Here is a 144,179-nt window from a genome sequence, read left to right as displayed (position 1 = left end):
TAGCTTTAAAATTAAGAGGTTGAACACATATAAGTCTTAGTCACAGGACAAAAGCCTAGTGGTGGCAATGGGGGCATGGTAAGCAGCTAGAGGTGGTTGTCAGGATAGGGAGTACCAAACACTGTATCAGACATGGTGAACAGGGCATGGTCATAGCCAAAACCTTAATATATTTGTCAAGTCCAGAGTAGGAGGCAGGGGTGAAAAATAGCATAATGAACAATGAAGTTTAAGATCAAGACAGAAAGTGGGACAAGGTATTATATATAAAATATGGGCCAAGGGAATTTATTCAAGATGTATCCTTTGAATGATAAATAGGGACCAGAGAACCTCTCCAATGTGGTGACTTTGGCAGTATTGCATCAGCTTAAAGGAAGAGTGAATCAGAATTTATGTCGATGGAAAACAAAATGCTGCCCAGTCCAGTGACATCCCCATGATTACCGTCATATTCTAGTCCACTGCTGCGGCCACTGTATTGATTGATCCACGAGAGCTTCTCTTGTTTTCATTGGTCCTCCATTCCACCAAACATGATGCCCGCCTCCAGTGATTGATGACCCCCGCGATGATGTGTCCAACACAAGGGAGCTGGACAAAGTTCTGCTGTGATCTATAGGTTTTCACTGGCTAATTTTTAGAAGTAGATCATCAGTAGTTTTTTTTTAAAGTAGATTTTTCATAGTCTTTCTTGATCTGAAAGCTCTGTTGAAACCTGTCTTCTATGGGTGATCCTGCTGGTACTTAAAATACCAGTGGCATAGCTTCCAGCATCTTAGCAACACTCAAGCTACCACAATACAACAAACTGACAGATGGGTGGTGGTAATGGAGCATAGAAATCTATATTTTTATAATAGTACTTCGGGTGATTCTTATAAACACTAAAGTTTGGGATATATTGTACTAGAGTACAAAAAAACTTAAAAGAGCCATTTCTGAACATTTTTCTGTTTTAAGAGATTTAACTCCCTGTATCTCTTATTTTTGCTAACCCATCCATGAGATCTGATTAGCAAGAAGAATAAGTATCTTCCAGGGCCAAGGGCCATTTCTACTTTCTCTTGCTTTTTTATTAAGCTTAGGAGTGTGGAAGTTCTCAAAAATATGTTCCCAGTCATCACTCTGAATTACAAATATGTTACTTAAATGGAGAATTCATATACATATCTAGCATCATCATGTTAATGTGAGGTCATTTTTTACCATTTTTCATGAGACTGTATATTGGGCATAAGGTTCTGTGATCACTGATGTGCGTCAACCTGGCTCAATCATGTTGGTTTAGCATCACCTCCATGATGGGATCTGCTGTGAGTAGCCAGTCAGTTAAAGGAGAGTTTCCCTGGGGGGTGTGGCCTGCATCTAATATGAGTGTGAACTTTCTGACAAGGCTTGTGCTTTTGCTCACTCTGGATCCTGTAGCTGGCTCCTGTTCATCTGGCCCCCATTTCTTGGGACTTGAGATAGCAGCTTACCTGCTGATCTGGGAATTCATCAGCCTCCACAGTCTGTGAGCCAGAGGCCTGTTGTCTGACCTGCTGATCTTGGGATCGTCTGCCCCTTCAGCTGTGTAAGTCAGGAGAAGCCTCCAGCCTGACTCATGGACTTGGGACTTTCCAGCATTTACAACCAAGTGACCCAGTGAGCCATTTCCTTGATATAAATCTCTGTGTGTGTATATATATATATTTCACTGGTTTTGCTTATCTAGAGGGCCCAGCCTAAGATAGGCTCCCAGCAAGGAGCCCTGGCAATGGTTAAGTGCTGAGCTGCTAACTGAAACATCATTGGCAGGTCTAACCCATTCAGCAGCTCCGCAGGATGGACGGCCTGACAATCTGCTTCTGTAAAGATTATAGCCCAGAAAACCCTATGGGGCCATTCTATCCTGTCACATTGTGCTACTATGAGTAGAAAATCACCTCAACAGCACCTAACAACAACAAGAAGGCTCTTAATGAGGTAGGTGGAAAAGGAACTTCGAGAGTAAACTTCCATCTACCTTTTGTTTCTTCTGGGCTGCCCTACCTTACCACTTAACTTATCGTATTGAAGAACAGAAGAACCACTACATCTGCACTCATCTGCTTTTATTTCTCTGCATGCATTTTTCCACAATCATATCCACTGGAATATATATGTGTTACCCTCCTAAACACTCACAAAACATGATCAAGTATGTTATTCTTATTTCAGTTTGGGTTTTATCACAAAACATACTGCTTTTTCAAAAGATGTGAGTTGTTCCTAGGTCCTTGACCATTTATTAAATTTGCCAGACCATACTTCCACTAAAACCCAGGTTTAGAAAATACTCATTCTCCTGGATAGTAGAGTCCTGTATAATTCTGATTTCTTTAAATTCTGAAGTATTACTGAAGGATAGGCTTGCAAGTAGGGCTTCCTCCTATTTAATTTTTGCCGTTTCTTCTTTAATCACTGGATTTGTTGTTCAAAGCTTATTGTATTTCTACAATGCAAGTCAAATTATAACAAAATTCATGTCTATGCTTATCTTCATTCTGGATTCTTTTCCAGACCTTGAAGAGTACATGATAGGGTAAAGAGGACTCTGGACTAAGAATCCTAATATCTAAGTTCTAGCATGAAATCCAAGGCTTCCAAAATTATCCAGGCAGGCCAAACACACCCAATATCATAGACAGTCCCTGAGTTGTGCAATCCAGTGGACTCAGGGGCCCTCCCTGATTCGTGACCTATTAGCCCAAGAAATATGACAACACAAATGCACTGTTCTAATTGCAGCCAGTGCTTCAAAAGTGCAACTGTGAAAGCATTTCATAAATTGTAATGTTCTGTATGAAAGAATGGAGACTTAGTCCTTTGATAATTTCACATTCAGAGCATTTACAGTTATATATTCCCATTATATTTTTCTTGTAAAACTGTCACTGTATTTTCTAACATTTAAACTCAATATCTAGGCTCAATCAATAGATATGGATGTGTGTGAGACCGCTGAGTCATCTAATATCTAAGTGCTCTGAACAGGTGTCTGCTAAGAAACATATAATCCATTTAGTGGAGGCCTATAATACTTGTTTTGTTTTCACAGATGGTGTTGGATTGTTAAAGTGGGAATATGCCAAGGAAAATTTAAAGTACCTTTCCGTTTAAGAGAGAGGGACCTGTACTAAGTTGGACTTTCCATTATTTAAAGCTATAATAATTTAACTCAGATCTAATTCTCTCAAAGCCAAGTCTAGCCAAATCCATTATTTCCTATGTCTCTAAATTTCAGTTATCCTGATACTAACTCCTGGGTTATACAAAAATTTTCTGGAAGCAAAACATGTCATTCACCTTCAAAGCATTTAATTTGTAGCCATATCCTTTCTTCTCAGAGGGCAGGTAATGGACGCCAGTGGGCTGAAGCAGAGTTAGGAAAAACAAATAACGCTAAATCTATTACTGACTGTTTGACCATGGGGGAAGGCATTTAATTCACTTTATCTCAGTTTGGACATCTGTTAAGTAAGGTAATTAACTTGCTTCATATTACTAAGTTTTTTCAAGTGAAAACAAGAAAAAGTAGTTAAAGTAATGCGGTTCAGGATTTGTTTGCGTTGTTTTGTCTGTTTGTTTGAAAAATGATATAAATTGAGGTATTATAATTACTTACTTAACCACATATGATATCTGCTATTGGTCTTTTGGAGCCCTGGTAGTGCAGTGGTTAAGAGTTGGGCTGCTAACCAAAAGGTCAGCAATTCATATCCACCAGCCATTCTTTGGAAACCCTATGGGGCAGTTCAATTCTGTCCTACAAGGTCGATATGAGTCAGAATCAACTTAATGGCAATTTTTTAATCTTATTTTATGTATTAGTTAATAGGAGTGGCAGTGTGGTAGAATAAAAAGATTCGATGTCAGACAGTGAATCTCAGGTCTTTAACTTAGCTCTCTAAACTTAGGTAAATTATACTTGCATGCTTTTGGCTGCTCAGAATCTAAACTCCCTTTGTATTTTTGGGGAGTTCACCATATGAGTTTTTGTGAATTTCTCTTTGACCACCCAGTAAAAAAACCCACCCAGTGCCGTCGAGTCGATTCTGACTCATAGCGACCCTGTAGGACAGAGTAGAACCCATAGAACCTGAAAATGCCAAAAAAGAAAAAAAAAATCCACCTTTCACCCCTAGCTCCTAGGATAGTAGCACAGGACCCTGTAGGACAGAGTAGAACTGCCTCATAGAGTTTCTAAGGAGCACCTGGTAGATTTGAACTGCTGACCTTTTGCTTAGCAACTGTAGCTCTTAACCCCCATGCCACAGGGTTTCCACATAGGGCTTAGGCTTCTCCAAACAGATGCTTCCAGATCTGAGACTCTTAATTTGGACTGAGTGAAACAAGCAAAGGGAGAGAAGAATTCATTTGTTGATGGGAATTTCAATGGTCTTACTATTTTGGGAGATGGGGGGATTGGTAGCTCCAGTTGGACCCATTTGTGTATTCTTACTAAATGACCCTTACTATATTGGTCAAGCTGCTGATCTGGGGATTTTGATAGATGATATCTACCTCAACTTTATACTGAGGAGCTAGAAAAATATCCAGGAGATGGATTTAGGGTTTGATATTTCATATCAAAATTCCATTTATTACCTGTACTATCAAAACTCTTACTCAAACAAATGGGCTCAGTGGTGTTCCAGGGTCTCAGCAATTAGTTTTAACTCAGTTAGCATCAATTAAGTTCCAAAAGATTTGTGTGTTTTCTAAGCTTTCCTGGTATATGGGGGGAGTCCCTGAGTGGCGCAAACAGTTAAGCACTTGACTACTAGCTGAAAGGTTGGCAGTTCAAACCCAGCCAGAGGTGCCTCTGGAAACAGGTCTGGCAATCTGCTTCTGAAAGTCACAGCCTTGAAAACCCCATGTAGCGATTCTACTCTGCACACAAGGGGTTGCCATGAGTCAGAATCGACTCAAAGGCAACTAACAATAAGTTTATGGGGAAAGCTAGAGGGAATATTTATACTACTACGGACTTGTGGCAATATTCTAGATCCCCCTCTGATGTAAAATTTCCTCCCTGCAAGCGACACTGAATAAAAGTGCAGTCATCAAGTTGCAGTAATTTTCCTCTCACCATGAGAATCTCCTCCAGGCAAACAAACTTGCCAGAAACTACTTGGAATTTACCCCTGAGGACAAGTAAATATTTCTGATGTGCTGAAACTTGATTGTCGAGAATAGATTAAAATCTGAAGAGCGTGCAAATGCTAAATAAGTGAATATCACTTAATTAGAAGATACTGTCTGTCATTTTTATTACCAAAACCTCACTTTGAGGTATAGGCTGCTTCAGGCCCAATCAGTAGTTAAATAGGTGGTAAGCAATATACTTAGTGAAAGAGAGTCTAGAATTTGAGACTTGTGGCTTTTTAATTTAAAATACACTGACTATAGGAAAAAAAATTCTGAAGTTCCTAGTACTAAGAAGATATTTTCAGATCTTCATTAGAATATTTAATAAATACCTGGTTTCAGGGTCTATTTCACTTTTTTGGATGCACAGTCATGCTCTGCATCATGTCCATTTGGGCAACGTCCAGCTGCGTATACGTCCATGTCCCATTAAGTTATAACAGTGTTCAGAAATCCTGACTGGAGAATGGGACATGGTGGACGTAACCAGACACAGTGAACACAACAACTTCTGCAGGCGACATGTGTATCTCCTGTCTCATGTATACAAAGCGATTGCTCTGCCAGGTGTGTACAATACATATATAACCTAAAATACATGTCTTGGTAGTCATAATAAACACCTATGTTACTGGCTTATGTATGTACTGTACATTCTATCGTTATTTTAATGTGAACTTTTCCTAGTTACACATAAAAAGTTTACCATATAACAGTGTATGCTTCAACTTGTAGGCAGCAGCATCCAATCTCATGCATAGTGTGTCTCTTGGGTGTCGTAGTGTTATCTCTGTTTAATTTTCTTTCAAAAATATTACTGTGAAGCACACCATGGCTCCCGAATGCAGCAAAACCAGTGCTACTGATAGCAGCAACAAGAGGTAAAGGAGAAGAATAGATCTGGAAGAGAAGCAAAAGGCTATTAAATAACAGGAAGGTGAAAAATCAATGAATGATATTGCTCGCGATGTAGGTATGTTGGCACAACATGCAAATCATATAATGTTCTATTTCACAGGACATATCATTAAAGGACGCATGACTATACCGTATTTGTATGCAAAAAACCCAGGCCTTCTATATTTGTTTGCCAATTGTGCTCTCCCCCACCCCTTAAGGTATTTTTGTAAGCACACTACGCTAATTTTTTCACAGCAGCCCTTATGGGAGGAGGACGTGGTTGGCAAATAAAAGTAGATGGTGCTCGCTATTTGCATGAAAAATACAGTATATATTTCCAAAGAAAAAGATTTAAAGTGGGTAATACCACATGCAAAATATACTTCATCCACAGATCATATTTTAAGGAGTTGTTTTTTACTTAAAACATTATTTAAAGGAACTTGAAAAATTAGGGCTTATAAAGAAACTATGGTAATTAAGACAATGGTTGGTACAGTGAAAGACAAATGACTAATGAGTAGAATACAGAAACTCAGAAACAGAACCACTCAAATATGAAAATTTGGTATATGCAGAGGTGGGAAAATGGAGAAGAAAAAAGCAAATAAAAAAAAGTTATCCATTATGGAAAAAGATAAAATTTGATTCCTGTCTCATATAATAATAACAATAAAAAAAATTTTTTATTGTTATTATTATATGAGATAAGCAGCTCTAAATGGAATAAAGGTTTAAAGTGTCAAAAAAATAAATAAATAAAACTCCTAGAAAAAAATACAGATGCATATTATGAGACCTTGAGGTACAGAAAGATTTCTTGAATAATTCACAAAAACCAGAAGCAAAGTAAATTTGACTGTACTAAACTTAAGAAATTTTATTCATCCAAAACACCTTTAAAAAAGGAGGGAGGAGAGTTATAAGCCAGGAGAAGACATTTGCAACATTTGCAAGAATAAAAGATTAGTGTAAAGAATATAACTTAAAAACCTCTAAAAAAGCAATAAGAAAAGCAGAAACAACTGTATGGAAAAGTGAGATAGAGACATTTCACTGAAGAGGAAATTCATAGAGATAAGAAATATATGATAGTCAATATTATTAATGATCAATGAAAGGCAAATCAAGAGCATAATGAGATACCATTTAACAGCCACTAAATTGGCAAAACTTAAAAATCTGATAATACCAAGTGTTGGAAAGGATGTGGAGTCACAAGACACATTGCTGTTGTAAGGGTATTTCCGAGAAACCATTACAGAAAACAGTCTGGCGTATTTCCCAAATTTGAGAATTCACATGCACCGTGATCAGCCATTTTATCTCTAGGCATATATGCTAGAGAAGTATATATGTACAATGTGTACAGATATGTACAACAGGAGACATGTATAAGACTTTCATAGCAGCACTACTCACAATAGCAGAAAGCTGGAAACAACTGAAATGCCTGCTGACATGAATAAACCGGCATATTCTTCTCACAGGGAAATACTACACGGCAGTCATTCCAAGATTACAGATATATAATTTGTGGTAGACTAAAAAATGCCTCCCCCCATGGAAATATTCACTTCCTTATTTCCAGAATCTGTGAATATTTCCTCATATTGGGACAGGGGGGTGATTAAGTTAAGGATCTTGCAAGGAAGAATTTATCCTTAATTATCTGGGTGGGCCCTAAATGGATTCTCATGTATTCTTATAAGAAAAAAAAAAAAAATGCCATCAAGTTGATTCTGACTCATAGTGACCCTATAGGGCAGAGTAGAACTGCCCTATAGGGTTTCCAAGGCTGTAAATATTTAAGGGAAAGCAGAATGCCACATCTTTTTCCCATGGAGCAGCTGGTGGGTTTGAACCACAGGCCTTTCAGTTAGCAGCCAAGTGCTTTAACCACTGCACAACCAGGGCTCCTTTATAAGAATAAGGCAGAATGAATTTTGAGACAAATACACATAGAGGATAAAGCAATGTGCAGATGAAACAGAGAGATACTTGAGATGCTGGTGATGTGGCTATAAGCCAAGAAACACTGGCAGCCAGAAGAAGCTGGAAGAGGCAAGGAACTAGAGCTTCTAGAGGGAGTGTAGATCAGGGAAGTTTAAAAAAGTAGAAGACAATACTGTAAAATTAACAGAGAGTTAATAAATCATTAGAACTGAATAAAGACCAAATCAGCAAAATATCCATTGGTAAACTTAGGGAGATTGACTTCATTAGAGAGCTGTATCATAGTTCTACTTGATTTCCTTTAAGGTCAATTAGGATGATCAACTTTTCAGAAAGGAGCAATTTGATCTTATTATATAACTTTAGTTCCGCAATCAATTTAAAACAAAGATTATATTCCCACTCCTAAAATACCCAATGAAATGAATTCTAATGTTTAGGATTTAGATATTAAACAAAACAAAAAAACCAAAACCTTTATGAGAAATTTCAGAGTACTATCTTTCAAATGGATTATTAATTTTAATAATCATGGAATTTTTTAATAAAATAATGTTAATTTCTCTAATGTCATTCCCAGTGGTTACCACATCAAATTATAACCAGAGCAGTATATGTTAGAAATGAGAGGTTAACATTTGGAATGTGAATTGTGTGACCGTATGAAATTGTAGCACTAAATTCTTGTGACTAGTGAAGCCTCACTGTCTCTCCCTGTTGTGACAAATCTATTCCCAGTGCCATGGAGCCCTTCTGATTCCATGAATTTGGTTACCAATTATTTCCTGATATCTATCAATGCCCGTCACTCATTTTATTTCTCTCCACGGTATTTTTAAAGTACTTTTTATAAGGATTAAGTAGAGTGGAAATGAGTCACTTCCTCTGGCTGTAGCAAGTGGCCAACTCAAAATGTTAAGTGATAGGTCTGAGCAGTGTTATGATACCGTATTAAACACATTAAGCGCAAAACCAGTTACATTGATATGATCACAGACTAAGTTAGGATTTGCAGAGTTCCAGTAAAATAGGAGTTCTAAAATGACATACCCATATGGCTAGCTGTTCATTCATATATCCATTCATTCAATCAATCATTCATATACCATCAAGCCTGTATTATGTGCCAGGACCTGTTCTAGGTGCAGGAATAGAGTGAATGCAGACAAAAACCTTGCCTTCAATGAACTTACGTCATAGAGTTGCTTTATATATGAGTTTATTCTGTGAAATAAGAAAAAATTTATTATGCATAACATTTTGCCTCTTTTGAAGAGAAAAAAAAAAAGGCACGTATAATTTGAAAGCCTTAGATTAGATTGTGATGTATTGTTCTTCCCAAAAGCTTTTAAGATATTTATCATCTTTCTTTAACAAGCAGTGAAATACTGCTTCTCCTTTTGAAGGCAAAGAAAAAGTGTCTATAATATGATTTACTTTATTGCTCTTGAGAAATAATTCTTATAACAGCACGGGATGAAGAAAAACATTTTAAAGAAATTATAATTTCAAATTTGTCGGCCAAGCACTTGATTCACCAATTACCTGGATATGTGAAGATTCAGTACTCTCCAGATGCCTTTCAATGACACCAACATATAAGATAAAGTACTTCTCAACCTATGGTTTACAACTTCAATAGCTTACTTCTAATGTCTTGGTTCTGCTAACGTATTTTGAAGAATTGTTCATCTTTTTGCATATTCATGAGCTGTGACAGGTAGAGACATCAGAATATTGAGAACTTTTCGCAGCATTTTTACATATTCAGGAAACATTATCACGTACAAATTTAAAAATATGAATAACAATAAGTGTATTGTGTCTTAAAAGTTTGGTACTTTGAGATAATTTGGGTTGATGTTTTTGTGGCAGAGATTCCAAATCATCCCCCGGTATTCACATCCCCCTGCTTCCTTTATAAGTGAACCTGGCTGTTTTTGAGTCCTTCTTCTCCACAGAATGTAGATAAAATGGCTGAAGCTTAGTCAGCCATACTGGACCACAAAATAGAAGCCAAATGGTCACTATGGCTCAGCAGCAAGATAGGAGTATGGGACTATGATCGTCATGGAACCATCATGTCAACCCTTGACAAGTGACATTCAGATTCTGTTTGCCTAAGAGCCAAAACCTTTTTGTTTAAGGCTTGTTGTTTGGGGATTTCTGACGGTTGTAGGCAAACTTAATCCTAACTGATGCATAGTCTATAATTTATTTTCATAAATTTAGCTGTCTGTGATGAGTGCTATATAGTTCTTATCATCGTGATTATTTATTACAGATGATGAAATTTTCAGTTATTTCACAGGACTATTATTCGCACCAGCATATGATTTACCATTCCAACTCTTAGAGATTTTGCTTAAAAATGAAAATATGTTTATTTTGACATCATTTTCAAATAATCACAGATACTTGGACAGAAACCAAGTCAACCATGGCCAAGATAGCAAATGACTGGTAATTAAAAAAAAAAAAAAAACCCTATTCCGAGAGGGGAGAAACTACAGAGGTGAAACACAGGAAAATACTTCGGTGCAGGCCATCCAATGCCGGCCAGGCTGAGAAATGCACTACTGGAGTGTTTGAGTAACATCAAATTGCCCGTGATTTTTATATGTTTTTGTCAAATATTATGTTGATTTTTTTTTTTATTATTTCATACAATTACAGTAAAAAGGAAATTACAACTTGTGTTTAACAGGTCATGTAACTGAATTAATGAAATTGCTGTAGTTTTATCACTTCGCTCGGAGTAATATTTGCCTTCTCTTCCTTTTCTGGGAAATCAGAATTTACATAATCTCCAACCCTCTGTTCTCCTCCCACTTGATGCCATTTTATGCATGAAATCGTATAGAAGACTAACCTCCATTTTCTAACCAAGATTAAAAAAACCAAACCCATTGCCATCCAGTTGATTCAAACTCATAGTGACCCTACAGGACAGAGTAGAACTTCCCCCATAGGGTTTCCAAAGCTGTAATCCTTATGGCACATCTTTTTCCTGCAGAGTGGCTGGTGGTTTTGAACTGCTGACTTTTCAGTTGTCAGCCAAGTGCTTAGCCACTGCATCACCATGGCTCCTTATTGAGCTGCTACATCATTTAATTGGTAACACTAGAGGTTTACAAGAAAAGCAAGCCTTGCACTAGAGATACCAAGTCTGCCAAACAATAAAGAAAACTAAACCATCAAATTTTAAAAGTTGATGTCAAATGTCTCCGTTCAAATCAAGTGATGCAAAATGATAATCCTTTGAAACATGTAAGTGAAGAGCCAAGTACCTAATAGAGAAAATAATATCTAGGTGAGAGAGAGAGTTTATAATCTGTTGGAACGGATGGCAGGATTAAATAACATGCAGACTCAAAATACACCTATATATAAAACGTTTGTTTCCCAAAACAGTCATGAAATATTTCCACCATCTCTAAGGGAATAGCTACAATACAAACAAAGTACTATACTTAAAAATTTTTCAGAAAGCATTTTTATTATTGCAATAAATTTACTTTCTGAAATTCTGATGAAATTACAAATCTATTTTTAGAAGTTCATGGTACTTGATAAATCAAGACCAGAGACTAGACTATCATTCATGATCATCAATAATGAGAGAACTGTTCAAGATATTCACATGAGAAAACAGGCTTTTAATTTGGATACAACTAAGTAAAGTACAAAACAAATTTCTTTTCAGCAAACGACATAAAAGCTCGTTACATTTGAAATCTCCATTTTTACTCAGAATTTTAGGAGATTTTAATAGATTGGTAAACCAGCATAGCAACTGTCGCTTCCCAATATCACATCAACTAAGATATATGGAAACCCTGGTGGCATAGTGGTTACGTGCTACGGCTCCTAACGAAAAGCTCAGCAGTTTGAATCCATCAGGTGCTCCTTGGAAACTCTGTGGCACAGTTCTACTCTGCGTTATAGGGTCTCTATGAGTCGGAATCAACTTGATGATATTGAGTTGCTTTTTTTTTTTTTTTAAGATATATGATCAGAAGTTCATTTATTCTGTAAACACGAAGTTATTCAAACTTTACTGGCTATTTTAATTCTTACCATATTTAATTTATCATCATTTTTTTAATTAAGCATCTCTAGTAATATTTTTTTTTCGTACATAAGGCACAATACAGAGTGGCAGTACGATATTACAGTTAAGAAGGGGTTACTCATGCTGCCCTGTGGTCAAATCTAGGTTCTGTGCCATTTGTGTGATCTTGAACAAATTGCTCATTCCTACTTGCCTTTTTAAAACAAGAATAATATTTATCTCATAAGGTCACGTGAGAAGTAGCTTCGAAGGCTCAGATTCTCAAATGAGAAGTGGGCACAAAAATTCAGTTCCAGCCTCAATTACTCTTATTTATTTACTATCTTTTATGTCTTTGGGTTGCAGCCCAAGAATGAAAAATAAGAACACACATTTCTGGCTGAATTGCTAACTTCCCTCACTCCTCATCTACCAGTCTTCTTGATACATTGAAAGGAAGCTTAAGGCATTTGAAAAATCTTATTTTTCATGTCAGAAGTTATTACATCATTCAATTTGTAATAACGTATCTTAATCTTCTCCAAGTTAGATGGAATTCTGAGGCCAACTAGAATAAATGTCATATACTTGGAGCGCTAAAAAAAGAAAGCATATTTAATTTTTTTGAAGTATGACCCCCCATTACAATAGTATAGGAAGAAAAATTGAGTGATTGAACTAGAAGGACAGGAGATAATATTGCTAGGTTTCTGAAAGAGTATCCATTCGGCCCGTGGTTAAAAAATGGTATTATTTGGATCCAAAGCCCTTGCCATGTTTGGATCCAAGACTTTGGTGGATGCAGGGAACCAGTCCTTCCCTAGATGCATATCTCAATTGGATGCTTTTCCTTACAATTTGGATGCATAAACTCCTTGCCTGGCTATAATGGGAAGAAGTGCTGGAAAACTACAGAGAGAGGCTATTTAACAATTAGTGAGATTTCCTAGGATGTGCCCATGGGACATCTCCTTCTATCCTTCACAATTTTCTCTCAATATATTCGAGACTGTCTACAACAAAGTTCCATTTTTTTTAAGTTTTAAAATTCATTCTACATTAGGTTCTATATTATGAGACATTCTACTATTTCCTGTATGGAGAATTAGCATCTGATTACAAAGAGCAGTCCCATTGATTTAACCTCATACAGGTTTGTATGATTGATAGGAGGCTCGCTTAAACCAAATACTTCCTTATTCTGACTGAGGATTATTCAAGATTTATGTATTCATTTTAGAAAATTTCGATCCCTAACCACACTTCCAGACACCTTCCAAAAATCAATGACGTCATTTAATTAAACCAATTAAACCATGAAAAATGTTCATCTTGATCATATCTCAGCAGTTAATACATTTCAAGAAGCTGTCTCAGCTGCTATGTTTCTTCTGCTACATGCAGACCTTTGATCTCTATCCTACTGCTCTGCAATTCATTCTCATATTTACAGGGAGAGGCACAGAAATTACATTTTAAAATGCCCTGTAAAATTTTAACTGTAAGGTGAAACTTTAAAAAACTATATTATGCCATAGTGAATGCTTATTTTGCCAGTAGGCCAGTTCCAAAATGGCACCAAGAGTACTTAGCATTTTAGTAAACCAAGCTTTGTACAGGGAATGCTAATATTATGTACAAGCTTCGAGGAAAAAGTAGGGCTTTGATCTCCCTTTTTAGATTCAAGAGACAGCTTGTCAAGTACTATTCTTAGAGAAATGAGTCTTCTTGGCTCATCATTTCCATCCCAGCTCCAGGAGACAAAGATCCATACTTTCCCTAGTATGCACTGGGTCACACACGTTTACCAGATCACAAAGCCCAGGTCAGACACATATGTGTGCCAGTGTGTCACCTCCTGCCTGGAGAACCAGGTATCACTTCCTCAGCCCTCAGTGTGCTCCCTCTGGGGGAAGAAAAGGAAGATGAGATGCCAAAGGAGGCCAGTGCTAAACACTCTAGGTAGGCAAGTGACCTCAATTAGGTTAGAGTAGCATAAAGAACACTGGATTAGCAACTAGAAGGAGCAGGAACCAGGAATATCTCAACAGTAGCATTTATTTCCCAGCTATGTGACTCTCCCAGTCTGAATTGTTTTCTTATATAAAATAAGAAAGTAAAATTGACATGGGTGACATACTAGAGGCAGCACAGGGTGTGGTGAGAACATATAGGAGGACAATGATTCAGACCAGGCAGAGGGATGAGCTTTAAAGAAGTCTTTCCTGGAGAAACTGATGCTTTAAAAGAGGCTCAGGACAACTCAGCTAGGTGAAGAAGATGGGAGAAAGGCACCTCAGAAAGGGTTTACTTTTTGTAAAAAGTGTTGCCGACCATGTTCTTAGCACTCAAAAGGAGAGCATCTTAAAATTTAGAAAACATACATTTGGGTCAGGAAACCCTGGTGATGTAGTGGTTAAGAGCTACAACTGTTAGCCAAAAGGTCAGCAGTTCAAATCCACCACATGTTCCTTGGAAACCCTATGGGGCAATTCTTCTCTGTCCTATAGGGTCACTATAAGTCGAAATCTACTTGATGGCAATGTTTTTTGTTTTTTAATGGTTGGGTCATGAGCAAATGGCCTGTTCCATAACACAGGACTACACATTTAGAAGGGTCCCAAGCTTGGTTTAATGCTTTGCTGTCACTGTCTTGAAATTCTAAATAATTTTGAACAAGAGCCCCACATTTTCATTTAGCACTGGGCCTCACAATTTATGTAGCAGGTTTTGGGTATGGGATCAGAAAATCCTGGTCTGTGTTGGTCAGACTCTGATTCATATCCTGGTTTTCTTACTTACTGGCTTCATGAACTCCCACGAGATTGTTTTTCTTCAGTTTTAAAAACAGACATATTGACAAAAGCTACTAGATTGTTGTGAGAATTAAATGAATTATAAATATAATGCTAATTTTTATTTTGTATTATGGAGATATTAGAGAGGAAAGCACTCAGTCAGCTACTGAGACCCTTGTATATAAAGAAGTTGTTATTTGGAATGGTCTTAAATATCCGAAATTGATACCTGCTGATACTGCCATTTCTTCTTTTCTGTTTCTCTTACTGTCTTTCTCTCCCGTCCCCTTCTTTCCTTTGCAATTGAGCTCATATTATACACAAACACTGTGTTAACTGCTAAAAGTTCAGGCCTAATCAGACACAGTCTCTTCCCTCAGGGAACTTATACTTACATAGGAGAAAAGAAACATGAACTAACGATTACAGTGTAGTATAATAGGAGACATCAAGGAGAAAACACAGGGTCCAATGAGAACACATAGGACAGCAGTGACTGCAACCTGGGAAGGTGATGAGGCAGGAATGGTCAAAGATGTCTTTCCAAAGGAGGTGATACTTTCAGAGAGAGGCAGAATTTAAATGAAGGAAGGAGATATAGGGGAGAAGGTGTTTTAAGCAAAAGGATAATGCATGTGTATCCATGAAAGTTTGAAACACACGTTGACTATGATGAAGTACAAGTAGTTCTGTAAACCAGCACCAAAGTTGCATGTGGATGAGTGGAGGGTGAAGAGGCTAGAAAGCAAACTAGGCAAAATTAAGATCTGAAAGTATAAACCAGAATTTTAATTTTTTTTTCTGAATTAGAAAATTATGGGAAGGCTATGAAAGTAGAGAAATTATATTGTCAGATACCTGCTTTAGAAAGATGAGTGGAGGTGAATTATAATGGAATCTGGATGGAAGACATTTCCTTGAGTAGCTCATGGTCTTGGGCAAAGGTAAGAAGCAGGTATAGTAGTATAGTTAACTCTACTGATGCTATAAAGTAGAAATTCACAGCAAGCTTCAAGGTTATCAAGAGATATTTTATTGAGTAATTCTGTGGAGCAGATTGAAAGAATACAAAGATAACTAAAATAGTCTATCTCTTCCCAAGAACAGTAGAATGCAGTGTAATGAATGCAATGAGAGTACTATGCCCATAGTACTGAAACAAGCCCCTAAGTTTCTGGAGGGATTTAGGGTCTCTCTCCAAAAGAGCTGACATTAAGTCTCAAAGGAATCTCCTGAATTGAGACTTAAAGAATTTAAGGAATTAATCAGGCACAAGATGAGGATATTTGGAAGAAGGAAGCATTCTAGGCAAAGAATACAGCATAAGCAAAGATAAAGAAATGAGAGTTTATATTGATTGTGCAAGAAGGGAAATGATTCATTGGTGCTGGCATGTAAAATTCAAAGCAGGGAATGGTGAGGACGTGACTAGAGGCCAGCAGGGCTCAGTCCATGGAGGACCTGGTAGAGGAAGAGGATCCACTGATGTAATTTCAGAAAAGAAGTGTAGTACAGTGAATTGCTTTTATATGACTTTTCTAGCCATTATCTCTTAACTCCCACAAAATGATTGGCTGGAGCTACGCAAATAAGGTGTGTAAAAATCTTTCAGGGAATGGGCAGTGACTATGCAAATAAGGTGCCTGTGGCCTGCCAAGAAGATTAGTCAGTTTTGCCATCCCATTAGAGGTTGGCATAAGGGGAACCTCACTACAACCAAGAAGAAGAACCAAGAGAGGACTGCATCCTTTAAACCTGGATCCCTGCACTGAGAACTTCCTAGACCCAGGAGACAGAGAGAGCTGTAACACTGGAAACGGTATCAGACTGCAAAAGTGGAGAGAACCTGGAGTCCTGGTGTGAGAAGGCTGTTATGGGCCACCGAGTGAGAGCTGAGTACCTTTAGGCAGGAGACTTCCTGGAGAAGTGAGGTACTTCCTGGCACTTATCAGCAGAACTAAAGAGCTATAACATGTGCTCAAGCAGAGAAGGGGCCAAGAGTGAGGGTCAGCAGTGGGCATCACCAAGAACAAGGCCTCCCAGCCTTCATGCAAAGCCAAGGAGCTTAGAGGTTGGAAGCTATCCTGATTGATGAACTGTATCCTGTATTCTCAGTTATTCCTGTTACTTCCAAATTGATCCTGATTTTAAGTTATAACCTGTTACTTCCCTAATAAACCTCATAATCGTCGGCATGATTTGTGAGTTCTGGGTGGCCATTGTAATGAATTATTAAACCAAGCAGAGAAGTAGAGAGTACCATGGGAGGGACAGCTGGTGTCAGAATTGGTAGAAAGGTTGGGGAGTGGAGATATGTCTGACCTCCACCTCATAGCAATCAGGTTTGAGCTGATCTTGATTCTCATTCTCCTTCTCCCTTATGAAGTTAAAGGATTTCAGATGGTACTATTTTATGGAAAGCAAGGGATCAAACTTGCATTTTTGAGGGATTGCTCTGAGTATGTAAGGAAGATGAATACAAGAGAAAGGAGATAGGATGCTATTTCCACAGACCAGTGGAGAAGTGGTAAGGGACTGAATCAGGGCAGTGACTGTAGGAATAAAAGGGAAGGCCAGATTTAAAAAATGTTTAGAAGTATTGGCAGGACTTGGTTATTGTTTGGATGTGGTAGTGGTGAGAAGAGATTGTTTTCCACCTTACATCTTTCACTCCTTAGTGACAAAAGCCACAAATAATTCCCCAATCTATTAAGCTAATAGCATAGTGGTTAAGTGCTACGGCTGCTAGCCAAAGGGTTGGCAGTTCAAATCCGTCAGGCGCTCCTTGGAAACTCTATGGGGCAGTTCTACTCTGTCCTATAGGGTTGCTATGAGTCGGAATCGACTCGACGGCACTGGGTTTGGTTTGGTTTTGGTTAAGTCACTTTTTTCCTCTGCAGGTTGTAGTTTAGGAAGAAGATATATGATTTAAATCTAAATTTCTGCAAATTCACACATCTACAGTCACACTTGTGCTTAATTTGATTCTAAAACACATACAGTGGAATTCCAGCATAAACTTGAGTTGTAAAAATATACCTCTAGACATGGTGTTAGTCAAACACATCTTGTTGTCCAAACAACAACTTAACATTAACTTGATGCATCATATACAAGGCATAAAGATATCACCTCTCTCAAGTCAATTCCAAGAGGTTCAACTGTGGGATCATCAAATTTCAGAGTTGTAAAGAACCTTGTTGCTTAGAGAAACCAAATGTTTGGGACACTCTCTATAATTTAGGCTCTTCTATCCACATTTTTCACAAAATCAATAGGCTAGAGAGCAGGATCACTTGCTTTCTAAGTTTATCATCAGTTCCTGGTTCTAAGGAATAAAGAGATGTCAAGAAACTGGGAGCAAATATATACGACTACTGATTTCATACTCCATGCACATTCAAATCACTTTCCTATTTTGTCAAACAAGTGTCAAATCAAGGTTGATTTTTTTTTTCATTTCTTATTTAAATGTCTCTCACGCTTTCTGGTGTAAGAATCATGCAAGATGAGATTAGTCACTGTTTGCGCTGGCTTCTTTGACAGGAAAGAAGAACACAACCTAAACAAACTCTAATGAATGGGTGGAGTGGGAATACACAAGTGATGGGAATGGAACTCTTTTGTAAGAAACAGTGAGAATGGCTGTTATATAGTTCACAAATCAGAAGCTTTCACATTATCTCATTGAATCTCATTTTGAATATTTGGAAATTCAGTGTGTGGATGTTATAATATTTGAAAGCCCTAATTCTGGATGTATAACTGATATGATTAAAAAAAAAAAGAGCCTAAAGATAATTTATCAACTACTTATAGGACAGACCAAAACCTTATTTTACTTCCTAGAAAGTTATTTAGCTTACTAGAAGACGATTACTTAGAACTTTTGTTCTTTAAGGGCCCAAACCAAACCTGTTGTCATTGAGTCGATTTCCAACTTATACTAACCCTAGAGAACAGAGTGGATCTGCCCCATAGGTTTTCCAAGGAGTGCCTGGTTGATTCCAATTGCCCACCTTTAGATTAGCAGCTGAGCTCTTAACCTCTGTGCAGCCAGGGCTCCAGAAGGAACCCTTAAATATAGAGTTACATGAACTTATTCAATATAAAATATACAACATAACCCACATCCCCTTTTACACATACACAGGCTTACCAGATTTATAATTTGGAACTTATCACCTTTACCATTTGGAGCAAGGACAATTGAAATAAAAGGAAATGACAAATAATTTTTATTATTTGATAAGCTAATCATAGATTTGGAGCCCTGGTGGTGCCAGTGGTTAAGCGTTGGGCCGCTAACCAAAAGGTTGGCAGTTTGAATCCACTAGGTACTCCCTGGAAACGCTATGGGGCAGTTCTACTCTGTCCTATAGGGTCGCCGTGAGTTGGAATCGACTCGACGGCACTGGGTTTGGTTTTTTTAAAACCATAGATTTGCAACAGAAATGCAGTATTATGGATGCAAGGTGCCTTTCTAACACATCAAACCAGATATGCTCTAAATTCTGAAACATGAGGTCAACCAATGACTAATGGCTGGATAAAAATCATGACTGAACAAATGGAATGACAGCCAAGGAACAGACTTCTTTGAATAAATAACAGATTTTTTAAGTGCCACATAAATAGCTTAATTTAATCCTACTCTACTTATATTCCAAAATCTTGTGTTCATTCAACCACTATGTGAAGATGTACTAGGTGCTAGACTTATTCCTTCTGTTTGTAGAAATTAATGGTCATAAATAGGTGCTGAGGTCCAGAAGCTTTTTGTTTTATTCACTGCTGATATTTTGCTTTTTTTTTTTTTTTTGCTGTTGAAATTGATAAATGTTCATCACATTCAGTAATATTTTCCAGGCTTCCTGACAAGTGAATTCGTAACATACACACTTGCTTTCCCTTCAAAACATGGTTTTTATAGTGTTTGGTTTCCAGAGAATACAGGGTAAAGTTATTTTTGAGAGGAATTAGTGAAATAAGACAATGATTGCTTCACTGAGTAGCCTAGCCTCAAAGCCACTGATAATCTAGAGAACTTCAGTGACGTACTTCTTTTCCACAGGGACTTGTTCCAATTAAAATGAATCTAGTGTCCTGTAAAAATCCCCTTTTTCAGCTAGCTACCACGAACTTAATGAGAACTCCACTACTCGCTCTTGCCTGATTCAAATGGGCTTTCAGGACAAATTCCTACATTTTTTTCTATTCTAAATGTTGACTTTGTAACGACTCTTCGTATATTTTTTAAAAAGATAGACATTTCTTTTTACCTTTTCTACTGAGTTTACTGGAAAGGAGGGAGACTCTTTTTTTTTTAAAGAATGTAATTTTCTGGTTTCTTTTTCTTGGCTGTGTTTTTTGTTCATTTGCCTTACCTTCACTTGAGAACAAAGGTCATATTTCTACTTGCATGTTGTGCTATAACCAAAATTACAGTTTTAAAACCATATTTCCTCCATTTATTACTAATCCTCTTGAGATTACATAGATTTATTTAGACATGTGTATGTTATGTCTGCTACTCCAGGTATCTGAATATGCTTTGCTTCTCCAAATCTCCTCAGGTCAAATGTTGCTTCCTCTGTGAAGCCTTCTGTGAGTCTCTCCTATGGGGGCATTGTGGTTGACTCCTCAATAGCAATCCTACTCCAAATGATTGGCTTAAATAAAGATAATTTCATCCTTCTGTTCCACATGGGTTCAGGAATGTTGTCTGACACAACTCTAGCTAAATTTGATACCCCTACTATCTTACAGGAAACCCTGGTGGCGGAGCGGTTAAGAGTTGGGCTGCTAACCAAAAGTTTAGCAGTTCAAATCCACCAGGCGCTCCTTGGAAACCCTATTGAACAGTTCTACCCTGTCCTATAGGGTCACTATGAGTCGGGATCAACTCGATGGCAATGGGTTTTTTTATTATCTTACGAGGTTAACACCCTTTACAAAGCTTTAATTTATTTAATCATAAGAAAACTATCACATTCATGTCTGTCGTGTCTGTAACTATTACATAGAAGGCACAATCATATAAGTAATTTTTCCTACAATAGGCAGTGCCGTTTAGTAGGCAGAATCATATTTGTATAAGTCATATAGTAACCTGTCATACAGAAGGCACAATCATATATACAGCAGTCATATAGTAGGAACTTAAGCATTAACAAAATAAATTGACATTTTAATAGCACAATTTTTGTGATAATTCATATGAATGTGCGAGCTACTTTTGATATTCTTCAACATAATGCACTTCTTCCATACTGCCATAGTTGGTGTTTTATTTTAATGACTTTATCCAACATTTTCATAGTCTTGACACTATTTGGGGTAATACCTTTTCATTTTTCAGGCAGCCTAGTGCTCAAAAAGATCTCCTCCATCATATAACTTTACAGTGTTTTCTGCTTTCTTGAGATTCTATAGCTAAATCAGATCTTTTCATGTTTGCTTCAGTTTATTCTTAAAATATCTGATCTGACACTGTTTTGCCACATTGCAGTTACGTGGAATTCTACCTACGTTGGTGCTTACCTAGCACAGTGGTATTGCTTTAAACATTCATCCACTTTTTCAAAAAATAGTTTTCAAGTACCCACTACTTACTTGCTAGACATTATCAGCATGTACAGATGACATTTTTGTTCTTGTATTTCTTACAGTATAAAAGAGAGAGATAAAGAGGATCTAAATATGGAAGAACATTCCTCATTCATGGATTAGAAAGCCTAATATAGTTAAAGCATCAGTACTACCCAAAGCAATCTGTAAATTCAATGCAATCCCCACCAAAATACCAATACCTCTCTTTATGGAAATAGGCAATCCAAGCCTTAAATTGATACGGAAGGGCAAGAGACTCAAATAGTTAAAGCAAACTTGAAGAAAAATAAATTAGGTGGCCTCACATTTCCTGATTTCAAAACATACTATAAAGCTACCGTAATTAAAACAGCCTGGTACTGGTATAATAGCAGATATACAGACCAATGAAATAGAATTGAGAGTTCAGAAATAAATCTATACATCTATGGTCAACTGATTTTTGACAAGAGGGCTAAGTTCATTCAACAGAAGGAAAAGTTTCTTCAATAAATGGTGCTGGGAAAATTGGATGTGCACATGTAGAAGAATGAAACGGGATCCATGCTTCATACACAAAAACCAATTCAAAATGGATCAAGGACCTAAATGTGAAAACTAAAATCATAAAACTTTTAGAAGCAAATGAAGAGGCGAGTCTGTGGGACCTAGATTTTAACAATGCATTATCAAATATGACAACAAAAGCATAAGCAAGAAAGGGAAAAATAGATAAATGGGATCTCATAAAAATTAACTACTTTTGTTCATCAAAGGATTTTGTCAACAATGTGAAGAGACAGCCTACAGATAGGGAGAAAATTTTTTAGAACCAAATACCCGATAAAGATCTAATATCATATATATATATAACTTCTACAACTTAACAATAGACAAACAACCTATTAAAAAAAAATGGCAGAGCACTTGAATAGACATTTCACCAAAGAGGATATTCAAATGGCCACCAAGCCCTTGAAAATATGCTCAATGTCATTAGCCATTCCACAAAACCCAAACCTTTGCCATCAAGTCAATTCTGACTCATAGTGACCCTATAGGGTGCAGTAGGACTGCCCCATATGGTTTCCAAGAAGCAGCTGGTAGATTTGACCTGCCAACCTTTTGGTTAGCAGCCAAACACTTACCCACTGCACCACCAGGGCTCCATTAGCCATTCCAAAAATAAACCAAACCCACTGCCATCAAGTCCATTCTGACTCATAGCGACCATATAGGACAGAGTAGAACTGCCCCATAGAGTTTCCAAGGACAGCCTGGTGGATTCCAACTGATGACCCTTTGGTTAGCAGCTGTAGCACTTAACCACTACTCCACCAGGGTTTCTGCTTAGCCATTAGGGAGATGCAAATCAAAACTAGAGTGAGATACCACCTCACTCACCCCTATTAGAATGACAAAGATAGAAAAGAGATAGGTGTTAGTACGGTTGTGGAGAAACTGGAACCCACACCCATTGCTGGTAGGAATCTGTAATGGTACAACCACTGTGGAAAACAGTTTGCGGGGTTCCTCAGAAAGTTGAACATAGAACTACCACACGACCAGCACTCCCAATCCTAGGTATATACCCAGAAGAAGTGAAAGTAGGAACGCAAATAGAAACCGGTATACCAATGTTCACTGCACTACTTTTCACAACAGTCAAAAGGTAAAAACAACCAAAATGATCATCAGCAGATAAATAGATAAACTGAATGTGGTATATACACAAAATGGAATACTACTCATAAAAAGAAATGAAGCCCTGATGATGCTGAGCAAGTAAGTCAGTCACAAAAAACAAATATTGTTTGATCTCACTACTATGAAACAAGCAAATATATAGAAACTAAAAATTATTAATGGTTTGCAGAGGTGGGAGGGAGGTGGAAAGGAAAAGGTTTCACCAAAGGGGCATTGAGTTTCTGTTAATGGTGGTAGAATGATTTGGAAAAAGACGGCGAGAGCGGTTGCACAAATTGAATAAGGTAATCAATGTTACTGAACTGTACGTGTAGAAATTGTAGAGATGGTGTATGTTTTGTTATGCATATTTTCACCATATTAAAATTAAAAAAAAAAGATGAGAGAGAAAGAACAATTTGGCATCATCAGAATTACATAAACTTTGAAGCTTGACATTAAAAAAAAAAATTGTCATGGATTCAATTCCTATTCAAGGTGACCTGACTCAAGGTAACTGGACTCATGGAGACCCCACGTGTGTCAGAGTTGAACTGTGCTCAATAGGGTTTTCAATGACTGATTTTGCAGAAGTAGATTGACAGGTCTTTCTTCCAGAGTGCCTCTGGCTGGACTGGAACCTTCAAGCTTTCAGTTAGCAGCCGAACATTGTAACAGTTTGCACCAACCAGGGACTCCAGAGTTACCCAAAGCAAAACCTTGGTTTTAACTTTCTAATCACCAGACCTTGAGCAAGTTAAATCACATCCATGAGATTCTCAGTTTCTCCATCTGTATCTTGGGGTAGATTGTAGGATTGTTACAACATTCAATGTCCATGAACAGTATTTTGCATTGTGCATGACCCTTAATAGGGAATCAGTAAGTGGTAATATCACAGTGGAAGTATTTACAAGTAGCCATGGGGCACAAAGAAGAGAATGGTCAAAAGGAGAAAAAGAAGGCTCCACGGAGGAGTTTTCCAGGCAGACAAGGGAGGAAGTACACTCCAGATGGAGAGAGCAGTGTGAGAGGAGGCATAGACATTCACATAAGTGGAGAGACAACAGTGGTTTGGTCAGGTTGGCATCTATGTGGGCAAACACTAAATTCCAGTACCTTATTGTTGGGCATTGAGATGTTCCACTTAATGTTAAGTAGATAAGGTCTAGGAGTCCCTAGGGGGCACAAACAGTTAACATGCTTGGCTACTAACCCAAAAGTTGGAGGTTCAAGTTCACCCAGCGATGCTTTGGATAAAAGGCCTGGTGATCTCCCTCCGTAAAAATTAGCCATTGAAAATCCTATGGAGCACAATTCTACTCTGGCACAATATGGGGTTACCATGAGTCAAAGCCAATTCAATGGCACCTGGCACTGGTTTAGATAGACTTTATAAATAATTCAGGAAATTAATAGTGACATTTGTGTAATGCCCAGGCCTCCAACACATAGAAAAAGTGCAATGTTACCATCTGCCTCAAGATGTTCCTTCCTGACAATGCATATGTTCTGTGACATATTAGCCGATACTCTCTTTAGACTCCTAAAGAAACAGTTGGATTACTTGGTTTATTTTTTCCCTTTCTTCCCCAGTTAGAATCCAGTCTTGTTTTCTCAAATATTTCCTCCACAATGACAGCAGAGTGGCCAATAGATCTAAATCATAAACCTACCAATGTTGACCACCCTATTTAAAACTCTACTGGTTTCTCATGACTTCGCAAAATAAAATCTAAACTTCTTATCATGGCAAAAATGCCTCCCCCCAACCCTGTGACTACTGTCCACATCTCTCTCCAGCCACATAGTTTGCCTTTTCCTGCTTTTGCACTTTGCAGTAAAGAAACACCAAGCTACTTATGGTTCCCTGCACATACCAGGCTCTATCAAGCTTTGTGTGTTTTCTTGTCTCTTCTATGAGCCTCGAATACCTTTTTCCCCTTCATTGTCAACCTAACACTCTTCGAGATGCATTCTGATGTCTTTCCCTTCCCTAATGCCCAATCTGGGCTAAGAACATCGCCCCTATCCTCCCTTAGCAGGCATATATCACTACCAAGGGAACTTAAGAAGTTGTATTCTAGTTACTTATTTTAATTTCTCCCGTTAGTATGTAATTGTCTGAAAGGAAAATCTTGGATCTTACTCTTCTTTAAATAAGCCTAGCACAATGACCATTACATATCATCTAATCAATATGCCTATTGAATGAAAGTTAACTTGGAATTTAAACAATTACTCCAACATAGCAGTTCCCAGAAAGTCATCTTTTTATTGATCTATAGCCTCCTGAGATAAAAATATTTCCATTGAACCAAAAAAGCACAATAAAAGCAACTTCCAGGTTGCTGGCTATGTCCTAAGTAGGCTGGCATAGTATGGGTTAAGATTGAACACTTTGGGTGGTTTTGATTCCATTGGTTATGGTTAACGGAAAGTATAGAGCACCATTAATTTGGTTATAACTAGTTATGCTATCATGAAGCATTTCAACAACCAACATTTCCATAAACATGAAAATTCCTACCATATGCCAGACTGAGGTACCCTACAAGGCAAATTATCTTGCTTAGTAACTACTGTAGTTCTTTTCTTCTTATGGTACCATATATTTTGAAAAGACAAAATATAATTAGTTCTAAGGTCTTCCTATTGAATATGCACTTCATGATTACAGTGCCTTTATCACAACATGGCCTGTGGTATCGACACAATGCTAGGAATTTGTCGATAGATTTGGGTAGTTGCCCATTCAAAAAGTTTCTAAGATTTTGCCAACAAATATTATACAAAGAAGCTAACAGGTTTGCCCTGTGATCAGTTTGGCTGTAAGGGCTCTGCTAGCTCTATTTTTACCTTCGTTTTCGCTGTATCTGTGTAAGAGTTGAGCGGCTGTTGCCAAATAAGCCTGATACAATTCATTCCACTCTCTCTCTCATCACAGAGTTGTTCCGCATTCTTATCCAATGACTTTCTAGAGAACTGTATGCTTAGGGGACAAGTGTATTGACTCTCCTTTGTTTTGAAAGGAAAAAAACACCATCTAAATTTCTCTTTTCTGTGTGTGTGTCCTTTACTGCAAGAGAAGAGAATTAAAGATATTTATTTTCCCCTGCTTTTCTTGCTGGTCTTGTAAGTGTGTACACATGTGTGGACATAGCATGCACATTTCTGAGCATAATTAAGGCCACCACTAGCGTCTCCTGTAAGTATCTCCTCACTGAGGAAACAGTGATATCAGAAATGGCATCTACCGCAGAAGCACTGAATTTTCGTCTATTGAATTGAACTGTAGGCTGATCTAACCTCTTTTTCTCTTAGGATAGAGGAAAGTATTGGAGTAGTATTCCTAAAGGAATCACAGGCTAGTCCTTCCCCCCCTAAATAAGTGGTCCATCAGCCTACAAAGCAGCCAGCCTTGTTTGGATAACTTCCCCTAGAGATAGTCAATATTTTATGTGTGTGTGTGTGTTGCCACTGAGTCGATTCGAACTCATAGCGACCCTACAGAACAGAGTAGAACTGTCCCCATAGGGTTTCCAAGGAGCAGCTGGTGGATTCAAACCGACAACCTTTTAGCTAGCAGCCATAGCTCTTAACCACTGTGCCATCAGGGCTCCATACACATATATATATACATATATATATTTTTTACATATATATGTTGTTGTTAGGTGCCATAGAGTCAGTTCTGTCCATGTACAACAGAACAAAACATTGCCTTGTCCTGTGCCATCCTCACAATCCTTACGCTTGAGCCCATTGTTGCAGCCATTTTGTTAACCCATCTCCTTAATGGTCTTCCTCTTTTTTGCTGACCCTCAACTTTACCAAGCATGATGTCCTTCTCCAGAGACTGATCCCTCCTGAAAACGTGTATATACATACATATATACACACACATACATAAAAAATACTGAATGTGTGTGTATATATATCTATACATATACAGTATATATAGATATATATACACACAATATATAGATATATACACATACACACATACATGTATATGGTGCCTTGGCTGCTAACTGATAGTTGGTGGTTTGAACCCACCCAGCAGCTCTGTGGGATAAAAACCTAGTGATCTGCTTCCATAAAGATTACAGCCAAGAAATTCTTATGGAGTAGTTCTAATCTGTCACAGGAGGGCGCTATGAGTTGGAATCGACTCAATAGCACCCAACAGCAATACACACACACACACACATATATATACACATATATATCACCCTTTATATTCAGTATAACTTTAAATTTTCTTTGTAATGATAGCAAAAGGATACTGCTTTGAAATCAGAAAGAACTAGGCTTGAATCTCAGGTCTGTACTTAAATTTATTAGTATGGAAGTGATAATACTAATCTCAAATTCCTTCAATGATTAAATGGCAGAATGTATAGGGAAGTATATGGAACACAGCAGTACAGGCATACCTCGGAGATAGTGCAGGTTTGGTTCCAGACCACCACAATAAAGCGAATACTGCAGTAAAGTCAGTCACATGAGATTTTTGGTTTCCCAGTGCATATAAAAGTTATGTTTACATTATACTGTAATCTATTAAGTGTGCAATAGCATTATGTCTAAAAAGATGTACACACTTTAATGAAAAATACTTTATTGCTAAAAAATGCTAACCATCATCCAAGCCTTCCTTGAGTCATAATCTTTTTGCTGGTGGAGGGTCTTGTCTCAATGCTGATGGCTGCTGACTGATCAGGGTGGTGGTTGCTGAAGGTTGGATTGGCTGTGGCAATTTCTTAAAATAAGACAGCAATGAAGTTTGCTGCACCAATTCGTTATTCCTTTCATGATAGATTTCTCTTTAGCATGTGATGCTGTTTGATAGCATTTTACTCATAGTAGAAAAAAAAAATTCTTTCAAAATTGGAGTCAATCCTTTCAAACCCTGCCACTGCTTTATCACCTAAAAATATGTAATATTCTAAACCCTTTGTTGTTATCTCAACGATGTTCACAGCATCTTCACTAGGAGTAGTTTCCAACTGAAGTAGCCATTTTCTTTGCATATCCATAAGATGCATTTTTGCTCATTCATAAGAAGCAACTCCTCATCCATTAAAGTTTTATCATGAGATTGCAGTAATTCAGTCAGGTCTTCAGGCTTCGCTTCTAAATCTAGTTCTCTTTCTATTTCCACTACTTCTGCAGTTATTTCCTCCACTGTAGTCTTGAACCTCTCAAAGCCATCCATGACAGTTGGAATCAACTTCTTCCAAACTCCTGTTAATGTTGATATTTTGACCTTCTCCTATGAATCGCCAATGTTCTTAATAGTATCTAGAATGGTGAATCCTTTCCCAAAGGTTTTCAATTTACTTTTCCCAGATCCATCAGAGGAATCATTATCTATGGCAGTTATACCCTTATGAAATGTATTTCTTAAATAAAACAACTTGAAAGTCAAAATTCCTCCTTGATCCATGGGCTGCAGAATGGATGTTGTGTTAGCAGGCATGAAAACAACATTCATCTCCTTGTACATCTCTATCAGTGCTCTTGCGTGAGCAACTGCATTGTCAATGAGCAGTAATATTTTTAAGAAATCTTTTTTTCTGAGCAGTAGGTCTTAACAGTGGGCTTAAAATATTCAATAAACCATGTTTTAAACAGATGTGATGCCATCCAGGCTTTGTTGTCCATTTGTAGAGCGCAGGCAGAGCAGACTTAGCATAATTCTTATGGGTCCTAGGATTTTTGCAAAGGTACATGAGCCTTTTTTTTTTTTTACATGAGCCTTGGCTTCAACTTAAAGTTAACAGCTGCATTAGCCCCTAACAAGATAATCAGACTCTCCTTTGAAGCTTTGAAGCCAGACATTGACTTCTCCTGTCTAGCTATGAAAGTCCTAGAAGGCCATCTACTTTCAGTATAAGGCTGTTCCATTTACATTGAAAATCCGTGGTTTAGTGTTAGCTAGATCTTCTGGATAACTTGCTGCAGCGTCTACATCAGCATTTGCTGTTTCACTTTGCACTTTTAGTTACAGAGATGGCTTCTTTCCTTAAACCTCATAAACCAACCTCTGCTAGCTTCAAACTTTTCTTCTGCAGCTTCCTCATCTCTCTCAGCCTTCATAGAATTGAAGAGAGTTAGGGTCTTTCTCTGGATGAGGCTTTAGCTTAAGGGAATGTTGTGGTTGGTTTGATTTTCTATCTACACCATTAAAACTTTCTCCTTACCAACAATAAGTCTGTTTTGCTTTCTTATCATTCATGTGCTCATGAAGTAGCACTTTTAATTTCCTTCAAGAACTTTTCCTTTGCATTCACAGCTTGGCTGTTTGGCACAAAAGGCCTAGCTTTTGGCCTATCTCAGCTTTGGACGTGGCTTTCCTCACTGAGCTTAATTATTTCTAGCTTTTGATTTAAATTGAGAGAAGTGCGACTCTTCTTTTCACTTGAACACTTAGAGGCCAGTGTACGGTTATTATTGGACCTAATTTAAATATCGCTGTGTCTCAGGATATAGGGAGGCCCATGGGAAGGGAGAGAGATGGGGAAACGCTTGGTCAGTGGAACAGTCAGAACACACACAACATTTATCAGTTAATTTTGCTGTGTTATATGGGCACCGTTTGTGGTGCCCCAAAACAATTACAAGAGTAACATCAAAGATCACTCATCAGAGATCACCATAACAGATATAATAATAATGAAAAAGTTTGAAATATTGCAAGATTTACCAAAATGTAAAACAGAGACAGGAAGTGAGCACATGCTATTGAAAAAATGAAAATGGCGCTGATAGACTTGCTCGACACAGGGTTGCCACAAATCTTCAATTTGTAAAAAATGCAATATCTGTGAAGCACAATAAAGTGAAGCACAATAAAATGAGGTATGCCCGTGTGTGAGACATTTTATAGTGGTCCATAAAATATCTTTTTCTTTAAATGGAATATGATGAGAGTCTTCAACTATTTAAAAAGTAAGAAGATACAAAGGCAAGTGAAGTTTCATTGATTAAGGCTGAAGGGTTCTCTGAATCTTAAGTGTCGTAAGGATCCTAAGCAATTATAAAAAGTTGCAGCAAGGCAGAGTGAGAGACCCTGCATAGTCTCACAGTCCCTGAGAGTGAGTAGGGTATGGAGCCAGGAATTTAATCTAAGTGGTTAAGAAACAGATTCTGCAACCAGGATTGCACTTACCAGCCACTTTACCATGGGCAAAGAACTTCAGCTCTCGTATGTTTCGGTTTCCTTACCTTGAAAATAGTTTCTGTTCCATAGGTTTGTTATTATATTTAAAGCATGCTTGGGGACATAACAAACTCTTAATGTATGATTATAGTACTGACCAGATTGCTCAGGCAGAAAAATGAACAGAGAAGTAAAAAATAAAGGTGCCATGTTGATCCACTCCCTCTAGAGCTGAAAGATTTTATCTTGACTTCAGCACTAAGCTTTCATTGCCCATGTTTATTAAGAATGGTCATGCACTGTCTACATGCTGAAATTTCACTGGTGCGAACATCACATAAGGAGGCCTGATAGCACCAATGGTTAAGTGCTTGGCTGCTAACCGAGAGAAAGTTCTGAGGTTCAAACCCACCAGCTTCTGTACAGGAGAAAAGACCTGGCGACCTGCTTCCATAAAGATTAACCCATTACAGCCTACGAAGTCCTATGGCAGAAGTTCTACTTTGTCATACAGGGTCACTATGAGCTGGAATTGACTCAGTGGCAAACAACAACATACATCACGTAACCCTACTTCCCATGTGGTTTCGCTTGCTCACCATCTCTTCCCAATGGTTTCTCATACATGAGGCATACATCCTTCCCTGGGAACCTCTAGAATATGCACATTCTCACAAAACTGGGCTCAGAATTTAATTCTTCTCCCTTAAAAGAAGACTAAAATTTAAGATTTTACTCTGTTGATATCTTTTTACTTGCTTAATTTTAAATCATGCTGACTTACATAAAAAAAAAAGTTACAGTGATATTTCCATTTTGTTTTCAACTCTTACTATTTAATATGTGGAAAATGCCTTAATTCAAACGTTTTTGAAGAAATAAAAAATCCTGAGCTTTTAGATACTCCTTTATACCCCATTCAACTCATCCCTATATCACAAAGACTTGTGGTTCCTAAGCCATTTACTCTAAAATAAAGAAAAATACAGCTCAGTAAAAAGAAAAAGGGTCAGAAATAAATACTGGTGCAAGTGTTTATCTTAAATAAGGTTTGTTTACATGTCTTGTAAAATGATAGCTATCAGGAAGTAGCAGATTTTGATTGATAGCTTTTATTCTATTTAAATCCAGCAGGGCCAACAAAGTGTCATAATTTTTTTTTGTTGTTGTTCAATCCTTACTGTGTTTAAGTCAAGATATGACTTATTTGGAACACACCATCCTTATACCTCAATAGATGACTTCAGTTTTACTTCAGAGAACCAACATTGAGGCCAAAGCTAAAGGAGCTCACCAAGACCAAGCAAAAAAAAAAAAAAACCCAGAGGCCAAATGCTCTGGAGAGTCTACTGCAGCGTGAGCTTTGTTTTAAATGAATGTGGTGTCTTGGTTTAGGCTTCTCTGTTTGGGGTTCTACAGCAGCTCGTAGTTATTCTACCATCCTTTTAATTGTCTAGTTTTACGTATTTAATCATTCTATCATATGTTTTATTTTAACAAGCAAGCCTTTGCCCTCTGTGTCACTGCCATCAGGGCACCCTCCTGAAGGTAACGAAGAGGCTGATCAGGAGGGCAAAACATTTTCTGATAAAAGCTGTTTCTAAGAGATATAAATAGAAGCTTTTCCAGGACTCCAGCTTGATGCTATATTGGGAATCATGCAACATTTACAATATACTTCCATGCATGACAATCTTTTGCTAAAGGGTTGCTAAAAGAGACAGCGCTTTTGGAGTTCACCATATGCGATACTCAAAAGCAGTGGCAAGTCCAAGCCCCTGTCTTAATCCTCACGGTTAATATGGTAACTAGCTTCTGGTTTTCTGCTCTGTCCAACTAGTGTTGCAGGATTTTGTCTATTACAAATAGATTGTGAAAACTCCTCTCAGAATTCCAGGTACTTCATCTGCAGCTACTATGATAAAATTTAAAGTTTTCTTAAAGTAGGATAAACTTGTATACTTATATTTGAGCTGTTTTTGAAGGGAAGAAATATATTTAATTAAAAAAGGGAAGGAGAATTCATTCAACTGTCTAAAACTCTACTATGCATAAATCTAAAAAACTTTCATGAAGAGCTAATCATACCTAAATTCTAAATCTTGATCCTCATTTTAATGTATGATAATTTACAATAAATATGTACTCATTGTTTTCTTAAAGAACTTCACATCTCAGTGTCTCAGTTTTTTGCATACGTTCTAGGTAAAGTTTTGGCATTTAAGACAATCCCTAGGAAGAAATCTTACAATTCATATGGCAAACAAATGTGCATGATAAAGATGTTTGTGAGGCTTTTTAATTAAAATAATTGTGAACTTGGATACTGGATGCCATTGTCACCAGATTCCCTAACTCTGAATTTTATTATACATTTTGTAGGTATAAATGTAATTCTTAACTTGAAAATGAAGGGCAAGAAGAGCAAAATGGTGTCATAATATAAACCTAAGGATCATGGTAAGCATAGAACAATAGATAAAATTCTCACACATACTAAGGCAGTATAAAAAAATATTTGAAACCATTCCATTGGTTTTTATATGAAACTCATACACAGGGCAAAGTCAACCAAATTTCAGATTTTTCAGACATTTATAGGTAATTAAGGGTAACTTGACTCCTAAAAAAATGGCCAAATAATCCAATTAGTGCAAGTCTCTACATTAAAAGGAGCACAAGATGAATGAAACACCCTCCCTCCCTTCACATAACATTCAATACATATAATTTAGGTATATTATGAGCAAAATTCTTTAAGAACTTCAAGGTACAACAATAAATCCTCACTGGGTCATTGGGGAATGTGATACTTTGATAGCATAAATGAGAGATCAGCAGAGCTTCAGCAAGAAGGTATGAGGAAGAGAAACAATAAGCTATACAAAGAAGTTTGTCCTGCTAAAGCTGGACAGTGAATAAGGAAGACCGAAGAAGAATTGATGCCTTTGAATTATGGTGTTGGCGAAGAATCTTGCATGTACCATGGACTGCCAGAAGAATGAACGAATCTGTCTTGGAAGAAGTACAGCCAGAGTGTTCCTTAGAAGCGAGGATAGTGAGGCTTCATCTCATGTACTTTGGGCATGTTATCAGGTGGGACTAGTCCCTAGAGAATGACATCATGCTTGGTAAAGTAGAGAGTCAGCAAAAAAGAGGAAGACTCTCAAAAGACGGATTGACACGGTGGCTGCAACAATGGGCTCAAACATAGCAACAATTGTGAGGATGGTGCAGGATCGGGCAGTATTTTGTTCTGTTGTACACTGAGTCACGATGAGTCAGAACGGACTCGGCAATGCCTAACAACAACGAAGCAACAAGTTGCCTACTTGAAGAAATAAAAAGTAATGATCAAATTAATTTTTGTTGAATAGTTTACTTCATACACACAATTTTGTTGACATTATGTTAGTAAACCTGTTGCTGTGGAGTCAATTCTGACTCATAGTGACCCTATAGGACCGAGTAGAACTGCCCTATAGAGTTTCCAAAGAGCACCTGGGGGATTTGAACTGCCAACTTTTTGGTTAGCAGCTGTATCTCTTAACCACTACTCCACCATGGAGGGAAAAATGTCACAATGAAATAGAGTTGCAGGAGTCTATTAAGAGTCTGGATCAAGAATTTACTTGAAAGATGTCAGGCTGGAGGGATGAAAGGATATGCAGAAATAATGCCCTTATCTAAAGTGGGAGGGTAGAAAAAGAGGTAAGAGGTCTAAGACTATTTCAAAAAAAAAAAAAAAATTTCAAACCATAGCCTTTCTCTTCACACTGCCTACCCCTTTACCTACACTCACAATTTCAATAGATAATCAAATCTTCTACTTCACAGAGAAAACAAAAGCCATCAGACATAACTCCCTTAATGTTGCATCTAAAACTCCACATACCTACCTGCATAGGAACCTATTGTTCCCTAATTCCTTCCTTAGTAAGCAAAAGAGATCTCCTTCTCATCCAATTAATTTGCTTTGCTTAGAGCCCATTCTCTACTTTGTTTGACCCAATTGTATGTTTTCCCTGTCCTGAATCTAACTTGTCTCTGCATCTGACCATTCCTACCACATTTAAGCACACTCAAGTTCCCACAGTTTAAAACACACACACACACACACACACACACAAAAACCGTTCCTAAATTTTATTTGGAGTCCTTGGGTGGCGCAAATCGTAAAGGATGCAAGACCTGGTGATCTTCTTCCAAAAGGTTACAGCCTTGAAAACCCTATGGAGCAGTTCTACTCTGCACACATGGGTCGCCATGAGTCAGAATTAACTCCATGGCAGCTAACAGCAACAAATTTTATTTACCCCTCTATTACCACAGTATCTCCTACCTCCTTTTCATGGCAAAAAAAAAAATTTTTTTAATAATTTTTATTGTGCTTTAAGTGAAAGTTACAAATCAAGTCAGTCTCTCACACAAAAACCCGTATACACCTTGCTACACACTCCCAATTTTAATGAGACAGCCCGCTCTCTCCCTCCACTCTCTCTTTTCGTGTCCATTTCGCCAGCTTCTAACCCCCCCCCCACCCTCTTATCTCCCCTCCAGGTAGGAGACATGGCAAAATTTTTGAAGAGTTGTTTTACATTCCCTATTTCCATTTTTTTTCACCTCCTATTCATTTATTCATATCTCAATCTACCCTGACCTGCAGCCATCACCATTAACCCTCCCCACACTCCTACCCTACCCCCAGAACCCCTTCATGAAAGAGCTCTCCTCTTCTCCTCCTTTAGTTCTAAGACATGAATCCAAGTCATTCTCTTGACTTTTCAGCAGCATTTGACACTGTAGGCCACCATTTCCTTCTTGAAACATACTTCCTTCTCTTGCTTTCCATAATATCACACTATCCTAGTTTTCTTCTTACTTCTATGTTGTTGTTAGTTGCCGTTCAGTCGATTCCAATTTATGGTGACCCCATGTGTTGCAGAGTAGAATTGTGTTCCATAGGACTTTCAAGGGCTGTTTTTTCAGAACTAGATTGCCAAACCTTTCTTCCAAGGTGCCTCTGGGTGCCTTTGAACCACCAACCTTTCAGTTAGTAGTTGAGTGCTTAACCTTTTGTGCCATCCAGGGACTCCTTCTTGCCTCTCTATACCCAGTTCTTTTCAATCATTCATTTGCACATTTTCTACTCCCACCCATTAAGTATTGGAGGTCAAGGTTCTGTCTTGTGTATGGTTTTCTCACTTTATTCTCTTACTCTAGAGCTGCTCAACCATGTCCACAACTTCTATTACCATCTATTCCTTGATAATCCCCAAATTATTAGTCCACATGTCTCCTCTAAGTCCCCAGGCTAGTCTGTTTCCAAGTTCACTGTCTTGGAAACGATCACCATCTTTACAGGTAAGCAAGACACAAATCTTATAGTCATCTTCAAACACTTCATATCCCTCACCTCGCCCATATCCAGCTTTTATTGAGTTGTATTTTATTCCAAACTATATCTAACATCTGTTTCTTCTATTCCTTATCTACTGCTGATCTTCTAGATTCAGCTTTCTAAATATCTTTCCTGAGTAACTTCATGAGTCTTCTAACAGGCTAATTGCTTTAGCCTTCTATCATTCATTCTTTTATTTACACACTGCCACCAGAGTGACTTTGTAAAATGATGAATGTAATCATGCCACTCTGTTAAAAAAACATCAATATTATTAAAACTATGGCCAACACGGCTTATAAGGACCTTCGAGAATCAGCCTCTGCATAATTCTTTGTATTTATCTTATACCACTTTCCACATCCAAACCTATGTTATAGTCACTTTGACCTCCCTTTATTCTATCTCACCTTAGGGGGTTTGCACATACAGCCTTTCCTACTGGAACATTCTTCCTTGTTCCCTACCCCCTTACCTAGTTAACTTGTACTCTGGCTCCAGATCTCAGCTGAAATGTCATTTCTGGAAGGTAATTTTCCCGATCATCCTCCTAGACCAGGTCTACCCTTTCTGCCAGGTATTCTCTTTGTACCCTCTTTTTTTTTTTTACATCACTTATCAACGTTTTAAATTATAGGAAGTTCCCAGGTTACAAATGAGATCCATTCCTAAATCTGCCTTTAAGTTGAATTTGTAGGTAAGTTGGAACAGATACATACAGTTTTTACTTAGTGTCAGTTAGCCAAGTACAAAGTCACACACTCAACCCAGTGTTAACAGCAATGTGATCTGACTTAAAATGGCAGAGGGTGTTCTGCTTCCTTGAGCAGATGAACAGCTGAAGCCACACTGTGTTTTCATTAGCATCAAATAGGGCATGCCTTAATTATTATAAACCATTGTATTTCATTCAAGTCTGTTCTTAAGTATGAGTTGTCCATAAATCAGACATTCTTAACCCAGGACTTACTATACACAATAGTTATGACATTACTATGTATACTCAAATATAAATCAAGATCTTAAAAAAAAAAAGTATCCTTTAAAACAGAACAGTCACTTTATATGTACATACAGCTAGCTCACATTTCAGAGCGCTCTCTCAATTATTTTATTTTAAACAACAAAACACTACTTGGGAAAGACATTACCTTTAAAAGATTTCAGCTAATGTTATTTTTAAGACTTGTACTAATAGAATCAGTAAAAATGGAAAACAGGAAACTTACACAGACTTTATAAATATCCCTGGGGGAATATTTGTGGTTACATTATACATCCCAAATATACACCTATGGAATGAATGAAAAACAATCTATCCTAATTTCTAACAATAACAAACAAAAAAAGAAAACAAAACCCGTTACCATTGAGTCAATTCTGACTCATAGCGACCCTATAGGACAGAGTAGTACTGCCCCATAGAGTTTCCAAGGAGCACTTAGTGGATTTGAACTGCTGTCCTTTTGGTTAGCAACCATAGCACTTAACCACTGCGCCATCAGGGTTTCCCTAAGAACAACCAAAACCTAAGAACAACATCACACACATATTAAAGAAGTACTGTATCGTAAAAAATAAATAAATAAGTAAATTTTTTTTTTTGTATCTTAACTTAAAAGGAAATTATAATCGATCTTATGGAGGACAAATTTGTGTTAGATGACCGAAGAAATTGTTGAACTGATAACCAATAGCTAAAGTTAAATATGCATATGATGATTTTGAATGAAATTATTTCCCATAAGAGATGAATGAATGAAAATTCCATTTTAAATTAACATATTTTACATAACAAAACCCATTGCTACTGAGTTGATTCCAACTCATAGCAACCTTGTAGGATGAAGTAGAACTGCCTCATGGGGTTTCCCAGGCCATAAATCTTTATGAAAGCAGGCTGCCACATCTTTCTCAAGCAGAGTGGCTGATGGGTCCGAACTGCTGACCTTTTGGTTAGCAGCTGAGTGTTTAAGCACTGTGCCACCACAGCTTCTATTTTACGTAATAAAACATGAGTCTAAATATATATCTAACTAAGTGAATAAAGTAAATAATGTAAGTAGATATTTGTTCTACTTAGATCCCTAAAACTTTTTATATTTAAATTGATCACACCTTCTCTATCTTTAATATCATTTGGAAAATTAGATACTGCCTTGTATTTTGTTGTCGTTAGGTGCTGTCAAGTTGGTTCGGAATCATACCAACCCTACACACAATAGAACGAAACACTTCCCGGTCCTGCGCCATCCTTACAATCGTTGCTATGCTTGAGCTCATTGTTGTAGCCACCGTGTCAATCTACTTCCTTGAGGGTCTTCTTCTTTTCCACTGACCCTGCACTTTGCCAAGCTTCATGTCCTTCTCCAGGGACTGATCCCTCCTGACAACATTTCCAAAGTATGTAAACATGACAGTCTCACCATCCTTGCTTCTAAGGAGTGTTCTGGGTGTACTTCTTCCAAGACAGATTTGTTCATTCTTTTGGCAGTCCATGGTATATTCAATATTCTTTGCCAATACCACAATTCAAAGGCATCAGTTCTTTTTTGGTCTTCCTTATTCATTGTCCAGCTTTCACATGCATATGATGCGATTGAAAACACCATGGCTTGAGTTAGGGACACCTTAGTCTTCAAGGTGACATCTTTGCTTTTTAAACTTTAAAGAGGAACTTTGCAGCAGATTTACCCAATGGCAATGCATCTTTTGATTTCTTGGCTGCTGCTTCCATGGCTGTTGATTGTGGATCCAAATAAAATGAAATCCTTGACAACTTCAATCTTTTCTCCATTTATCATGATGTTGCTCATCGGTCCAGTTGTGAAGATTTTTGTTTTCTTTATGTTGAGGTGCAATCCATACTGAAGGCTGTAGTCTTTGATCTTCATCACTAAGTGCTTCCAGACCTCTTCACGTTCAGCAAGCAAGGTTGTATCATCTGCATAACGCAGGTTCTTAATGAGTCTTCCACCAATCCTGATGCCCTGTTCTTCATATAGTCCAGCTTCTTGAATTATTTGTTCAGCATACAGACTGAATAGGTATGGTGAAAGGATACAATCCTGATGCACACCTTTGCTGACTTTAAACCAATCAGTATGTCCCTTGTTCTGTCCGAACAACTGCCTCTTAATCTACGTAAAGGTTCCTCATGAGCACAAATAAGTGTTTGGGAATTCCCATTCTTCACAATGTTATCCATAACTTGTTATGATCCACACAATCGAATGCTTTTGCATAGTCAATAAAACATAGGTAAACATCCTTCTGGTATTCTCTGCTTTCAGCCAGGATCCAGCTGACATCAGCAATGATATCCCTGGTTCCACATCGTCTTCTGAATCCAGCCTGAATTTCTGGCAGTTGCTGGCGATATACTGCTAAAGCGTTTTTGAATGATCTTCAGCAAAATTTTGCTTGCGTGTGATATTGATAATATTGTTCGATAATTTCCACATTCAGTTGGATCACCTTTATTGGGAATGGCATAAATATGGATCTTTTCCAGTAGTTGGCCAGGAAGCTGTCTTCCATATTTCTTGGCATAGACAAGTGAGCATCTCCAGCACTGCACCCATATGTTGAAACATCTCATTTGATATTCTGTCAATTCCTGGAACTTTGTTTTTCACCAATGCCTTCAGAGCAGCTTGGACTTCTTCCTTCAGTACCATCAGTTCCTGATCATATGCTACCTCTTGAAATGGTTGAATATTGACTAACTCTTTTTGGTATAATGACTCTGTGTATTCCTTCAATCTTCTTTTGATGCTTCCTGTGTCATTTAATATTTTCCCCGTAGAATCTCTCACTATTGCAACTCAAGGCATGAATTTTTTCCTCAGTTCTTTCAGCTTGAGAAATGCTGAGTGTGTTCTTCCCTTTTGGTTTTCTATCTCCAGCTCTTTGCCAATGTCATTATAATACTTTGTCTTCTAGAGCCACCTTTTGAAATCTTCTGTTCGGTTCTTTTACTTCATCATTTCTTTTACTTTAGCTGCTCGACATTAGTAAGCAAGTTTCAGAGTCTCCTCTGACATTCATCTTGGTCTTTTCTTTCTTTTCTGTCTTTTCAGTGACCTCTTGCTTTCTTCATGTATTATGTCCTTGATGTCATTCCACAACTTGTCTGGTCTTTGGTCACTAGTGTTCAAAGTGTCAAATCTATTCTTGAGAAGGTCTCTAAATTCAGGTGGGATATACTCAAAGTCATATTTTGGCTCTCATGGACTTGCTCTGATTTTCTTCAGTTTCAGCTTGAACTTACATATGAGCAATTGATGGTCTGTTCCACAGTTGGCCCCTGGCCTTGTTCTTACTGATGATATAGAGCTTTTCCATCATCTCTTTCCACAGATGTAGTCAGTTTGATTCCTGTGTATTCCATCTGGTGACGTCCATATGTATAGTTGCTGTTTACATTGGTGAAAGAACGTATTTGTAATGAAGAAGTCGTTGGTCTTACAAAATTCTATCATTCAATCTCCAGCATTGTTTCTATCACCAAGGCCATATTTTCCAACTACCAATCCTTCTTCTTTGTTTCCAACTCTCGCGTTCCAAACACCAGTAATTACCAATGCATTTTGATTGCATGTTCGATCAATTTCAGACTGTAGCAGCTGATAAAAATCTTCTATTTCTTCATCTTTGGCCTTAGTGATTGGTAAGTAAATTTGGATAATAATCATATTAATTAACTGGTCTTCCTTGTAGGGATGTGGATATTATCCTATCACTGACAGCACTGTACTTCAGGATAGATCTTGAAATGTTCTTTTTGACAATGGATGCAACACCATTCCTCTTCAAGTTGTCAGTCCCAGCATAGTAGACTATACCATTGTCTGATTCAAAATGGCCAATACCAGTCCATTTCAGCTCACTAATGCCTAGGATATAATTTTTGACGATTTCCTTTTTTCCTATATTCCTACTTCGTACATTCCAGGTTCTGATTATTAACAGATGTTCACAGCTGTTTTTTTCATTTTGAGTCATGCCACATCAGCAAAAGAAGATCCCGAAAGCTTTACTCCATTCACATCATTAAGGCCGACTCCACTTTGAGGAGGCAGCTCTTCCCCAGTCATCTTTTGAGTGCCTTCCAACCTCGGGGGCTCTTCTTCCAGCACTACATCAGACAATGTTCCTCTGCTATTCATAAGGTTTTCACTGGCTAATGCTTTTCAGAAGTAGGCTGCTGAGTCCTTCTTCCTAGTCTGTGTTAGTCTGGAAACTCAGCTAAAACCTGTCCTCCATGGGTGACCCTGCTGGTATCTGAATACCAGTGGCATAGCTTCCAGCATCACAGCAACACAGAAGTCCTCACAGTACAACAAACTGACAGTCACGTGGGGGCCTTATATTTCAGACCAACTTATATTAGAGCATGTACAGTAATTGATTACTGTCTATGACTTTCATTAGGGCCTGAATATATAAGGCAAGAACCATACCGATTTTGCTCATCACTGAAGTCCTAGTTTCCTGACACAAGAATGTTTTATTAATATTAATTTACTCAATGAATTAATAACAGAACTCTGGGGGATGCATACATTAAAGGGGCAAACAGAGGAAGGAAAAACAGCCAAGAAATTAGAAGGAGTGGTCCAAATACTAGGATAAAAAAGGAGCATAAATATATTAGAAATTAAGGGAAACAGATTTTTTTTTTTTTTAGTTTCAAAATGAAAAGTGGTTAATCATGTCAAATGTTGCAGAATGACAGATTAGGATGGATACTGGGAAGAAACTCTTGGCTACTTTATTTAAGGGATAAATGATGGAGCACTTAGAAAATCAATCATGAATACTGTTGATTATAGAAAATTAATTTCAGTTCAACATCAACATAACTTATACTTCAGTACTTACATATTTATAGTGTTTTGTTATGAAAAGAAGCATATAATTAAATTATAAGAGTACTGATTCTCCAATGGTAAAACTTTTAAGAAGTATTTCAAGTTTGAGAAATGAATATTTTGCACTTAACAGCATCTATTATGTTAAAAAAAAATCAGTAAAACCTCTTGCAAAAAGATGAGCTTGGGCTGAAATTTTTTTTTTTTTTAATTAAAAACAAACTTTTTAATAAGCAATGCTATAGTACTATTGTTTTCAGCGTTTTCTAAGACCCTGGTCCATAACTCTCTCCTCTCCTCCATAGCAATCTTAGTTTATGTAGTGGTGGGTTGGGCAGTACTTCTGTCCAATCATATATCCTCTCAAACATTTCCTGTCATACGAGTAAAGAGTAAGAGCCTCCTTCTGAATAAGGCCGTGCTGGTTAAAATGAGGTTGAGTCACAGGTCTAAGTTATATAAACGGGGTAGAGGGAAAACAAAGAATAGATCAGTTTAATTTGCATGTTATCCATGCACACTCATCTGTCAAAATAAATTGTAAGCTCTGTATTATATGGTCGGTAAATTAGCTGACATTTATTGCATGTACTGCCACACTTTGTACAGAATTGAATGCATAGTAAATATGTACCGTAGTTGTAATTAATTGATTGAGTCAATAACCCTATCCAGATAGAATCCATGCCCTTTGCATGTTTAGCTTTTCTCTCTTCCGGAGAATGGTTTTAACTCCAATCCTTTCAAAGTTGGTGTGCATAAATCATTCTCTAAACAGCTACACAGACTATTAGTGTCTACTGGATAATTTTCTGCAAGATATGAATAGAAATGGGGCTGTGGGAGACAGAAGACAGAGCTCTTCCGCACTTCACATCCACTGGAACACAGTCTTAGTTCCCTTCCAGGTGGAAATAGGGAATCAGGCCCAGCAGTCCTTAGTCTATAATTTTTTGTTACATTGATTAATTCAGTGGCACAGTAGCTATGGTTTACAATCTGCTTCAATCAAATGGATTTTATAGCTTACTTGTTTTCTAAAATGTGCTTATAAATAGTGTCTTATTGTTATTATTATAAGAAAGTGTAATTATGTCAGACATTGACATGGTGTATGTGGGCATCGGTGCAAGATCCTAGAGTGTTGATTTAGCATGAAACATAAATCAGATGTCATTCATTATGAGAATGAGTTAAAATGTGACTTCTCAACTGATTTTTCCCAATTATCAATGTGATTAGCAGATGGCAAGAGCTCCGATTTATCTAAAGAGTAGATTTTTTCAAAATCCAAGTCATTAAGTCCTTATATCTTTTCAGATCCTTACTTGAAATTTTAAGGCAAAAATAATAGAAATATTTCTGGAAATAATAGAAAATAACAAATACTTAATAAATTTTCTATACAGGTATGTGCCAAAATTTACAAGGTAAGAAAAATTTGCTATGCAAGTCTAGAAAGACAAAAAATGAAACAACACTGCTAAGTATGGACAGCTTGTAGAGAGTTCTACTAAAAATTTTTAATAAGCCTTTATGATTTTGGAAAGATAATCTCAAAGTCTGATGAAATATTTTAAGTCAATAGCTTCATTTAGTAAATTATTATTTCCAAAGTAACTCAAGTGAGTAATTATTTAATTCAAATAAATAAACACCTAATAGCAAAGTATTCATTGCAAATGGCACTGTTTCTAAGAAAAAGTTCATACCTTTTATTAATACTTTTTATGCAAGGAGAAGGAAATGAAAAGTAAAAGAAATGGTCTTTACTATGACTTTTATTTGTTCCTTTTGTCCTCCACACCCAATTATTTTCTCTCTGAATCCAGATATTTAATTTCATCAAACCAGATGGTTGCATCATTATATTAGATTTTAACTTGAAAAAATACTGGATTCCATATACAATGGAATAACATAATATAATTCATAAATATGATTATTCTGCCTTTGAGTATTGAATTGTTTCTAAATCTAGATTTTCACCTCAAATATTCTGATTAAAATTTATTTTATTAGTCATTTTGTTGAAAATATTTATTGAGCCAAGTTCTTCTTGGTGCCAAAGTCACTCCCCAGTAGTAAATATAACAATTCCAAACAGTGGAGATCCAGTAGCTTGAGCAAGTTAACACTCTTCTTAAAGGAATAAGTTAAAGCCAAAGAAAATATAAACCCATAAAAGTGGAGATTTTCATTCAGTGGAATTTAACAGGAACCATTTGGAGAATTGGTATTAAGAAAATCAGGTTAAGAAGTACCCTTTCAGTTGCAAGAGCCCCTGGGTGGTGCAAATCGTTAACGTACTCTGCCACAAACCAAAAGATTGGAGGCTCGAGCCCACCCAGGTGTGCCTCAGAAGAAAGGTCTGCTGATCTACTTCCTATAGAGCACAGCTCTACTCTGACACAAATGGGGTTGCCACGAATCGAAATTGACAGCAACTGGGGGGAAAAATTCAGTTGGAAAGAATAGTAACCATTTAAAAACTACTAACAGCCATTTAAATACAAATATTATATTAAAAAAAATTTTTTTGTTATATAAAGTCAATTTGACTTTATATTTTGGGATATTTAAGAATATTAGGGAATTTCTAAAGATACAATACCTAAACTTTTTAACGCATATATGTATTTTCCACCTCAGACTCTTAAAGCAAGATGAATTTTTTCCCTAAATCTCCTGAATCTGCATATACAAAATGCCTTCAAGTTGAAACTCCTTGGTTTGGAATCTCACGTGTGGTTTGTATGACGTAAATAGAGTTAATTCCTTGACCCGTGGTCTGAATGCTAACACGCTCCACCTCCTTAAAGACCTTGTTCTATCAGGTACAAACTCTTCCTCCAATATCTTCAAAATTTTTTCTCTTCATTTACCCCGTCAGGTCGGCATATTAACCTTTCCTCCTCTGCAGGGTAACAGGAGCTCCATAACAAGAATGATGGCTATCTCCCCAATGCAAAGGCCAATTCTCCGGGGTCTACCTCCTACCTTCCACCTTAATGTCTTTCATTGCAGCTTTATTTACTCAGTTTTTATCCTATTGCCTCCAATCAAGAGTCTCCCTTTGGACTCATGAGAGTTGAAAAATATGTCTGCCTTCATTTTCTCTCCCCTCTTAGAGGACTCTTTCCTCTGTTCTGTAGCTCAGAGGCTAGTCTTGACCATCCCCCACCCAGCTGGCTGCTTTCTGCTTCTTGCACCTGGGTCATGTCCTGTCCCTACTTGGCCCCTATTTATCCAGGTAAAGAGTTGGTCAAAATTGAATTTTTTCTTACAGCTTTTAAACAAATGTAAGTCTGTCTCATCTTAAAAAAAAAAAAATCTTGCTTTACTTATGCTTTCTTGCTTTACTTAATCTTTCTACGTAGATCCAAAACTTCTCTCTCCTTCCCTTCTTTAGCCAAGCTTCTTGAAAAGTGTAGCCTACTCTCAGCCTCCACATCTTCACTTCATAGTCCCCAGAATCCTGACTTCTGTTTCCACCAATGCATTGAAACTGGTCCTGCTAAAGATGTTTCTGTCCTAATCAATAACTCTTATGGATACTATTCTGAATTTATTTTAGTTAAAATCCTTGTGGCCTTAAACCCTATAAAGCATATCCTCTTTCTTGGAATTCTCTTCTATAGCATAGTATATGTGGCTTCCCAGAAAAAAAAAAAAAATGACATAAAGTATTAAAGAAAATGATCTCAAAGATACATAAAGGCACGAAATATGAATCTTCATAGAAGTTGTAATGTGTAACTTAATATTAACACAAATTGAGTACAAAGAAGCTAAATAACTGCATACACATGCTGCAATTGGGTCATCAGGATCTACTTGCTCAACTTGCTGGAGGGGGCTGGCTGAAGGGCCGGGGATTATCCCAAGTTGGTCTGGGGCTTAAGCCAGGTTAACAGCTCTTAACAGACACATGATGCCCAAGCCTAATCTTTCTCCACCTAGGAGGTGAACTATCCAGAGCCGTAATTCTCCAGCAGTTAAGGTATATGAAGAAAGTTCAAAGGCACTTTCCTGATGTAAAAGGAAAAAAAAAAAAGAGGAGGTAGAGAGAGTGTAACAGACCAAGTTCTGTTGTCTCCACTGGAGTTTTCAGAGCAGGTTGCTGTGAAATGGCTAAATCTGGCCGGGAGTGAGGAGGTGCTATATATTGGAAGGGTAGGTGTTGAACCTGTTTTACCCTCCCACTGAAGTTTCTTTCAGTTCATCAAATATTCATGAAGGGCCTTTTATGTGCCAGGATTTTGTTGGGCAGTGAGGACTCAAGCACGAGAAAGACATGGCCTCTATGTTCAAGGAACATCAGTCTAGTGAACAATTTCATCAGGTGGGAATCAGAGAGGGTGCTCTCAATAAAAAATCCTTAACTTGCCTGGTGGATTCTCTCCTGGATTCACCAGTTCCTGTAAGGAGAATCTCAAACTTCACTCTCCTCCCCTCCCCACCTCCTACCCCCCCACCACCCTGGTCCCCTTATAATCCTACTTATACCATTGTTATTGAACTCCCCTAAAGATACCGTGGATGAAGATTGTATTACTATCCTCAGTTTGTTCAAAGGAATTTCACTTCTTTTGAATTTATTACTGGGTATATCAACATACCTTCTACTCTGTCTTTAAGATATGCTGCCTCTGCTGAATAAAACATTGGCAGGGTCTTTTGGCTCATCCCATGTTATCCACATTTCTGTTCCTTTCGTAAGTATTCCTACTGCTTTGGGATTTTAGTCATTAAGTGAACAATCAAATCGTATCAAAACAATTATGCAATAATGTGCATGCCAAGGTTTCCTGGCATCACTTACCAGAAATTCTACAGTGTTAGAGCGTATTGCCCAAATACTTTATTTACCTTCAACATGTCCCAAGGTATTACTAAGAATAGGAATGAATATATAGCCTGTTTGCTCAGAATATTAATCCACATATCCAAATTTGGACTGGTTAATGTTGTATCTCCCTTATGAATAGAGAATATGGAATTGAAAAATGACTAGCATGGAGGACAAAATGACTCAGAAATCTAAGAATAGCCAAATCATGTGAAAAGACCCAAAGGCTGCTTCAAAATGAACTGCATCTGCCTGACTTACCAAATGGGCAAATTATATTATTTAGATCTATGCAAAATAGCATTTCACCAGCATTTTATTTGCCTATTTAATTTTGCTTTGGGTTGGTGTGAGTTTACCTCCTTACTGTGAAATCATTTATAGGATCAAGGGTATGCTCTAGATCGAAAAATATTTTCAATCAGGTATTTTTTGTTTTGTTTCTATAAAATTGTAAATGAATACCTTGGACGGCTTAAAATTATTTAGGAATACATTTGAAAATACACTTTGGATGAACCATATGTTTTTCAGAGGTCTAAAAGACCTCAGCCACCAAAGCACTGAGAAGGATGACAAAATGAAAGTCTCACATACTACGAGAGGTCCAGTGTTGCCCAAGGTAAACTCCTCATCCCGCTTTCTAAGAATAATTGAATATTCTAAATAGACTATTCCCTCTTCTTTAATATGATGAGCTACTTTTTTGGGATCTAAATTGGAAACGGTACTGAAGGTAACCTGAAAGGGTACTTTCTTTACCACTCTCGTCACCACACTCTTCACTGATATACCATCAGGGAAAGAATTCCAGACTAGGCCACTAAAACTAAATGTCACCCCTCATTAGCCACCTTTATCAGCCACCTTCACCAACACACTGTGCCATCCACAAACCCACACTCCGATGAGCAAACAAACCTATATCCTGGACCTCTTCCATGAAAATCCACATTAGTCCTTGCCTTAATTAAAACGTGGATCTCAAGCCTGGCCTCAACTTCCTCTGCAGCCCTCCCAAAGGATATTTGTTTTTTTTCTTCCACAAGTAATAAAGGTTATCCACACCACTCCTGGAAACCCTGGTAGAGCTACCGCTGCTAACCAAAAGGTCAGCAGTTCGAATCCACCAGGCGCTCCTTGGAAACAGTATGGGGTGGTTCTACTCTGTCCTATAGGGTCGCTATGAGTCAGAATGGATGCGATCACAATGGGTTTGGTTTTTTTGTTTTTTTGTTTTTGGTTTACACCATTCTCATTTCCATACAATAGCTCCCTCTGAATAACACTGCTTCTTTTAGTCACATGCCACCTAGAGAAAATACTCTTTTTCTTTATCCTTCTTTTTTTGATTGGGGGGGTGGTGGTATTCATTTATTTTTTTAAATTTATTTTGTAGTTGTTGTTGAGAATATACACAGCAAAACATACATCAATTCAACCATTTCTACCTTTACAATTTAGTGACATTGATTACATTCTTCAAGTTGTACAATCATTCTCACTCTCCTTTTCTGAGATCCTCCTCCCCCATTAACATAAACTTAAGGCTCCTATTTAATCTTGTGAGTTGCTGTTGTCATTTTGATCCCATATAGGTAGTTCTTACAAGAGCATAATGCTCAATGCAGACAGTTTTTACTAATTTAGCTAAATTATTGTTTGGCTTTAAGAAGGTTTCAGGGGATAGTTCTGGTTTAACTTTTAAAGATTATCTGAGGGCAGTATTTCAGTAGTTCATCCAACTCCCATGGCTCCAGTCTGGAGTCTGGAAAGTCTGGAGTCCATGAGAATTTGAAATTCTCTTCTGCATTTCCCCCCTTTTGATCAGGATTCTTCTACAGAAGCTTTGATCAAAGTGTGCAGTAATGGTAGCCAGGCACCATCCAGTTCTTTTGGTTTCACAGTAAAGGAAGCAGTTGTTCATGAAACAATTAACCATACATTCTATTTCTCCTCCTGTTCCTGACTCTGCTTCTTCCTCTGTTGCTCCAGGTGAATAGAGACCAGTTGTCATGACTTGGATGGTCACTTGGAAGCTTTTAAGACCCCCCCGACACTACACGATGACCTAGAAGGTAGAACAGAAGCACTGAGCATGTTATTAGGTCAATTAACTGGGATGATCCTAAACCTCCAAACCAAGGAATCAAATTCTGTAAGGTTTTTGGTTGCTCATAAGCAGCCTCAGCAGCTACTCTTTCCATTGTTGTTGTAAATGTATTTATGACACAACTTTTGCCAATTCAACTTTTTATAGATATGCAACTTATTGACATCAATTACAATAATTGGCTGTGCAACCATACCCTTAATCAATGCAATTTTTCCATCACTGTTAACCCCACCTTCCCCCCTCCCTCCTGCCCCTGGTAACCACTAATAAATTTTGATCTCTATAAATTTGCCTTTTCTTGTCTTTTTATATAAGTGAGGTCATACAATATTTGCTCTTTTGTGGTTAATTTACTTCATTCACGTAACGTCTTCAAACTCCATCCATACTGTAGCGTGTATCAAGACTTCATTTCTTCTACTGGCTGAGTATGTTCCATTGTATGCACGTACTGCATTTTGTTTATCCATTCATCTGTTGATTGGTGTTTTAGTTATCTAAGTGATGCTATAATGTAAATACCACGAGTGGATAGATTTAACAAACAGATATTTATTCTCTTCCACTCTAGGAGGCTAGAAGTCCAAACTCAGAGTGTCAGCTCCAGGGGAAGTCTTTCTCTCTCTGTTGGCTCTGGGGGAAAGGTCCTTGAATCAATATTCCCATGGTCTAGGAGCTTCTCAGTGTAGAGACCTCGGGTCCAAAGACCATGCCCCCCTCCTGGTTTTTCATTCTTTTCATTCTCCCTGACTCTCTGCTTGCTTCTTCTCTTTTGTATGTCTCAAAAGAAATTAACTCAAGATACAACCTAATCTTGTAGATTGAGTCCTCCCTCATTAACATAATTGCCTCTACTCCTGCCTCATTAACATCATAGAGGTAGGATTTATAACACATAGGAAAATCACATCAGAAGACAAAATGGTAGACAATCATACATACTGGGAATCATGGTCTAGCCAAGTTAACACACATTTTTTGGGATACAATTGAATTTGGACTTCTAGCTTCATAGAATTTGAGAGAATAAATTTCTGTTTGTTAAATCCATCCACCTGTCGTATTTCTGTTATAGCAGCATAACTAAGATGGAATTTGGTAGTGGGAATGGGGTACTGCTCTAAAAGATAGCTAAAATATGGAAGCAGTTTTGAAACTGAATGGGTAGAGGCTGAAAGAGTTTTAAAGTTCCTAATAGTAAAAGCCTAGATTGCCTTGAAGAGACTTTTGGTAAAATTTGGACATCAAAGACAATTCTGGTGAGGACTCAGAAGGAAGTAAGGAGAGCTCTAACATCAGAGACAGTGCAGATGAAGCAGCAGCAGACAAACGGTACTAGCAGAACCAGGAGATTGGCATGAAATAGCATCGGAACCAACCCATGGATCAAGAGAGATGAGTGCCTTTGCACAGGAGGCTTTCTGGCAAAGTGGGGTACCTTCAGGCACTTATTGGTAGAGCTGGGCTTGCTGACCCACAGAGCAAAAGAGCTGAGTACCTTCTGGTGGAGGTTTACTGGCAGAGTGTGGTGCCTCCAGGTACTTCTCTGTAGGGCTAAAGAGCTTTAGAACTCGTGCCCGAGTAGTGTGGATGCTGGGCTGGCCCAAGGGCTGAGAGGCCATGGATCCAGGAAGCAGAAGCTGAATAGAGCAGGAACACAGGAAGCAGAGCTGCCTCGGTCTCAAAGGGTAAGGTCACAACCTCTGGGGTCTCAAAGGGTGAAGCCAAGGCCTCTGGGCCTTCAAAAGGTGCGGCCATAGCCTCCTAGGTTTCAAAGAGTCAGATCTTCAACTCAGTTCCGGAATGTGGGGCTGCTTTTCACAAGTGCCAGCGGGACGGCACCAGATCCACAGCTCAATGCTGAGGGGGTGGGGATGCCATGCAAAAGGGGCAGAAGAATGGGACCTGCTGGGGCCAAGGGAGTATGGTCACCACTCAGACGGACTAGGAAAATGGGACTACCCAAATCTGAGGGAGCAGAGTTTTCATCTCAGTGGGCCTAGAAGGCAGAGCTGAAGTCTAAGGTCTAGGGGTCTCCACCCAGAATCCAGAGAACGTGGCAAACATGTAGAGTCTGGAGGTCAGGGCCACTGTGTAAATGGTCTCAGTGAACAGAGGATTATTTTCAAGCCTTGAGAGCTAATGTAAATGTGTTCTGCTCACTTACTTGGTGCCTACTAGTCCTACTTTCTATCCAATTTCTCCCATTTGTAAGGGAAACATCTACCTTGTGCTTGTTCCACCATTGTACTTTGAAATAGATAATTTACGTCCTAGATTTCACAGATGAAGAGGAATTTTTGCTCCAGTGTGGAATTTGGACTTGAAGTTCGTTTAAGACTTTTGGGATGATGTAAAGAAGTGAATGTGTTTTTCATGTGGCAAGGGCATGAATTTTGGGGTGCCAAAGAATAGAATGTTATGGATCGAATCATGTCCCCCAAACATGTGTGTCAACTTGGATAGGCCATGATTTCTCATATTGTGTGATTTTCCACTATTTTGTCATCTGATATGATTTTCCTGTGTGTTGTAAATCCTACCTCTATGATGTTAATGAGGCAGGAGTAGAGGTAGTTACGTTAATGAGGCAAGACTCAATCTACAGGATTAGGTTGTACCTTGAGTCAATCTCTTTTGAGATATAAAAGAGAGAAGCAAACAGAAAGACAGAAGGACCTCATACCACCAAGAAATTAACACCAGGAGCAGAGCATGTTCTTTGGAACCAGGGTTCCTGCACTGAGAAGCTCCTAGACCAGGGGAAAATTGCTGACAATGACCTTTCGCCCAGAGCCAGCAGAGAGAGAAAGACTTCCCCTAGAGCTGGTACTCTGAATTCGAACTTGAACAAACATAAAAATAAATTTTTGCTTGTTAAATCCATCCCTTGTGGTATTTTTGTTAAATAGCAGTACTAGATAACTAAGACAATGGTCATTTAGGTTATTTCTACATTTTGGCTATTGTGAACAGTACTGCAATTACTTATTTGGTGTACTTAGTCTCTGTGTGAGTCTCTGCTTTCAACTCTTTTGGGGATATACCTAGGATTGAAATTGCTGAGTCATATGGTAGTTCTATTTTTAGTTTTTTGAGGAACCACCAGGCTGTTTTCCACAACAGAAGTACCATTTTGCATGCCCACCAATGATGGATAAGTGTTCCAATTTCCGCACATCCTCACCAACATTTGTTATTTTTTGGGTTGTTTTGTTTTGTTTTTATCTTAGCCATACTAGAGGGAGTGAAATGGTATCTCATTGTGATTTCGGTTTGCATCTCCCTGATGGTTAATGATGTTGAGCAACTTTTCATGTGTTTGGTGGCCATTTGAATGTCCTTTTTGATGAAATGCCTATTCAAGTCCTTTGCCCATTTTATGATTGGGTTATTTGTCTTTTTGTTGTTAGGTTGTCAAAGTTTTCTATATATACTTTGGATGTTAGATTCTTATCAGATATGTATTTTCCCTATCGGTAGCTTGTCTTTTCACTTTTTTGGTAAGGTCTTTTGACGGACAAAAGTTTTTAATTTTTATGAGGTCCCATTTATTTGTTCTGTCTTTTGCTTTTTGTGTTTTTCTTATTGTTAGATAATCCATTTTTGAAAGCTAAGCCCGACAGCTTTGCCCCTGTATTTTCTTCTAAGACTTTTATGGTTTTAGTTTGTACATTTAGGTCCTTAATCCATTTTGAATTTATTTTTGTGTATGGTGTGAGGCATAGATCCTGTTTCATTTTTCTGCATGTGGAAATCCAATTTTCCTAACACCATTTATTGAAGAGGCATTTCCCTCCCCATCGAGTGGACTTAGCTCCCTTGTCAAAAATCAGTTGACCATAGGTGTGTGGGTTTATTTCTGAACTCTCAATTCTATTCCATTGCTCTATATGTCTGTTGTTATACCAGTACCAGGCTGTTTTGATTATGTGGCTGTACAATATGTTTTAAAATCAGGAAGTGTGAGTCCTTCTACTTTGTTCTTCTCTTTCAACATTGCTTTAGCTACTCAGGGCCTCTTGGCATTCCAAATAAAGTTGAGGATTGTTTTTTTTTTTCCATTTCTGCTAAAGAAGGCTGTTGGAATTTTGATTTTGATTGTATTGAATCTATAGATTGCTTTGGGTAATATTGACATTTTAACAATATTAAGTCTTCCAATCCAAGAACATGGAACATCTATTTATTTATTTATTTTTAGTAATTTTTATTGTATAAGTCCTTCACTTCACTAGTTATATTTATTCCTAGGTATTTTATTCTCTTTCTTTTCCTTTATCCTTGGTATTATCTATTATCCATTGTTGTCGTAGTTGTTAGTTGCCATAGAGTCAGCCCCTGACTCATGGTGACCCCACATATTACAGAGTAGAACTGTTGCATAGGATTTTCTTGGTTGTAATCTTTACGGGACTAGTTTGCCAGGCCTTCCTTCCATATATCTGCTGAGTGAGTTTGAACCTCCAACCTTTAGGTTCGCAACTGATGGCAAACTGTACCACCCAGGCTCCTGACCTCCCATTTATTCTCATTCATTGAAGACTTTAACTCCCAGTTAACAACATGTCTCTCCAATTTAGCTGTACCATTGTACACAATGATTCCAACTTCCACACAGGTGACCTACTCAGCAGTTTGGTTTCTCAAATTCTTGAACTTCTGACTCTAGTAGTTTGCCTCTGCTCCACTTTAGTCACCTCCTCAGGTTGAACTCTGGACTTCGTTTACATCAAAACTGCATCACTCCTAAAATCTTGATTATATGTATTTTCTTCCCTCAGCACCACCATTAGCTTTCCAGATATTTGTCCCAGATACACAGTGTTTTGACTTCAATCGACTCATCTACCACTTTCTCTATTTCTATCAGCCCCATCCAGAATTCACTTTCCTCCTTGTTCACCTTAGGTTTTGTGGTCCCTCTTTACAATCACTCTTCTACGGATAACGTTAATTCCCTTATGTCACTTGTCCTTAATTGTACTAGCTTAATAAAACTCTAATTTGCTATAAATTAAACCATTTACTTTCTCCTTGCCAAATATTATATGGAAAAATTACATGACCAAATTGTTTTTATTTTAAATGTGTTTTAAAAAATTCAAATTGGCATTCAATACTATGGACAGTCTTTTGTGTTACTCAAATAGACTTGCTTTCTCTTGCCTCAAGATGATTATTTCACACTGTCCTCTCTCCTCAAACTTTACTCTGAGGAGGGTGGCACCCCTCTCAGCTGTTGGCTTCACCTTATATGTCAATTAAAAAAATAGGCATCATTAGTTGAGAACTACTTAGCTTTTTACCACTACTTCTACATGCAAACAAGAATCTAAATCCATCTTTCATTCTTCCCTCTTGTTACAATGAAAGAAATTGTTCTCACTCTAGCAAAGGTCAATATCTCAACTTGTGCTATTTATCTATCCCTCTCACCTTCTAAAGAATGTTATAAATTCAGTTTCTCTCAATCTCTTTTCTATAGCTTCAAATTCTCTCACTCTCCCTCTCTTTTATTTATCTAAAATAAGTAATAAGTCCATCTCTAATCAAAAACCTTCCCTTGGACCTACACAAAGATAATTTCTGCTACCTTCAAATTTCAGCCCGTCTATTTTCTTCCCTTTCAATCATTCTCCAGTGGACTCTCGACTCCAGTCAGTATTCTGTTCCACCACTCCACTAAAACAGCTCTTCTTACTGTTACTCAGATCATCCTTATTAATAACCCAGTGAACAGACTTCTATCCTCATCTTATTCAAACTGTCAAAATAATCAGAGCACAAAGAAATTTAAGTATATAGGGCTTTGACTCGATGGTACACAACAAGAAGAACAAAAACAGGGTTTATTCAAGTAGTTAATCTGTATGCATTCAGGGAGACCCTTCTGTTCTGAAAAAAGAAAAACAGGAGGGGTTCATTTTTTTTTTTTTTTTCATTTTAGGCCATTACAATGAGGTCTTAAGGAGGAAATAAAGAAAATAGAAAATTAACCACTGGCTTAACAGGGAGGAGCCCCGATGGCACAATTGTTAAGTGCCCAAAAGTTCAGCAGTTCAAACCCATCAGCTTTGCTCCAAGGGAGAAAAGACCTGGCAATCTGTTCCCAGTAAACTCTATGAGGAATTTCGACTCTGTCCTGTAGGGTCACAGTGAGTCAGGACACAACAACAAAAAAAATCTTAGCGTGATTGATTGAATCATGCCCCTTTCCAGAGAGCAGCTGAGATCAAGTTACTAGGATGGTCTCTGTGGCCTGGCCAGCCCCCCTACTCATTTGTACAACAAAGATATCTCAATTACTTCAGGAGACTCCAGAGGATTAAAATTATCTTCTCAGTAAACAGGGGCATAAGCTAGATTACTTTAGATAAAGTTAAATTCTTTTCACAAGGTAACCTTTAAAAGAGTTCATGGTTAACAGATGTCTTGTCATAAAGGGGGGTTTGCATGATGTTACGATCACAGTGTCTCTACTGTGTCTCCTTTGTTCCTGTTTATCCAGTCTGGACCTCAGTTTCTATCTTTCTTTCTTTTTTAACAAAACACTCAGCAACTTTTAACCAAGCTGTTCCTTTTTCCCTCTTGATTTTCTGACACCACAATTTCCAGGTTTCCCATTACTCTTCTCTGACTTCTTATGTCTGACCACAAAATGTTGGTGTTTCTCAAGCCTTATTCCTAAATCTTCTCTTGCACTCTACACTCTCTCACGTGGCTTTAAATAATCGTATACATTCTGATGACTTTCAATTTACATCTCCAGTTGAGGCCTCTCTTTTAAGTCTGGAACTTAGTATGTCCATAACTGAATTCTTGGCCATCCTCCAAACTTGGGTGTGTTATAGTCTTACCTGTCTTAATAAATAGCCACTCCTATTTGTTTAAGCCAGGTATCTGGGAGTCATGTTTGATTTTTCTTTTTCTCCTTATATAAAAACAAAACAAAACCCACTGCTGTTGAGTTGATTCTGACTCATAGTCTCTCCTTATATACTATCATTTAATGCATCAAAAAGTTGTGTCGATTCTTCCACTAAAATATATCTAAAATCCATGCATTTCTCTTCATTTTCCTTGTCATCATCCTAGCCTAAGTCAACACCATATCCTTTCTAGATTTTTCTATAAACCTCTTAACTGACCTGTTTATTCAGGGCAGGCTTCATGGGCATGTGACCTGTGCAGTTAATTGAACAGGGCCCCATGCTTAGAAGGGTCCCCTGTTTGATTTAATGTTCTGATATTGCCATCTTTAAATTCTTAACAGTTTTTTTTAATCAAGTAGCCCCATATTTTCATTTTAAATTTTGTAACCAGCCTATCCCTAGTTTTAGTCTTGTCCTAATCCATGCTACGTTAAAAAGTCAGGGTAATATTTTTTCATTGTAAATCATGACACATTGATGGTTTTCCATTGTGTTTAGAATGAATGAACTACTCACTCAGTATCATGGTCTACAAAAACCTGCCTGATGAAGCTGCAAGCCTTTCTCTCCAACCTCATCTACCATAGTCACCCTCACTCATTGGTGTCTCAGGCACACAGGCAACTTTCAGGGTTTTTTTTGTGTGTATATGGTGGTTTCTTTTCTGTCTCAGATTCTATCCACATGCTGTTTCCTCTCTCTGAAACACTCTTTCTCACATTACTTCCTCCTCATCCTTCAAGACCTAGTTTAAATATCACTGTACGAATCAGGATATTCTAATTGCTGTAACAACCTCAGAATCTCAGTGGGGTATCTCACACACACATACATAAATAATAAAAATTAAAAAATTAAAAGATTTATTTCCCAGTCATGTCACAGACCAATCAGCTCCTGCAGGTTTCTACAGCTAGCCTTCCAGTCGCAGATTCAGCAGCTCAGCTTTTTCAATATTGCAATTCTATCACTAAGGCCTTCCCTGGATCTGCCGTACCCAGCAAGGAGTTGAGGCAGGAATGTGTGGAGGATCGCAGGAGAGGTGTGGGGCCAGGCCTGGAAAACAGAGTTTGTCAATTCTGCCCATATTCCATTGGCCTCATCTAATTGTGAAAAAGGCTGGGAAATGCAGCTTAGCTCTGTGCCCAGAAGGTAAAGGAAACAAGTTTGGGCACACATCAGTATCCTTACCGCTGTTCCCTACTTCGAGGGACTTTCTCTGACCCTTATTCAGACTCAGTTACCTCTATTTTATTCTACTCTTACCAGAGACCTATTTCTTTCTTACCTCAAATTGCAAGCTGTTAGTTTTTCATTTTACTTGTTGTTTAGACTATCTCCCCCACTAAAATGCAAACACCTGAGGGCAAGGACCTTGCCAGTCTTGTTCCTTGCTACAGACCCAATGCTTACAGTAGTACCTGACATGTAACATTAACAATCACAACAAGATTTGTGACAGGAATGTGTTCTGTGGATGTTAGTGTGGCTGGAACTTAGCCAGTAGGTCAGAACAGTAGCAAAGAGAAGGCCATGTAGTATCTTGTGGGCTTTGGTTTTATTCTGGGAGACATGGGAAGCCAAGGTTGAGATTGGTTTAAAAAAAATGATAAAACCTATTGTTTTTAAAATGTGAAAAGTAAAGTTTTGGGCAGTCTCACAGCACTTTGGAGACAGGGATTCAAGTTTTGGATACACCAGGAGGAGAAAGGGGCCCAGGTAAGCAACCTGGGCTCTCAGTTGGAAGGCATAGGAATAGGGATGAAAGAGATATAGACAGAGCCTTCGAAAAACTGTAATCCAGCATTGAATTTAGTTGCTGATTGGATTAGGAGATCAGTCCCCACTCTTTCTCCTCTCTGGAGGAGATAACATGACCAGACTCTACAATATGTCATATACAATATGAGATGTTGAATTAAAAAAAAGAAAACAGGCATGTCAAAATATTGATTATGTGACAAAACTAAAAGAAAACAAGTGAAAAAACAGTCAATAAAAAGAAATCCACAGGTGATCCTGATATTGGAATTATCAAATAAGGATATCATGGGGAAGCCAGCACAACTTGTTCAAGGCAAGGTCATGGAAGCTCCGTAGACACATCCAAACTCCCTGAGGGACCGAATTACTGGGCTGAGGGCAGTGGGGACCATGGTCCTGGGGAACACCTAGCTCAATTGGCATAACACAGTTTATAAAGAAAATGTTGCACGTTCTACTTCGGTGAGTAGCGTCTGGGGTCTTAAAAGATTGTGAGCGGCCATCTAAGATACTACACTGGTCTCGCCCCTTCTGGAGCAAGGAAGAATGAAGAAAACCAAAGACACAAGGGAAAGATTAGTCCAAAGGACTAATGGACCACAACTACCACAGCCTCCACCAGGCTGAGTCTAGCAGAACTAGATGGTGCCTGGCTACCACCACAAACTGCTCTGACAGGGGTCACAATAGAGGATCCTGGACAGAGCTGGAGAAAAATGTAGAACAAAATTCAAACTCACAAAAAAAGACCAGACTTATTGGTCTGACAGAAACTGGAGAAACCCCGAGAGTATAGCCCCTGGACACCCTTTTAGCTCAGTAATGAAATTACTCCAGAGGTTCACCCTTAAACCAAGGATTAGACAGGCCCATAAAACAAAACAAGACTGAAGGGGCACACCAGCCCAGCGGCAAGGACTAGAAGGCAGGAGGGGACAGAAAATCTTGTAATGGGGAACCCAAGTTCAAGAAGGGGAGAGTGTTGATGTGTCATGGGGTTGGTAACCAATGAGAAGTTAGTTTGTTCTGTAAACCTTCATATAAACTACAATAATAAAAATAAATAAGTAAATAAGGGTACCAAAGATTTTTTTCAAAAAAACTTCAGAAAATGAATTTCCAGAAAACCCACGCTGAAAGAAATACTGAAAAGTTTTCTTTGGCAGAAAGAAAATGACGTCAGAATAAAACACAGAAATTCAATGAGAACTAAAAACAATGGATACGATAAATATGTGGTAAATATAAATTAATATTGACTGAGCAAAATCATAATAGTTTATTTTGATTTAAATATAGATGTAGAATTGAAATTGTGACTAAAATACATTAAAAAACAGAGTAAATGAGATTTAAAGGTTCTAAATTCCTAGCAATATTGGGGAATGGTAAAGTTATATTTTATATTAGACTGCATTAAGTAAAGTATGAATGTTGTATCACAAAGTAAACAGTAATAAAAAAACAAAAAACCAAACCTGTTGCCATCAAGTCAATTCAGAGTCATAGTGACCCTATAGGACAGAGTAGAACTGCCCCATACAGTTTCCAAGGAGTGCCTGGTAGATTTGAACTACTGACCTTTTGGTTAGCAGCCATAGCTCTTAACCACTATGCCCTCAGGGTTTCCAAACAGTAATGGGATAGTAAAACAATGCATACCTAACAAGTTAACAGAGGTGGAGAAGGAACAATAAAAATTATTTGATTAATCGAAAAGAAGAAAAGAAAAGAAAAAAGAAGTGTAACTAATAAAAAAAATAAAAGGTATAAACCTAAGTATATCAGTAATTACATTAAATAAAATTAATGCAGTACTCATAGACTGTGAGAAAAAAAAAAAGCAAAAATACAAGTGCATGTTCTTCCAAAAGACAGGCATGATATGAAAGAAACAGAAAGGTTGAAAGCAAAAGGGCAGTAAAAGATATGCCATGCAAATATTAACCAAAAGAAAGATGGTGGTGGTGTTCTTAGATGTCGTTGAGTTGATTCATAGCAACCCTATGTAAAACAGAACTAAACACTGCCTGGTCCTGCATGGTCCCCACAATCTTCGCTATATTTGAGCCCATTGTTGCAGCCACTGTGTCAGTCCATCTCCTTGAGGGCCTTCCTCTTTTTCACTGACCCTCTACCAAGCATGATGTCCTTCTCCAAGGACTGGTCCCTCCTGATACCATGGCCAAAGTATGTGAGACAAAGTCTCCCCATCCTTGCTTCTAAGGAGCATTCTGGCTGTGCTTCTTCCAAAACAGATTTGTTGGTTCTTCTTGCAGTTCGTGGTATATTCAATGTTCTTCACCAACACCGTAATTCAGATACATCAAATCAGGCTTTATTCATTTTCTAGTTTTCACATGCCTATTAGGCGATTGCAAAGCTATGGCATGGGTCAGGCACACCCTAGTCCTTAAAGTGACATCTTTGCTTTTTAACACTTTAAAGAGATCTCTTGAAGATTTGTCCAATGCAATGTGCCATTTGATTTCTTGACTGCTGCTTCCATGGGCATTGATTGTGGATCCAAGCAAAATGAAATCCTTGACAACTTCAATCTTTTCTCCGTTTATCATCGTGTTGCTTATTGGTCCAGTTGTGAAGATTTCTGTTTCTTTTATGTTGAGGTATAACCCATACTGAAGGCTGTGGTCTTTGATCTTCATCAATAAGTGCTTCAAATTCTCTTCACTTTCAACAAGGAAGGATATGTCATCTGCATATTTCAGGTTATTAATGAGGTTCCCTCCAATCCTGATGCCTGGTTCTTCTTTATAGAGGCCAGCTTCTAGGATTATTTACTCAGCATACAGATTGAATAAATATGGTGAAAAAATAAACCTTGACACATACCTTTCCTGACTTTAAACCACGCAGTATCACCTTGTTCTCTTTGTATGACTGCCTCTTAGTCTAAGTACAGTTTTTCATGGACACAATTAAGTGTTCTGGAATTCCCATTCTTCGAAATTTTATCCATAATTTGTCAGGATCTACACAGTCAAATGTCTTTGCATAGTCAATAAAACACAGGTAAACATTTGCCACGGATTGAATTGAGTCCCCCCAAAATATGTGTCAACTTGGTTAGGCTGTGATTCCCAGTATTGTGTTGTTGTCCTCCATTTTGTGATTGATATAATTTCCTTGTATGTTGTAAATACTAATCTCTGTCTGTGGTTAACGAGGCAAGATTGGATTACAATGAAGAGGATTAGGGTGGGATGTAACACCCTTCCTCAAGTCACAACCCTGAGCCAATGTAAAGGGAATTTCCCTGGATGTAGTTTGCACCACCTACAAGAGATAAAGGGAAAGTGAAATGAACAGAGAGTAGGGGAACATTGTACCACCAAGAAAGCAGTGCTGGGAGCACAGTGCATCCTTTGGACCCAGGGTTCCTGCTTGGAGAAGCTCCTAGTCCAGGGGAAGATTGATGACAAGGACCTCCTCCAAAGCTGACAAAGCCTTCCCCTGGAGCTAACACCCTGAATTTGGACTTCTAGCCTACTAGGCTGTGAGAGAATAAACTTGTTTGTTAAAGCCATCCACTTGTGTTATTTCTGTTGCAGCAGCATTAGATGACTAAGAGAGAATTGGAGAACCTCCTAGTCCAGGGGAAGGTTGATGACAAGAATCTTCTCCAGAGCTGACAGAGAAAGCTTCCCCTGGAGCTAATGCCCTGAATTTGGACTTCTAGCCTACTAGACTGTGAGAGAATAAACTTCTGTTTGTTAAAGCCATCAACTTGTGGTATATCTGTTACAACAGCACTGGATGACTAAGACATCTTTCTGGTATTCTCTGCTTTCAGCCACGATCCATCTGACATCAGCAGTGATATCCCTTGTTATATCCTCTTCTAAACCCAGCTTGAATTTCTGGCAGTACTGCTGCGATTGTTTTTGAATGATCTGCAGCAAAATTTTACTTGTGTGTAATATTAATGATATTGTAAAATAATTTCTGTATTCTGTTCAATCTCCTTTCTTTGGAATGGGTACAAATATGGATCTCTTCCAGTCGGTTGATCAGGTAGCTTTCTTCCAAATTCCTTGGCAAAGAAAAGTGGGTGTTTCCAGCACTGCATCTGTTTGTTGAAACATCTCAATTGGTATTCATTCAATTCCTGGAGCTTTGTCTTTTGCCAGTGCCTTCAGCACAGCTTGGGCTTCTTCCTTCAGTACCATTGGTTCCTGATCATATGCTGCCTCCTGAAATGGTTGAACATTGACCAATCCTTTTTGGTACAGTTACTCTGTATTTTCCTTCTATCTTCTATTGATGCTTCCTGCATCTTTTAATATTTTCCCCATAAAATCCTTCAATATTGCAATTTGAGGCTTGAATTTTCTCTCCAGATCTTTCAGCTTGAGAAATGCTGAGCGTGCCCTTTTGGTTTTCTATTTCCAGCTCTTCCTACATGTCACTATAGTACTTTATTTTGTCTTCTTCAGCAACCCTTTGAAATCTGCTGTTCAGCTCTGTTACTTCATCATTTCTTCCTTTTGCTTTGGCTGCTCTACGTTCAAGAACAAGTTTCACAGTCTCTTCTGACATTCATCTTAGTCTTTTCTTTCTTTCCTGTCTTTTTAATGACCTCTTGCTTTCTCCATGTATGACGTTCTTGATGTCATTCTGCAACATATCTGGTTTTTGGTCATTAGTGTTCAACACGTCAAATCTATTCTTGTCATGTTCTCTAAATTCATGTGGGATATGCTCAAGGACATACTTTGGCTCTCATGGATTTGTTCTAAATTCCTCAACTTTAATTGAACTTGCATATGAGCTCCATAGTTGGCCTCTGGCCTTGTTTTAACAGATGATATCAAGCTTTTCCACAGATGTATTCTATTTGACTCCTGTGATGATGTAGTTATACCAATATAAATTAAAGAAGACTTTGTCAGAAAGTGTGATTAGAAATCAGGAAAGAACTTTCTCAATAATAAAGATAGAAATCTAAAAGGAAATATAACAATGCTGAAAAACATAAGAAAAGGAAAGACAAATTCACAGAATGAGTTTAATGTGCCTCTCTTTGCTGTGATAGAGCAACTAGGCAAAAAATCAGAAAATATATAGAGAATCTGAAGCCAATCTACAGTGACTCACTTTATAATCCACTGTATGGTAAATTTTGGTAACTATTGCATGTTATGTATTTGGTACTTTTTTTAATGATATTTCTCTATATATCAAATTAGATCATACAGAGAACACTGAACTCAAAAATTGCCAAAAATCATCGCATGGTAAAGGTTCTCACAATTTACCACAGGGTGGATTATAAAAATGAGTGTTAACACTTTCTTAATGTACACATAGCAAAACATACCCATTCTATGTGAATAGTTTCATGAGTTTAGACAAATGAATACACTCATGTTGCCACCACCACAATCAAGATATAAAATATTTCCATTACACCAAACTACTAATCCTTCATGACCCCTTACAGTCAACTGTCTTCTCAATCCCAGGCAACTGCTGACTACATAGTATGGTGTGATGGGAAGGTCCCTGGGTAGTGAAAATGGTTTGTTCTTGACTAATAACCTAAAGGTTGATGGTTCAAACCCACCCAGCAGTGCTATGAGATAAATGCCTGCTGATCTGCTTCTGTAAAGATTATAGCCAAGAAAATCCTATAGAGTAGTTCTACTCTGTTACACATGGGGTCACCATGTTGGCATCTACTCAATGGCAACAGGTTTGTTTTTGTTGATTTGTTTTTATACTGTGGTAGGTACAAGTAAACCTATGGAGCAAGGCTGCCTTAATTCAAGTCCCAGCTCTACCACAATTAGCTATGTGACTACAGAGAAATCTCTTAACTTTTCTATGCTTCAGTCTCACCTTTAAAATGAAGGTCATAAAAATAGTAACTTCTTGTTAAGGTTTTTATGTGGATTAAGTAAGCTAATGGACACAAGGTGCTTGCAATAGTGCCTAAACCAAAAAAAAAAAAAAAAACCTGTTGCCATCAAGTTGATTTCAATTCATAGCAACCCTATAGAATAGAGTAGAACTGCCCGTAGGTTTTCCAAGGAGTGCCTGGTGAATTCAAACTGCTGACCTTTTGCTTAGCAGCTGAGCTCTTAACCACTGCATCACCAGGGCTTCATAACAGTGCCTCGCACCTATAAAGTGCCATATGAGTACTACCTGATAAAGACTCAACATTGCCCACAGAAACTTTGCTTAGAAAACTATTAATTAGATGAAAAAGGCACTAATGGCATGGACCACTGCTTTCTCTGTATGTTATTTGCTTAGAATTTAACAATAAGAGAAATATACCTATTTTTTTGAAAGTAACTTTGATTGCTAAGCTTATTGAAGATATGATGTTGCAATTTCATTCCCTTTAGGAAGACAAAAATGAATATTTATGGGAGAACCAAGCTGATCGAGAGAACATGTTTAGAAGAAATTTGAGCCCTTATCCATCCATTGCTGGTAGTGTAGTGGTTCCTCAAAAAACTAAAAATAGAATTACCATATGACCCAGCAATCCTGCTATGCTAGGAATATAGCCAAGGGATTTGAATGCAACAATGCAAAAGGACATATTTATACCAACATTCATTGCAGCACTATTCACGATAGCCCAAAGGTGGAAACAACCTGAATGTCCATCAAAGGAGAATGGATAAACAAAATGTAGTACACACATACAATGGAATACCACTCAGCCAGAAATAGAAATGAAGTACTGATACATGCTACAACATGAATGGAGCTTGAAGATATTATGTTGAGTGAAGTTAGTCACAAAAGGACAAAGACTATATAACCTCATTTATGTAAAAAGACAAGAATAAGCAAATGTATAGAGACCAAAGTTCATTAGCGGTTACCAGGGGCAGGAGGGAGAGGGAAAGAGAGAGTTATTACTTACGGAGCACTGAGTTTCTTTTTATGGTGATTGAAAATTCTCAGCTATTAAGGGTAATGGTTGTATAGCTGATTAATGTAACTGTTGTCAATAAGTTCTACACCTGCAAAAAGTTGAATTAGCAAATGTTGCATGATACATATTTTCACACACACACAAAGTGAGAGCAGCTGTAAAGGCTGCTTATGTACATCCAAACACCTCATGGGATTTGGTTTCTTTGTGTGGAGTTTTAGATTTGTGATTTCACGAGACATCCCAGTTAATTGACCTAATTTTATTTTTAGTGCTTCTGTTTTACCTCTTAGTTTGTTACATAGTGAGTGGGGTCTTAAAAGCTTGGAAGCAGCCATCCAAGTACAACAATTTGTCTCTATTTGCCTGGAGCAGCAGAGGAAGAAGGAGGGTCAGGAAGAGGAGAAGAAAACGGAATGTGTGCCTAATTGCTTCCAAGAACAAATGCCTCCTTTGCCATGAGACCTGAAGAACTGGGTGGTCTCAGTTACCATTACTGAACATTTTGATCAAAGATTCTATGGAAGAATCCTGATCAAAGGTGGGAAAATGTGGAACAGAATTCCAAATATTCATGGAATCCATACTTTTGAAGTCATTGAGGCTGGATGAACCCCCCAAAAGCAATTGCCCTGAGATGATCTTTAAACCTTAGACCAAAAATATCCCCTGAAGTCTTTTTTAAACCAAATAATAATTTTGTTTTAAATAAATTAGCTTATTTAGTAAAGAATATTTGCCTCGAACTTCATACTCTTTTGAAGAACTATCTATATGGGATCGAACTGACAACAGCAAAGGTCTGAGAGGAAGCTTAGGGGACAGTGAGTTCATTATAACGAGGAAAGAACAATTTGGAAAAGGAGGTCAAGAATGGTTGCACAATTTGAAGAATGTAATCAACGTGACTGAATTGTACACGTGGAAGTTGCTCAACTGGTGTACACTTTGCTGTGCACATTCTCAACTACAACAAAGTAAATAAAATTAAAAAGAATAACTATTACAAAAAGAGAGAACATGTTAATTTAGTAAACAGGAAAAATTGCTTGCATCATTTAACATATATTCTGCAATAAGAAAACAAACAAAAAAAGCCTCTCGAATTTCTCCATTGGTCTAAGCAAATAAAGTGGCTATTAAGCAATAATAATAATAAAATCTACTGCCAGTTCTCGCTCTTCGTATTATCCAATAGCAGATAAGGAAGTAGCACTCCTAAGACAGGCTATTCTTAGATTCCTTTTTCATAATTAATGCCATAAATAATTTCGGGGAAAAAATCTCAACTCATTTCTTATAAGTAGAAGCTGGTCAGTGAAAAGACATATTTAAAATCACACACATATCTAGGATAAAATCAAGTAAAATATGTTGATTTTTATAAAAACCGAATAAAATGATTGGTGAATTATTTCACGTTTATCTGATTTCTCTCCAACAACTACAATCTTAAGCACAATTAATTATATAAATCACGTTCACATGAAGTACGTAAATATCTTCTAACAATTTTATATTCAACTTCCATGGTTCAGAAAAAGAATTTAAATTCATAGCCAAGGTAAACTAGGAACTGAATTAAAGATCTTTATATAAGTTTAGTATGGCATATGAAATACCAACAGCGACAGATTAAGGTTTTAATTCAGTATTTCAATCTGAAAGTTGTTTTTTAAAGATATCTATTAATGTCAAACTTTAAAAATGTCAAGACTTAAATTTATATTTACAACTTATTCTTGCATTTACACAGTGAGAAAATATTTAAATAAAAGTGAAAGAAATAAATTAACCAGATTTTTTTTTTTTTTTTTAGTAAACATTGTTTAGTGCCCAAAAAGCATAAAATTGCTTGTTTTACTTATTCACTTGGTATGACAGCTAAAATATCAGTCCTAAAACATTGTATTTTACTTTAGCCACCTGGCCAGTAAGGCAAAGGTCATTACATATGGTCATTATATATGAAAATATATTCATGGCCAACTTTATTTCAGAAATTACACTAAAGAGACTTAAAGACATCTTAGCAAATCACAATAATTGAGCTTTATTTGGAACCTACTTCCAATAAACAAACTTAGGGAAAAAAATGGGCAATGTGAACACTGACTAGATATTTGGCAATACTAACAAATTATTGTCATTTTTAAAGTGTTGATAATAGAATTATGGACTTCTTTAAGAGTCTTTATCTTTTAGAGATATTTAATAAGATATTTACAGAAGAAACAATATAATGTCAGAGATTTAACATAATGCAGGGAGTGAGTAGTTGACAGAACAGATGAAACAATCAGTCACATATTGATGATTGGTGAAGCTGGATAATGAGTAGATTGGTTCATTACAAAATGAGTGCATATGCTTGTAATACGATTGACATTTTCCATTAAAAAGAAGTTTAAAAAATATTTTCCAATTCTGTCTTAGAGAAAGTTTACTTCAAATCCATGAAAACAGAGAGACAAAAAAGATATTTGGGGTTAACCCAGCATTGCTGGCATGAATCAAAAAAACAGGAAATAACCAATGTTGGAGAGGTTTCGGGGAGATTGGAACTCTTATGTGCTGCTGGTGGGAATGCGAAGTGATACAACCATTTTGGAAAATGATACGGTGCTTTCTTAGAAAGCTAGAAATAGAAATACCATATGATCCAGCAATCCCACTCCTAGGAATATATCCTAGAGAAATAAGAGCTGTCACACGAATAGACATATGCACACCCATATTCATTGCAGCATTGTTCACAATAGCAAAAAGATGGAAACAAACAGCCATCAACAGATGAGTGGATAAACAAACTATGGTACATACACACAATAGAGTATTATGCAAAGATGAAGAACAATTATGAATCTGTGAAGCATCTTATAACATGAACGAATCTGGAGGGCATTATGCTGAGTGAAATAAGTTAATCACAAAAAGACCAATATTGTATGAGGCCACTATTGTAAAAGTTCATGGAAAGGTTTATATACAAAAAATAAACAATCTTTGATGGTTACAAGGGAGGGGAGGGGTAGGGATGGAAAAACACTAACAATAAATAAGTGGCAACTTTGGTGAACGGTAAGACAATACACAATATTGGGGAGCCAGCACAACTTGTACGAGGCAAGGTCATGGAAGCTCCATAGACACATCCAAACTCCCTGAGGGATAGAATTGCTGGGCTGAGGGGTGTGGGGACCATGGTCTTGGGGAACATCTAGTTCAACTGGCATAACTTAGTTTATATAGAAAATGTTTTACATTCTACATTGGTGAGTAGTGTCTGTGGTCTTAAAAGCCTTTGAGCGGCCACCTAAGATAAACAACGGTCTCACCCTTTCCAGAGCAAGGGAGAATGAAGAAAACCAAAGACAAAGGGGAAAGATTAGATCAAAGGACTAATAGACCACCACTACCTTGAGCTCCACCAGACTGAGTCCAGTATAACTAGATGGTGCACGTCTACCACCACTGACTGCTCTGGGATCAAAATAGAGAGTCCCAGACAGAGCTGGAGGAAAATGTAGAACAAAATTCTAACTCACAGAAAAACCAGACTTTCTAGTCTGACAGAGCCTGGAGAAACCCCAAGAGTATGGCCCCCAGACACCCTTTTAGCTCAGTAATGAAGTCACTCCCGAGGTTCACTCTTTAGCCAAAGATTAGACGGGCCCATAAAACAAAACAAGACTAAAGGGGCACATCAGCCCAGGGAAAGGAGTAAAAGGTAGGAGGGAACAGGAAAGCTGGTAAAAGGGAACCCAAGGTTGAGAAGGGAGACTGTTGGCATGTCATGGGGTTGTTAACCAATGTGATAAGACAATATGTATATTAACTGTTTAACAAGAAACTAATTTGTTCTGTAAACCTTCATCTAAAGTACAATAAAAAAAAAATTACGTCATGGCATTAGGTTAGACCATTATGTATCCTTTCTTTTTGGTTTCTCCAAATGTTGTAATAAAGTCTACAGCAACTCAATTTCCATTTTTATAATGGTCTTGTTTAAATAGAAGACAGGGAAGATAGAAAAGAAGGTGAACTCTTGGAAAGTACTAATATTATCCTGACTGTACCACTCACCTGTAACACAGTGTTCTTGTTTTATCCTCAACTTTCTGGTACTGGCACCAATGGATATTTGTTTTTTCTCTAAATTCTTTTACACACTGATTACTAAAGAGTGTTGCTTTGTACTAGATTGTGTCAAGTTAACCTGATTATACTAAATGCCATGTGCTTTAGTGTGCAAATATCATTCTCTTGAGAGTTTAAAAATGCACCTTACTAAGAATGTAAGTGGTGACCTTTGGAAACCTTGTAAACGGTTCTATGATGTTTGAGGTAATCGTAATAGGGCTACATGTAGTCCCAATCTCCTGATAATTATGTCTACAACTTTCCAGGTACATTTGCTTATTTGGTACCTGTCTTAGTTATCTAGTGCTGCCATAACAGGAATACCACAAGTGGATGGCTTTAACAAAGAGAAATTTATTTTCTCACAGTCTAGTACTTTACAAGTCCAAATTCAGGGCGTCAGCTCCAGGGGAAGGCTTTCTCCCTCTGGAGAAAGGTCCTTGTCCTCAATCTTCCTCGGTTGAGGAGCTTCTCAGGCGCAAGGACCCCATGTCCAAAGACACGCTCTGCTCCTGGTGCTGCTTTCTTGGTGGCATGAGGTCCCCCACTCTCTACTTGCTTCCTTTCCCCTTTATCTCTTGAGAGGTAAAAGGTGGTGTGGGCCACACCCCAGGGAAAATCCCTTTACACTGAATCAGGGATGTGGCCTGAGCAAGGGTGTTATATCCCACCCTAATCCTCTTTAACCACAGGCAGAGATTATGATTTATAATACACAGAAAAATCACAAAATGGAGGACAATTACACATGGCCTAACCGAGTTGATACATATTTTGGGCGAACACAATTCAATCCATTACAGTACCTGAAAATTTTGATCAACTACTTTTCTTTTATCATGAGATCCCAAATCCAATACTTTGATAGCTCATTTTGAAATTTTCACAATTGCTGTCTCACATTCAGTCAGATTTTTGCATCAATCAGTACACTCATGTTCCTTTCAAATACTTTGATGTCATACAACAGCTAGTTGCAGCTTGCTAAAGCTTAATTGCAGTAAATTCAAGCTGTGACTATTGACACAAAACCCAAGCATCCAGATGAAAAGTGAAAAACTCAATTATTTCAATATTTCCTATAACTAGACTTAATTAGCTAAAAAATAAGCTGTTTCAGTTGTATGTATTTTCAATTATGAAACTAGAACTTAATAAATAATATCCTGATTTTTTTTTTCTTGCAGTCTATTTTAAAGACAGGCAAAATAGCAATAAAATCACTAGGATAACTGACTGACTTTTCTTTGAAATGACCTAAATAGACATCAACATGAATATATCATGTAGGAATTTTTCCACTGCTTGTGTTTTTTTAAAAAATATTTTAATACTGTTTCGCTAAAGTATCTCTTGGGATAATAATCTCTTATTTAATAATAGTGTGTTCCTGAATTGTCATAAATCCTTCATATTAAATGTGATAAACAATATATTTTCTGTGCATTATTTCCTTTTTTATATTTCAAAGCCACTTATAAAATTGCTTGAAAAAAAACAAAAAACCAAACCCATTGCCATCAAGTCGATTCCAACTCATAGCAACCCTATAGGACAGAGTAGAACTGTCCCCCTTGGGTTTCCAAGGAGTGCCTGGTGGATTTGAACTGCCAGCTTTTGGTTAGCAGCTGTAGCTCTTAATCACTAGGCCACCAGGATTTCCCTCCATTGCTTTAGTCATGCAAATATTAAATGCCTCCAGAGCAGTTCACCCATAAAAGTCAATAACAACAGAAGAGCTGACAGGGAATGTAAATCGTAGCTTTACAATTCTGGTCCTTGATACTACATTCTCAAAAAATTAACAGAGCTTTCCAATTTTTTTCCAATTTAGATGGTGTCACTTTGGTTTCCAGTGATTAACCATTTAGAAGAGACTAGTTGTGCTAAACAGCAAAAATCCCCAAATTCCGAAGCACATGGAAGACTGGGCACCACTGTAGCTTTGGACATCCATCATTAGGTGTCATGATAACATGACATCCATTTTCTTAAGTGGTTTTATTGGCCTCACCTACTTGTAACACTTAATATTCAATGGCAAAGGAGAATTGTCAACAATTAGCTCCTGGAAAGTGGCCAATCTATCCACATTAAACTGATATTTGTCCAGGCAGAGTTCCCAAGGCTAGGCAAGTAACAAAAATGAATAAGTAAGTAGAATTGTCACTAGAAGGTATGCACAAGTCATCCTCAGAACAGGGTGATCAGAAGGCTCGTACCACACGGGAAAACTGGGTCCTGTTGAGAAAGCCTAGCAACTGCTAACACATCTCTCTGAACTTGAATAACCAGAAAAACGATTTTTCTTTTTGATCAAAGAAAACATACAGAAAAATGAAATGGCTGCATTTTATGAATACACCATAAGTTATACCAAACAATGGTTGTAGCAAGATCCAAATATCCAAATATCACAGAAAGCCAATACATGTGTGTTTTCCTTCTCAGCCACGTACTCAAGATTTTGGGTGTGGATTTGAATTAACAGAAAATTTTTACATGTGTCATTTAAGTCTCTGGAATCAAACCTAAATTTGAATTCTAGCTCTGCCATTTGTAAACTGCAAGAAATGAATTAATCTTTCAAGCCCTAAATTCGTGACTGGTAAACTGAGAATACTAGTTGTATCTAACTTAACAGTTGTTATTAGAGTTGAATAAAATAGTGCATATTAAAATAGTAGCACTGTTCCTGGAAGTGCTCCACAGTTATTAACTACTGTTTGTGTTATTGTGGAGCCCTGGTGGCACAGTGGTTAAAAGGTTGGCAGGTGGAATCCACCAGCCACTCGTGGAATCCCTATGGGGCAGTTCTACTCTGTCCTGTAGGGTCACTATGAGTCAGAATAGACTCAATGGCAACAGGCTTTTTTTTTTTGTTTTCAATAAGTATGTCCCATGCAATGTTTGGGACATACTTACTCTAAAAAATTATTCATTACTTATCTGAAATTCAGGTTTAACCAGGCATCCTGTACTTTATCTGGCAACCCTCTTCATACATAAATGCCATCAAGGAAATTCATTTACTAAAACTTAGCTGCAAGCCTATTGGTAACTAAAGGTGACCTAAGTCAGTCAAACAAAATGTATCCATTAAAATTGATGCTCGTTATTTATGGGAATATTCCCTAAGTCTTTACTCAGGGCTTATGTACCTAATTTTACATTCATATGTAAACAGTTAATTTTCTGATTAAGACATGCTAGTCTCGGAGAGTTGCACCTATAAAAAAAGATGAAAGTTTACTTGTTGTAAAAAAAACTCCAGGCCTTCCAAAGGAGCATTAGCACTAAAAAACAGCCAGCTACCATAAGCACTCCCAGTCAAGCCTGCCTTACCCGAAGCTCTGGGATTTATCTTCTGATTTGCTCTTGTCAGCTTGTGACTCCAGGTTGAGCCACGGACTTTGGCTTTCCTGCTGTATCTCCTGTGCTACCCCAATATCTGGCCCCAGCCATGTTTCTGATTCTGTTTCAACTATGTGAACTGTGCTTTGGAATACTGTCCATGTTTTCCCAGCATTTCTACCCGTTTAGTTCCTGGCTTGACTTTGCACCCTCATCTCAGTGCTGATATCTTGCACAAGTTCATTTTGCTATTTGACCAATATAGGAACTGTTTCCTATGCCCAAGCAGATTAGACTCTACAAATTAATGAAAGAGCCAGATATAACAGGAACACTGATAGCAATGAGAAATTATGTTTAGTCACCAGACAGCATTGATGTGCTATAATAATAGTGACTGCCATTGGCTGGCTGAGTACCTATATTACTTGCTAGTCATTGTGTTAGACACTTGGGTACATTATCCCTTCTCAACCTCTTCAAAGTAGGCAACATCATCTCTGTTTATAGATAAAGAAAATGAGATCACACTGACAGTATTTCCCAGAGCTGGAATTTTTATCCATCTCTCTAACTCTACAAAACCATACACTTTCAATCACAAAAGGCTGCCTGCTTAGCAAAAGAACCAAGTAAGCAGGTGCCTTTGAGTTGACTCCAACTCATGGTGATCCCATATGTATCAAAGGAGAACTGTACTCCATAAGATATTCAATAGCCGATTTTTCAGTGACAGACATATCACAATCACTGAGTAAATGCTACCTTAAAGGAACCCAAGGAAATATGCAGCATATTTTAGATTTTTGTCTGAACAAGTTAAAAAGTATGTTTTTAAAAGAATCAAACCATTAAGCTAATTGGAATAGTCAGTTAGTTATTCTGAATGATCCATATCCTGAGGGTTCCGAATAGCAGAGCTTATTCTCTCATTCATTCTCTGTCTCTCTCTCTATAACCTAACCTAAGCTAACCCAGTGCCATCAAGTCGATTCCGACTCATAGCAACCCTACAGGACAGAGTAGAACTGCCCTATAGAGTTTCCAAGGCGGATTCAAACTGCCGACCCTTTGGTTAGCAGCCATAGCAATTAACTGCTACGCCACTAGGGTTTTCTCTCTCTCTGTGTGTGTATAAACATGTACACACACACACACAATATAGAGAGAGTCATGCATTACTTAATGTCCTCTGTAAGTTCGGTGAAATAGGCCATTATGTGGTTTGGATGTTGTGCGAACATGCCTAAATTTTGAGCAATAGCATTCACTGGTTTTCCACCTTCATGTTGTTTAATAACCTTTTGTTTCACTTCCAAATTGATACTTCTCCTTTGCCTCTTCTGCTGCTATCACTAGCACTGGTTTTGCTGCATTTGGAAGTCATGATGCACTTCATGGTGATATTTTTGAAAGAAAATTAACTGAAAGATAACGCTACAACCCTCAAGAGATGTGCAATACTCAAGATTGGATGCTGCTGTCTATGAGTTGAAACATACACTGTTACACTATGAACTTTTTATTTGTAGGCAGGGAAAGTTCACATTAAAATAGAGATAGAAAGTACAGTCCATACATAAGCCAGTAACACAGGTGTTTATTACGACTATCAAGACATGTATTATAGGTCATGTATGTACTGTACCATTATATGCCTGGCTGTGCAATCACTTTGTGTACAAGAGATATGAGATACATGTGTTGCCTGTGGGAGCTGTTGCTTTTGCTATGTCTGGTTGTCTCCTATTCTCTGATCAGAATTTCTGAACTCTGTTATAACTTTAAGGGATCACAGACGTACATACATGTGGTTGGACATTGCACAAATGGACGTTATGCAGCACATGACTGTACATATATATGTGTGTGTGTGTTGTGATTGTGTGTATGTAGTTGTCAACAATTTCATTTTACTTGGATCCACAACCAATGCCCATGGAAGCAGCAGTCAAGAAATCAAACAACACATTGCATTGGGCAAATCTGCTGCAGAAGACCTCTTTAAAGTGTTAAAAAGAGAAGATTTCACTTTAAGGACTAAGGTGTGCTTGACCAAACTCATGGTGTTTTCAATCCACTCATATGCATGAAAAAGCTAGACCATGAATAAAGAAGACCGAAGAAGAATTGATGCCTTTGAATTATGGTGTTAACGAAGAATATTGAATATACCATAGACTTCAAGAAGAAGGAACAAATTCATCTCGGAAGAAGTACAGCCAGAATGCTCATTAGAAGCAAGGATGGCAAGACTTCATTTCACATACTTTGGATATGTTATCAGGAGTGACCAGCCCTTGGGAAAGGACATCATGCTTGGTAAAGTAGACAGTCAGCAAAAAAAGTAGACCTTAAATGAGATGGACTGACACAGTGGCTGCAACAGTGGGCTCAAGCATCTTCACAATTGTGAAGATGGCGCAGGACCAGGCAGTGTTTCCTTCTGTTCTGCATAGGGTCGCTATGACTTGGAACTGACTCGACGGCACCTAACAACAACATGTAGTATGTAATTTGAACACATACACACAGCTATTTAAAATTCTATCCTTTCTTCAATTAACTTTGGATCCTGAAGAATCCTTATAGCCCTAAGGCTTTGGTCTTTCCAGGATTTGAGGAATTGCAGTCTAAGAATGGGCACCTCACCCAGTGACAGTACTATGTCTCACTCATTGAATACTTGCTCTTCATGTGCTAGTTTAGCAGACACAATAAACAAAAGAAAAATCCAGCACACTCAATAAAGTATGTCTAGGATATAATCACTAAACTCTAACCCAGCTTCACCCTCAGGAACTGTGGTTTTTTGTTTTTTTTTTAAGTGATGAATGCCAAAGAGTCAAAAATTGTTAAGAGTAGTTAAAACTTGTACCTGGAATATTATGGATTGAATCATGTCCCTCGAAAATATATGCTGGAAATCCTAAACCCTTATGCCTATGGATGTAATCCCATTTAAGAAGAAGACTTTCTTCATTATGTTAATGAGACCATATAAGTGTAGGGTGCGTCTTAAGCCAATCACCTCTGAGATATAAAAAGAGCAGATTAGGCACAGACACCAAAAAAACAAAAACCAAACCCACCGCCGTCGAGTCGATTCCGACTCATAGCAGCCCTACAGGACAGAGTAGAACTGCCCCAGAGAGGTTCCAAGGAGCACCTGGTGGATTCAAACTGCCAAGCTTTTGGTTAGCAGCCATAGCTCTTAACCACTATGCCACCGGGGTTTGCAGGTACAGGAAAGGAAGCACAAACAGAGGGGAAGACACACCCCATGAAGATTGCCTAGGAACCAAGGGACAGAAGCTGAAAAGAGACAAGGACCTTCCACAGAGCTGACAGAGAGAGAAAGCTTTCCCCTAGAGCCAGCACACTGAATTTGGACTTCTAGACTTCCAAACTGTGAGAAAAGAAATCTGCTTGTTAAAGCCACTTGCTTGTGGTCTTTCTGTTATAGCAGCACTAAGAAACTAAGCCACGGAACCAGGGGCGTATTAACCACGAGGTATGAACAGGGTTACATTATGCAAAGCATTCACGGGATTACTTGTGCTTAGTTTAGTAAGTAAGCACAAGTAAGTCCCTGCATACGTTGCTTTTTGAGTAATCCATTCCTGCATGGAAATTTCACTTCTATGTGGCATTTTCTAAGTCAGCCTTCTGATATCCACACCTGAATTTAAGAATATCTGCAAACAATTGGGAGGGAAGCTATGGTGGCAGAACAAAAGGCATGGGGGCCAAACGCTTGGATTGCAATCCTAGTTTCACCATTTATTAGCTATGCCTTTTTAAATACAAGTAGCCCCTCACTTACCATGTATTTGAGGTACAGTGAATCGCACTCTCGACCATCTGTTTTTGTCTTTTTTACATCTTTTTGTTAGTAATACATGCTACATACAATGTTGTAGTGTGTAATTTGCTGATGCTATCATTCTCAGATGGAAACCCTGGTGGCGTAGTAGTTAAGAGCTACAGGAGCTAACCAAAAGGTGAGCAGTTCGAGTCCACCTGGCTCTCCTTGCTAACTCTATGGGGCTGTTCTACTCTGTCCCGTAGGGTTGCTATGAGTCAGCATTGACTCTGCAGCAACAGAGTTTCTCGGTAAGACATGAATGTTAAGGATGTGGCTGAAAAAGTTTAATTCTGTCTTTGCTTTTCTGTTGTTGTTAGGCTTTTCTAGAAAGAGTAAAAGCAGACTGCCCTTGGAGGGTCTGTTCAGTAGTTTCAATGAGGAATAGAGAGAATAAAATCTTTTTGAAAAGTTTGCAAGTTTTCAATACCAAAATGTTAAATAACACTTCAATAGTTGGGACCTGACATAAATCAAAATTAAACTTTTTGATATTTCCCTTCTTTAGTTTAAGCCAATTCCTGAATATTTAGACAGTTTTCACATTATAGAAAATTCTTCCAGTATAATTTTTAAAGGTGTGTGAAGGAGTGACAGGGCAACACGGGAAGGGCTCAAATATATTAAGTACTCAGGGGAAAAGGGTTGTTTATTGTGGTTTTCTTTTTTTCCTTTTGCTTAAGTAAGTTAAGTTTAAAACCTTAAAAAAAATGAGACTAAAAGTACTTACTATGAACCTTTTGATTTAAGCAAAACCATATGGCAAGGATAGAAAAGGTCAGAGTACAAAGTGGTAAGTCTGTACGTTGAATGAATTCCAAAACCCCTTTCTAAACTGTCATAGAATTAAAACTTTTGCCAGAGTAGACCATTGAAGTTAATTTATCTAAGACATTATTTCAACCTGACTCAAATGGTTCCCTGAATGCCCAAATGCTTTCTCCTAGCTATTTTCATTAGTTGTACAGATATTACATGAAATTCAAAATTCTTTGAAAAGCATATCTGGTGCTTTACTAACATTCTATTAACCAAACCAAGCTTTTGCCATCAATTTCGACTCATAGTGATCCTATAGGACAGAGTAGAACTGCCCCGTAGGGTTGCCAAGGAGTGGCTGGTGGGTTCAAACTGCGGACCTTTTGGTTAGTAGCTGAGCTCTTAATCACTGCACCACCAGGGCTCCAAACTATGCATAAAACCAACCAAATCTATTGATAAGTTAAAATGTAGAAAAAAAAATTTAATGAGGTTGTTTTTGTATATTATCGAGAAATTTTTGTTTATGTAGATTTTTTATTTATAATTCTGTATTGTTTTTTAATTTAATATATCATACTAATTTTCAGTGCTGTTTTATAAAAGTTCCATAATTACCACTTTGACTGGTTACATAGTATTCTTTTGTTGATGTATCATGATTTACATAAGTATCCTCCTTTAGCTGGGTATTTGAATTACTTCCAATTTTTGCTGCTATGAAAAAATGTAACAAATATATTCGCATTTATTTTTATTTCTTCTGAATTATTTTAAAAGGACAAATGACCTTAATCAAAATATTTGTCTATTTTATTCATATTGTCAAATTGCCTTTCAAATGGCCATACCAATTATATTCTGCCACAAAATATTAGCAGTAGCACTAAGTGTGGTTATTGTTTTCATTTAAATTTGCTGACTTCAGTGGTGAAAAAATAATATCTTTTTCTTTTTAATTTGCTTTTATTTGATTACTAAATATATTGTTATAATCCAACTTACATTGCAAGTTTTAAGAGACAAAAAGCAGTCACCCTTTCTTAAAACAATTGGTGAGAAAGAATTATGTGAGTAGCCTTTTCTTTATAAATCTTTCCACAGTCAAAAGATCTTTGTTCACTTCCCCAGACTTTGTTTTTTTTTAATTCTGTTTTGTATCTTATTGCAGTACTTATGTACCTAATATGAATATAGATATATTGACTATTGAAGGTAACAAAGTTCATCAGGCAATAATGACACACAAAATAGACAATGCTGTTGTTAGGTGCCGTCGAGTTGGTTGCAATTCATAGAGACCCTGTGTACCACAGAACAAAACACTGCCTGCTCCTGCCATCCTTACAATTGCTGCTATGTTTGAGCCCATTGCTACAGCTACTGTGTCAATCCATCTCACTGAGGATCCTCCTCTTTTTTGCATGATGTCCTTCTCCAGGGACGAGTCTCTCCTAACAACATGTTCAAGGTATGTGAGATGAAGTTTTGCCAGTAGACAATACTTGTACATTATCAATTTAAAACTGAACACAGATTTAAAAAAATATATAAGACACTGATTCTTAAATATTTTTGTACCATGAGCTAGCTTTGGTATCTGGTGAAAGCCATACATGTTTTTCTCTGTAAAATTTGACATAAATTTTAGGAGACTGACAATCCTTGTAAAGTTATCAACCCAACCCTAAAAGCCTGTGGCAGAGATTGCAAGTTATGACTCCAAACCCAAATGGTCACTAACTGATAAATGGATCAACTAAATATGGCATATCCATACAATGGAATATTATTCAGCCACAAAAAAGAATATATAGGGGGCGGAGCCAAGATGGCGGACTAGGCAGATGCTACCTCGGATCCCTCTTACAACAAAGACATGGAAAAACAAGTGAATCGATCACATACATAACAATCTACGAACCCTGAACAACAAACACAGATTTAGAGACGGAGAACGGACTAATACGGGGAAGCAGCGATTGTTTCCAGAGCCTGGAGCTAGCATACCAGTCAGGTACGGCACTAGCACAGAGACCTGCTCCACCCCCCTGAACTAACCCCGGGAGGGGGACCAGCCGGTTCCACGGGCGGCGTGGGACGCAGCCAGTAGGAGAAGTCCCCGGGAGGCAGTGACTGGTCTTGGAGCAGAAAGAGCAGCATCCGAGCCGGGGAACCGTCCCGCAGGGATTTGGACTGGACGCAGGTATGCCATAAACACGGAGAGTTGCTCCACCCCCCTGAACTAACCCCGGGAAGGGGACCAGCCGGGTCGCGCGGGCGGCGTGGGACGCAGCCGGTAGGAGAAGTCCCCGGGAGGCAGCGACTGGTATTGGAGCGGGGAGAACAGCGTCCCAGCTGGGACACTCGGTCACGGCACAAGCACGGAGAGCTGCTCCACCCATCTGAACTAACCCCGGGAGGAGGCCTAACTGGTTCTCGGGGGCGGCACGGCCACGCGGCTGGAGGGACGAGAAGTCCCCGGGAGGCAGCGACTGATTTTGGAGTCAAGAGTGCACCGTCCCAGTAGGGGAGCCTTGACGCTGGGCGTGGGGCTGGAAGCAGAGGATCTGACCGTGACTCCAGCGGGCCAGACCCCCCGGGGGCAATCTCCACACAGCCAGCACACGTAGGCGACGCGCCCGCGGGAATCTCAGATATAATAGTCATTCCAAGCAAGACAAGCAACTCTGGCTATATTCTGAGGTGCTACTCTCCTATCTCTCTGTTCCCTCCCCCACCCTCCCCAGGCGGCTTCATTAACATCTGAATAGCCTGAGCCAGAGGGAGAACTCTGATAGGGATCTGACTGCATTTTTTTTTTAGCGGATTTTCTGGAAAAACTAGTTTCCCAGGGATGGCTCGGAGACAACAATCCATATCAAACCACTTAAAGAAGCAGACCATGACAGCTTCTCCAACCCCCCAAACAAAAGAATCAAAACCTTTCCCAAATGAAGATACAATCTTGGAATTATCAGATACAGAATATAAAAAACTAATTTACAGAATGCTTAATGATATCACAAATGAAATTAGGATAACTGCAGAAAAAGCCAAGGAACACACTGATAAAACTGTTGAAGAACTCAAAAAGATTATTCAAGAACATAGTGGAAAAATTAATAAGTTGCAAGAATCCATAGAGAGACAACATGTAGAAATCCAAAAGATTAACAATAAAATAACAGAATTAGACAACGCACTAGGAAGTCAGAGGAGCAGACTCGAGCAATTAGAATGCAGACTGGGACATCTGGAGGACCAGGGAATCAACACCAACATAGCTGAAAAAAAATCAGATAAAAGAATTAAAAAAAATGAAGAAACCCTAAGAATTATGTGGGACTCTATCAAGAAGGATAACCTGCGAGTGATTGGAGTCCCAGAACAGGGAGGGGGGACAGAAAACACAGAGAAAATAGTTGAAGAACTCCTGACAGAAAACTTCCCTGACATCATGAAAGACGAAAGGACAGCTATCCAAGATGCTCATCGAACCCCATTTAAGATTGATACAAAAAGAAAAACACCAAGACATATTATCATCAAACTCACCAAAACCAAAGATAAACAGAAAATTTTAAAAGCAGCCAGGGAGAAAAGAAAGGTTTCCTTCAAGGGAGAATCAATAAGAATATGTTCTGACTACTCAGCAGAAACCATGCAGGCAAGAAGGGAATGGGACGACATATACAGAACACTGAAGGAGAAAAACTGCCAGCCAAGGATCATATATCCAGCAAAACTCTCTCTGAAATATGAAGGCGAAATTAAGATATTTACAGACAAACACAAGTTTAGAGAATTTGCAAAAACCAAACCAAAGCTACAAGAAATACTAAAGGATATTGTTTGGTCAGAGAACCAATAATATCAAATATCACCACAACACAAGGTCACAAAACAGAACGTCCTGATATCAACTCAAATAGGGAAATCACAAAAACAAACCAATTAAGATTAATTAAAAAAAAAAATACACATAACAGGGAATCATGGAAGTCAATAGGTAAAAGATCACAATAATCAAAAAGAGGGACTAAATACAGGAGGCATCGAACTGCCATATGGAGAGTGATACAAGGCGATATAGAACAATACAAGTTAGGTTTTTACTTAGAAAAATAGGGGTAAATAATAAGGTAACCACAAAAAGGTATAACAACTGTATAACTCAAGATAAAAACCAAGAAAAACGTAACGACTCAACTAACATAAAGTCAAGCACTATGAAAATGAGGATCTCAAAATTTACTAAGAAAAACGCCTCAGCACAAAAAAGTATGTGGAAAAATGAAATTGTCAACAACACACATAAAAAGGCATCAAAATGACAGCACTAAAAACTTATTTATCTATAATTACCCTGAATGTAAATGGACTAAATGCACCAATAAAGAGACAGAGAGTCACAGACTGGATAAAGAAACACGATCCATCTATATGCTGCCTACAAGAGACACACCTTAGGCTTAGAGACACAAACAAACTAAAACTCAAAGGATGGAAAAAAGTATATCAAGCAAACAATAAGCAAAAAAGAAGAGGAGTAGCAATATTAATTTCTGACAAAATAGACTTTAGACTTAAATCCACCACAAAGGATAAAGAAGGACACTATATAATGATAAAAGGGACAATTGATCAGGAAGACATAACCATATTAAATATTTACGCACCCAATGACAGGGCTGCAAGATACATAAATCAAATTTTAACAGAATTGAAAAGTGAGATAGATACCTCCACAATTATAGTAGGAGACTTCAACACACCACTTTCGGAGAAGGACAGGACATCCAGTAAGAAGCTCAACAGAGACACGGAAGATCTAATTACAACAGTCAACCAACTTGACCTCATTGACTTATACAGAACTCTTCACCCAACTGCTGCAAAGTATACTTTTTTTTTCTAGCGCACATGGAACATTCTCTAGAATAGACCACATATTAGGTCATAAAACAAACCTTTGCAGAGTCCAAAACATCGAAATATTACAAAGCATCTTCTCAGACCACAAGGCAATAAAACTAGAGATCAATAACAGAAAAACTAGGGAAAAGAAATCAAATACTTGGAAAATGAACAATACCCTCCTGAAAAAAGACTGGGTTATAGAAGACATCAAGGAGGGAATAAGGAAATTCATAGAAAGCAACGAGAATGAAAATACTTCCTATCAAAACCTCTGGGATACAGCTAAAGCAGTGCTCAGAGGCCAATTTATATCAATAAATGCACACATACAAAAAGAAGAAAGAGCCAAAATCAGAGAACTGTCCCGACAACTTGAACAAATAGAAAGTGAGCAACAAAAGAATCCATCAGGCACCAGAAGAAAACAAATAATAAAAATTAGAGCTGAACTAAATGAATTAGAGAACAGAAAAACAATCGAAAGAATTAACAAAGCCAAAAGCTGGTTCTTTGAAAAAATTAACAAAATTGATAAACCATTGGCTAGACTGACTAAAGAAATACAGGAAAGGAAACAAATAACCCGAATAAGAAATGAGAAGGACCACATCACAACAGAACCAAATGAAATTAAAAGAATCATTTCAGATTATTATGAAAAATTGTACTCTAACAAATTTGAAAACCTAGAAGAAATGGATGAATTCCTGGAAAAACACTACCTACCTAAACTAACACATTCAGAAGTAGAACAACTAAATAGACCCATAACAAAAAAAGAGATTGAAATGGTAATCAAAAAACTCCCAACAAAAAAAAGCCCTGGCCCGGATGGCTTCACTGCAGAGTTCTACCAAACTTTCAGAGAAGAGTTAACACCACTACTACTAAAGGTATTCCAAAGCATAGAAAATGACGGAATACTACCCGACTCATTCTATGAAGCCACCATCTCCCTGATACCAAAACCAGGTAAAGACATTACAGAAAAAGAAAATTATAGACCTATATCCCTCATGAACACTGATGCAAAAATCCTCAACAAAATTCTAGCCAATAGAATCCAACAACACATCAAAAAAATAATTCACCCTGATCAAGTGGGATTTATACCAGGTATGCAGGGATGGTTTAATATCAGAAAAACCATTAATGTAATCCATCACATAAATAAAACAAAAGACAAAAACCACATGATCTTATCAATTGATGCAGAAAAGGCATTTGACAAAGTCCAACACCCATTCATGATAAAAACTCTTACCAAAATAGGAATTGAAGGAAAATTCCTCAACATAATAAAGGGCATCTATGCAAAGCCAACAGCCAATATCACTCTAAATGGAGAGAACCTGAAAGCATTTCCCTTGAGAACGGGAACCAGACAAGGATGCCCTTTATCACCGCTCTTATTCAGCATCGTGTTGGAAGTCTTAGCCAGGGCAATTAGGCTAGACAAAGAAATAAAAGGTATCCGGATTGGCAAGGAAGAAGTAAAGTTATCACTATTTGCAGATGACATGATTATATACACAGAAAACCCTAAGGAATCCTCCAGAAAACTACTGAAACTAATAGAAGAGTTTGGCAGAGTCTCAGGTGATAAAATAAACATACAAAAATCACTTGGATTCCTCTACATCAACAAAAAGAACACCGAAGAGGAAATAACCAAATCAATACCATTCACAGTAGCCCCCAAGAAGATAAGATACTTAGGAATAAATCTTACCAAGGATGTAAAAGACCTATACAAAGAAAACTACAAAGCTCTACTACAAGAAATTCAAAAGGACATACTTAACTGGAAAAACATACCTTGCTCATGGATAGGAAGACTTAACATAGTAGAAATGTCTATTCTACCAAAAGCCATCTATACATTTAACGCACTTCCGATCCAAATTCCAATGTCATATTTTAAGGGGATAGAGAAACAAATCACCAATTTCATATGGAAGGGAAAGAAGCCCCGGATAAGCAAAGCACTACTGAAAAAGAAGAAGAAAGTGGGAGGCCTCACCTTACCTGACTTCAGAACCTATTATACAGCCACAGTAGTCAAAACAGCCTGGTATTGGTACAACAACAGACACATAGACCAATGGAACAGAATTGAGAACCCAGACATAGATCCATCCACGTATGAGCAGCTGATATTTGACAAAGGACCAGTGTCAATTAACTGGGGAAAAGATAGCCTTTTTAACAAATGGTGCTGGCATAACTGGATATCCATTTGCAAAAAAATGAAACAGGACCCATACCTCACACCATGCACAAAAACTAACTCCAAGTGGATCAAAGACCTAAACATAAAGACTAAAACGATAAAGATCATGGAAGAAAAAATTGGGACAACCCTAGGAGCCCTAATACAAGGTATAAACAGAATACAAAACATTACCAAAAATGATGAAGAGAAACCCGATAACTGGGAGCTCCTAAAAATCAAACACCTATGCTCATCTAAAGACTTCACCAAAAGAGTAAAAAGACCACCTACAGATTGGGAAAGAATTTTCAGCTATGACATCTCCGACCAGCGCCTGATCTCTAAAATCTACATGATTCTGTCAAAACTCAACCACAAAAAGACAAACAACCCAATCAAGAAGTGGGCAAAGGATATGAACACACATTTCACTAAAGAAGATATTCAGGCAGCCAACAGATACATGAGAAAATGCTCTCGATCATTAGCCATTAGAGAAATGCAAATTAAAACTACGATGAGATTCCATCTCACACCAGCAAGGCTGGCATTAATCCAAAAAACACAAAATAGTAAATGCTGGAGAGGCTGCGGAGAGATTGGAACTCTCATACACTGCTGGTGGGAATGTAAAATGGTACAACCACTTTGGAAATCTATCTGGCATTATCTTAAACAGTTAGAAATAGAACTACCACACAACCCAGAAATCCCACTCCTAGGAATATACCCTAGAGATACAAGAGCCTTCATACAAACAGATATATGCACACCCATGTTTATTGCGGCTCTGTTTCCAATAGCAAAAAGTTGGAAGCAACCAAGGTGTCCATCAACGGATGAATGGGTAAATAAATTGTGGTATATTCACACAATGGAATACTATGCATCGATAAAGAACAGTGACGAATCTCTGAAACATTTCATAACATGGAGGAACCTGGAAGCCATTATGCTGAGCGAAATTAGTCAGAGGCAAAAGGACAAATATTGTATAAGACCACTATTACAAGATCTTGAGAAATAGTAAACCTGAGAAGAACACATACTTTTGTGGTTACGAGGGGGGAAGGGAGGGAGGGTGGGAGAGGGTTTTTTATTGATTAATCAGTAGATAAGAACTGCTTTAGGTGAAGGGAAAGACAACACTCAATACATGGAAGGTCAGCTCAATTGGACTGGACCAAAAGCAAAGAAGTTTCCGGGATAAAATGAATGCTTCAAAGCTCAGCGGAGCAAGCGCGGGGGTCTGGGGAACATGGTTTGAGGGGACTTCTAAGTCAATTGGCAAAATAATTCTATTATGAAATCATTCTGCATCCCACTTTGAAATGGGGCGTCTGGGGTCTTAAATGCTAACAAGCGGCCATCTAAGATGCAGCAATTGGTCTCAACCCACCTGGAGCAAAGGAAAATGAAGAACACCAAGGCCACATGACAACTAAGAGCCCAAGAGACAGAAAGGGCCACATGAACCAGAGACCTACATCATCCTGAGACCAGAAGAACTAGTTGGTGCCCGGCCACAATCGATGACTGCCCTGACAGGGAGCACAGCAGAGGACCCCTGAGGGAGCAGGAGATCAGTGGGATGCAGACCCCAAATTCTCATAAAAAGACCAAACTTAATGGTCTGACTGAGACTGGAGGAATCCCGGCGGCCATGCTCCCCAGACCTTCTGTTGACACAGGACAGGAACCATCCCCGAAGACAACTCATGAAAAATGAAAGGGACTGGTCAGCGGGTGGGAGAGAGACGCTGATGAAGAGTGAGCTAATTATATCAGGTGGACACTTGAGATTGTGTTGGCAACTCTTGTCTGGAGGGGGGATGGGAGGATAGAGAGAGAGGGAAGCCGGCAAAATTTTCAAGAGAGGAGAGACTGAAAGGGCTGACTCAAGAGGGGGAGAGTAAGTGGGAGTAGGGAGTGAGATGTATGTAAACTTATATGTGACAGACTGATTGGATTTGTAAACGTTCACTTGAAGCTTAATAAAAGTTATTAAAAAAAAAAAGAATATATATGCTGCAACATGGATGAACCTAGAAAATACACTAAATGTAGGAAGCTAGAGAAAAAAGGCCATATATTATAAGATTCCATTCATGTGAAATGTCCAGAATAGGCAAATCCATAGAGACATAAAGTAGATTAATGGTTTTTTTTAAGGGTTGGGGGAGGGAATAAAGAGAAGTGACTATTGATGACTATGTGGTTTCTTTTTAGGGTGATGAAAATGTTCTGGAATTAGTGTTGATGGTTGTACAATCTTGTGAATACACTAAAATCACTGAATTGCACATTTTAAAATGGTACATTCTATGATATATGAATTATATCTAAAAAAATACGATTTCGATAAGTAAAAAAAAAGGTGTTTTTTTCTATTTACTATGTTTGCTAAAATTTTAAAAATCATCCGAAAACTTGGTGGCAGAAAACAGCCATGCCTGATGATCACGAATTGTATGAGTCAGGAATTCGGACAGGATAGAGCAGAATGGCTTGTCTCCACACCATGATGTCTGAGGCTTTGGCTGAAAGGCTCCAAGAGGCTAAAATGATCGGCAGACTCATTTACTCACATGTCTGGCAGTGGATGCTGGCTGTGGGCTGAGATCTCAGCTGGGGATGTTGACTGTAAACTTACTTGTGGCTTCTCCACATGGCCTGGGCTTTCTCACAGCATGGTGGCTCAGTTCCAAGGACAAGCACTGAGAGAGAAGGGAGACAAAGAGAGATCCAGGTGGAAGCTGTTCACCCTTTATGACCTAGCCTCTCAGAAGTCACTTAGTGTCATTTCTAAGGCTCGCCCATATTTTTAGAACCTCACCTCTTAGAGGAATGTCAATGTTATAGTTAAAAAGATCACACAGATTGGATAAATTGGAAAATTAAATCTGTTACAGTTTTTAGTAGTAATTTCCCCTGAAAGAATTATAATCCACCCAATGTAGATTTTGTAAAATAGAAACTGAAGTTCTGTGTCTAAGCCACTAGACTGGAAGCAAGAACTTCCATGCAACAACATGATACTTAAAAGCTCTATTTATTCTGAGCACATTTCTGTCAATGGGTTAAACTTTCAATCACTCATTCATTTATCCATTTATTCATTCATTGAACAGGAATTTATATACGCCCAGTGTTCTAGGTTCTGGGATGTATGGGTGAGCAAGAACAGACACAAGGTACCTACTCTTAGTAGGAAAACAATTACAATGAAGTCACACACATATAATTACCGAAGAAACAGAGTGCCATACAAGCACAGCTCAGCACTCCACTCAGGCTACCCAGACTTGTAAGAAGCTGTAGTGTGATTTGCAGCTTTCAGATATTAATAATGAACTTCACCTCTTGTCCAGAAAGAACATAATAATTGCTGGAAAGGAACTCTCTCCATAAACTTAGGCCTATATGAAGGAAGTAGAAATCATAGAAAGACTCAGGCAACTTACTAATTAAAGAGTAAAATGGGTAATTCAGCAGCTAAGTTTATCTTCACTTATCCTCTCAACCTCCCTTCCCAGTCTCCTCTTCCCAAACCACCACCACCAGAATTATCTGGTAAGGTAGGGTCAAGAACAAAAAAAACCAAACCTGTTGCCATTGAGTCAATTCCAACCTGTAGAGACCCTATACAATAGAGTAGAAGTGCCCCATAGAGTTTCCAAGGAACAGCTGATAGATTCCTACTGCTGAACTTTGGTTAGCAGCCAAGCTCTTAACCACTGTACTACCAGGGCTCCAAGGCAGAATCAAGAACTTATTAATTATGCCTCAAGTTTCAGGGACTTTTTAAATCCTAAAATCAGTAGACATACTGTGTTTTTTATTTAAATGAGCCACATAATAACCTTATTTTTCCACATCACTATGCCTATTTCCATAGTTAATATTTTTTTATTCAATTTGTCAACCCTCACTGTGTTTAATCAAATTATAGAAAATACAATTTAACTTTAACTAGCCATTTCCAGAAACTTACTTACCCAGCACTTACGCTGATGTTAAGCTGACATTTTCTTTAGAATACATTGAATGAAATCATATTTTTCCCACGCTTTAATTTTTTTAGATAACAGAATATGAAACAGTGATGATGTAATTACACCTTTATGCAGCTGAAATTCAATTCATTTCTTGTGTTACGTAAAAGAGAAAGGATACTAGCAGATTCACCAAGAGAACAAAACTAACAGCTGCAAGTTTTCCTACCCAAGATAGTTTGGCCCTGAGAAAGGAGCTTGTAGTTCTATGACATGCGAGCTGGGAAAAAGTGATTCCTGCCATTTTGAACTCAAGAATACAAAATAACAGTTTAGTCTGATTTAAACACACACAGAATTATATGTGACTTTCAGTGTAGCAAAAATCTCTTTGGGTAAAACTAACATTTTCTTTTCAAAACTGAGAAATGTAGTTTATAAAAGTTCTTTCTGAAAACCCACCTGCTTGAAAATGAAATGTAAATGTATTCCTGCTTGCTAGAATACAGTTCCATCCACTCCTGTATTCTTCCCCACCGCAGTAGCCCAACTTCATCTGAGCTCTTGTCATGTTATTATTTCATTTATTTCTGCTTCACCTCCAACATTTGACTATAAGCTCCTTGAGTGAAGTGAATGGGTTCTACTGTCCTTATATCCCGGTGTCGGGCATTTACTAAATGGACATCTGAAAAATGTTTGATGAAAGAAAAGATGGGGAAGGGAAAAAGAAAAAGATAAAGAGGGGAATAATAGAAGGAAGGAAAAAGGAAATGGGGAGAGAAGGACACTATTTTTAAAATCACATTTTAATTTGTTTAAATTTGGTACTTTGACTTTAATAGGGACTAGGAAAAGAGTCTAATTTTATCTCACTTATTTATGTCACTGATCTACATGTGAAAGTAACATCTGATTTACAAAGAATATATAACATTTCGAAGCTTTGTTGCCATCGATACTGCTGGAACGTAAGGGCAAGATTCCATTCTGTGGTGTTTCTGACAAGTTCCTGTCTTCTCCAGAACTTCTATGGACTTGTTATATGAGTAATCAAGTAATTAAGAAGACTGAAGCAAAAAACCACCTTAGATTTTACTGCAATCTTTCTCAGAACTCCAGTTACCATGTTTAATTTTACTTTATTAGAAAAAAATTTTTTTTTTTATATCAGTCACTATAAAAAAGAGACAGTTTGAATAAGAAGTGACTTTTTTATGGGCTTACTTTGCTGTCACATCATCACAGAGAATTTGACAACGTTACTGTAAAAGCAGAGGGACAATATCATCCAGGGGATGACTTGGGAATTTGAACTCATAGTGGTTAAAAAAAAAATGTACTCATACTTTCTAGATTGCAACTTGGCTCCTAGAAATTGCATGAGTTCCTTGGTGATCTCCACTTATTAAAAATGATGTTCTCAGCAATAGAACTTACCTGTAGTAAAAGAAAAGCTTATATAATGATATGCCTTCACATGAAGTCAGCTTACCTGATACATCTTGACACAGAAATCAAGAAATAAGGAAATGTTGTTCTTGTTTTTTCAAATTCTGAAACAAGGATAAATTACCTGAATTTCTATTTGAGAATTAAACCAAATCAGAAATTCTTCTATATTTTGTTGTTTTTGTTAGGTGCCATTGAGTCAGTTCTGACTCATGGCAACCCTATGCACAAAAGAATGAAACATTGCCCAGTCCTGCACCATCCTTACAATCGTTGTTATGCTTGAGCCCATTGTTGCAGCCACTGTGTCAATCCACCTCATTGAAGGTCTTCCTCTTTTCTGCTGACCCTGTACTTTGCCAAGTATGATGTCCTTCTCCAGGGACTGATTCCTCCTGATAACATGTCCAAAGTATGTAAGATGTAGTCTCACCATCCTTGCTTCTAAAGAGCATTCTGGTTGTACTTCTTTCAAGACAGATTTGTTCATTCCATGGTATATTCAGTATTCTTTGCCAACGCTACAATTCAAAGGCGTCAATTCTTCTTCAGTCTTCCTTATTCATTGTCCAGCTTTCACGTGCATATGATGCAATTGAAAATACCATGGCTTGGGTCAGGCACACCTTATACTTAGTCTTCAAGATGACATCTTTGCTTTTTAACACTTTAAAGAAGTCCTTTGCAGCAGATTTGCCCAATGCAATGCGTCGTTTGATTTCTTGACTGCTGCTTCCATGACTGTTGATTGTGGATCCAAGTAAAATGAAATCCGTAAAAACTTCGATCTTTTCTCCATTTATCACGATTGTTGCTCATTGGTCCAGTTGTGAAGATTATTTGTTTTCTTTATGTTGAGATGCAAGCCATACAGAAGGCTGTGCTTCAAGTCCTTTTCACTTTGAGCAAGCAAGGTTGTTTCATCTGCATAATGCAGGTTGTTAATGAGTCTTCCTCCAATCCTGATGTCCCGTTCTTCTTCATATAGTCCAGCTATATTTTAGGGGGACAAATCTCACATAGATAAATGTGTAAGGATAAGTGGAACTTTTTAAAGACTTGAAGCCAACAGAGAGATTTGAGCAGGCTTCTGAAGGCAGTTCTAAGATCTGGAAAAAAAAAAAAAAAGCTTATTCTTTTCACAGGAGTCTCTGAATGCAAATGGTTAACAAACTTAGCTTCTAACTGAAAAATTGGTGGTTCAAGTCCACCAGAGGCACCTGGGAAGAAAGATCTGGAGATTTACTTATGAAAAGTCAGCCACTGAAAACCTTATGGAGCACAGTTGTACTCTGACACACACGGGGTCACCATGAGTTGGAATTAACTAGACAGTAACTGGTTCATTCTGGTCACAAGTTTGCTGGTTTCAAGGACTACTGTAAACCCCATCTACCTGCCAGTCCTTTACATCAAACCAAAGAGCCAATCTTATACCAAGAGATGCATTAAAAGATGCTATTGATGATTTTATGTGGTAGAGTATATAGCGTGTTTTCAGTGGAAGCTATTTTCATTGTCCTTATTCTCTGAAGTAGTTCACTCAAAGTGCACAACTGTAAAATCCACACAACTATGATAAAAATTATATATAATATCTATAAAATAATTAGATTCTAGAAGAATATATTATAGCTAATACATTGAGGATTAAGTTTTTTTTTTAATTTTTTATCCACAATTGGTTTATGACCAACCAAAGGAAAGTCAGCATATTAAGTTTCTCAAGAACAGTATCATAATATGTTTCTGAAATAATAAACCATTGCTAAACAGGATGTACATGATGTTATTTGTTCTATTACACTAGTTCCTGTAAATCTGATTTCAAGTCTTCTTTTGAAGAGAGATCTGACACAGAACGTTTTCTAAATCTTGTTATTCCATGAGTTGGAATTCAAAATAAAAATTGAGCCCAAATATTTGATATGACTTTCATGGAACTTTATCTTATATTCCAAAGAAGGGCGAAACAATATCTAACTACCATAAGGCATAGCAACCACCAAGAATCATGTGCCAAAAATATGTCCAGGAAAACCTTAGTTTATTCTCAGGGATGGGGGGCTAAGATTAGAGAACATTATTAATGAATAAGGGAAAACACAGACAAAAGAAATCTAGTAAACAAAATATGCTTTGAAATGTTATTTAACTTTTTGTCTCCCCAAAAGTGATCTAAACTTACTAAACCCACCCACTGCCATCCAGTCGATTACGACTTATATCTACTCTATAGGGCAGAGTAGAACTGCCTCGTAGGGTTTCCAAGGGTGTAACCTTTAGGAAGCAAACTGCCACATCCTTCTCCTGTGGAGCGTCTGGTGGGATTCAACCGCCAACCTTTCAGTTTAGCAGCCAAGTGCTTAACCTCTGTGCCACCAAATCTTCTTAAACTTACTGAAAGGAAGGATTCTGTTTTATACAGCTCAAGCTGATAGTAAGAGCTCAACACAAACCGCAAAAACCGAACCCGTTGTCATTGAGTAGATTTCTACTTATGGCCACGCTGTAGGACATGGTCGAACTGCCCCATCGGTTTTCCAAGGCTGTAAATCTTTATGGAAGCAGACTGCCACATCTTTCTCCTATGGAGCACTGGTGGCTTCAAAGAGCCCAGTAAAGGTTTATAGTAATTGCCAGGTACATTAAAAAGGCTGGAGGGAAAGGATTCAAGCTACCTTGATATCTTATCTAGCCACACCTTGTAACTAAATCCAGTGCACACCGATCTTCTGATCTCTATAGCCTGGTGGCAAATCTTTGTAAAATATACTAGTACAATGTGATTGTATAATTCATAGTGGATATACAGCTAGGGGCTAGGGGAAACCCTGGTGGCGTAGTGGTTAAGTGCTACGGCTGCTAACCAAAGGGGTGGCAGTTTGAATCCACCGGGCACTCCTTGGAAACTCTATGGGGCAGTTCTACTCTGGGTCGCTATGAGTCGGAATCGACTCGAAGGCACTGCATTTGGTTTTTGGTTTTACGCGGCTAAGTCATACTCAAGGATCCGTACGTTGTGCTGTCACAGAATTTTAAAATTTTATTTATTTTTACATAGTTTTTTTTTTTTTTTAATGCCAAGTAAAGTAAGAACTGACTTGCAAAGACAGTGTGAAAGAGAAAATTGGTTACTATTTTGCAAATTATGCTGTTTTGATGGCTAATTCCATCTTTCTGGAGAATTGATTCTTAATGATCCAGGCTCTATACTGTGGCAGTTACAGCTCATGATTGCTATCAGGCTTCTATGGCCAATTATAACCCAGCAAATTTAAATACTATATTTATTTGACTAACAAATCGATGGAAAGAAATATTCTGGATGGAGAATTTATGAAATTAGTAATTTAAATTTTAAGTATGTAAAGAAAATCTCTCAGTACGTGAAAATATGAAGGGGCCTTTAAAACTTTAGAAGTCCTAGTTTCCTTATATGGTCAAATGTAGTTTGTGAGTTGATTGTGGTGTTTCCCAGCTAGGCGAGTATGATAAATACAATAGCATCAGGATCAGTTCGTCTCCGTTAATATGTATAGCTTTTTTTATTGATCAGTTCTGAGAAGGACCCTGAATCTCTAATGGCCTCAAAGAAAATTAACATCATCTATTTTATACTATTAACTTTGTTTAGATAAGGAAACTGAAGCACAGAAATCATCCCTAAATGGTCTGAAACTACATGCAGAGAAAGGCAGGGGTTGTGCCAGGGCTGGAACCCACAAGTCCTAAATCACATCTTGAATTATTACTAAATCCTGTTCCAGGCAGTTTCCTGTTTTCTTGTTACCATTCTTTATTTTAGATCGGGTTTGAAATACTTCTCACGTTGCTGTTAGTGATTTATTTTCTATTACAATTAGATATAGTGATTAAAATGTTTTACATTTTTTGTATTTTCTGTGAACACGGATAACATCTAGACTGACCCCCCCCGCCCGCCCACACTCGACACGTAAATAGGGCAGAGTGGTCACAGAGAATTTCTTTTTTTTTCCTCGAGGTTGAGCTGACCAAGCATGACAATAATCTTCCAGGAAGGAACAAATACTAGAGTGTTAGTTTTTTGTTTGTTTGTTTTCTTTCAGTAAGCAGTCATTTAACAACATATTAGGAAGTCGTATTGGAAAAGTATATCTCGGTGTTATCAGTCTTATCATATATATTCTGTGACAGAGAACAAACCAGTAGTTATCCTGCCAGACAAAACCAGAAAGTACAAATATACTTTCAATTCTTCCCTGTTTTGAAAGGTCTGTAAATTTCATGCATTGCGATGTCACAGAACAGAAATTCGGTTAAGATAAAGGCACTCTTCTAGTTTAGAAAGGCTTTGTTCAACAAAATCAAAGAACTGTACCTTAAAACTTCTAAAAATCAGTCCAAATGTCTTAGGGACTACAGGCCTCTGTAATATGAAACTGTATATAGCAATGAATGATACAATTTAAAGCAAATTATTTTTATGTGACATCATTTTACACACGCATACTTCTGTATCTGAGCAAATGAATTAAACTTGATTAGCCAGTGAATGTGATTAATATAATTAAACTGTCTGAAAATTCAAAAAAAAAAAAAAAACCATTGCCACCAAGTTGATTCCAACTCATAACAACCCTATAGGACAGAGTAGAACTGCCCCATAGAGTTTCCAAGGAGCGCCTGGTGGATTTGAATTGCCAACCTTTGGTGAGCAGCCATAGCACTTAACCACTACACCACCAGGGTTTCCAATATTCATTTCATTTAAGAAAAACTGTTTTGAGCTAGTTGGTTCTAGATATTATATGTAAGTGATAAAATGATATAGAACTGCTTGTTTTAAATCTTGATATACATTTGGAGTTGGAGATTTTCAAGCATAGGGAAAGAAAACTAAGACCTGCGTTTGAACATGATTTAATTTATGGTTATTAAAAGTGTTTTCTTAACTGTTGTTGTTAGATGCCGTGAGTCAGTTCCAACTCACAGCAACTCTATGTACCACAGAACAAAACACTGCCTGGTCCTACGCCATCCTTAAAATCATTGTTATGCTTGAGCCCATTGTTGCAGCTACTGTGGCAATCCATCTCGTTGAGGGTCTTCCTCTTTTCTGCTGGCCTTGTACTTTACAAAGCATGATGTCCTTCTCCAGGGACTGATCCTTCCTGACAACATGTCCAAAGTATGTAAACATGACACAGTCTCAACAACCTTGCTCTAAGGAACGTTCTGGTTGTACTTCTTCCAAGACAGATTTGTTCATTCTTTTGGCAGTCCATGGTATACTCAATATTCTTTGTCAATACCACAATTCAAAGGTGTCAATTCTTCTTCGGTCTTCCTTACTCATTGTCCAGATTTCACATGCATATGATGTGATTGAAAATACCATGGCTTGGGTCAGGCGTACCATGACATCTTTGCTTTTCAGCGCTTTTAAAGAGGTCCTTTGCAGCAGATTTGCCTAATGCCACGCATCCTTTGATTTCTTGGCTGCTGCTTCCATGGGTGTTGCTTGTGGATCCAAGTAAAGTGAAATCCTTGACAACTTCAATCTTTTCTCTGTTTATCATGATGTGGCTTATTGGTCCAGTTGTGAGGAGTTTTGTTTTCTTGATGTTGAGGTGTAATCGATTTTCTTAACTACACAAGTACAATATGAATGCAGCTTGGTAAATTAAAAAAAAAAAAAAGCAAGACTTGCAATATCTTTGCTAATACAGACAGGAATGGTACAGATAAATGAATATAGCAAATAAATCACCAAGACGGATGACAGATGCGTGGTGAATGGATGGTAATGAATACGTACTGTGGTGATCTCCCTCTTGCTGCTCCTGTCTTCAAGTATCTTTAATGATTCCTGAATGCCTTTCTGGTCCTTATTATCTCTCAACTCATGCCTGATTCCTTAACTAAGCTGTGAGGTCCAGGCATATAGTTAATGTTCATAAAGAGTTTATTACATGAATGAAAAATAATCAGTAGAAACAATAAAAACATAGATGGTCAATAAACAGCTGTTAAATAAATGTATGAAGCTAGAGAAACACCGATACCAGCTACTCCACAAAAACAGATAATCCTCTCCATGACCAAACTACAGATAAATCATTTTATGAAAAGTCATATTAACCAACTAAAAAAAAAAAGTAGAAAATTATACAAGAACTTGTTGAACTTAGTATAATAGGAGTAGACCCAATAAATATTGACTTTTTTTGGCCCCACTATTTTTATTGTACTTTTGATGAAGGGTTACAGAACAAACTAGATTCTCATTAAACAGTTAGTACCACACCAAAAGCCAAACCCACTGCCATTGAGTCGATTCTGACTCATAGTGACCCTATAGAACAGAGTAGAACTACCCCATAGAGTTTCCAAGGAGCACCTGGCAGATTTGAACTGCTGACCTCTTGGTTAGCAGCCGTAGCACTTAACCATTATGCCACCAGGTTTTCCAACAGTTAGTACACATATGGTTTTATGACATTGGTTAACAAGACCATGACATGTCAGTGATCTCTTTTCTGGACCTTGGGTTCCCTATTACCAGCTTTCCTGTACCCTCCTGCCTTCTAGTCCTTGCCCCTGGGTTGGCATGCCCCTGTAGTCTCATTTTGTTTTATGGGCCTGTCTAATCTTTGGCTGAAGGGTGAATCTCAGGAGTGACTTCATTACTGAGCTAACAGGGTGTCCACAGGGCCATACTCTTGGGTTTCTCCACTCTCTGCCAGACCAGTAAGCGTGATCATTTTTTGTGAGTTAGAATTTTGTTCTACATTTCTGTCCAGCTCTGCCTAGGACCCTCTATTTTGATCCCTGTCAGGGCAGTCAGTGGTGATAGCCAGGCACTATCTAGTTGTACTGGACTTAATCTAGTGGAAGCTGTGGTAGTTGTGGTCCATTTAGTCCTTTGGGTTAATCTTTCCCTTGTATCTTTAGTTTTTTTTTTCATTCTCCCTTGCTCCAGAAAGGGTGAGACCAGTGGAGTATTCTAGATGGCTGCTCAAAGGCTTTTAAGACCCCAAACTCTATTCACCAACATAGAATGTACAACATTTTCTATGTAACTATGTTATGTCAATTTAGCTAGATGTTCCAGGAGACCATGGTCCCCACAGCCCTCAGCCCAGCGATTCTGTCCTTCAGGGAGTTTGGATGCGTCTATGGAGCTTCCATGACCTTGCCTTGTACAAGTCGTGCTGGCTTCCCCAGTATTGTGTACCCTTCACCAAAGTTACCACTTATCTATTGTCTATTTAGTGTTTTTTCATCCCCACCCCTCCCCTCCCTTGTAACCATCAAAGATTGTTGCTTTTTGTATAAACCTTTTCATGAATTTTTGTAGTAATCGTCTCATACAATATTTGCCCTTTTGTGATTGACTTATTTCAGTCAGCATAATGCCCTCCAGATTCATCCATGTTGCGAGATGTTTCCCAGATTCATCATTGTTCTTTATTACTGCAGAGTGTTCCATTGTGTGTATGCACCATAATTTGTTTATCCACGTACCCATTGATGGCTATCTAGGTTGTTTCCGTCTTTTTGCTATTGCAAACAATGCTGGAATGAAAATGGGTGTGCATATGTTTAGTCACGTGATGACTCTTATTTCTCTAGGATATATTCTTAGGAGTGGGATTGCTGGATCATATGGTATTTTTATTTCTAGCTTTCTAAATTATATAATAATAGTGCCATATTATTTTCCAAAATGGTTGTATCATTTTGCATTCCCACCAGCAATGCATAAGAGTTCCAATCACCCCCACAACCTCTCCAACATTTGTTATTTTCTCTTTTTATGATTTGTGCCAGTATTGCTGGGGTGAGATGGTATCTCATGATGGTTTTGATTTGCACGTCTCTATAAAAAAAAAAAAAAAATTTTTTTTTTTTTTTTTTTAATGGCTAGTGACCTCGACCATTTTCTCATGTGTGTGTTAGCCACTTGAATGTCTTCTTTGGTGTAGTGTCTGTTCATTTCTTTTGCCCATTTTTTAAATTGGATTATTTGTCTTTTTGTTGTAGAGGTGTTAGATTTTCCTGTAGATTTCAGACAAGACCTTTGTCAGACTTGTAATAACTAAATTTTTTACCCAGTTTGCAGATTCTGTTTTTACTCTTTTGGTGAAGTCTTTTGATGAGCATAAGTGTTTAATTTTTAGAAGATACCAGTTATCTAGCTTATATTCTGGAATTTGTATGTTGTGAGTTATGGTTTGTATCATGTTAATGCCATGCATTAGGGCCTTTAGCATTGATCTTATTTTTTCTTCTATGATCTTTATAGTTTTTGGCTTTATATTTAGGTCTTTGATCCATTTTTTTAATCAGTTTTTGTGTATGGTGTGAGGTATTGGTCCTGTTTCATTTTTTACCAGATGGACATCCAGTTTTGCCAGCACCATTTGTTAAAAAGGCTGTCTTTTCCTCATTTGATGGGCTTTGGGCCCTTGTTGAAAATCAGGTGACCATAGGCAGATGGATTTACATCTGGGTTCTCAATTCTGTTCCATTGATCAATGTATCTGTTGTTGTACCAGTACCAGGTTGTTTTGACTACTGCAGCTGTATAGTAGGTTCTGAGGTTAGGTAGTCCAAGACCTCCCTTACTTTATTCTTCTTTAATAGTGCTTTATTTATCCAGGGCTACTTCCCTTTCCATGTAAAGTTAATGATTAGTTTTTCCATCTCTTTAAAGAATGTCGTTGGTATTTAGATCAGGATTGCACTGTATTTGTAAATTACTTTGGGTAGAATTATCATTTTCACAATGTTGAGTCTACTTATCCATGATCATGGTATGTTTTTCCATTTATGTAGATCTCTTTTGGTTCCTTGCAGTAGTGTTTTGCAGTTTTCTTTGTATAGGTCTTTTACATCCCTGGTTAGATTTATTCCTAAGTATTTTATTTTTTTTTAGGGGCTATTATAAATAATATTGTTTTCCTGATTTTCTTTTCATCATTCTTTTTATTGGTGTATAGGAATCCAACTGATTTTTATAGGTTTATCTTGTATCCTGCTATTCTCCTGAATCTATTAGTTCCAGTATTTTTCTCATGGACTCTTTTGGGTTTTCTATGTATAGTGTCATATCACCCACAAAAAGAAAAGTTTTACTTCTTCATAACCAATTTGGATGCCCTTTATTTCTTTTCCTTGCCTTATTGCTCTAGCTATGACTTCCAGTACAGTGTTAAATAGGAGTGGTGATAAAGGGCATGCTTGTCTTGTTCCTGTTCTCAAGGGGAATGTTTTCAGCTTCTGAAAAGAATGATGTTGGCTGTTAATTTTGTATAGATGCCCTTCATTATGTTGAGGAATTTCCCTTCTATCCCTATCTTATTGAGTTTTTATCAGAAATGGGTGTTGGACTTTGTTGTATGCCTTTTCTGCGTCAATTGCAATAACCATGCAATTCTTTTATTTATGTGGTGGGTGATGTTGATTGATTTTCTAATGTTGAACCATTCTTGCATACCTCATATGAATTATACTTGGTCATAATGTATTATTTTTTTGATATGATGCTGAATTCTATTGGCTAGAATTTTGTTGAGAATTTTTGCATCTATATTCATGAGAGATATTGGTCTGTAATTTTCTTTTTTTGTGGGGTCTTTGGCTGGTTTTGACATCAGGTTTATGCTGGCTTCATAGAATGAATTCGGAAGTATTCCTTCCTTTTCCATGTTCTGAAATAGTTTGAGTAGTACTAGTGTAAGCTCTTCTCTGAATGTTTGGTAGAATTCTCCAGTGAAGCCATCTGGGCCCAGGTTTTTTTTTTCTCTTTTTCTTTTTTCGTTGTGCTTTAAGTGAAAGTTTACGATTCAAGTCAGTTTCTCATATTAAAGCTTATACAGACACTGTTATATGACCTTGGTTGCTCTCCCTAAAATGTGACATCACACTCCTCCTCTCCACCCTATATTTCCTGTGTCCATTCAACCAGCTTCTGTCCCCCTCTGCCTTCTCATCTAGCCTCTGGACAGGAGCTACCCACATAGTCTCATGTGTCTACTTGAGCTAAGAGGCACACTCCTCGCCAGTATCATGTTATGTCTCAGAGTTCTGTCTAATCTTTGTCTGAAGAGTTGGCTTCATGATTGGTTTTAGTTCTGAGCTAACAGAGAGTTCGGGGGCCATGTGCTCTGGCATCCCCCCAGTGCCAGTCAGACCATTAAGTCTGGTCTTTTTACTTGAATTTGAGTTCTGCATTCCACTTTTCTTCTGCTCCATCGGTGATTCTCTGTTGTGTTCCCTGTCAGGGCAGTCATTGGCAGTAGCTGGGCACTGTCTAGTTCTTCCAGTCTCAGGCTGATGAAGTCTCTAGTTTATGTGATTCTTTCTGTCTCTTGGGCTCTTATTTTCCTTGTGTCTTTGGTGTTCTTCATTCTCCTTTGCTCCAGGTGGGTTGAGACCAATTGATGCATCTTAGAGGGCTGCTTGCTAGCTTTTAAAATCCCAGATGCCACTCACCAAAGTGGGATTCAGAATGTTTTATTAATACACTTTGTTACGCCAATTGATGTAGATGTTCCCCAAAACAATGGTCCCCAGACCCTCTGCGCCAGGATTTTTTTTTTGGTTGGGATTTTTTTTTTTTACCTTTTCAATCTCTTGTTATGGGTCTCCTCAGATTTTCAACATCATTTTGTTTTAGTTTGGGTAGGTAGTGTGTTTCTAGAAATTTGTCCACTTCCTGTAGGTTTTCAAATTTGTTGGAGTATAGTTTTTCATTGTACTCTGTTATGATCCCTTTTATTTCAGTTGAGTCAGTTGTAATATCCCCCATTTCATTCCTTATTTGGGTTATTTGCATCCTTTCCTGTTTTTCTTTTGTCAGTTTGGCCAGTGGTTTGTTGGTTTTGTTGATCTTTTCAAAGAACCAGCTTTTGGTTTTGTTGATTCTTTTTATTGTTTTTCTATTTCATTTATTTCTGCTCTAATCTTTATTATTCCCTTTCTTCTGGTGGCTGTGGGCTCCTTTTGCTTTCTCTTTCCATTTGTTTGAGTTGTGTAGCTAATGTTTTGATTTTGTTCCTTTCTTCTTTTTTTTTTTTTAATAACTTTTATTAAGCTTCAAGTGAACGTTTACAAATCCAATCAGTCTGACACGTATAAGTTTACATACATCTCACTCCCTACTCCCACTTACTCTCCCCCTCTTGAGTCAGCCCTTTCAGTCTCTCCTCTCTTGACAATTTTGCCTGCTTCCCTCTCTCTCTATCCTCCCATCCCCCCTCCAGACAAGAGTTGCCAACACAATCTCAAGTGTCCACCTGATATAATTAGCTCACTCTTCATCAGCATCTCTCTCCCACCCGCTGACCAGTCCCTTTCATTTCTGATGAGTTGTCTTCGGGGATGGTTCCTGTCCTGTGTCAACAGAAGGTCTGGGGAGCATGGCCGCCGGGATTCCTCCAGTCTCAGTCAGACCATTAAGTTTGGTCTTTTTATGAGAATTTGGGGTCTGCATCCCACTGATCTCCTGCTCCCTCAGGGGTCCTCTGCTGTGCTCCCTGTCAGGGCAGTCATCGATTGTGGCCGGGCACCAACTAGTTCTTCTGGTCTCAGGATGATGTAGGTCTCTGGTTCATGTGGCCCTTTCTGTCTCTTGGGCTCTTAGTTGTCATGTGGCCTTGGTGTTCTTCATTTTCCTTTGCTCCAGGTGGGTTGAGACCAATTGCTGCATCTTAGATGGCCGCTTGTTAGCATTTAAGACCCCAGACGCCCCATTTCAAAGTGGGATGCAGAATGATTTCATAATAGAATTATTTTGCCAATTGACTTAGAAGTCCCCTCAAACCATGTTCCCCAGACCCCCGCGCTTGCTCCGCTGAGCTTTGAAGCATTCATTTTATCCCGGAAACTTCTTTGCTTTTGGTCCAGTCCAATTGAGCTGACCTTCCATGTATTGAGTGTTGTCTTTCCCTTCACCTAAAGCAGTTCTTATCTACTGATTAAAATGATTAATCAATAAAAAAACCTCTCCCACCCTCCCTCCCTCCCCCCCTCGTAACCACAAAAGTATGTGTTCTTCTCAGGTTTACTATTTCTCAAGATCTTATAATAGTGGTCTTATACAATATTTGTCCTTTTGCCTCTGACTAATTTCGCTCAGCATAATGGCTTCCAGGTTCCTCCATGTTATGAAATGTTTCAGAGATTCGTCACTGTTCTTTATCGATGCGTAGTATTCCATTGTGTGAATATACCACAATTTATTTACCCATTCATCCGTTGATGGACACCTTGGTTGCTTCCAACTTTTTGCTATTGTAAACAGAGCTGCAATAAACATGGGTGTGCATATGTCTGTTTGTGTGAAGGCTCTTGTATCTCTAGGGTATATTCCGAGGAGTGGGACTTCTGGGTTGTATGGTAGTTCTATTTCTAACTGTTTAAGATAACGCCAGATGGATTTCCAAAGTGGTTGTACCATTTTACAATCCCACCAGCAGTGTGTGAGAGTTCCAATCTCTCCGCAGCCTCTCCAACATTTATTATTTTGTGTGTTTTGGATTAATGCCAGCCTTGCTGGTGTGAGATGGAATCTCATCGTAGTTTTAATTTGCATTTCTCTAATGGCTAATGATTGAGAGCATTTTCTCATGTATCTGTTGGCTGCCTGAATATCTTCTTTAGTGAAATGTGTGTTCATATCCTTTGCCCACTTCTTGATTGGGTTGTTTGTCTTTTTGTGGTTGAGATTTGACAGAATCATGTAGATTTTAGAGATCAGGCTCTGGTCGGAGATGTCATAGCTGAAAATTCTTTCCCAATCTGTAGGTGGTCTTTTTACTCTTTTGGTGAAGTCTTTAGATGAGCATAGGTGTTTGATTTTTAGGAGCTCCCAGTTATCGGGTTTCTCTTCATCATTTTTGGTAATGTTTTGTATTCTGTTTATACCTTGTATTAGGGCTCCTAGGGTTGTCCCAATTTTTTCTTCCATGATCTTTATCGTTTTAGTCTTTATGTTTAGGTCTTTGATCCACTTGGAGTTAGTTTTTGTGCTTGGTGTGAGGTATGGGTCCTGTTTCATTTTTTTGCAAATGGATATCCAGTTATGCCAGCACCATTTGTTAAAAAGGCTATCTTTTCCCCAGTTAATTAACACTGGTCCTTTGTCAAATATCAGCTGCTCATACGTGGATGGATCTATGTCTGAGTTCTCAATTCTGTTCCATTGGTCTATGTGTCTGTTGTTGTACCAATACCAGGCTGTTTTGACTACTGTGGCTGTATAATAGGTTCTGAAGTCAGGTAAGGTGAGGCCTCCCACTTTCTTCTTCTTTTTAGTAGTGCTTTGCTTATCCGGGGCTTCTTTCCCTTCCATATGAAATTGGTGATTTGTTTCTCTATCCCCTTAAAATATGACATTGGAATTTGGATCAGAAGTGCGTTAAATGTATAGATGGCTTTTGGTAGAATAGACATTTCTACTATGTTAAGTCTTCCTATCTATGAGCAAGATATGTTTTTCCACTTAAGTATGTCCTTTTGAATTTCTTGTAGTAGAGCTTTGTAGTTTTCTTTGTATAGGTCTTTTACATCCTTGGTAAGATCTATTCCTAAGTATCTTATCTTCTTGGGGACTACTGTGAATGGTATTGATTTGGTTATTTCCTCTTCGGTGTTCTTTTTGTTGATGTAGAGGAATCCAAGTGATTTTTGTATGTTTATTTTATCACCTGAGACTCTGCCAAACTCTTCTATTAGTTTCAGTAGTTTTCTGGAGGATTCCTTAGGGTTTTCTGTGTATATAATCATGTCATCTGCAAATAGTGATAACTTTACTTCTTCCTTGCCAATCCGGATACCTTTTATTTCTTTGTCTAGCCTAATTGCCCTGGCTAAGACTTCCAACACGATGTTGAATAAGAGCGGTGATAAAGGGCATCCTTGTCTGGTTCCCGTTCTCAAGGGAAATGCTTTCAGGTTCTCTCCATTTAGAGTGATATTGGCTGTTGGCTTTGCATAGATGCCCTTTATTATGTTGAGGAATTTTCCTTCAATTCCTATTTTGGTAAGAGTTTTTATCATGAATGGGTGTTGGACTTTCTCAAATGCCTTTTCTGCATCAATTGATAAGATCATGTGGTTTTTGTCTTTTGTTTTATTTATGTGATGGATTACATTAATGGTTTTTCTGATATTAAACCATCCCTGCATACCTGGTATAAATCCCACTTGATCAGGGTGAATTATTTTTTTGATGTGTTGTTGGATTCTATTGGCTAGAATTTTGTTGAGGATTTTTGCATCAATGTTCATGAGGGATATAGGTCTATAATTTTCTTTTTCTGTAATGTCTTTACCTGGTTTTGGTATCAGGGAGATGGTGGCTTCATAGAATGAGTTGGGTAGTATTCCGTCATTTTCTATGCTTTGGAATTCCTTTAGTAGTAGTGGTGTTAACTCTTCTCTGAAAGTTTGGTAGAACTCTGCAGTGAAGCCGTCCGGGCCAGGGCTTTTTTTTGTTGGGAGTTTTTGATTACCGTTTCAATCTCTTTTTTTGTTATGGGTCTATTTAGTTGTTCTACTTCTGAATGTGTTAGTTTAGGTAGGTAGTGTTTTTCCAGGAATTCATCCATTTCTTCTAGGTTTTCAAATTTGTTAGAGTACAATTTTTCATAATAATCTGAAATGATTCTTTTAATTTCATTTGGTTCTGTTGTGATGTGGTCCTTCTCATTTCTTATTCGGGTTATTTGTTTCCTTTCCTGTATTTCTTTAGTCAGTCTAGCCAATGGTTTATCAATTTTGTTAATTTTTTCAAAGAACCCGCTTTTGGCTTTGTTAATTCTTTTGATTGTTTTTCTGTTCTCTAATTCATTTAGTTCAGCTCTAATTTTTATTACTTGTTTTCTTCTGGTGCCTGATGGATTCTTTTGTTGCTCACTTTCTATTTGTTCAAGTTGTCGGGACAGTTCTCTGATTTTGGCTCTTTCTTCTTTTTGTATGTGTGCATTTATCGATATAAATTGGCCTCTGAGCACTGCTTTTGCTGTGTCCCAGAGGTTTTGATAGGAAGTATTTTCATTCTCGTTGCTTTCTATGAATTTCCTTATTCCCTCCTTGATGTCTTCTATAACCCAGTCTTTTTTCAGGAGGGTATTGTTCATTTTCCAAGTATTTGATTTCTTTTCCCTAGTTTTTCTGTTATTGATCTCTAGTTTTATTGCCTTGTGGTCTGAGAAGATGCTTTGTAATATTTCAATGTTTTGGACTCTGCAAAGGTTTGTTTTATGACCTAATATGTGGTCTATTCTAGAGAATGTTCCATGTGCGCTAGAAAAAAAAGTATACTTTGCAGCAGTTGGGTGGAGAGTTCTGTATAAGTCAATGAGGTCAAGTTGGTTGATTGTTGTAATTAGATCTTCCGTGTCTCTGTTGAGCTTCTTACTGGATGTCCTGTCCTTCTCCGAAAGTGGTGTGTTGAAGTCTCCTACTATAATTGTGGAGGTATCTATCTCGCTTTTCAGTTCTGTTAAAATTTGATTTATGTATCTTGCAGCCCTGTCATTGGGTGCGTAAATATTTAATATGGTTATGTCTTCCTGATTAATTGTCCCTTTTATCATTATTAGTGTCCTTCTTTATCCTTTGTGGTGGATTTAAGTCTAAAGTCTATTTTGTCAGAAATTAATATTGCTACTCCTCTTCTTTTTTGCTTATTGTTTGCTTGATATACTTTTTTCCATCCTTTGAGTTTTAGTTTGTTTGTGTCTCTAAGCCTAAGGTGTGTCTCTTGTAGGCAGCATATAGATGGATCGTGTTTCTTTATCCAGTCTGTGACTCTCTGTCTCTTTATTGGTGCATTTAGTCCATTTACATTCAGGGTAATTATAGATAAATAAGTTTTTAGTGCTGTCATTTTGATGCCTTTTTATGTGTGTTGTTGACAATTTCATTTTTCCACATACTTTTTTGTGCTGAGGCGTTTTTCTTAGTAAATTGTGAGATCCTCATTTTCATAGTGCTTGACTTTATGTTAGTTGAGTCGTTACGTTTTTCTTGGTTTTTATCTTGAGTTATAGAGTTGTTATACCTTTTTGTGGTTACCTTATTATTGACCCCTATTTTTCTAAGTAAAAACCTAACTTGTATTGTTCTATATCGCCTTGTATCACTCTCCATATGGCAGTTCAATGCCTCCTATATTTAGTCCCTCTTTTTGATTATTGTGATCTTTTACCTATTGACTTCCATGATTCCCTGTTATGTGTATTTTTTTTTTTTAATTAATCTTAATTGGTTTGTTTTTGTGATTTCCCTATTTGAGTTGATATCAGGACGTTCTGTTTTGTGACCTTGTGTTGTGCTGATATCTGATATTATTGGTTCTCTGACCAAACAATATCCTTTAGTATTTCTTGTAGCTTTGGTTTGGTTTTTGCAAATTCTCTAAACTTGTGTTTGTCTGTAAATATCTTAATTTCGCCTTCATATTTCAGAGAGAGTTTTGCTGGATATATGATCCTTGGCTGGCAGTTTTTCTCCTTCAGTGTTCTGTATATGTCGTCCCATTCCCTTCTTGCCTGCATGGTTTCTGCTGAGTAGTCAGAACATATTCTTATTGATTCTCCCTTGAAGGAAACCTTTCTTTTCTCCCTGGCTGCTTTTAAAATTTTCTGTTTATCTTTGGTTTTGGTGAGTTTGATGATAATATGTCTTGGTGTTTTTCTTTTTGGATCAATCTTAAATGGGGTTCGATGAGCATCATGGATAGCTATCCTTTCGTCTTTCATGATGTCAGGGAAGTTTTCTGTCAGGAGTTCTTCAACTATTTTCTCTGTGTTTTCTGTCCCCCCTCCCTGTTCTGGGACTCCAATCACTCGCAGGTTATCCTTCTTGATAGAGTCCCACATAATTCTTAGGGTTTCTTCATTTTTTTTAATTCTTTTATCTGATTTTTTTTAAGCTATGTTGGTGTTGATTCCCTGGTCCTCCAGAAGTCCCAGTCTGCATTCTAATTGCTCGAGTCTGCTCCTCTGACTTCCTAGTGCGTTGTCTAATTCTGTTATTTTATTGTTAATCTTTTGGATTTCTACATGTTGTCTCTCTATGGATTCTTGCAACTTATTAATTTTTCCACTATGTTCTTGAATAATCTTTTTGAGTTCTTCAACAGTTTTATCAGTGTGTTCCTTGGCTTTTTCTGCAGTTATCCTAATTTCATTTGTGATATCATTAAGCATTTTGTAAATTAGTTTTTTATATTCTGTATCTGATAATTCCAAGATTGTATCTTCATTTGGGAAAGGTTTTGATTCTTTTGTTTGGGGGGGTTGGAGAAGCTGTCACGGTCTGCTTCTTTAAGTGGTTTGATATGGATTGTTGTCTCCGAGCCATCCCTGGGAAACTAGTTTTTCCAGAAAATCCGCTAAAAAAAAAATGCAGTCAGATCCATATCAGAGTTCTCCCTCTGGCTCAGGCTATTCAGATGTTAATGAAGCCGCCTGGGGAGGGTGGGGGAGGGAACAGAGAGATAGGAGAGTAGCACCTCAGAATATAGCCAGAGTTGCTTGTCTTGCTTGGAATGACTATTATATCTGAGATTCCCGCGGGCGTGTCGCCTATGTGTGCTGGCTGTGTGGAGATTGCCCCCAGGGGTTCTGGCCCGCTGGAGTCACGGTCAGATCCACCGCTTACAGCCCCATGCCCAGCGTCAAGGCTCCCCTACTGGGACGGTGCACTCTCGACTCCAAAATCAGTCGCTGCCTCCCGGGGACTTCTCGTCCCTCCAGCCGCGTGGCCGTGCCACGCCCGAGAACCAGTTGGGCCTCCTCCCGGGGTTAGTTCAGATAGGTGGAGCAGCTCCCCATGCTTGTGCCGTGACCGAGTGTCCCAGCTGGGACGCTGTTCTCCCCGCTCCAATACCAGTCGCTGCCTCCCGGGGACTTCTCCTACCGGCTTCGTCCCACGCCGCCCGCGCGACCCGGCTGGTCCACTTCCCGGGGTTAGTTCAGGGGGGTGGAGCAACTCTCCGTGTTTATGGCGTACCTGCGTCCAGTCCAAATCCCTGCGGGACGGTTCCCCAGCTCGGATGCTGCTCTTTCTGCTCCAAGACCAGTCACTGCCTCCCGGGGACTTCTCCTACCGGCTGCGTCCCATGCCGCCCGTGGAACCGGCTGGTCCCCCTCCCGGGGTTAGTTCAGGGGGGTGGAGCAGGTCTCTGTGCTTGTGCCGTACCTGACTGGTGCGCTGGCTCCAGGCTCTGGAAACAATCGCTGCTTCCCCGTATTAGTTTGTTCTCCGTCTCTAAATCTGTGTTTGTTGTTCAGGGTTCGTAGATTGTTATGTATGTGATCGATTCACTTGTTTTTCCGTGTCTTTGTTGTAAGAGGGATCCGAGGTAGTGTCTGCCTAGTCCGCCATCTTGGCTCCGCCTCTAGGCCACTCAGTAAGCCAGAAGCAAGGCAGTGATTACAATTCAGATCTCCTTGAGTCCAAGTTCTTGTTTCTGACATTTTTCAAACAAAATTAAAGACCGACACTTTCTGTATATGCTTCCACCTCCGCCATATTGTTTCACCATTAGTAACTGATGTGTCTCCTTCCTATGCATACTTCATCCTGTTGTTGTTATTGCTTGAACTGTAGCAGGACTGCTTAACCCCTCCCCTGGGTCTTGCTTAGATTCTGGGGTGAAGGAGGAGCAGGAACAACTTCTTCGTCCTGTCACGAGGAGACGGCTGTGATATTGACTTGTTTTCTCAAGTCATCACAAGCATGGATGCCAGCAAGACTAGCAACTCGTTACCCATCATGCACTGCTGCACAGCCAGCTGCTGGTGAATCCCAGGCCTCCTGACTGGCTCGGCTCAGAGCGGGCTGGCACTCACCCCTTTCTTCTTTTTTAATGTGTGCATTTATTGCTACTAACAGCGTTTTTTGTTAAAGTATTACATCAACCTTGAATACTGCTTAATTCATTATATTCCAGTTACCCTTGAAAGTTATTCTTAAAAGAAAATAAGAACTTGACTTGATAAAACTGCAGGCAAATATAACTAGAAAATCAATTTCCTCTTTTCTAAAACGCAGTTTATGAGATGATTCTCTAAAGTGCTGGGAGTTCTGGGTAAAGAAACAAAGGGAAGAGCACTTCATACTCTTTTATTAGTACTGGAATTTGGAGTGCTAGCAGGTCATTAAACACAATGGCTGGATTTAGCTTAAGACTAAGTGACTTATTTTCAGCTCTTGAATATTCTGCCAGTATAGTGCCGCTGCTACTCAGACTGCACCCCCAAAAATTACATTTGAATAAGATGGCTTTGGTTTCTATGGCAGAATTTCTGGATGTCTTCTATCTCAATGAGCCTAATTTTGTAGCGTAATGGAAATATTCTTGCTAACACAACTTTAAAAATTTACACTTGATCTTGGGTAAAGTACAAACCCTTTCCCAAGAGTCTCCAAATCTGGCTCCTGCTTAACTATCCAGGCACATCTCAGGCCACTCAAAGTACTCTATCCCACCTCAGTCATCCTTTCAGCTATAGTCAACCACTTGCAATGTCACAAAAAACCTCCGTTCTCACCTCTAAGCATTTGCACATGCTCTGCCTTCTATTTGGAACTCCTTCCTTCCTGCATTGAACCTTTCAACTAGTTAAAGTTAACCACGTGCAATGTCACAAAAACCCTTCATTCTCACCTCTAAGCATTTGCACATGTTCTTTCTTCGGTTTGGTATCCCTTCTTCCTTCCTGCATTGAGCTCCTCAACTAGTTAAAACCATTTACATTTCAAATCTCAGATTAGACACATTCTCCTTCATCGACTCTTCCATGACCAGGAAGAATGGATGAAGCATTTGTCTTTTGTGTTCTCACGCACCCATTAAGTGGTGGTTTAGTGTTAGAATTCTCAACATTTTTGCTAGGAGATCCAGGTTTGACTCTGGGCCAATGCACCTCAAAGCATAGCCATCACCCATTTGTCAACGGAGGCTTATGTATTGCCATGATGCTGAATGCATTCAGCAGAGCTTCCAGACTAAAACAGAGTAGGAAGAAAGGCCTGGTGTTCTAATTCCAAAAATCAGCTAATGAAAAACCTATGGATCACAATGGTTTAATCTGCAGCCGGTCACAGGATGGAGCAGGACTAGGCTGTGTTTCGTTCCATTGTGCATTTGGACGCCATAAGTCAGGGCTGACTGGAAGGCAGCTAACAACAAAAACAATGTTATATAGTAATTTCCAGTTTAACTGTCTGTCTTCCTCCCCACTAGACTGAGAATATGGAATGTCTTATTTATTCTCGGGTATTCCCAATGCCTAGCATTATGCCACATATATATAGGGGATGTTCAATAAATACATGCTAGTGAATGAAAAATAAGTATAAGAAGAAAGACAAAGAACATTTTAGAAGATCATAGTAAAAATACATGTATTCATGACAGTGGTAGGCAGAATACCTATTGCAGTCAAGTTGATTCTGACTCAAAGCGATCCTGTAGGACAGAATAGAACTGCCCCATCGGGTTTCCAAGGCTGTAAATCTTCACAGAAGCAGATTGCCACAGATGTGGGTTCAAACTGCTAACCTTTCAGTTAGCACCTGAGCACTTAACCACGGCACCACCATAGCTCCTTGGTAGGCAGAATAGTGGCCTCCTAAAGATATCCACGTCCTAATGCATGGAACCTGTGACTAGGTAACACAGCAAAAAGGAATTAATGTTTCAAATGGAATTAAGATTGCTAATAGGCTGACCTTAAATTAGGGAAATTATCCTGGAATATCTAGATGGGCTCAATGTAATCATGAAGATCCTTAAAAGTGAAAGAGGGAGGCAGAAGAGGAGGTTGGAATGATGCAATGTGAGGACCTAATCCATATAATTCCTGGTTCTGAGAATGGAGGAAGGGGCCACGTGTGAAGGAATGCAGACAGGCTCTAGTAGCTGGACAAGACAGGGAAATGGTCTCCCCCCTAGAGCCTCCTGAAAAGAACACAGCCTTACCAACACATTGACTTTAGTCCAGTGAGACCTGTGTCAGATTTCTGATCTACAGATCTGTAAGTAATAAATGTGTGTTGATTTAAGCCACTAATTTTGTAGTAATTTCTTACAGCAGCAAACAGAAAACTAATACAATGACCTCAGTTGTTGTTGTTAGGTGCCACTGAGTTGCTTCCAATTTATAGTGGCCATACAGCAGCAAAGATGTCACCTTGAAGACTAAGGTGCATCTGACCCAAGCCATGGTATTTTCAATCGCATCAAATGCATGTGAAAGGTGGACAATGAATAAGGAAGACTGAAGAAGAATTGACACCTTTGAATTGTGGTGTTGGCTAAGAATACTGAATATACCATAGACTGCCAAAAGAATGAACAAATCTGTCTGGGAAGAAATACAACCAGAATGTTCCTTAGAAGCAAGGATGGCGAGACTGTGTCTTACATACTTTGGTCATGTTGTCAAGAGGGATCAGTCCCTGGAGAAGGACATCATGCTTGGTAAAGTATAGGGTCAGTGGAAAAGAGGAAGACCCTCAACGGGGTGGATTGACACAGTGGCTGCAACAATGGGCTTCAGCATAATGATTGTAAGGATGGAGCAGGACCAGGGAGTGTTTCATTCTGTTGTGCATAGGGTTGCTTTGAGTCAGAACTGACTCGGTGGCACCTAATAGCAACAACAACATGTACAACAGAATGAAACACTGCCCGTCCTGCACCATCATCACAATCATTGTTTATGCTTGAGACGATTGTTGTAGCCACTGTGTCAATCCATCTCATTGAGGCTCTTCCTCTTTTTCTCTGACCCTCTATTTTACCAAGCATAATGTCCTTCTTCAGGGACTGATCCCTCCTGATAACATGTCCAAAGTATGTGAGACAAAGTCTCATTATCCTTGTTTCTACTGAGCATTCTGGCTGTACTTCTTCTAAGACAGATTTGTTTGTCCTTCTGGCAGTCCATGGTATATTCAATATTCTTTGCCAACACCATAATTCAAAGGCATCAATTCTTCTTTGGTCTTCCTTATTCACTCTTTCTCAAGAAACAAAAAAATGCTAACCACTAAGGAAAAATATAATAAATTTAATAACTTTAAAAGGTACCATTAATCAAATGACTTATAAAGAAAGTAAAAAATATAAGTCACATATTCTAGATGACATGTGCAACACATACAAAAAACAACAAAGGACTAGGATACAGAATATATAAAGAATGTTTAAAACCATTAAGAAAAAATAAGTTAAGAAAAATGCTTGAATTTAATAAGGAATGCAAATAGCAAAAGAAAAACATATGAGAATGTGTTAAATCTCATTAATAATCAGGTAATGAAAATTAAAACCATAACGAGATTGGCAAAACTTAGTCTGAAAATACCAAATTTTGGTGAATTTGGGGAGCAAGGGCAACGATAATACACTACCAGAACAAATTCATTGGTACAACTACTTTGGAAACAGTTGGGTATTATCTATACTTATCCTAATAACTCAGCATTTTTACTTCTAAGTATATGCTGTAGAGAAACCCAGGTACATATACTCAAATATTCATGTTAACATTGCTCATAATAGACTCAAGCTGAAAAGAACCCATCAACAGTAGCTTATATAAATAAATCGCAGTATATTCATACAATGCAGAACTGCATCAATGAGAAAAGAATCAACTAGAGCCACAGACAAAAACATGGATGAATCTTACAAACATTATTGAGTGAAAAAAGGCAGCTATAAAAGAATATACAGTGAAAGCTGAAACTCGATGGCACTGCCTTGTTTTCTGGGTCTCTCATGTTTCTTTGACAGGGTGCAGTCTTACCACTTTTCTATCACTCTCTATTAGTGGAAGATATTTGAGTTTTCCTTCTCTGACAGGTTTCCACTTTACACAGGCTTCAGCTTTCACAACTGTTACTGTATACTTTAAAATTTTATTTATATAAAATTTAAAAACAGTACTAAATTCTATCGCTTAGTGATCTGTATATATTTTTCCAGATACCATCAAGTTGATGCCAACTCATGGTATGTCAGGTAGAATTTTCAACGGAAAACCTACTTTCATAAGAAGATCATCAGGCTTTTCTTCCGAGGCACCTCTGAGGAGCTCAAACTTCCTGCCTTTCAGTTAGCAGCCAGGTGCATTAACTGTTTGTACCACTCAGGGGCTCCCAATATGCACATACATATTTAAAAAAAAAAACCCAAGTCGGTTGCCATCGAGTCAATTCAGACTCACAGTCACCCCAGGTGTTGCATGGTAGAACTGTGCTTCGTAGGGTTTTCAAGGCTGTGACCTTTCAGAAGCAGACCTCCAGGTCTTTCTTCCGAGGCCCTTGTGGGTGAGTTCAAACCACCGACCTTTCTGCTAGTAGCTGAGCGCTTAATTTTTTGTACCACCCAGGGACTCTTGATCTAAATGGATGACCGGGAACAAATACATTGAGGATTCTAGATCCTGGTAGTATACTATTTCTTGACATGACTCTTTGCTTCACTATTAGCCAATAAACTGAAAATTTCTGTTGTATGCACATTCAACATGTGCCTTAAATTTCACAATTGTCCTAGAAAGAATAATTTCACAGTTGTCCTAGAAGAACATCAGTGGAGTAAAATCCTTTCAGATTCTCAATACAGTTTTCATTATCCTCCTCCCCTCATGCTCAACATCTTTCAGTGATAAACTATTTCTGAAAGAATAAACTCAAATTGCTTATTCTGGAATGTGAGGCCATTTAGAAGCTAGCCTAAAGCAAACATCCCAAGGTTGACTTCATCTTCTCATGTACCCTACAAGCCAACCAAATGAAAAGACTTCTCGTTCCTTAATTCTATACTCTACTTTTCAGAGTCTTTATCTTTATTCACGCAATCCTTCATCCTCTTCCTGTCGAAATATGCTATCCTTCAGGTACTGCTCAAATAACATTTTCTTTCTGAAAGCCCCTTAGCACCACCAAATTCTGTGATGCTTGATTATTTAACCAAAAAAAAAAACCAGTTGCCATCAAGTTGACCCTGACTCATAACAACCCTATAAAAAAAACAAACAAAAAAAACCCATTGCCGTAGAGTTGATTCTGACTCATAGCGACTCTCTATAGGACAGAGTAAAATGACCCCATAGGATTTCCAAGGAATGCCTGGTAGATTCAAACTGCTGACCTTTCGGTTAGCAGCTGAGCTCTTAACCGCTGTACCACCAGGGCTACCCCATAAGGTTTCCAAGGCTGTAATCTTTACAGAAGAGGACATAGAAGATATGGCAATATCTTTCTCCCATGGAGCGGATGGTGGGTTCAAACTGCCAACCTTTTGGTTAGCAGCCAAGCACTTAACCATCGCAAGTATATTTACATATTATTTGTGTGCTTTCTTTAAGTTTAAAAATATGTAATGCCTAAGGGAGATTTTTAATAATTTAGTTAGCATTACCACTTATAGTCAGAGTTTGACTAAACAATTCTCACTATTCTTTATCAAAGGTATTAAACATCCAAAACACTAAAGCAATTGGAGCAGGAGAAAAGCTTCCTTTTTTTGTGGTCTGAGGAGATTCTCTTATGATTCCACAATTAAAATATCACAAGAACAATGAACCAAAAAGACTCAGAAAATTTCAGGAAAGAAGAAGACATCAACCTGCTGATGTTAGTCTTCAGGTTATAGATATTAACCAGCGTAAGTCTTTACCTCACCATTCTACACCAAAACCTATACGATCGAGTAGATAAGTTTGCAATTCTTTTGTTGTTGGCGGTCATTTGGCAGCTTGCTTTTAGCAAATGTTTTAATGCCTGCTTTTGTTAGAAATGTTTCCTCTGACATTTTTTCTTACTAATATTTTATTGTGTTTCCAGTAAAGGTTTATACAGCAGTTTAGGTTCCCATTCAGCAATTTCTACACAAGTTGTTCAGTGGCATTGGTTCCCTATGAAATTTTATAGGTATATATTTTCCTTTTTTGGAAAATGTGTACCATTATTTGGAAGGAAATTTATACAAACTGCTGAATTAGAAAACAATTTTTTTTTACAACAGTATAAAGGTTTTTGGGTGCAACTGAGAATTTGTCATTATCATCGTCATAATTACACTGATATAAAAAAAAGTTTAATGTTACAGGCATGGGATCCTCCAGGATAAACAAACCTATGAATTTATACCTAATGTGCCAGGGTCATCCTAGGTGTTGAAATTAACCTCAGTGACACACCTTCTCTTTTGTCCCATCTTCTCCTTTATTCCTACTTTGTTTATTTAACTATTGAATACTCCTCATTTTGTTGAATTTTCAGAAGATATCAGTGCTTGGGAAACCCTGGTGGCATAGTGGATAAGTGCTACGACTGCTAACCAAAAGGAAGGTTGGCCGTTCAAATCCACCAGGTGCTCCTTGGAAACTCTATGGGGCAGTTCTACTCTGTCCTATAGGGTCGCTATGAGTCAGAATCAACTTGATGGCAGTGGGCTTTTTTTTTTTTTTTTTTAATATCAGTACTCAGAGGTGACAGTGATTGCAAACGTAAATAAACAACCATCTTAATGAGAAACTCCTCAGGGGTGCAGTGGTTAAGAGCTTGGTAACCAAAAAGTTAGCAGTTCGAATCCCCCAACTGCTCGTGTAGGGCAGTGTTACCCTGTCTTATAAGTCACTATGAGTCAGGAAGGGGTTTGTTTGTTTGGTTGGGTTTTTTTTTTTTTTTTTTTGGTTTTATAATGAGAGAAGGATTTGTGCATAAATGAATAAAGTTGTTTTCCAATTCAAAAAACAACTCAGTTGGGGTAGGGGAGTAAAGCAGCAGGACTTTGAAACACCCCTCAGCCAGGGAAATTCTACTGGGCTTTAGGAAAAAGAAAAGAAACCACAGGCTAGCACTACTTTTTGCCAGATATTTTTACTAAGAGTGCATGGTGACTTTAAACAGGTCACTATGGAAAAGGGATTAATTCTTAGTCCTTACCTTGACATTCCAATATACATCACTTAAAATAATATAAGCTTTAGCAACAATGAAGAAAGATATCAATTTATTTACTTCAAGGAAATTGAGAACCAAATTAGAGGTATAGACAGTTAAAATTACAAAGAAGCGGAGCCAGGCCTCCAGGTCTCCTGACTACTGACTTACTGCCAACATTGTTCCTGTTTTACCAGAGAATGGTAGCCAATAAATTCACAAAATATACATGTGACTCAAGTTGTATATCCCGTAAAATGTAATACTTTTCTGCTTTACCATAAAACCCTCACAAAAATCTCAATCTCTTATTCTACACATCAAATATTTCTGGGGAGACAAGCAAAGATTTATGAAATTAATTTTCAGAATCAAAGAAGGGAGCTTTGGAGGAGATTTTCAGTGACATTTCCAAGGAGAAGTCAATGAGGAAGCATTCAGAGAGAAACTGACTTTGTGCTTAATCTCATCACTCAAGTCACTCAGAATTATCAAACCAGTTTGTACAGTCAAATTTTCACCTCTAAAAAAGGAGTTGGAGAAAAAAAAAAAAAACACCCCACAAAGTCTGAAACTAAGAAACGTGTTTCTTAGTCATTAGGAACCCAAAAACTGTTTATAAGTGACAACCTCAAACTCTTCTAGAAAGAAAGAGAAGAAAACTAGTTTCTATCATCCTTTAAAAAGCCCTGAGAATAAAAATAATCTGAAACATCTAGTAAGTGATTGTCTCTTCCTCACTTGGTTCCTGTGCTAGCTGGCTGGTTGGGACTGATTGGTGGATGTGGTAAACCAACCAGTGCAGCTCTTTGTGAAGGGAATTAACGGTATGAAAACATAGCAATTAACCTCACCACTTGCAAAGCCTCTAGTAATTAACCATAAATACACTAGACAGGTTGATTTATTCAAATTTCAGGGAAAAGAAGCCACAGACTGCAGTGTGTTTAGTACATCAATTGTTCCACCCATACGTCATTTTTGCTTTTGAAAAAAAAAAAACTGTTTGGCTGTTGCCTCAAAAAAGTATTTGACCAAAGTATTTGCTTCAATGGCTTCCCAAAGACCAACAGCCTCAGTATAAGGCTGTGACACAGTAGCCAACTATGAAACAACTTGCAAAAGATTTCAGATGGCTGCACCCTATTGGGTAAATAGTTCCATCGCAATGTTTGAAATAAGCGTTCATCCTGAAAATGTTTACCTTAAAACAAGAAGTGCCTTTTTGTTTTATTTTGAAATATGCTTTTTGGCTGTTAGAATGCCATCACACTCAATGTTTGCTTACCTAATTGGTTTAATAAAGCAAGTATTGTCCAGATGTTGCTTTAATGCTCTAAGCACGCTGCAGAATACCGTACAGAAAAGACAAGTGTCTTTTGTACTGCAAATGTCATGTTTTTATTTCCATGTGCAACATTAATGTTAAAGTATTTTAATATTAATGTACATTATCAGAGAGACTACTCTTAAAATATACTTCTCAAGACATTGTATGTCCTCACAAATTTAAATGTAAAGCTGTGCAATTATATAACCCTTTCAATTCTCCTCAAGTAGACCATAAACCAAAAAATTGCATTCCCAGAGGACCCCCTCAGCCCTCAAAGAATAGGCTTATTATATTTTGCCTGAATAAATATTATCTGATCTCATTCAATTGTGATTTTATGTTTCCTAAATTTTCTGGTGTTTTCACTTAATTTTTCTTCATCTCTACTAGCCAAGCCCTATGGATACTTTCTTTCCAAGGTGAACTATGTCCCAATACATTTCTTTCCATTCCTACTGTCACTCTTAGTTAAACTCTTTATCATCTCCTGCCTGAATATCTTCAATTGTTTTTTTAATTAGCTGGTCTCCAGGCCTTATCTGTCCCAATCTATTCTACATATCTCCCTCTTAAAACTCTTCAGTTTCCCCCTTTGCCAAAAACAAAGAATTGGGCTGGATAAGTTATTGTTCATCTAGATATACCTTACTCCAGCTAAAAGAGAGAATAAGATATGGTGCCTCATGGGCAAAATTCCAACAGCCTTCTTTACAGAAATGGAAAAACCAGTTCTCAACTTTACATGGAATGGTAAGAGGCCCTGAGTAGCTAAAGCAATGCTAAAAGAGAAGAACAAAATAGGAGGACTCACATTTCCTGATTTTAAAATGTATTATACAGCTACAGTGATCAAAACAGCCTAGTACAACAGTATACACATAGACAAATGGAATAGAATTGGAAGTCCCAAAATAAACCCACACATCTATGGTCAACTGATTTTTGACAAGGGTGCTAAGTCCATTTGACAGGAAGAGTCTCTTCAATAAATGGTGTTGGTAAAATTGGATTTCTGCATGCAGAAAAATGAAACAGGATCCATGCCTCATACCATACACAAAAACAATTTCAAAGTGTATTAAAGGCATAAATGTGAAAATCAAAACCAAAAAAATCGTAGAAGAAAATGCAGAGGCACGGCTGTTGGGCCTAGCTTTTGACAATGGATTCTCTAATATAATAACAAAAACACAACAGCCAAAGACAAAATAAATAAATGGAACTTCATAAAAATTAAAAATGTTCATCAAAAGACTTTCTCAAAAGTGAAAAGATAAGCTACTGACTAGGAGAATATGTTTGGAAACTATATATCTGATAAGAATCTAACAACCATATTATATATGATTCTGATAACAACAGCAACAAAAAAAAACCCAATCATAAAGTGGGCAAAAGACTTGAAAAGATGTTTCACCAAAAAGGACATTCACATAGCCACCAAACACATGAAAGATGCTCAACGTCATTAGCCATCAGAGAGATACAAAAAACAAATGCAAAATGACAAATATTGGCAAGGATGTGGGGAAACTGAAACTCTTATCCATTGCTGGTGGGAATGCAAAATGGTACAGCAGTTGTGGAAAATTGTGTGGCATTTCCTCACAAAACCAAAAATAGAATTACCATATGAACCAGAAATTCCACTCCTAGGTATATATACAAAAGACTTGAAGCAGAGAATCAAACAAAGCTTAAACTCCAATGTTCATTGCAGCGCTCTTCATGATAGCCAAAAGTACAACCTAAATGCCCATCAGTGGATGAATGGATAAACAAAATGTGGTACACATGTACAATGAAACACTACTCAGCCACTAAGAAAAATACGTCAGTAAGTTGATATATGCTGCAATACAGATGGAGCTTGAAAACATTATGATGAATAAAATAAGTCAATCACAAAAGGACAAATATTGTATGACCTCACTTACATAAAAACACGAGAACAAGCAAATGTATAGAGACCAAGTTTACTAGTGGTTACCAGGGGCAGAAGGAACGGTGGAATGGGGGAGTTATTGCTTATGTAGTACTGAGTTTCAGTTTACGGTGATGAACAAATGTCAGTGATTACAGGTAGGGTTGCACAGCTGATTAATATAATTAATCTGATTAAGCTGATATGTAAATAATTAATTAACATAAATAAGTTATACACCTGTAAAAACTTGACTTTCCAAAAGTTGTGGGATAGGTACATTTACAATGACAAAGAGAAAAAAAAAAGTAGCTGCTAAGGCTGATTATGTACAAACAAATACCTCATGAGATTTGGTTCCTAGATTTGGAGGTATAGGGTTATGGTTTCCCGGGACATCCAAGTTATTTGGCCTAATAACATGTTCAGTGCTTCTGTTCTACCTCCCAGTTCATTGTGTAGCTTGCAAGCAGCCATCCACGATACAACAATTGGTCTCTATTTGCCTGGAGCAACAGTTGAAGGAGAGTCAGGAATAGGAGGAGGAAATGGAAAGTGTGGCTACTGCCTCCATGAACAACTGCCTCCTTTGCCATGAGACCGGAAGAACTGGATGGTGCTTCGCTACCATTACTGAATATTTTGATCAAAGATTCTATAGAAGAATCCTGAACAAAAGGGGAAAAATACAGAACAGAATTTCAAATTCTCATGGAATCCAGACTTCCTGGAGCCAGAGAGGCTGGATGAAACCCTGAAACTACTGCCCTGAAATAATCTTTAAACCATAAACCAAAAATAGCCCCCGTAGTCTTTTCACAATCAAAGAACAGTTTAGCTTAACTAGTAAAAAATGTCTGCCTTGAGGATTATGCTCTTTTAAGAACTATCTATATGGGATTAAATTAACAACAGCAACTTGAAAGATTAGCTAGGAAACTTAGAGGGCAGTGAGCTTATGTTTATGGAGGAAGAACAAATTGGAAAAGGAGGGTGAAATTGATTGCACAACTCGAAGAGTATATTCAATGTCATCAAAATGTACATGTAGAAATTGTTGAATTGATGTATGTTTTGCTATGTATATTCTCACAACAAACAAAATATCTTTTAAAATATTTAGATGGATAGTGGTGATAGTTGCACAACACAGTGAAACTAATTAATGTCACTGAGTTGTACATGTTAAAATGGTTGAAATGGTAGATTCTTCGTTATATGTATTTCACCACAATAAAAATTAAAAAAAAAAAGGACATGGCTGATTTTTCCAAAGTAGATTGCCAGATCTTTCTTCCAAGGTACCTCTGTGTAGATAGTCTAGAACCTCCAACATTTTGGTTAACAGCCATGTGCATTAATCATTTGTATCATCCTGGGACTCTTTGCATAGATTAGGACAAAGACATTCCTCTTAGCCTCATAGGTTAAGGATCTAAAATGAGGATAGAATAGGAAGTTAATATCAGAACCATCCCTTGTTGTGTATCATTACGCTTCTGTTAACACCACAATAAAATGACTATCTTTTCCATTTCATAGCATGTGTTCAATCACTTTAACTTAATACTTTCATTTTCTCCCTAAATTAAGTAAAGGTTCTTTCCAAGTGTTGTCACAAATAAATATCTAAACTAGCAAATTATTGCAGTCAAAATTCTGGTACCCAGAGAGGCCAAGAGCAGGTACATTTTAACTCTTACACATTTTTTCTTAACCGAGCTTATTTCTGTCTGAATATTTTACATATTCTATTTCTCTTTAAGGATACTTCACAAATGGAATAACTGGTAACCGTACCCCGTTGCTGTCCAGTTGATTCCTATTCATAGAGACCCTAGAGGACAGAGTAGGACTGCCCTGGAGAGTTTCCAAGGAGTGCCTGGTGGATTCGAACTGCAGATCTTTTGGTTAACCACTACGCCAACAGGGTTTGAACAGACACTTTTAAAGAAAACAGCGAATAAATGAATACATCTGTCATTTTTTTTAAAAAAAGATAGGCAAATAAACAGCCAAATAAATAAATGAAAGAATCTAAGACCTGGGACTGATTCCAAGTTGTAACTGGCCAAATGGTTTTGGTTCTGGAACTCTCGTAGGAAATATATGGAGACCAGCGACTTGATTCAGAGAGCAAAATTCCTTGCTGAAAATATGCAGGAAGTGGGAGTGATGTGAACGAGTGTGGAAAGGGCATACGTCCTGCACTTGATGAATGAATAGGCTTTCGCTGGGCATTATCTCACCGTCATGAGAACCACCAAGCTTTCTTTCTCCTTTCCTTAAAAAAAAAAAACCCATCTCTTAATGCTTAGAAAGTGTGGATGATTTTTTTTCTGTTTATTTTCAATGTCTTTAATATTTACTGCTTTAGAAAAAATTACCAAACTGAGCAATGTCTGACTTTAAATATATTCTAAAACTTCATTTCATAACATCCCAGGTTGTCTCTTAAAAATCTTAAGAGTTATCTAATAACATTTTCAATAAATTCTTACAACACTGTTAGTTTGACATCTCTGTAAAGCAAATATACGCTAATCATCGTTTATGTAGGGAAGCATGGAGAGGAAGATTTCATAGTCCTAAAATCTAACACAAAATTCCAAAGATATGCAAATCATTAGATTACAAAAGTAACCACCAATTCACAAAACCTGATTTTTCATATCACAGTACTTTACAGTAGACACAATAGGCATAGGTCAAACAGGCAAATGCCGTTTCAAACCTAAAAAGAACAAATTACCTCCAGCCAAATAAGTCCCAAGAAAGAGACACCGTGCTTGGTAAAGTAGAGGGTCGGCGAAAAACAGGATGACCCTCAACAAGATGGACTGACACAGTGGCTACAACAGTGGGCTCAAATATAATGATTGTGAAGATGGCGCAGGGCCAGGCAGTGTTTTGTTCTGTTGTACACAGGGTCGCTATGAGTCGGAAGGACTCGACGGCACCAAACAAAAACAACAGCTATATAAGTATTTATGTAAATAATTATATACATTATAATAAAAATTCCCAAATCATTCACTGATATCTTTATGCTTAGAAAATTATCCAGTTTTCCCATTTGTTAAACAAAAAATTATCAAAAATAGGTGGGCTTTGATAATAGTGTATTTTTAAAACACACTGACATAGTTATCTGTCCTTTTCTTCCAAGTTTCCATTTGTCTCTGAAGAGCACTTTGATTTTCTTGTGCCTAATTAATTACCTGTTTGACCTGATATGGAATGCAAGAGCCAGGCTGCTCATGGAAAACCCCATATAGACTAAATGGAAATTTCCTGAGTCCTGCAACATAGCTACAGATAAAGTGAGGCTTTGTAGCCTTGGCGTGGGTACCAAAAAAGAGAGATGGTGCAAGCACAATGCAAAAAGAATTTCAGGATCCAGGAAAATACTTTATTTTCGTGGTTAGGGTTTGCTAAGAGTTTTTTTTTTTTTTTTCCTTACAACCTAGGAGCAGTAGTTTCTGAACCCATGTAATCCTTCTCACAGGTGGAAGGATAAAAGCCTAGGAAGTCTCTTTGTCCAGGATTTTCTCACCTGACAGATTCTCATTCAATCCGGGCTGCAAAGTATCATCACCATCTTGAACTAGTCAGGGTATTTCCAGGCTAGGGCAAATATAAGATTATAGCCATTGGGATGTTCAGGGATGAGTATGTGACTCAAGTCAGGACAATGACACCTAATTCCAGGACTACTACTGAAAATACTGATGAAGAAAAAAGCTCTTTCGTGAGGATATGAGTGTGGGACAACCAGTTATCATTTTTCTAACTCATGAAAAGCTCTTTCCTGAGAATGAAGCCCACACAGAAGAAAGCAAAGCCAAGACAGAAACAGAAAGATTTTTGAAGGGCATTGTTTGAGCATCTGGATTAGCCATACCTAAAATTATACCGACCACCTGGAATTTTTGGTCATATGAACTAATAAATTCATGTTTAGCTCAAGATTGAATTGAATTTATAACACTAGAAAAAAAAATCCCTGATTCACTTACATAACTTTATCAAAAATTATATCTAGACATTATAGTAAGTAAAAACAGAAGCACGGTCTCTTTATATTAAACATAGGTGAGTTATTTTATACTCGCAACGTAACTTGATTTTAGGCCCCAGTGGCAAAGAAATGAAAGCTTCAGTTAATTACTCATGAGAATGGAACCTTCATCTGAGCAAATACTTTTCTTCGTACACTGGCCTCAAACTATACTTTCCATTAGTCCTTCCCATGATTTACTTGTGGTCCACATTAGATACAGGAAGCAGAAGACACAGAAAAGGAAGTTGAGACCATACCTTCTCACCTCCAAACAGGTACCACCATTTCACATTTATCATTTTGAATGTGTATGTTTGTTTTGTACAAATTTAGGAACTTACTTCAAAAAAAAGAGTGTCTTAGGCAAGAAAACAGCCATATAACTTCAGGATTGCCTTCTGCTCTTAAGGAAGGTATCAGAGGCCTTCCTTCCCTAGGCCGCAAAGCTCCTACACTGTGGGATTGTGTCACATCAAGGAGCACAAACACCAGTGAAGTGTTCCATTAGTTTCCAGGGAGCTGGAGAAATGCAAAGTCTCTGTTCTCCTCTGTGTACTTCTTCTTTCTACACACTCATAAGTATAAAGGCACTTCCATGGGCATGTAAGGAGGCCACATAGGTGGACACTATGTGTTCTTGTAAAGAGATAAATAATTCTGTCAAAATAAGTCATATTCCTTCAACACAAGTATGCCACCATGATTTTTAAAACACCATGCTATCTGAGACTCCATAGCTAGTGACATTAGTAAAGCATGAGGAACTAAGAGTGGTTGTCCCTTTCAGCTAAGAGCTGAGGAAAGTTAAATAGAGTGCAAGTTTTACCTGTAGACTTCTAGATACAGTGGTAAAGGACAGCATGGACAAATTGCAATGCGTGGGTTCTAGACACTCGAATGTGTTCAAGAAAGTTGTAAAATTTCTTTTCTGGGAGATGGTTCATGATGAAACACCGTCTACCATGTGCTTGCCTTCAGGCAGGGAAAGGACTAGATTCATGTTTTTAAGCCATTTTCAGCTCTAAGTCCCAGTCATTCCTAAAATGAAGAAAAAGAGCTGCTGCTGACTGAACCCGCATGTTTTTCTCTGACTCATTCACATTATGCGGAGTTGGCTCAAAGGAGAGAACAGATGTGGGTCATCAGGGTGCATAGCTGATTTTTTGGCTGATCTAAGTAAGCTAATTTGCTATCCTCTGCACTTGAAGATGTGTGGTAATCTCTAACATCTAACACTTCAAAACAATAGGAGAACAACTAGTCAAATGCATGGGAAAAGAATTTTTAAACTTTTTTTTTTATCATTTTGAATTTAAAATGCTTTCCGTTAAAAGTCTGTCCCAGACTCAAATTTATCAAGTACCAATTTGCAATAAGTTAAAGCAGGCAAAAGACGGAATATTCTTTCTTCTCCCCAACATGGCTGATCCTCTAGTGTTTGTATTCCTCGGCCATGGATTACTAACTCCTGTTGTTTTTTTGTTTTCCAAGAGAGAAACAATCTGAAAGTATAATTTTTTTCCAGGAGATATTCCGCTCAGTTCCTGGCTGTCTACAGATAAGCTGTGTATCTGAACTGATAAAAACCAGATTGTTCAACTACTGATGAAACCTTGATAGCATCATGAAAAGTTTTACGTACAAAGCTTGCTTAGAACTCCTAACAATGTGCAGGCCTCTGGCCATTAGCATTCACTGAGGTTAGGCATATAGCCTACCTTGCCTTGGGGGGTATGGATCTAGACCAAAGCGCAGCCAATGTTACACTAAAGCATATTTAAAGGAGTACAGACCCCCAGTTTTTCATGATTTAAGGCCAAATTCTGTCCTTTGAGACATTTGCAGGACTCCCATGTGAAGTTAGCAGAGTTTTGAAAAACACGTATCTGGGGTAAATTTTTAATCTTACTGTATTCAGAGTAGAGTCCTGGTAGTGCGGTGGTTAAGAGCTTGGCTGCTAACCAAAAGGTCAGCAGCTGAAATACACCAGCCCCTCCTTGGAAGCCCTATGGGGCAGTTCTACTCCATCCTAAAGGGTTGCTGTGAGCTGGAGTTGACTTGACAGCAATGGGGTTTGGTTTTTTATTTGGTTTTATATTCAGATGTTCAGATAGTTCGTTAATAGAAGATTGTTTAGAAAACTTTCTCTGATGCGGCTGAGTATCTGGAGCAATTCTTAAGCTAGCAGTTTGGGAAGTCAAAGAGGAAAACCTGCTCATATTCACTGAGTTAATATTGTACCCAGCATTGCAGAAGTGGGTCTAGCTTCTGCTGTCGTCGTTTCTGCGGCTGTTACTGGTAATCATAAATTCTTCCTAACAACTTTAGAAAGCTGATATTTCTATTTTTATAGATGGGAACAACTAATGTTTGAGGGGTTAAGTAATTTTTCTGAAGCCATAAAGTGAGTAGTTGTCAGAATCAGGATCGCACCCAAGACAATATACCTTCCAGGACTCGTGCTTTCAACTATACTGGGACTCACGTGGGGCTTGTCATGAGCTCCATGGGACTGAACACGGGCGAGAGTAGTGAATACCTGAGGATCTGCCCAAAATGTGGGTCCTCCAAGCAGCTTAGTCCCGAACACTACCACTGCCCAAACCAAAAAAAACCCACTGCAGTCAGTGGATTCCGACTCATAGTGACCCCATAGGATTTTCAAGGCTGTAAATCTCTATGGAAACAGGCGGCCACATCTTTCTCTGACAGAGCAGCTGGTGGTTCAAACAGCTGACCTTTCGGTTAGCAATCAATGGCTTTAACCACTTTGCCACAAGGGCTCTCCAACACTGCCCAGTAGGTACTTATTTGTGCCCAGAGGTAAAAATAATTAAAACTTACAGGACAAAGTGAGAGAAGTTGAAAATATAGATCCCTAGATCAATAATCTTATTAAACTTCAACCAGCCCTACGAATAAATTTCTCCACCCTCAATCTTGTCTGAAAAAAAAAAAGCAGAAATAAGTCCTATTAAGCTATCTAACTGAATTATTGAATGCTATCTGATCAGCTTTACTCTTTCAATATATCCCATAATTATTATGTACTCAGTTTAAGATGAAAGAATATTCTTCTCCTACTCCCCTTTGTTCTCATCCTCTCTTTTTCTGAGAAAATGTAGACTGTGGGGTGAGAAACCGCCACATTCTTAATCATAAAGGTGAAAACTGAAAGTTTATTCAAAAGCACTAGGTTTACAAAGCTGGGCCAAGAATTTATAAGGTGTAGACTTTTTCTGACACCTGACAGCTTGAATTTCTCCTCCTTTTATGACACAGGTATCAAAAGATTAGCCTTCTGGCCCTTTAATATAAGACCTTGCCAAAATCACAATATGTACAATCCTATCAATGTGATAAATAATATGAAAAACAAATCCTGGGAAAAGGATTAAATCTGGGGGATATTTTCCTTCAAATAGTCAAATTCATCTTTCTCCAAAGAAACAGAGGAAGCTGCTAATGTTGCCTTGGAAAATTTGAAAATGAAATATGTTCACCTCTCGTTACTTATCCAAATATCTCAACTTAGTTAAAGCAGTGTACTCAAAACATCCTGTGTGATTGAAAGGGCAGTTTTTTTTTTTTTTCCAATTACTTTCTCCAACTGATTAAAACCAGAAAAATCATACAAGTCTTTCATAAACAGAAATGATATAAAATGGTGTTTTTTTTTTCCCCAAGAAACAAACAAAAATTATATAAACAAATGCAAAAAGGGCATTAGGGAAATAGGAAGAAAAATCGAGGTCACAAAGAAAAACAAGTGGTTCAAAACAAAATAAAGTTTTAAGACATTAAAGAACTAATCAGGAGCTGAGAGTCTTCCCATATATAATGTAACAGTTATTCACGCAGGCTCAGCCACTTTATGGATGTGTCTTCTTGGGAAAATTACTTTATCTCTCGCCACCTTACTTTTCTCTCCTACAGTATAGCAGTACCTACCTCAAATGTTGTAAGAATTGCATAATTTGATACTTGCAAAGTTCTTAGACTCTTGCCTGGTACACAAATATATCTTACTATGTAATTGACAATAATACGGAGGAAAAGGAAGACATTGCTGATTCATCAATCAGAATAAAAAAAAATTCTAAAATAGTATTAGTCCCTGGGTGGTGCAAATAGTTAATGCATTCGGCTGCTAACTGAAAGGTTAGAAGTTAAGGTCCACCCAGAGGCACCTTGGAAGTAAGACCTAGGCAATCTACTTCCAAAAAATCAGCCATTGAAAACCCTACAGAGCACAGTTCTACTCTGACACACATGGGTCGTCATGAGCTGGAGTTGACTCATGGTAACTGGTTTTTTTAGAATTAACAACAACAACAACAAAAAAGCCATTGCCGTCAAGTCAATTCCAACTCATAACAATATACATTTTTTAAAATACTGTTATCTAAATGTCCATTGCTTTCAAGGCTGAACTTTGGTCTAGGGTAGGGGTTCTGAAAATTTAGGTTTATCACAATCACCTAGAGGTCTTTTAAAAAAATGTATACTGCTGGGTCCAGCCGCTAGAACTCCTGATTCGATAGGTCTGGTGTAGGTCTAAAAATCTGCGTTTTGGACATGTTCTCAGAGGATGCTAATCTAGGGACCACACTTTGAGAATTTCTTTTTCATTTTCTTTTATATACATTTATTCTTCTGATGTTTGCTTTTTTACCACTTAGCTTCTCCGATTGGAAAATTCTGTTTTTACTACACTAGAGTCACTTGTGTTTCGAATGATTTCCACAGCATATCAAAATCTGAAAATTACTGGTCTAGGGGTAAGAAGGAAACCCTCTTGGCGTAGTGGTTAAGAGCTACGGCTGCTAACCAAAAGGTCAGCAGTTGGAATCCACCAGGAGCTCCTTGGAAACCCTATAGGGGAGTTCTACTCTGTTCTATAGGGTCACTATGAGTCGAATCGACTTGATGGCAATGGGTAATGAAGGGTTAAGAGGAAGTAAGTTGTAATTCTTTCTTGCAGGTTAGCAGAAGCATTGGAACCTCACGATTAATATAATAATTTGTTAGTTCAAATTTCCTTGACATCACTGTGAAAGGATAACCTATAAAAGGAGTAAGGAAGGAAGGAAAAGGATAGATGGGCAGCCATAGAATGAGAAATGCACTGATGTATACTCCTCTCTCCTTACCAGAACTAGCAACCACCCAGCTGGCTTCTCATTTAATTTGCCCTGGCACAAGGATAAATGCGTTCTGCTGACACACGTTCTAAAGCACCAGGCAGCCTCTGCTGACAGCTGGATCGGTAGCTGCCTCAACACAGAAAAAGTGAAAGGGCAAAAAAATTTTTCAAAGAAACATTTTTCTTCACTTTTTTCCCTAAATGGAAAAAGAAAAGCCGTATGTCGGGGAAGATGGGATGCAAACATGATTATGTAAAGTACGGAAAAGAAGAGATGAATGGAAAGTAAAATTTTTAGGAGGGGGAGCATTGAGGAGAGACTGTCCTTTGAGAAGCTATTTATCTTACTAAAAAAAAATCTTACTACCTGATACAAAATCTAACACCATGTTACCAGTATATATTATCATGCTACTGATGATGATTTCAAACACTATTTTCTGGGCATTTCCAAAAAGACAGAAATGAATGATGAATCTTTGCATGACTGTGGAAAGATAAAAGCTGCATATTGGTGTGTTAGCCACAAAAATATAAAACCAAACCCATCGCCATCGAGTTGATTCCAACTCATAGCAACCCTATAGGACAGAGTAGAACTACCCCATAGGTTTTCTAAGGGGCAGCTGGTGGATTCCAAATGCCAATCTTTTGGTTACCAGTCAAGCTCTTTAACCGCTTCCCAGCCACAATCATTTCTCTATATGTCTTGACAGAGTTTGCAGCTTTGCCTCTAGAATGGCTGATCTACTGATGCCTCTGCACCAAAGGGGAACCCCGGATCTCTTGGCTGGATTCCAGGTGAATCTCTTGTCTGACTTCGTTTCTTACGAGACCATAGCTTTGCTATGCATCAGCAGGCTTAGCTATTGCTAAGGTCACCACAAGAAACAAAGGACAATTGGTTCTACTTGGTGAAATCCGCCGAAATAATTTTATATCCCAGTATGGGATTTCTGACAAGATTCTCAAATAGTTAAAGATTTTCTAAGATATAAATATTATCTCTATCAATATAACACACATCTAAGCGGCTTTTTCTCCATGTGTGCTATGTTTGGTTGCTCTACCTCCTTAACTGTGATTTACAATTTTAGAAAGAAAATAAAGTACTGAAAATTCTTCTAAACATATCATAAAGTTGTAAAGTCAAATGATTCCCCTGAGGCCTTCCCTGAAAATAAGAGGAAATAGAAACAGTTTATTTTCTTGCTACTTTATCTGAAGTAACCAGAGGGTTTTATTTTTGTTAACTTATCAGATGTACTAAGTTTTTTTTTTTCATGTAAAACAAAACTCATTCTAGGAAGACTGCATTCTCTTATGCTGAAAAGAGAGCCACTATACCAAAATTCTCATATTTGTCTCTGCCTCGTCCGTTGTTCTTTCACTATTATGCTATAAATGTGTAGACATTTCTGGAAAGTGTGAGCAGGCTAGATTTATATGTGGGGGAGTGAGAATAAAGAAGGGAAAGACAGTGAGCAGGTACACATCTCTTTAGGAGCAGAAGGTTTCAAACAGAAGCAGTTAAGATCTGTTTCAAGAGACGATAATTTCCAAAATCAGAATAGAAGATCAGTGTTGACTACTTTTAAAAATTGTTTGAGAACGACAGTAGATTCTGACTGCTCATGTAAGAATGAGAAAATATTCAGTCAGTCTCCTATCGCAAATGCAATGAAGGAAAATTTATATTTTGTTGAGGTTGAAAACCATTATTACTTACCTGCATGAACAAATGATTTTAATGAGACTAGAAAATTGTAGTAAAAACAGAATCGCTCAATTGGAGAAGCTAAGTTGTAAAAAAGCAAACACCACGAGAATAAATGTATATAAAAGAAAAAGAAAAAAAAAGCTCTAAGATTTCCAGTGCAAAGTGCACACATACAATACTTAGTATAAGAAAAGACATGTTTTTTTCTTATGACAAGACCACAGTGAATACAGTTGTTATTTTCATTTATTGCCATTTTAGCCATGAAATGTAGTATTAAATACCATTATTACTGAAGATGAATAATTTATATTGGTTAAACTAATTACTGGAAATAAAATTTTGTGTGTATGTGTGTTTTTTCTTTAAACCAGCTGATGTGAATTAATAGGCCAGAGTGAGTGTATCAGGGGAGCCGCAAGCTTGCAGCTAATGTCTGAGGTCTTGGGCAGATTTGATGGTCTGGAGGACCGTGTCCTTTTAATTTGCGACATCTGACCTAGTTCTGATGGTTAGGATCAGAAGAACTACTGTATGTGCAATTGAACTGGGGTTGAATTGAATACATTTTAATTGGAATTGAATTCCTTCCACGTAGTTGGTATCAGAGAAGTAGACTAGATTGATATATAGATTGCATTGATTTGAGATTCATTTAATTGATCTTTATACTTGCATTATTACTTATTATCTTAAAGTAGTTTTTTTTTTTTTTTTTTTTTTTTTTTAATTTACTCAGTCGTACAGCCCTGCTCCATAAGGTTGGTGCCCTTTGCTTCCCACAATCAATATTCTGTTTTCTTTGGCTTCTGCTTTCATTCAACCTGCTGACCACAGTGGGAAGGATGATGTATTCTACTCCCTTCAGTGAAGAGAGAAAGCTGATTAGGTTCCATTTTGGGGTGGACAGGAAACCTCCAATAGACAAAGAAAAAGACTACACATACTTCCTTTATTACCCATTACCCATTAATTGCCTTCCTTGGTGGCAGTGGCTCAGCACTTTGCTTAGTTTTGTTTCCTGGTAACTACTTCATGTCCTCTATTCTGTGCACTACACAAGCATGAAAATAAAAGGTACAAATAAAAATAGACTTTGTAACAGCAATTATAATTTTTTGTAGCATTTCCTAGGCAATACGGTCCTATAAATCTAATGTATCTTATCGATTAGCTATTAATCGTTTTCACAGGGAGACTGCATTTCACCAAAGTTTACTTGATACTTCCCCTTAATAGCCACCAAAATTTTCACTGGGCCATGATTGGGGACATTTAAAAAAAAAAACAGTGCTACTGAGTCGATTCTACTCTATTATCACTGAAGCCCCAAACAGTTCAACTCCCCTGGTGAATCTGGTGAAAAGAATACAGAAACAGGAAGTCCCTTTTCTCCTGCCAGGCTACTCTGTGAACAGACATATTCCTTGTGCCTCAATCTTTTGTAGCCCAGGATCTATTTACTTGCAGGGTGCTGCAGCTACAGTCTGCGTTAAACAGGGTTTGTAAGGCTGTCATGACAACCTAAGCAGCATTCATAATACTATTTCTATGGGGAAACATACTCTGTGTTTGAAGAATTGCTTTATAAATAACACTTTAATTAATCATTCATAAATTTGTGACTATGTGCTAAACACATATTCTTTAAAATTATATATGTGCCATAGACATTGTACAATGTGTATTTTGTTTACCTACCAGAAAGAACTGGAGAATATCTTTCCTATCTGAGTGTCATTTACATCAAAATATTTTGAATACAGCTAACTTAGGCTCTGTTACATAATCTGTGACTAAAAACAATAGGATATCAAGCATTGTCTACATGATCATTTGTTTTCCCCAACTTATCTTCACTCGTGAAAACCATTTTCATTCTGTGCAGAGAGTCTTGGGCACCAAAAAAGCAAGACACAATTTTGATTCATGACTGTTTGGGCTCTGTGAACAGACACCTCCTGGCAAGAGTCCACCAGTTCCACACTATATGTCCCTTCGAGGTGGGGCAGGTGAACTATTGCTTCTCTGCAACAGCCTGACACAAATAATATCTGATTGTTGAAAAGGTGGCTATTTACTCATTTTGAATAGGAAAACTGCAGCCTTAGATTCAGGTTACAGAAGCTGTTTGGGGATCAACTTTTCTGAGATTTACAGAGAGCTGCCTAAAGAGCAAGACCTGGCACAAAGCTCCTTTGTTTCCAGATTCCATAGCTTTGCTGCATCCAGTATCTAAATATGCTTACAGGTAGTCAGGAATATTGCAACTTATGTTTATATTATGGTTTTCACCAATTTTTCAAAATAACATGGTCTAAACATACCCATTTGGCATAATGAGAGTTAAGAGAAGAGAATCTAAGGAATGTGGTTTTCCTCAAAACTAACTCAGAGGTGAAGTAAAAGCACACAGTGTTGAAAACCTTTTGTAAACTAATAACAACAGCTGCTTAATAAATGACTTGTTGGGATGAGGGGGGAGTGCCTGCCTACACAGTTCTCCACATTGGCAAGTCTACCTAATGTGAAGTCAAAGGAAATTCAACAATGCTATCTAAAACATACAAAGGGCATAAACTGATAATGTCAAATCGACTGTGTAAATATTCTTAAGAAGATATTATTAAAAAGCCAAATGTTTTCTTTTGTCTAAATCATGAAATATGGAATTGTGTAGCTTTGCCATTTTCTTTCAGACTGTTTGAGGCTCAAACTACTTTTGTTTCCTGTTTTCTCATTGTAATATGAATTGTAAAAATACATACATAAATCTAAAAGAAGAAGAAAAACAGGCTCTGGTCTTACTCAATGTGTATTACGTTTTAGCTGAAATCAGGTATATGTGATGAAAACTAACAGCAGGTTTCCATTCCAGGAGGAACATGGTGTTTCTTTTGACTTTGTATTACGTAACGTGATAAAGGACTCCTTTTTCCTAACCTTTTCTAGCAATTTCCCAACTGCACTCATTAGTAAATATTAGCTCCTGTTTTGCGTCATTTTTTTTTTGTACCAGAAAGTATAGAAGACACTAAGAATTCAATATTAAGCTTAGATGCTCAAATACTGATGTACAGAACAGAATTTGGAAGCAACTCAACATGTTAAATTACAGTCCTATATATTATTAAAATATAATGGAAATTCAAACAAAAAGTGTCATCTGAATTGATAACTATAAAAAAATAATTACAGTATTGAATGAAAATTCACTAGGGAATAAAAGGGACTATCATAGTTTAAAAAACCAGCAACAGCTTACGGCAGGTAGGTGTTGTCTCTCTAAACAGATAAGCATAATTAAACTTTGCCTGTGGGAATATGGCCAGCTGAATGATATTTGCCTTTATCTCTACATCACTGCAAGAGTTTACCTACACTGTGTGCCAAGCAGCAAGAACCTAGAAATACTGGTCCCACCAACCATGAAGTGTTAGTATGACACCAAATCAAGCTGACATAGATCCAAATTTTACCACCTAGCTCATTCATACAACACAGCTCTTTATGAGTCTTGAAATTTTAGGCACCAATATTTATGGATACTTCCAATAAAAAGGATATGCTAAAATTAGAGATCTAGATACTAATTCTAGCATTAACTCATTGCCCTCCAGTTGATTCTGACTCCTAGCGACCCTATAACCCAACCCACTGCTGTAGGACAGAGTAAAATTGCCCCATTGGGTTTCCTAGGCTGTAAATCTTTACAGAAGCAGGCTGCCACAACTTTCTCCTGTGGGGTGGCAGTTGGGTTCAGGCTGCCAACCTTTCAGTTTGAAGCTGAGCACTTTGACCATTGCACCACTAGTACTACCTCTATACAAATCAAGGCAAGGTATTTAGCCTCCCTGCCACAGTTGATCTGTCTGATAAAAAGAAGAATTGAATCAAATTATTCTAAGGTCCATTCCAGTTTGAACAGTCTACAAACTTCATGACAGGCAAGGATTCCCAAACTTTTCATCAAAGGCTGATTTTTTTTTTTTTTAAATCACTGCTACAGATTGGATGTTTTATATAATTATTTATTTCCCCGTTTTATCAATGGGAGATACATGTGTGTATAACTAAAATCACACTGAGTCAATTGAAATTCAATATTTAAGTTATGTCACATAATCTTATCTTAGGTAAACATATAAACAATAGCTTTTTGGAAAATATCAAAGGTGTGAATTCCATGGGGATCTAGGTATACTAGATGGGAAATTACAAAATTGGAAAAAATACATTGTCTAAACATGCAGAAATAATTTAGCTATATACCCTGTCTTCCTGAGTCAGCCACCCAGAGAAAAATCACCATTACCCTCCACCAACTTCTCCCAGAAAAACCCAAAACAAGCAAACCTAAATATTTGTTATTCCTACATCTTGAGTGTTTTTGTTTTCATTTGAGCACTCTAGATTAGAGGACAACCATCTGCTCAATGAAAAATCTTAAAGCCATCCCAACACATGGGAGGTGGGATACCTGCTACCACATAAACCACTCAAAGACATTTTAAGAGACTGAAAGTGACTCAAATTTTTCATCAGTATTCTTGAAATTTTCAATTAACTAATTGATCTATCCAAAATATATATATATATATATACATACATATATATATATATATATATATATATATATGCATATAGGACTTTTGTAGGCTGGGCAAAGATGTAAGGAAACCATCCAAGGACTCAAGCCAGGAACAAAAGGCACAAATGCAATCACTAACTAATAAGCAGTGTGGCATATGGAAAACAGAATTAGGATGGGTCAGCTGCAGAACTTGGACAAAGAAATTGTTTTAGCCAATCTGAGTTTAAATTTCTGCAACCCATAAATGAAAGACAAGGGTTCTGAATATTTCTAACTCTACCGGACAGTACAGTTATCAAGCATTAAGGGGATTCAGAGACAGTTAGCAAGGTCAGGGGTAGATTTATCTCTGAAGTTAAAACTGAACTGAGTCTAAGAGTGTACATAGGACTTGGAAAGTTAGTGAATGGAAACCAAATGAGCGAAGGTGAAGAGATATCAAAGATCAAGGCATTTTCAGGTTAAAAAAAATAAGTAATTAGGTGTGTAGAGAGGAATAGCCTGCCTTTTGGTTAATAGACAAATACACCGACTGCACCACCCAGGGACTACTATGTCATAATGAAACATGTTAAATAAACCAGCCAACAAGCATTTTTTAAAATAAAAATATTCACTCCTATAATATATCAAGTGATCGCTGAAATAAAGAGTGCCAAAAAGAAAAAGGAGGGGGGCATTTCATGAAGAAATTTATCTCTACATTCATTCCTTGTTACTGCCATTGCCAATGCAGGGTGTGTGCTGGGATGCTCAGAAGGTCTACTTAATGATGATGCTGATATTTCCTCTAGGGGAAGAAAATGGTCTACAAACAGTGCATTAACCTAAAAGGGAAACATCTGTTTGGAGCATGGAGCAATTCATTGGCTGAGTTCAGAGCACAGTGATTGCATCTGAGATCCTCTGTATGATTCCACAGGTCCCATCAGAGCAAGTGGAAAGGAAAACCAGTCTTTATGGGATTCCACTGGACTAGAATATAGATTATGCTTGCCACTTATATAAAGGTTGTTTCCTTAATAGTACAGGAAATTTTAAAATTAAAACAGCACTTAGTAGAAAGAAAGGTAAAAGAAAACACAATATACATTTTAATCTACCATTTCCCATATTTCAGATTCTAAGGTGGGCATCAAAAACAAAACATAGGTATCACCAAATAAAATCCAATCTGAAGGATATTTTTGCTATGAATTTGCCTCTTCAACTTTTACTAACAAGCAGAGGCCTTTTGTTTCTATATAGATCAATACCGCTTTTAAAGTTTTGGCATTTCAAAAGGGTCAGTGTCTGATGCTGGGTGGTGCAAACAGTTAAGCGCTCAACTACTAATTGGCAGGCGCCCAGAGGCACCTCAGAAGTAAAAGGTCTGACGATCTGCTTCTAAAAGGTCACAGCCCTGAAAATCCTACGGAGCAGTTCTACTCTGCATACATGGAGTTACCATGAGTTGGAATTAACTCGACCACAGCTAAGAACAACAGTGTCTCTCATTCTATCAAATCTGTGTTCATTGAGAGAGTTTAAAATGTACACAGATCAATGAAAACCTAAAATTTTGCATGACATGTCTATAAAACTAAAAAGGAAAAGGATAAATGGTAATGAGTTGAAAAGTTATTAGACCAGGGATCTGACTTAAAATTAAAGGTGTTTTCAAATCACCATACTGGATCTTACACATAGACAATAATGGGGTCTTTGAGACAAATCTGGCAAATAAACTGGGATGTGTGTCATCATCTGGTTGCTGCTATCATGCAACTGACTGCCATTAGGCATCACACACACCAGCACATTTGGAAATAATTGCATTAGGAACTGGGTATCGTTGGTCGTATGATTTAGAGATAATTTCTCTCAAATTGCTTCATAAATAAATAACTGGTAAAAGGTAAAATAGATATAATATGCAACAGATTCATACTGAGTCATGTCTAATGCTTATATGCCAAGAGGTTAGATAAAAACTAAACTAACCACCGTGAACGACACAAATTCCTCTTGAACTTACGGATTTGTGATCATATGTACCACTGTAGACTGTAACTTAAAATGATTAGTTAAAGGGGCAGTTAAAGAAGCTAAAGGAGGAAAGAAAAGATCTCTCTTTAGTCCTTAAATAAACACCAAAGAAACGACAGGCAGGCTTTTTCATTACATGAATTTAGAACTCTCATTTGCCGAATTGTATTTTCTAAATAACGACTTCATTTAACATGAGGCTATCAGTGTTTTAAACAATTTATTATTAGCTAATGATAAATTATCTGGTGCAACAAATTCCTACTTGCCAACAATATTTGTTTAGAGGTCATACTTCTGGTTATAATAACTAGCTTGTGTATCACATAGTTCATTTTACAAAATACTTTTTCCACACACAGTATTTCATTTAAATCTCACATCTACCTGATGTAAGTATTACCACCACTCTCCTTTTACAGAAGAGAAAGTATTTCAGTGGGAGAAGTAAAAGTTTCCAGAGTCATAAAGCTAGTACAGGAAAAAGCCTCAAATAGAACCCTGGTCCTCTGACTCCAGTTCCCATGTTCTTTACATCAGAGAACGCTCAAAAGACAACTTGAAATGTAGAAATTAAAACATCCAGCAAAGGCTTAGAGAGGTTTAACTATTTGCACCAAGTGAACTTTGTAATAGTAAGTACTTTTCAGTAATAGGTCATAGCTGATACCTTGAGAGTTCTAGAGAAGGCAGAAGACCAAAACACAAACATGAGAAAATTAAAAGCATAGTCTTCTGTTGTTAAACTTTGTTCTTCCATAGGACATCCTAGAGTTCTCTCTTACAAGCACTTAACACACTCTTACTGTATGCAGAGCCCTGTGCTGCACAGAGAATACTGATTCCTGCACTCCATGGAATGTCCACATGTTTATGTAGATGCAACAAGAAACTGAAAAGTTAAATAAAAATCTAAAAATAAAATGAGAATGTGCATATTTCATTGCATGTTCACAATTGCGTTGGAATCTGTGTGATAAAAGTTAAATTTTCTTAGTAGATCATTTTAGCAGAGAACGATACTATTTTTAAAAAGAATGACATCTTAATTAAATAAAATAGTAGAAAATTAATTTGTACGAAATATTATGTTAATTTTTTTATTATGTTAATTGACAATAAAAGCGTTGCCATAATTTATTTTAAAAAATTAGTTGGGGCAGGGCCAAGATGGCGGACTAGGTAGACGCTACCTCGGATCCCTCTTGCAACAAAGACTTGGAAAAACAAGTGAATCGATCACATACATAACAATCTACGAACCCTGAACAACAAACACAGATTTAGAGACGGAAAACTAACAAATATGGGGAAGCAGCGATTGTTTTCGGAGCCTGGAGCCAGCGTCCCAGTCAGGTAACATTTGGCGCAATATTTAGGGCAGGGCCCAGGGGAGCTGACGGCTCAAACAAGGGGTGCAGCCCTACCCCCCTGAACTCACCCCGGGAGGGGGCCCAGCCGGTCCGCGCGGGTGGCGTGGTGACGCAGCCGGTGGGAGAAGTCCCCGGGAGGAAGTCACTGGTCTTGGAGCTGGGAGAGCAGCGTCCCAGCCGGGGAATCTTGCTGCCGGGCTTTTGACTGAGCGCTCTCATTGCACAAGCACGGAGAGCTGCTCCACTCCCCTGAACTAACCCCGGGAGGGGGCCCAGCCGGTCTGCGGGAGTGGCGCGACGACACGGCAGAAGGGACGAGAAGTCCCCAGGAGGCAGCGACTGATTTTGGAGTCGGGAGAGCACCGTCCAAGCAGGGGAACCTTGACGTTGGGCGTGGGACTAGCAGCGGAGGATCTGACCGCAGCTTCAATGGGCCAGATCCCCAGGGGCAATCTCCACACAGCCAGCACACATAGGCGACACGCCCCTCAGGAATCTCAGATAAAATAGTCATTACAAGCAAGACAAGCAACTCTGGCTATATTCTGAGGTGCTACTCTCCTATTTCTCTGATCCCTCCCCCACCCTCCCCAGGCGGCTTCATTAACATTGGAATTTCCTGAGCCAGAGGGAGAATGGCTCCGGCTCCGCGGTGGCTTTGCTTCCCCCTCCCTTTTTTTTTCTTTGGTCTTTTCCTAACCCACTCTTCCGGCCTGAGAGAAGGAAATACAAAAAACCCAGGGACCAAAAATCCACCCCTAATTGGACTAAAAACACAGAACCAGCTACAGCCAAGCATATATGATCCAAATCTCAGATTTTCATCCTTATAGGGAACAAGGTGGTGGTTACAAACCAAAGGCAATTCTGATAGGGATCTGACTGCATTTTTTTTTAGCGGATTTTCTGGAAAAACTAGTTTCCCAGTGATGGCTCGGAGACAGCAGTCCATATCAAACCACATAAAGAAGCAGACCATGACAGCTTCTCCAACCTCCCAAACAAAAGAATCAGAATCTTTCCCAAATGAAGATACGATCCTGGAATTATCAGATACAGAATATAAAAAACTAATTTACAGAATTCTTCAAGACATAACAAATGAAATAAGGCAAACTGCAGAAAAAGCCAAGGAACACACTGATAAAACTGTTGAAGAACTCAAAAAGATTATTCAAGAACATAGTGGAAAAATTAATAAGTTGCAAGAATCCATAGAGAGACAGCATGTAGAAATCCAAAAGATTAACAATAAAATTACAGAATTAGACAACGCAATAGGAAGTCAGAGGAGCAGACTCGAGCAATTAGAATGCAGGCTGGGACATCTGGAGGACCAGGGAATTAACACCAACATAGCTGAAAAAAAATCAGATAAAAGAATTAAAAAAAATGAAGAAACCCTAAGAATCATGTGGGACTCTATTAAGAAGGATAACTTGCGTGTGATTGAAGTCCCAGAACAGGGAGGGAGGACAGAAAACACAGAGAAAATAGTTGAAGAACTCCTGACAGAAAACTTCCCTAACATCATGAAAGACGAAAGGATAGCTATCCAAGATGCTCACTGAACCCCATTTAAGATTGATCGAAAAAGAAAAACACCAAGACATATTATCATCAAACTCGCCAAAACCAAAGATAAACAGAAAATTTTAAAAGCAGCCAGGGAGAAAAGAAAGGTTTCCTTCAAGGGAGAATCAAGAAGAATAAATTCAGACTACTCAGCAGAAACCATGCAGGCAAGAAGGGAATGGGACAACGTATACAGAGCACTGAAGGAGAAAAACTGCCAGCCAAGGATCATATATCCAGCAAAACTCTCTCTGAAATATGAAGGCGAAATTAAGATATTTACAGATAAACACAAGTTTAGAGAATTTGCAAAAACCAAACCAAAGCTACAAGAAATACTAAAGGATATTGTTTGGTCAGAAAACCAATAACATCAGATACCAGCACAACACAAGGTCACAAAACAGAACATCCTGATATCAACTCAAATAGGGAAATCACAAAAACAAATTAAAATTAAAAAAAAAATGCTCATAACAGGGACTCACTGAAGTCAATATGTAAAAGATCACAATAATCAAAAAGAGGGACTAAATACAGGAGGCATAGAACTGCCATATGGAGAGTGATACAAGGCGATATAGAACAATACAAGTTAGGTTTTTACTTAGAAAAATAGGGGTAAATAATAAGGTAACCACAAAAAGGGATAACAACTCCATAACTCAAGATAAAAGCCAAGAAAAACGTAACGACTCAACAAACATAAAGTCAAACACTACGAAAATGAGGATCTCACAATTTACTAAGAAAAACGTCTCAGCACAAAAAAGTATGTGGAAAAATGAAATTGTCAACAACACACATAAAAAGGCATCAAAATGACAACACTAAACACTTATTTATCTATAATTACGCTGAATGTAAATGGACTTAATGCACCAATAAAGAGACAGAGAGTCTCAGACTGGATAAAGAAACACGATCTGTCTATATGCTGCCTACAAGAGACACACCTTAGACTTAGAGACACAAACAAACTAAAACTCAAAGGATGGAAAAAAATGTATCAAGCAAACAAGAGACACACCTTAGACTTAGAGACACAAACAAACTAAACTCAAAGGATGGAAAAAAATGTATCAAGCAAACAATAAGCAAAAAAGAAGAGGAGTAGCAATATTAATTTCTGACAAAATAGACTTTAGACTTAAATCCACCACAAAGGATAAAGAAGGACACTACATAATGATAAAAGGGACAATTGATCAGGAAGACATAACCATATTAAATATTTATGCACCCAATGACAGGGCTGCAAGGTACATAAATCAAATATTAACAGAACTGAAAACTGAGATAGACACCTCCACAACTATAGTGGGAGACTTCAACACACCACTTTCGAAGAAGGACAGGACATCCAGTAAGAAGCTCAGTAGAGACACGGAAGACATAATTACAACAATCAACCAACTTGACCTCATTGACTTATACAGAACTCGCCACCCAACAGCTGCAAAATATACTTTTTTTTTCTAGCGCACATGGAACATTCTCTAGAATAGACCACATATTAGGTCATAAAACAAACCCTTGCAGAGTCCAAAACATCGAAATATTACAAAGCATCTTCTCAGACCACAGGGCAATAAAACTAGAGATCAATAACAGAAAAACTAGGGAAAAGAAATCAAATACTTGGAAACTGAACAATACCCTCCTGAAAAAAGACTGGGTTATAGAAGACATCAAGGAGGGAATAAGGAAATTCATAGAATGCAACGAGAATGAAAATACTTCCTATCAAAACCTCTGGGACACAGCAAAAGCAGTGCTCAGAGGCCAATTTATATCGATAAATGCACACATACAAAAAGAAGAAAGAGCCAAAATCAGAGAACTGTCCCGACAACTTGAACAAATAGAAAGTGAGCAACAAAAGAATCCATCAGGCACCAGAAGAAAACAAATAATAAAAATTAGAGCTGAACTAAATGAATTAGAGAACAGAAAAACAATTGAAAGAATTAACAAAGCCAAAAGCTGGTTCTTTGAAAAAATTAACAAAATTGATAAACCATGGGCTAGACTGACTAAAGAAATACAGGAAAGGAAACAAATAACCCGAATAAGAAATGAGAAGGACCACATCACAACAGAACCAACTGAAATTAAAAGAATCATATTAGATTATTACGAAAAATTGTACTCTAACAAATTTGCAAACCTAGAAGAAATGGATGAATTCCTGCAAAAACACTACCTACCTAAACTAACACATTCAGAAGTAGAACAACTAAATAGACCCATAACAAAAAAAGAGATTGAAACGGTAATCAAAAAACTCCCAACAAAAAAAAGCCCTGGCCAGGACCGCTTCACTGCAGAGTTCTACCAAACTTTCAGAGAAGAGTTACCACGACTACTAAAGGTATTTCAAAGCATAGAAAATGACGGAATACTACCCAACTCATTCTATGAAGCCACCATCTCCCTGATACCAAAACCAGGTAAAGACATTACAAAAAAAGGAAATTACAGACCTATATCCCTCATGAACATGGATGCAAAAATCCTCAACAAAATTCTAGCCAATAGAATTCAACAACATATCAAAAAAATAATTCACCACGATCAAGTGGGATTTATACCAGGTATGCAAGGCTGGTTTAATATCAGAAAAACCATTAATGTAATCCACCACATAAATAAAACAAAAGACAAAAACCACATGATCTTATCAATTGATGCAGAAAAGGCATTTGACAAAGTCCAACACCTATTTATGATAAAAACTCTCACCAAAGTAGGAATTGAAGGAAAATTCCTCAACATAATAAAGGGCATCTATGCAAAGCCAACAGCCAGCATCACTCTAAATGGAGAGAACCTGAAAGCATTTCCCTTGAGAACGGGAACCAGACAAGGATTCCCTTTATCACCGCTCTTATTCAACATCGTGCTAGAAGTCCTAGCCAGGGCAATTAGGCTAGACAAAGAAATAAAAGGCATCCAGATTGGCAAGGAGGAAGTAAAATTATCTCGATTTGCAGATGACATGATCTTATACACAGAACACCCTAAGGAATCCTCCAGAAAACTACTGAAACTAATAGAAGAGTTTGGCAGAGTCTCAGGTTATAAAATAAACATACAAAAATCACTTGGATGCCTCTGCATCAACAAAAAGAACATCGAAGAGGAAATAACCAAATCAATACCATTCACAGTAGCCCCCAAGAAGATAAAATACTTAGGAATAAATCTTACCAAGGATGTAAAAGACCTACACAAAGAAAACTACAAAGCTCTACCACAAGAAATTCAAAAGGACTTACTTAAGTGGAAAAACATACCTTGCTCATGGATAGGAAGACTTACCATAGTAAAAATGTCTATTCTACCAAAAGCCATCTATACATTTAACGCACTTCCGATCCAAATTCCAATGTCATATTTTAAGGGGATAGAGAAACAAATCACCAATTTCATATGGAAGGGAAAGAAGCCCCGGATAAGCAAAGCACTACTGAAAAAGAAGAAGAAAGTGGGAGGCCTCACCTTACCTGACTTCAGAACCTATTATACAGCCACAGTAGTCAAAACAGCCTGGTACTGGTACAACAACAGGCACATAGACCAATGGAACAGAATTGAGAACCCAGACATAGATCCATCCACGTATGAGCAGCTGATATTTGACAAAGGCCCAGTGTCAGTTAATTGGGGAAAAGATAGTCTTTTTAACAAATGGTGCTGGCATAACTGGATATCCATTTGCAAAAAAATGAAACAGGACCCATACCTCACACCATGCACAAAAACTAACTCCAAGTGGATCAAAGACCTAAACATAAAGACTAAAACGATAAAGATCATGGAAGAAAAAATAGGGACAACCCTAGGAGCCCTAATACAAGGCATAAACAGAATACAAAACATTGCCAAAAATGACGAAGAGAAACCAGGTAACTGGGAGCTCCTAAAAATCAAACACCTATGCTCATCTAAAGACTTCACCAAAAGAGTGAAAAGACCACCTACAGACTGGGAAAGAAGTTTCAGCTATGACATCTCCGACCAGCGCCTGATCTCTAAACTCTACATGATTCTGTCAAAACTCAATCACAAAAAGACAAACAACCCAATCAAGAAGTGGGCAAAGGATATGAACACACACTTCACTAAAGAAGATATTCAGGAAGGCAACAGATACATGAGAAAATGCTCTCGATCATTAGCCATTAGAGAAATGCAAATTAAAACTGCGATGAGATTCCATCTCACTCCAACAAGGCTGCCATTAATCCAAAAAACACAAAATAATAAATGTTGGAGAGGCTGCGGAGAGATTGGAACTCTTATACACTGCTGGTGGGAATGTAAAATGGTACAACCACTTTGGAAATCTATCTGGCATTATCTTAAACAGTTAGAAATAGAACTACCATACAACCCAGAAATCCCACTCCTCGGAATATACCCTAGAGAAACAAGAGCCTTCACACAAACAGATATATGCACACCCATGTTTATTGCAGCTCTGTTTACAATAGCAAAAAGCTGGAAGCAACCAAGGTGTCCATCTACGGATGAATGGGGAAATAAATTGTGGTATATTCACACAATGGAATACTACGCATCGATAAAGAACAGTGACGAATCTGTCAAACATTTCATAACATGGAGGAACCTGGAAGGCATTATGCTGAGCGAAATCAGTCAGAAGCAAAAGGACAAATATTGTATAAGACCACTATTATAAGATCTTGAGAAAGAGTATAAACTGAGAAGAACACATACTTTTGTGGTTACGAGGGGGGGAGGGAAGGAGGGAGGGAGAGGGGGTTTTTTTACTGATTAATTAGCTGAAAAGAACTGCTTTAGGTGAAGGGAAGGACAACACTCAACACATGGAAGGTCAGCTCATCTGGACAGGACTGGACCAAAAGCAAAGAAGTTTCCGGGATAAACTGAATACTTAAACTGTCAGCAGAGCAAGGGCGGTGGTTTGGGAACCATGGTTTAAGGGAACTTCTAAGTCAATTGGCAAAATAATTCTATTATGAAAACATTCTGCATCCCACTTTGAAATGTGGCATCTGGGGTCTTAAAAGCTAACAAGCTGCCATCTAAGATGCAGCAACTGGTCTCAACCCACCTGGAGTAAAGGAAAATGAAGAACACCAAGGTCACACGACAACTAAGAGCCCAAGAGACGGAAAGGGCCACATGAACCAGAGACCTACATTATCCTGAGAATAGAAGAACTAGTTGGTGCCCGGCCACAATCGATGACTGCCCTGACAGGGAGCACAATATAGAACCTCTGAGGGAGCAGGAGATCAGTGGGATGCAGACCCCAAATTCTCATAAAAAGACCAGACTTAATGGTCTGGATGTGACTAGAGGAATCCCGGTGGTCATGGTCCCCAAACCTTCTGTTGGCACAGGACAGGAACCATCCCCGAAGACAATTCTTCAGGCATGAAAGGGACTGGACGGTGGGTGGGAGAGAGATGCTGATGAAGAGTGAGCTAATAATATCAGGTAGACACTTGAGACTGTGTTGGCATCTCCTGTCTGGAGGGGGGATGGGAGGATAGAGAGAG

Source organism: Elephas maximus, chromosome 4 (genome assembly GCF_024166365.1).
Source record: "Elephas maximus indicus isolate mEleMax1 chromosome 4, mEleMax1 primary haplotype, whole genome shotgun sequence".
Taxonomy (NCBI): Eukaryota; Metazoa; Chordata; class Mammalia; order Proboscidea; family Elephantidae; genus Elephas; species Elephas maximus.
This window is presented reverse-complemented; position numbering follows the sequence as displayed.